A 125,540-nucleotide genomic window follows, 5' to 3' on the forward strand; every position below is an offset into this window, starting at 1 on the left:
CAAGTTCGCTCTTCTGACCCTCATAACTAAAAATCTAGATTGAAGGCCCCGCTAAAAACGATACAGGTTGTTTACTATTATATAAACAATGAAATAAAATCAAAATATCTAGAAACAATCGACAGGTTGGGTGATTTTTATTTAATTTTCTTCTTTACGTGAAAGGCGAAATGAACCACGTGCGCACGTCTGGCGTTTATAGATTGAAATCCTGAGCGAAGGACCTACTAAAATCAACCTTGATTTTGTCATATTATATATAAGAAGTTGTAAGATAATTTTCTCAATTTTTTGTTTGGAAACGAAATCAAAAATTTTTATAACTTTTATGGATGCTTTTATTTAACTGTGTTTGGTCATGCTGATTCTAGGATTTTTTTTCTTTTAAGGTTTACATATTGTTTACGTTTGTTTGTTTTTATAATCGGTGTTACAGTTTTTTGATTATTCGCATTTTTTTCGGTTCACACAATGTAATGTATTACTTTAATTGAACAAATGTAAAAAGAAAATATCGATCAATGCATGTGGCACCAGTTGGGGTGTCCAAATGTATGTTGGATATTGCTGGTGGCAGGTTGAGTACAGTCTATGAAACCTTGTGGTGTCAAACATGATGTCGGCATTACACCTCGTTGACTGCAGAAAGCCGAAGGTTGGAATCCGACAGAACTCGTTTGCATGGCATTCCCTGCGTTGTACATTGGATTCATTTGCTGGGTGCTCTACAATGATTCAATAGATATACTCATGAGCTTCTTTTAAACAAATTGAAAAATTTAAAAATAAAATTTATATCTTACATTTATTGGCGTTAATTTTGGATCATATGGGAGATACTGCACTCCTTTTATGTTGTTGTCATTCTGAGGAAAACGATCATTTCTTTAAAACAAATACGTCATATACATTGCCTTTAATTTTAAAATTACACACCATTAGCATAACTTGTTTATGATTTAATCATCCTTAGAATCTAGTGTTATAAAATGAGCAGCCTCTATGTTTATACATGTCTATCATGAATTGTTATCCTAGGTATAATAACGACTGACGTAGTTTCTTCGAACAATATTGAAAACCAAAACAAATTTATTCTAAAAGACTCAAAAAAGAGACCAATGAATTTTTTTATTTTTACTGTTACCTTCGAATAAGCAAATACAGTGGTATTTTATTTTTTAATTAATGTAAAGCAGGGTTCAAGAAAAAGTGATTATTTATCCACTTAATAGTACACAACAGATTAGCCAATCTTTAAAATACCATTACAATCCACATTCTACTTGGAAATTTAAATTTGGAGAGTACGCCTGGGACCACAAACGTGTCTTAGCTCCTTAATGATGTAAGAAAACCCATCTATTATTCATAAACATAGTACTCAGGAACTTGGTCAGTTGATATTGTGTCTAGAATAATGAAAAAATAGTAAATCCTAACATTCAGTCTGGTCACTATCCCAAATTTACAGATTTGTAGGTCTAAAAACATAATTATGACTGGGTGCTGTTTGAAGTATATGTAAATAATGCTACACCAAGTTTCTCAGGCCAGTATTCAGAAGTAAACAATTGATCTTCTGCCTAAGTGTTAAATACAATGTAATTTCTAAGGGGCAAATTCTCTCCTTATTCCAAATAGCATCTGATCATTATCAAGCGTTTGGACCTACACATCTTGAATTTGGGATAGTGACCAGACTGAATGTTAGGATTAACTATTTTTTCATTATTCCAGACACAACATCAACTGACCAAGTTCCTGAGTACTATGGTTAGAAATAATAGATGGGTGTTTTTACATCATTAAGTAGCTAAGACAATTTTGTGGTCCCAGGCGTACTGTCCAAATTTACATTTCCAAGTATAATGTGGATTTTAATGAAATTTTACAGATGTGGCTTATCTGCTGTGTACTATTAAGTGGAAAAAGAAACATTTTTTGTTCATAATCTTTTTTTACGTTGATGGTATGGTATTTTTTCTGTTACCTTCGAATAAGCAAATACAGTGGTATTTCATTTTATAATTAATGTAAAGCAAGGTTCAAGAAAAAGTGATTATTTATCCACTTAATAGTACACAACAGATTAGCCAATCTTTAAAATACCATTACAATCCACATTATACTTGGAAATTTAAATTTGGACAGTACGCTTGGGACCACAAACGTGTCTTAGCTTCTGAATGATGTAACAATACCCATCTATTATTTCCAAACATACTACTTAGGAACTTGGTCAGTTGCTATTGTGTCTAGAAAAATAAAAAAATAGTTAATCCTAACATTCAGTCTGGTCACTATCCCAAATTTACAGATTTGTAGGTCTAAAAACATAATTATGACTGGGTGCTGTTTGAAGTATACTTAGAAGTAAACAATTGATCTCCTGCCTGAGTGTTAAATACAATGTAATTTCGAAGGGGCAAATTCTCTCCTTATTTCAAAAAGTATCCAATCATCATTAAGCGTTTGGACGTACACATCTTGAATTTGGGATAGTGACCAGACTGAATGTTAGGATTAACTATTTTTTAATTATTCTAGACACAATATCAACTGACCAAGTTCCTGAGTACTATGTTTAGAAATAATAGACGGGTATTCTTACATCATTAAGAAGCTAAGACACGTTTGTGGTCCCAGGCGTACTGTCCAAATTTAAATTTCCAAGTATTAGGTGGATTGTAACAAAATTTTAAGGATTGGCTAGTCTGCTGTGTACTATTAAGTGGAAAAAGAAACATTTTTTGTTCATAACCTTTTTTTACGTTGATTATACAATATTTTACCAATATATTTGCTCATTTAGAGGCAACTGCCGAAAAAAAATTTATAATTCTAAATAACAACTCTTTTGCAGTGACTGTTTAATTTTTTTTGTCGTTCAGAGAAACTTGGGTAGTTGTTACATGTAAAAATAGACGTTTTGATTGCCATGGCAAGAAATGCTTAACACGTTATGTCGTGGCAAATTCAAAACCTTAATAATAAGCAAACTTACACTACTTCGTCTTGATAGTAGGTCCTTCATAAGGTTCGATTCTACAATATTACGTTTATTTTCCGCAAATAGCTTATTGTACTCTCGTTGGCGCCGGATTATGTATTTTTCTTTTTTTTCCAGCACGTCTTGTGTGGTTAACAATAATTCTAAAATATAAGTTCATTTTTTTCATTTATTATTATAAGTATTGAACAAGTAAAGAGTTTTACCTTGACATTTATCAAGTTCCTTCTCCAAGCTCTTGATTTTCTGCTTAGCTTTTTGAAGCTCCTCGTGTTCTATTAAAAACCAATTTATTACCAATAAAGTGATAAGAGTCATATTTATTTAGTAAACTATGAAAATACTTTGACTAAATTGAACTTGGAAATACTAAATGAAAATATTTGTATTTTCTTACCATTTTCAGTGTCAGACATACTGCAGGCTGTTGTTACAACCGTTGTAGTAGCAAAGCTTGTTCCTCACACCTACAGAATAAAAATACAAATACTTATTGCTACCGTAATGTTTGTCATGCAAGTTAATTTTTTCAACGGGGGATGGTCTGTAGCCAGCGGACCGTTATAGACCTCTCTCTCACTCTCGTGAGTTCAAGTGGTTCCGCTGTGACGTTCCGCAAAATTGCGCTTTATGTAGCTGCGGCCAAATGCATGGATAAACCTACGACCTCGCGGCACATTCATGCTGGGCACTGAATCCACAATATGGAACTGTTTGAGTCCTTGAGAGCAAGAGAGGAGTCTTTTTTCGTACACCTCTCTATCATTTTCACGAGCTTTATCGGATTCTGTATACGGTATAGATTGGTAACGGCAAGAAACAGTGCACTGTTGCAGACGAAAACAGCCGGCGTGGTAAGTAAGCGAAATAACTGATGCGAATCGCGCGCATAAACACGAGCTCTGGCTGCCCGCCTTTGCCTCGTGCAAGCCATCGGTGTTTCATACAGTGTAAGGCCCGAGATGTTAAAAAACAACATGCACAATTAAAGAGGCTTCAACAATTATCGCTGTAAATTATAGTTATACCACCGTGGTCGTTGGCTAACACGACATTAGTTGGCAAGTACACGAGATTCGTGGTAATTAAAAAAAATAGCGTTATTAGGTACTTATTTACTATGAGCAATCCACAAACCTTATATATTAAATAAATAAGTGACACCGAAAAGCGCAATGCCTGGAACTGGCTTCTATCAATAGACACTACTAAAACAATAACACTGCACTACTTACTTATTATTTAAGATGACGAATTACGAGATGCACACGACATGAGCACTTACACGTAAGAGACGCGCGGCAAGCGTGCGAAGAAAACATGTGTCAACGGCGCGGCCGGCCGCGCTGCATTTACATAAAGGTGGGTTTACATGAAAGACAATGTCATCTTGAGCTTGCCGCCAAATTTTAGAATTGTAAAAAAATTCTGTAGACGGCTTATGACAAGTCTCACATCACTGAGTACCCGGATTAAAGAACTTACCATTAACAAAAAAAATTATTTAAACGACGCTTTACGTTAAAACAACTATCACTCCCGACTCAAAAAAAAAACCCCTCACCTCCTACTGTATGCGCGTCTGAGGTTGCGCAAGTTTGAGTTATATTAATACGCAGCTTGATGCTTTCCCGCTTATTATACTATAGATAATGATATATATAATATATTTACCTCGAATCAAGCTAGCAAACAAGTCATATATTGTTTACATAACTGTTTTTCTTGGCAAAGAAAGGATTTTTATTTTCTTATAACCAATTATTTATTTGTTTTTATTTTTTCTCACGTGCACGGCACTTATATTATACTGACTAGGAATAAAATTATCAACAATTCTTCTTACAAGAATAGGTAATTATGGCTGACCATGAGTCCCTGGATCAGGTATTTTCTCGTTCTTTACATAATATTATTGCAGAGACGTTCAGAACATCGTGATAAACTCATAAAATCACTAACGCTAAACATGAAGGGTATTTCAACCAAACGGTTATTAGATGTATGTGTAGACGTTATTACAAGTAACGTGGAAAAAATTGAAGACACCACTTTCAACTTGTACCCTAACGACGAAGAAAAAAACTCTGATGGCAAGCCCAAGACAACTTTAATGCAAAAGGTACGTCATTTAGTTGAAATATGTCATTTACAAGCTAGTTTTAGTATATTAAAAAAAGGGTATTCGATTTTTTTTTTTTTTTTATCCAACAAATTATTTTCCTTTAAACTAATGGACTGACAAAACAAAAGTTTTAGATTTTTTAAATTAAATTTTTATTATTCAGCTAAAGAATCTACCTTTTCCTACTAAATAAAGCATATGATGCTTCAAAACCCATCAAGTCATAAATAACCATAATAGCTGCCATTTATACAGTGAATTTTGATTTTAGGACAGTGCTCAGAAAACCGTTATTGTTAAATGTTGTCACCATCATTAAATTAAAATCATCTTACCTAGTTCCTCAGAAAAACGTTAAAAAAATATCAAAATTAAATGCGACAGTTAGAAATGGGATTTGTGAATTTTGGAGATTACCTCCAATTGAGCAAATATGTGAGTAAATTCATTTATAGGTAATGTAAAGCAAAAAATTATTAACAAAAATGACTATATATCAACTTATTAGTACACAACAGATTAGCCAATCCTTAAAATTTCGTTACAATCCACATAATACTTGGAAATTTAAATTTGGACAGTACGCCTGGGACCACAAACGTGTCGTAGCTTCTTAATGATGTAAGAATACCCGTCTATTATTTCTAAACATAGTACTCAGGAACTTGGTCAGTTGATATTGTGTCTAGAATAATGAAAAAATAGTTAATCCTAACATTCAGTCTGGTCACTATCCCAAATTCAAAGATGTGTACGTCCAAACGCTTAATGATGATTGGATACTTTTTGAAATAAGGAGAGAATTTGCCCCTTAGAAATTACATTGTATTTAACACTCAGGCAGGAGATCAATTGTTTACTTCTAAGTATACTTCAAACAGCACCCAGTCATAATTATGTTTTTAGACCTACAAATCTGTAAATTTGGGATAGTGACCAGACTGAATGTTAGGATTAACTATTTTTTTATTTTTCTAGACACAATAGCAACTGACCAAGTTCCTAAGTAGTATGTTTGGAAATAATAGATGGGTATTCTTACATCATTCAGAAGCTAAGACACGTTTGTGGTCCCAAGCGTACTGTCCAATTTTAAATTTCCAAGTATAATGTGGATTGTAATGGTATTTTAAAGATTGGCTAATCTGTTGTGTACTATTAAGTGGATAAATAATCACTTTTTCTTGAACCTTGCTTTACATTAATTATAAAATGAAATACCACTGTATTTGCTTATTCGAAGGTAACAGAAAAAATACCATACCATCAACGTAAAAAAAGATTATGAACAAAAAATGTTTCTTTTTCCACTTAATAGTACACAGCAGATAAGCCACATCTGTAAAATTTCATTAAAATCCACATTATACTTGGAAATGTAAATTTGGACAGTACGCCTGGGACCACAAAATTGTCTTAGCTACTTAATGATGTAAAAACACCCATCTATTATTTCTAACCATAGTACTCAGGAACTTGGTCAGTTGATGTTGTGTCTGGAATAATGAAAAAATAGTTAATCCTAACATTCAGTCTGGTCACTATCCCAAATTCAAGATGTGTAGGTCCAAACGCTTGATAATGATCAGATGCTATTTGGAATAAGGAGAGAATTTGCCCCTTAGAAATTACATTGTATTTAACACTTAGGCAGAAGATCAATTGTTTACTTCTGAATACTGGCCTGAGAAACTTGGTGTAGCATTATTTACATATACTTCAAACAGCACCCAGTCATAATTATGTTTTTAGACCTACAAATCTGTAAATTTGGGATAGTGACCAGACTGAATGTTAGGATTTACTATTTTTTCATTATTATAGACACAATATCAACTGACCAAGTTCCTGAGTACTATGTTTATGAATAATAGATGGGTATTCTTACATCATTAAGGAGCTAAGACACGTTTGTGGTCCCAGGCGTACTCTCCAAATTTAAATTTTCAAGTATTATGTGGATTGTAATGAAATTTTAAGGATTGGCTAATCTGTTGTGTACTAATAAGTTGATATACAGTCATTTTTGTTAATAATTTTGCTGTACATTACCTATAAAAGAATTTACCCACATATTTGCTCAATTGGAGGTAACCTCCAAAATTCACAAATCCTATTTCTAACTCTGTCGCATTTAATATTGATTTTTTTTCTACGTTTTTCTGAGGAACTTGGTTAGATGTTTAATCTTTTTTCTTAGTACTGTCATAATTCCAGAAATAACTATATGTAGGCTACTATGGTTATATAGACGTCTCTTACGAAAAACAACGGAACTCAGATTTTCTTATTTAAAATAACATTGGAATTTCTGAGTTCCGTTGTTTTTCGTAATAGCCGTCGATTATAGACTTGGTGGGTTTTACAATGCAAATTGCAAATTTTGTAAAGGTTCCGGTTGAACCATACAGGGGGTAAAAAATATAAAATTAAGCGTAGTACAGAAATATTACTAAATTTACTTCAAAATAATGTTGTAATCTTGTGAAAATTGTATGTGAATCGTCTTTTTTTTTGCTTTTAAATTTTGTTACATTACTCAAAAGTAATTTGAAATATGCAGAAGGGACTGAGCATAGCTTCGTAGCCATCAAGTGCTTGCGCCCTCGGCCGCTAACCGCACGGCCGGCTCGATGTTTTTGTCATGCGAACGATTTGTATGGCACCTTGGCGTTAATATCGTTACGTTGGAAGGTTTCACGAAGGTACAACTTCTTGTAAGTGTAATTGAGAAGGAGAGAGCGGCCACCGCTGACTCAGCCACGATGAGCTACGAGCCATACCCCCTTCCATTCTCTACTACATGCATGCGTTGTGTATAAACATGGATCATGGTGCGGAGAGAAAGATTCAAAAGCTCGGGGACGCGGCAGTGAAAGTACATAGACGACTCGCTTAAGCTGTGAGTTAGAAATTTGTTGTTAAAGAGGGCGTTTGATGTTTTTCAACGTATGTTTCTACGCTCATTGCGGGAAAAACGATTATAATTTTTTTTTAAATAATTGGATCAATGTGAAAATCGCGTCTGACGTTTATTTCACTCATATCTCTCAAAAGGTACCAGATGCGACAAAAATAAAAATACCAGCTTGTAGGGCGGAAAATTTCCTATCGATTTGATCCATTACATACCTTCAGACAAGCACGAAACCATTCTTAAAAAAATTAATCAAGCGTTTTCAACAGTTGCTGTAAGAGTGAGTGAAAAGGAGAGAGCGGCGGTGGTGCGCCAGCCACTATGAGCTATAGCTTATATATAAGCAATGAGCCATACTCCCTTCATCTCCTCTATTCATGTCATTCGTGCGTTGTATACGTATATGTATGACGATGCGTGGCGTGAGGGAAGCAAGAGAGGGAGCAGCAGCGCAAGTAAATTTAACTGTAGTATTTTATTTTCCAGGTTGCGGGCCGCGCACTAAAATAATTTTAAGTCCTCAAAAGATATTTAACGATGAAAAAAAAGGTTTCCGAAGAAAGAGGTTTTTGTAGGTTTCTTTGTATTTTTTATCGATTGGTAATAGTGTCGAATGAGGTTTTTTTTCTTTTGTATAATAAATCAACCTTTAGCGTTATTTGGCTGTGGTAAACACGTGTGTTTAAGCATATTGTGAATAAACGTAAAAGAAAAATTTTAATTTTTGCATTTTTAACAATGTTTTACAATTCTGACATTGCAAATATCTCGTATGTGTTGTAGAAAACAAAACAATGCCAAGCGATTATAATACAATTGAACAAGAAACATTTTCAAGTAAGGTTTGAAAAAAAGTGGCAACAATTTTAAAACGAGATTTTTAGCATCGGTAACGAAACAAGCCTTAAAAAAAAAAATACTAACAAACCAAGTATAAAAGTATGCGTGGCAAACAGACGAACAAAATAAGCTGCGGTCGATCCCAAGTGGTCCTGTGGTTATTCCCCGCAACATGTAAGAAACCTCGTTGTTTGAGCCAATATTAAAAAATTAATAAATCCCTTTTGTATAAATATTAAAAGCTGAAATGTGGCAGGGTTGTACTTTTAGTAATTTTCAACAACCATTTTAAATTTTAACAAGATTGGATGAATAGTTTTTACAAACCTCAGCTAAATGCAAAAAAAAATACGCCTTTTTTGAGACATTTTTGTCAAAGCAATGACTATTTTTTTTTTTTAAGGCTTGTTTCGTTACCGATGCTAAAAATCTCGTTTTAAAATTGTTGCCACTTTTTTTCAAACCTTACTTGAAAATGTTTCTTGTTCAATTATATTATAATCGCTTGGCATTGTTTTGTTTTCTACAACACATACGAGATATTTGCAATGTCAGAATTGTAAAACATTGTTAAAAATGCAAAAATTAAAATTTTTCTTTTACGTTTATTCACAATATGCTTAAACACACGTGTTTACCACAGCCAAATAACGCTAAAGGTTGATTTATTATACAAAAGAAAAAAAACCTCATTCGACACTATTACCAATCGATAAAAAATACAAAGAAACCTACAAAAACCTCTTTCTTCGGAAACCTTTTTTTTCATCGTTAAATATCTTTTGAGGACTTAAAATTATTTTAGTGCGCAGCCCGCAACCTGGAAAATAAAATACTACAGTTAAATTTACTTGCACTGCTGCTCCCTCTCTTGCTTCCCTCACGCCACGCATCGTCATACATATACGTATACAACGCACGAATGACATGAATAGAGGAGATGAAGGGAGTATGGCTCATTGCTTATATATAAGCTATAGCTCATAGTGGCTGGCGCACCACCGCCGCTCTCTCCTTTTCACTCACTCTTACAGCAACTGTTGAAAACGCTTGATTAATTTTTTTAAGAATGATTTCGTGCTTGTCTGAAGATATGTAATGGATCAAATCGATAGGAAATTTTCCGCCCTACACGCTGGTATTTTTATGTTTGTCGCATCTGGTACCTTTTGAGAGATATGAGTGAAATAAACGTCAGACGCGATTTTCACATTGATCCAATTATTTAAAAAAAAATTATAATCGTTTTTCCCGTAATTAGCGTAGAAAAATACGTTGAAAAACATGAAACGCCCTCTTTAACAACAAATTTCTAACTCACAGCTTAAGCAAATCGTCTAAAACGTTGGATCAGAGTTTTCTTTTTCAGGTTTTTGGCAACACGCTAAAATTTGTATAAGTCTTTAAACAATTTATAACGGAGGAAAAAAAAGTCTCCGATGTCATTTTTTTTTATGTTCCATTGTATGTCCTATCGTTTGGTTAGAGTGTCAAATAAATTTCTTTTTTCCTTCTTTTTGGACCTAAAAATCTTAAAGCGCATTTTTTGATTAATTGGCTTCGATGAATATATTGTTTGTTGAAGAATATTGTGCATGAGCATGAAAAGAAGAGAGTCAAATTTTGGCATTTTCAATACAATTTGAATTTTGTGTTGTGTGTGTACGGGACGGACCTGGCCCCCTACCCAGCTCTCTCCTTCTTACTTACACTTACAAGAAATTTTGAAAATGCTTAATTAATTGTTTTAGCATCTTGTCGTGCTTGTCCGAAAATTTATTATATATGGAAAAAATCGATAAAACATTCTCCGCCCTACGCGCGGGTATTTTTGTTTTTGTTGTATCTGCTTCTGTAAAAAGTGTTCAATATGTGAAGCACTATAGTACTGTTGATAGTTTCATTTTAAGCAAAAGGCTTCTGTTATTATATCTTCACTGTAACTCCATATACATATTACTTTTATATACATATCTTCATTATTGTGTTTGAATAATATCAATAGTTTCGTATAGGTGTATGAATATACTGAGTTTTGCAAGCAAGAATTGTTTCAGTAATATAAAACTGAGCTACATAAATTCTAATGTTCTGTTAACATAAAATAAATAATTTAAACGTATAAAGTAACACTTAATTCTATTGACACTAAGTACAGATAAAGTCTTTTACAAATTTTTTCATGTAAAAACAAACGATTGAAGAACAAACAATCTTCAATGATTACGATGTATGTACGAAATACCTATTACTTACTAATCCCGAATTTTTATAAACACTAATAAGAATTTTACTCTTAATCTTTATCATAATCATTGCTTGCAGTGCAAGAGTGTGAAGCACAAACTGTCAATTACTTAAAAATATACATATTTGTCCATTGCAGTCAATGCGCGATTCCCTACGCCCCATCAAGAGTAATATCTGGCATATAACTTTAAGGAGGTTGACCACCTTTGGGGTCCGACTTTTAGATGTGTGTGCGCATGTTCCGTAGGTAATTATTGAGTGGTATCTATACTCTACATTATTCATTAATAACTATTTTTGCAAGGATCTAATCGACGAGATTGTTTTACTTAATAAAAAGCCAGATATTAATGTACTGTTGACTACAGTTTAGTTCAAATATGACTATAGTTGTATTAATATTTTTTATTGTAATAGTCGTTTTTGAAAATCCCTCATAAAAACAGATATAAAAATAATAAATTTTGTTATTATTTTCTCGTTTCATAAGTACCCAGAGTAGTAGAAACTTTGCATGAATTGTTTAAATACATTTTTGAAGCTCTGTACGAATTTTAGTTGAAAACTAACTGTCAATTGCTGAAGGTAGTCAATCTCTTTAATGATAGATATTACATTTACTATCACGTGTTACTGAGATAGTTTTTTTTTTACTATCGCAGCGCAATATAACTATCGTATCGTATTTTTCTGAGAGATGTTATACTTACATCCACCATCGAAACGTAGAATCTCGTTCGTCTTGTAATTATAATAGCTGATTGTATTTATCATGCTGCTAGTAAAATTAATGTGGTGAGAATAGGTCTCACTGTTATCTATGCTCAGTGCATAAACTTTCATAGCGGATAGTAATTATAAGTACATTTCTAGCAAAATTGCGAAGCTTAACGTATACTTTTCAATATAAGGTTTTATAAGATTATTAAGCTCAGAACAGTGTAAACAATACTATCCTCAAGTAATAAACGGAATATGAACAGTTTATCAAATTATTATGTGTTTGAAATTTCAAAAGTTGGAGCCCAACGAAAATCCAAAAAAAAAAATTTTTGTTTTTGTCGTAAATAACCCAATAAACCACCGGGAAGAGGTGTATGATACCGTAAAAAAAAATTCAACATCTAACCAGTTTAAACATAATTATTAACAATCAGAGTAACATACGTATAAAACGAACATTAAGCACTACGCCTCTCAGTAATACATGGTGAAAAAAATCCGAAATAAATATTTCTGCATACCTATGGTTGTAAAAAATAATTCAAGTACCTTATAGGCCTAAAAAACATAACCTCAAAGTGTAATAAACTCCTGAAATTAAAAAAAAAAGTAGGAAAACAGACGTTTTTATGCTACCTACGTCCAGTAGGGGCTGCGATAATTGTAAAACGTATAGATATTCTTATAAGGTACTAAAAGTAGTTGCCCTGATTTTCTTAAGAATTTGGAAACCTAACCTCACCGTGCAAAATTGTATCAAATTTGGTACTTACAGTCATTTTTAGCTCCCGGAAACATAACCTCGTTCAGTAATGTGATCTTTATGTTCGAAACAATTCGAAAGAACGACGTTTTTACGCTACCTACGTCCATTAGGGGCTGCGATAATTGTAAAACGTATAGATATTCTTATAAGGTACTAGAACTAGTTGCCCTGATTTGTTTCAGGATTAGAAAACTAGTTTTAGTACCTTATAAGAATATTTATACGACTTTCTTTTAATTTCAGGAGTTTGTTACTCTTTGAGGTTATGTTTTTGAGGCCTATAAGGTACTTGAATTATTTTTTACAACCATAGGTATGCAGAAATATTTATTTCGGATTTTTTTCACCATGTATTACTAAGAGGTGTAGTGCTTAATGTTCGTTTTATACGTATGTTACTCTGATTGTTAATAATTATGTTTAAACTGGTTAGATGTTGATTTTTTTTACGGTATCATACACCTCTTGCCGTTGGTTTATTGGGTTATTTACGACAAAAACAAAAAAATTTTTCTTGGATTTTCGTTGGGCTCCAACGTTTGAAACTTGAAACACATAAATTATTTGTTCCGTTGATGAATAAAACCAAGTTCAATACGACTGAATTCAAAGTTACATTTAATTCTCATTATACTTACGTGGAATAAGGTTCTTAATGATCTCATTTTTGTTAAGGAAACCTCTACAAACTGTTCTTTTTCGTGTATTGTACTATTGGACTAGCGAGTAGGTAAGCTCAGCTCAAAAGGTGCTAGAGAGAAGAGCCTCCGGTAAATATTAGTAACTATATGTATGTATGTATCTTCTAAGCACGGTACTGTAAATACAAATATACTTTCTATTCTGGTTTGCTCCAATCAGATTGGCAGGTGGCTTGTACCTTTAGCACCCGATGATCTAAGCTTATCAACTCGCTAGCATATAATAAATTTGAGTAACTAGTATCATTTTTATTTAAATTTTTATTTTGATTTTTGTGTTATATGTTGTTAGGACAAAACCTTTCTTCTCTTACTTAGGGCACAGCAAATGTTCATATTAGTAATCTAAACATCAATAATTAAAATTTAGTAGGTTTTCCCCTTCATCCCGTTAACACCATACTGCATATTGTTTTTCAGATTGCTTGTGAATTGCGTCTACCTTGCAATAAGCGTTTGAGGAATGAGATCGTTAAATTGTGGAAATATGGTTCGTTGAAAACGGACGTAAAGCAGCGGTTAGGTAATGATATAAGAAAAAAAGGTGTAGGTTGGGCAGATATACGTTGTCAAGAGCAGCAAAATTTTAAAAGCATGGAAAAAGTAACCGTCGGCTTGCGAACTTTTTTTGTTAAAAAAATAAGTGGTGATGGCAATTGTTTGTTCAGAAGCTTGTCATTTCATGTTCATGGCAATGAAAATAACCACTTACTAATAAGAAAAAATGTTGTGCAGTATGCTGTAGAAAACTGGACCGATAATGTAGATACATTAAATGCTACCTCCATCTACAGACATTACGACGATAAACAACACTACGAGGAAGTTATGGGAGCCAACAAAGAATATGGCACAGATTTTGAACTTGGTATGTTTTCTAGTTTGTACAATACATATGTGGATGTTTATACAGAAGACCAAATAAGCGGTAAAATTCGTTGGTCATATCTAGCAGATCCCTATCGTCCTAGTACGTCACATTTGAATTTGCTGTTCAAAGGAAAAAATATGTCAGGACACTGGGAAGTTTTACTTGAAGATGCAACTTCTCGTAAACATGAACAAGATCCAGAATCTGTTAACGAAGAAGCCATCAAAACAACAACAGAAAGTACAACAAATAACGATGTAGTTGTTCAAGGACGTGCTAATGACAATGATAAAAAAATACCGAAAATCAATGATGAAAAATGTAATGATGTACTGGACAGCAGAATTTTGAGTGACGAAAAATGTCACCAACATATTGAAGCAGTAGATGATAGTGGATTTGATGATATTGAATTTTCAGACCGTAATAAAGTAGAAGCCAATAAATCATCTGAACTTTTACAGAAACCTCTAGGGGACATAAGTGTGTACGAGTTTTCTGAGGACACAACACTGCATGAGAATATTCCAAATTTTAAAAGCACAAAGCCAAATACTCTTTCAACGTATGACCATACTTCGAATGATAAGCATGAATCAACTGCAGGTAATGGTAACAAACAAAATAAATCAGATAATGTCAGTTGTAAAGTGCGTGATGAAAACAGTATTGCAAGAGAAAGAAATTATTCGGAATCTTCAAGTAAGTCAACTACAGACTTTGCAAAAAAGTTAGGTATTGGAAACGATACAGTAGTTGAAAAGGATATTAATAATAAAAACGATTGTTTACATGATGACAGTGAAGACGAAAACTATTCTGACGTTTTAAGTAACTGTAGTGAAGAGCACATTCTCAAAGATGATTCTGATGAGGATTTAATTAACTTGGATATCAAACAGTTGAATAGTGTTTTAAACGAGACCCCAAATTCAAATGCTATAAAAAAAAAAAAATTTTGCTGTACTGTGACTCAAGGTCAAGTGTCATCAACCCAATTTACAAATAAATTTGGAGAGGTAAATGATGATATATTGCGTGATGCTTTGGAATACATCATGTTACATGAGCTCGACATTAAATGTTCTTTACGCTTTTATGGTGGTATTCGTATAAATATTCAGGACTGTGTTGCTTATGCATTTTGCAAAGACCCTGAGCATGAAATAAGTTATAGGTTCTGCATCGAAAGAAAATTTGATCGTAGAGAAGTAAATCTTATCATTACGAGTAGTAATCAAGATTTCCGATCATTTAAACACACTGTCAGTCCAAAATTACTAAAACCAATACGCGGTGAGCGAAGAAATGAAATGAAAAAAGAATTAAGAGTCAAACCAGCCATCTCGGTGCAACAAGACATTATAAACAATATAGACCGAGAATTAGCATGGGATGGCCACATGCAAAATCTAGTACGTTTACCAACACTTCATAAAATGTCTTCTGAAGACAGATGTGGTAAACATTTAAAACTAGAATCACGAGATATGGCAGATCTTATACAGTTGTGGATATCTGAACAAAACATAAACGATAATTTCTTTAAGTATGTGTCGCTGCCTTTAACTGTGATGTTGTATACAAAAGAAGACTTAGATATCGTAATGAAGGAAAAGAAAAAGAGCAGAATAATACATTTTGATGCAACTGGCTCCATTGGTAGATTACCACAAGGTTTTGAAAGCAAAAGACTACTATATTATACGGCAGTAATAAGGTTGGACTATGAAGTTCTTGAAGTATTTCGCATGTTTACAGCTGAACATGGTATAGTGTCAGTTAGCAACTGCTTAAATCGATATAAGTATTTTGTAATGGATTATCACAAGTGGCCAATATTCAAAGCTGTCGTAATAGATTGGTCTTGGCCTTCCATTCATTCAATATCTCTAGTTTGGAACGAAATGTCCATAGAGGAATACATTAAGGTGATGTATGCATACTGCGAGAACCATGAGAATAACTCTGTGGGTGATATTATTATTCTGAAAATATGTTTTGCACACTTTTCACATATAGTATCAAGAGCTATAGAAAAGCAATTCAAAAAACTGAAACCCCATAACTTAATTCTGGACGCTATAGCATTATTATGTTTGTCACGCGATTTAATTCAATTTGATGACATTTTTAAGCATCTTTGCAATATTTTGTTAACAAAATGCGTAGAAAACTGTAACGATAGTTTGAAGACCCTCAGCAATTTTATTGATGATAATAAACAAAATTCAGAGGATATTGAAGAACTACGCATCGAGAAAGAGCATGACGATGTAGATGATGAATGGGAGGACGACATTTCAACAAAAACGAATAACACTAAAGCGATGTACAGTCAGTCACCATTTTATCAAAGATACAATAAAATAATGGCAAAAATTGAAGTAGAGATAGAAGACAACGAATGTGACATAGATGATAAGGATATAAGCAATCCACATCATTGTCCAGAATTTTTAAACCATTTCTTGACTCAATGGATACCTTATGCTCCGTTGTGGAGTGCTCTTGATCTTGATCTTGTAGATCCCAAAATTTCTCGCGTGACAAATGCGTATGTTGAAGGCACTCATAGAGTTAATAAAGACAGAGTTGTTAAAAATACGAAAAATACATCAGTCAGTGACTGTGTAAGGGTCATAAAAAACCATCGAAAAGACATGCTTAATAGGATACATTTAAATATTGACCTGAAGGGAGCTATATCCAATAAGAAACCTCGTTATCCTGAAACAATACCAAATCCAACCATAGAAGAGACATGGAAGAAAGAAAAAAAAAGTAAACGTAATGAAGGCCATATAAAAGGAGCACAAATCATAAAATATTGTAAAAAATTTGCAGACAGCCCTGAAACTGAAACGAATGGCAGTATTGATAACTTATATCATTCTAAAAATGAAGATGTTGAGATATCTAACGCGGACAGACTTTTTAATCTTATGTGTGGTAAGCAAATTGACGATAAGAAAGGAATAAAAAAAACAATCAGTAGAAAAACTATTGATCCGAAAGGACTAAGTCATGTATTACATGAAACAAAGAAACGATGTAAGAGTGAAATAGAAGAAAACAATGAAACCAAGCAAGATACATCTCATGTCACTGCCAACAGTGATAAATCAACAAAGACATCAACAATCGTTGAAGAAAAACATGTTAAAAATTATAAATCGAGAATTCAAGAAAAATTAAACAACAGAAAACGTAGGACTAAGCGCACTACAAAAATTCCAGACAAAAAATTAAAATATGATGAAAGTTATTCATCCGACAGTAGTGTGCCAAGCACTGACAGTGAAATCTATGATGTATTAACAAGTCATAAATCAAAGCGCAATAAGGAAGTACGTGAAACCAAGGCATGTGTAGACATTGATTTAACATCATCTGAAATCATAACAACTAATACTCATTCCAATGGATTGTTAAACAGCGTAAAGTATTACAGTAACTGTTTAACTACTAAAGTAATAATTAGCCGGTACTTAACTGATAAATCTTTGACCTTAAAACAGTTTGATTTATCGGGTGCGGAGTTTGGCACTCTGTATGGTACACGATGGTTTAACGGATTAATACTTGATTCTTTTATATCCACTCAAATTGATGAATGGGAAGGCGTGTCATTCGTACCAACGGATGATACGTTGGCAATTATAGGTAACTTGGCAGCAAGAGAAGAAGCACGATCAAGGCTCTACAATGTTAACGAACCCATACAAAATGTTCTCATCATGTGCTACCTGTATAGTTTTCATTGGCGGCTGTTTAAAGTTGATATAAAAAATAGTACTTTGACCGTATTAGATCCTTACGGCGATACTTCAGATGAAACTAGAGTGGTTCGAGCTTTTAAAAATTTTATTAAAAAATGTTCACCTGGATCAGCTTTTCATAACTTAAATGGAATAACATGGAAAGTTGAAAAAAAAGTGAAACGCCCGTTACAACGGCGAGATGATGGTCATAGCTGTGGACCACTTGTTTTATATTACGCGGAGTGCATTGGAAGTGGAAGAGATTTTGATACAGAACTTGATCCAAAAGAGTATCGGAAACGCGTAATACAACAATTACTTATGAAATCCCAGAATATGACAGAATTATGCTTATACTGTGCAAAACCAACGGAAAACTGTTTGCAATGCGCAACATGTAAGCGGAAGTCACATAAAAAGTGTGCATTATATTCATTTGATAACAATAATGTCAAAGACGCAGACAAGTCAATGCCAACTGTGCCAGAAAAATACTATTGTAAATTATGCCAAACACATAAAAATTGTCGGAATCTCTTCAGTGTAATGTAATACATTGTGCTGACGTCTGCATAGTCGGCATCAGCAAGGACTCGTGCTATATTTCAATTGCATACAAGTACCTGGAATGATATTCTTTCCTTGCCTAATGCAGGTATCTTTAAAGAATATCTCGAATGATGTATGTGTGGTATAATTACGTATTAATTTTTGTTTCCAATTAGCGATCATATAAAATTCCGAAGATGTACATCAGATCACGTTCAGTTTAAAAAAAAAAATTTAAGGGAAACCAAAAGATTCTGCAGTAAAAAAAGTTAAAACAAACGCGAACCAATCAATAATATAATTAAACATGGACAAATACCAACGTACGTTACATAGATGTATTGATAGACATCACTAGTAACATTGCGAATGCAGAGATAATATATAATCCGTAGATTCTTCAAACAAATCTTACGGGCCTTTTCCTTCATACGCCTGATTCATCCATTTGAAAATCGAAATAACTAAGTGAGCTCTACAATTAATTAAACAATAACGGAAACCTTTGTCACCATTAACTTTTGATATAATAACTCTCGGCCCCGGAAAGTAATTCGTGGCTGAGAATTGCATGAATTCCAAATAACAAGCGGACCCAAACAAATTGTTGCAAGTCCTTGTATTAAATATGCAAAGTTGCATATAAATAAATGTATAATGTAAACTTCGTAATATCGTACAGATTAGTTATTTACAGTTCCCATTATATTTAAAAAATATATATATATGTATTGCAACTGCAATGTGTAATTGCATGAATACACATGTAATAACTATCTAAGAAAATATTGACGTCAAAAAATTATATCAAAAAATTTGACAGAACATCATATAATGAAAGCTAAGAAGACATACGTTAGTACACGAAAACATGTAATGTAATTCTTTTCACAAATCTTTTATAACAAAACATAAAATTAAAATATAATGAAGATATATCTCATGAATGTGTAAATCTCCTGTATGATATGTAAATGTGTGGATCTCGAAATAGTGTGAATGCATGAATACACAGTAAATAACTGACTCAAGAAATATTCCATAACTTTTAAATAAAGAAATAACGAAAACGCTTTATTAAATCCATCCATCCATCAGAGTTAAAGTTAACATAAAATTAAAAGATAATCCAAATACATCTCGTTAATGTGTAAATGCATGTATACACAGTAAATAACTGTCTCAAGCAATATTCCATTAATTATGAATAACAAAAATGCTGTATAAAAACATCCATAGGAAAAAAGCTAATCATAAAAAGCGCACATCTTCTAGATTGTGTAAATGCATGGATACACATATAATGTTACACCATATACAGCGTTGAGGGACCTTAAAAACCAGAAACTTTATGTATGTTGTACGTTTCAAGTTGCTCCTTACCAGTAATGTTCCAAAAATATGTGTAAATGCATGTATACACAGTAAATAATTGTGTCAGGAAATATTCCATAACTTTTAAATAAACAAATAACGAAAACGCTTTATTAAATCCATCCACCCATCCATCAGAGTTAAAGTTAACATAAAATTAAAAGATAATCCAAATACATCTCGTTAATGTGTAAATGCATGTATACACAGTAAATAACTGTCTCAAGCAATATTCCATTAATTATGGATATCAAAAATGCTGTATAAAACATCCATCGGAGTTAAGCTAATCATAAAAAGCGCACATCTTCTAGATTGTGTAAATGCATGAATACACATAAAATGTTACACCATATACAGCGTTGAGGGACCTTAAAAACCAGAAACTTTATGTATATTGTACGTTTCAAGTTGCTCCTTACCAGTAATGTTCCAAAAATATGTGTAAATGCATGTATACACAGATATAAACCTGGAGAAAAAAGTTTGTCATAGTGTACAATTAATCAATATAAAAAGTATTACATGAACGACTTCAATAACAACAAGTGTAAAATGTATCTCAACGAGTTTGTATCTCAGAAGGTGCATTAAATTAATAAAACTATTATTATTGTAATTAATACAAGCAACTACATAAAAATACAATAATGCAAGTAAACCTTGCGGCATAAAATTGTTTATTGCAGAATGAAAAGCATCGGCAGATTGCAACTTAAACAAATGATCAAATTATAAAACATTGACTAATGAAGTAGCTTGTAATGCGGCCGTAACAGTAATACGTCGGTCTCAAGCCCGAAAAAACGCAGAGAGAAAGCATTCTTACGAAATAAAATTAAAAAAATTTTACATACTATCAACGATGCTTAAAGAAGTTTCTTCACCAAATTGTAAGTAAGAACGAAATGTAGTATTGATATAATTTACCAACTAAACTGAATAAAAAACATAACAATGCGTATTATGAGTTAAAACTGCATGTAATAATGCAAAAACAGTTTACACCCCCTAAACTGTATACGTATTATTATAAGGCTAGTGCGAAAAAAAAGCAACAGCTGAAATGATAAAGCTATAGAAAAGGAACACTAGGAACCAACTGGAAAACGCAGAACCCCTACGTAACAGCAAAGCAGAGCAAATTCGGTTAATTTTGCACTACGCGTGTAGTGGAAAATCGAGTGAAAATCACCCGCCCTGTCGATTTTTTCTGGATATTTTGAATTTATTTTGTTGTTTATATAATAATAAACAACCCGTATCGTTTTTAGCGGGGCCTTCGATCTAGATTTTTAGTTATGAGGGCCAGAAGAGCGAACTTGGTTAATTTTGCACTACGCGTGTAGTGGAAAATCGAGTGAAAATCACCCGCCCTGTCGATTTTTTCTGGATATTTTGAATTAATTGCATTGTTTATATTATAATAAACAACCTGTATCGTTTTTAGCGGGGCCTTCGATCTAGATTTTTAGTTATGAGGGCCAGAAGAGCGAACTTGGTTGATTTTGCACTACGCGTGTAGTGGAAAATCGAGTGAAAATCACCCGCCCTGTCGATTTTTTCTGGATATTTTGAATTTATTTTGTTGTTTATATAATAATAAACAACCCGTATCGTTTTTAGCGGGGCCTTCGATCTAGATTTTTAGTTGTGAGGGCCAGAAGAGCGAACTTGGTTAATTTTGCACTACGCGTGTAGTGGAAAATCGAGTGAAAATCACCCGCCCTGTCGATTTTTTCTGGATATTTTGAATTTATTTTGTTGTTTATATAATAATAAACAACCCGTATCGTTTTTAGCGGGGCCTTCGATCTAGATTTTTAGTTATGAGGGCCAGAAGAGCGAACTTGGTTAATTTTGCACTACGCGTGTTGTGGAAAATCGAGTGAAAATCACCCGCCCTGTCGATTTATTCTGGATATTTTGTATTTATTGCATTGTTTATATTATAATAAACAACCTGTATCGTTTTTAGCGGGGCCTTCGATCTAGATTTTTAGTTATGAGGGCCAGAAGAGCGAACTTGGTTGATTTTGCACTACGCGTGTAGTGGTAAATCGAGTGAAAATCACCCGCCCTGTCGATTTTTTCTGGATATTTTGAATTTATTTTGTTGTTTATATAATAATAAACAACCCGTATCGTTTTTAGCGGGGCCTTCGATCTAGATTTTTAGTTATGAGGGTCAGAAGAGCGAACTTGGTTGATTTTGCACTACGCGTGTAGGGGAAAATCGAGTGAAAATCACCCGCCCTTTCGATTTTTTATGGATATTTTGATTTTATTTTATTGTTTATATAATAATAAACAACATGTATCGTTTCGAGCGGGGCCTTCGATCTAGATTTTCAGTTATGATGGCCAGAAGAGCGAACTTGGTTGATTTTGCACTACGCGTGTAGTGGAAAATCGAGTGAAAATCACCCGCCCTGTCGATTTTTTCTGGATATTTTGAATTTATTGCATTGTTTATATTATAATAAACAACCTGTATCGTTTTTAGCGGGGCCTTCGATCTAGATTTTTAGTTATGAGGGTCAGAAGAGCGAACTTGGTTGATTTTGCACTACGCGTGTAGGGGAAAATCGAGTGAAAATCACCCGCCCTGTCGATTTTTTTTGGATATTTTGAATTTATTTTGTTTTTTATATAATAATAAACAACCCGTATCGTTTTGAGCGGGGCCTTCGATATAGATTTTTAGTTATGAGGGTCAGAAGAGCGAACTTGGTTGATTTTGCACTACGCGTGTAGGGGAAAATCGAGTGAAAATCACCCGCCCTGTCGATTTTTTATGGATATTTTGATTTTATTTTATTGTTTATATAATAATAAACAACATGTATCGTTTTGAGCGGGGCCTTCGATCTAGATTTTTAGTTATGAGGGTCAGAAGAGCGAACTTGGTTGATTTTGCACTACGCGTGTAGTGGAAAATCGAGTGAAAATCACCCGCCCTGTCGATTTTTTTTGGATATTTTGATTTTATTTTATTGTTTATATAATAATAAACAACCTGTATCGTTTTTAGCGGGGCCTTCGATCTAGATTTTTAGTTATGAGGGCCAGAAGAGCGAACTTGGTTGATTTTGCACTACGCGTGTAGTGGAAAATCGAGTGAAAATCACCCGCCCTGTCGATTTTTTCTGGATATTTTGAATTTATTGCATTGTTTATATTATAATAAACAACCCGTATCGTTTTTAGCGGGGCCTTCGATCTAGATTTTTAGTTATGAGGGTCAGAAGAGCGAACTTGGTTGATTTTGCACTACGCGTGTAGGGGAAAATCGAGTGAAAATCACCCGCCCTTTCGATTTTTTATGGATATTTTGATTTTATTTGATTGTTTATATAATAATAAACAACATGTATCGTTTCGAGCGGGGCCTTCGATCTAGATTTTCAGTTATGATGGCCAGAAGAGCGAACTTGGTTGATTTTGCACTACGCGTGTAGTGGAAAATCGAGTGAAAATCACCCGCCCTGTCGATTTTTTCTGGATATTTTGAATTTATTGCATTGTTTATATTATAATAAACAACCTGTATCGTTTTTAGCGGGGCCTTCGATCTAGATTTTTAGTTATGAGGGTCAGAAGAGCGAACTTGGTTGATTTTGCACTACGCGTGTAGGGGAAAATCGAGTGAAAATCACCCGCCCTGTCGATTTTTTATGGATATTTTGATTTTATTTTATTGTTTATATAATAATAAACAACCTGTATCGTTTTTAGCGGGGCCTTCGATCTAGATTTTTAGTTATGAGGGCCAGAAGAGCGAACTTGGTTGATTTTGCACTACGCGTGTAGTGGAAAATCGAGTGAAAATCACCCGCCCTGTCGATTTTTTCTGGATATTTTGAATTTATTGCATTGTTTATATTATAATAAACAACCCGTATCGTTTTTAGCGGGGCCTTCGATCTAGATTTTTAGTTATGAGGGTCAGAAGAGCGAACTTGGTTGATTTTGCACTACGCGTGTAGGGGAAAATCGAGTGAAAATCACCCGCCCTTTCGATTTTTTATGGATATTTTGATTTTATTTGATTGTTTATATAATAATAAACAACATGTATCGTTTCGAGCGGGGCCTTCGATCTAGATTTTCAGTTATGATGGCCAGAAGAGCGAACTTGGTTGATTTTGCACTACGCGTGTAGTGGAAAATCGAGTGAAAATCACCCGCCCTGTCGATTTTTTCTGGATATTTTGAATTTATTGCATTGTTTATATTATAATAAACAACCTGTATCGTTTTTAGCGGGGCCTTCGATCTAGATTTTTAGTTATGAGGGTCAGAAGAGCGAACTTGGTTGATTTTGCACTACGCGTGTAGGGGAAAATCGAGTGAAAATCACCCGCCCTGTCGATTTTTTATGGATATTTTGATTTTATTTTATTGTTTATATAATAATAAACAACCTGTATCGTTTTTAGCGGGGCCTTCGATCTAGATTTTTAGTTATGAGGGCCAGAAGAGCGAACTTGGTTGATTTTGCACTACGCGTGTAGTGGAAAATCGAGTGAAAATCACCCGCCCTGTCGATTTTTTCTGGATATTTTGAATTTATTGCATTGTTTATATTATAATAAACAACCCGTATCGTTTTTAGCGGGGCCTTCGATCTAGATTTTTAGTTTTGAGGGTCAGAAGAGCGAACTTGGTTGATTTTGCACTACGCGTGTAGGGGAAAATCGAGTGAAAATCACCCGCCCTTTCGATTTTTTATGGATATTTTGATTTTATTTGATTGTTTATATAATAATAAACAACATGTATCGTTTCGAGCGGGGCCTTCGATCTAGATTTTCAGTTATGATGGCCAGAAGAGCGAACTTGGTTGATTTTGCACTACGCGTGTAGTGGAAAATCGAGTGAAAATCACCCGCCCTGTCGATTTTTTCTGGATATTTTGAATTTATTTTGTTGTTTATATTATAATAAACAACCTGTATCGTTTTTAGCGGGGCCTTCGATCTAGATTTTTAGTTATGAGGGTCAGAAGAGCGAACTTGGTTGATTTTGCACTACGCGTGTAGTGGAAAATCGAGTGAAAATCACCCGCCCTGTCGATTTTTTTTGGATATTCTGAATTGATTTTGTATTTTACATAATTATAAACATTTCGTATCGTTTCTAGCGGGGTCTTCGATTTGGTTTTATAGTTAGGAAAGCCAGAGGTTTGAAGGAGTAGTAAAGCTAGCATATAGGCACCTACATGATAATTTTTTGGTGCGGGTAAAATAATGGACAATTATCCTTTCTACGACTAATACATATGATTAGTAGTCTTTAATGCTACTTTCAGTTATTTTTAAGCATTTTTGCTACTTTTTAAAGTGATTAATTAAATTCTTAAATTTCGTTCCCGGAACGTTCCGAACTTCAGTGTCATTACACGGGGATGTGTACATTTGTGGGCGGTACGGTTTGACCGGCTTTATCTGCGGGGTATAGGTAAATGGGATTGTTTACGCGCCTCTGGCGTGTCTGAATGTAAAAAATCAGATCTTTGGTTGGTTGGTGGGTAAAAAAAAAATCGTTTGGTCAAGTAATTAACGTCATAATCATTGGTCGCTGGCATCTCGGGTTGGAGGAGATGGAGCGCAAAAAAACGACGAAAATGAACGTAACGCGGTCGCTTAACGAGGCGCATTCTTCGGCCGGATAATGTGAGAGCTAATTGAGAGTGCGGTGGAGTAATGTTCTTGGTGTCGTCTCGGCTTGAATGACGAGTGCACGGGAGGAGGAGGGGAAACAAGTGGTGGCAAAAAAAATTCGTTTCCCACTCGTTCCCAGACTGGGGATTTTTTTTTGATCCGTCAGGTGAAATTTTATTGTTAACTCGAGTGCTGATTTTACGCGTTTCAAAATACAAATGAAGATATCAATCTGCGGTTTGTGACTCTATTGGTAATATAAATATACAGTGACTACTTATAGTGCGGTTTCTCCTGAAAAAAGCTAATAAGGGGGAATTTTCTTTTTTTCAATACGATTATATTTTTTCGGCGAATAAAACACCCTTTAACATATATAAATCTAGAATAATATAAGTATAGCGTTAATAGTGCTAAAGTTGATTTTTTTTATTTTTATTCTGTCACAGCATATTCTTTTATCTTAAAACTCAAATGAAGAAAGAAAGAATTTTCTTACGAAATGTCAATGACAAATATTCAAATGTCTGAAACGCCACTTAACACCATGCAAAAGTTGTTTTGTCTTCAATGTCGATCAGCACCAAAGTATTATCCTTCAAAAGTATCAAATAAAAACCTGCATTTCCCAATACAAAAACCTGTGTGGTAAAAACGAAAAAGGTCTCAATGCTTGTGCTCCACGTCAAAGCTGTAAGCAACTCAAAGCTCTCTCCGTATCAAACAACACGCTAAACGAAAAACACATTCGCCAGGCCGACTGTGTGAACACACCAAGAGAATGCGCCGTCAAGGATCTCAAAAGTGGCCCCTCTCGCGCGCGAGCTTTTCCGCGAGCGAAGCGGCACTTTTGATTTAGGCGCACCGTCGACACCGACGGCTTACACGGACACACACGCAAGTTGAACGCACCCTCGTTTGGCTCGGGTGCACGTTTCACTGTGTACTTATACATATATAACACGTGCCGCGAAAAAAGTCGAGCGGTGCATACCGCGAATCGCTCACGCTCTAATTTTTCACGGTGAGTATATATATATATATATATATACACGTGCACGCCGACCGCGAGACGGATCATTAAGAGATGCTTCTGAACGATTACAAAGTGCTTTTTTTGGCTTTGCCTTGCTTTTGCATTTTATCGCTCATGTGTACCCGTACTTACGCGCGTTTGGATGATTGTTATCGTTCCATTAAAAGTGGATGCACCTGCTAATCGTTGCGGCTTTGCTGGGTTATATTTGGCACACCAACATTCAACAGCGTGAGAAATCATTTTCGCGGATCTCGATGCTCTGATTAATTTTTCTTCTTTTATACCTCCCAACTTTTACTATACCACGAATAAATCCATACCATTATACGGGGGAAATAAAATAAATCAAAAAAACAGATGAAAAAAAAAAAAAAGAAAAGGTATTTAAAGCATCATTGTTCGCCCACTCATTCACCTTCGTCATCATGGACGGTCCGAAAAACTGACCAGATGTGCCATTGTGCGAGGATTCGGAACCAATGACTCATGTACGATATATTTTCCACGGGTGAGCGTGAACAACGTGTGCATGTAACAAAGGAAGCGTGGCCCTGCACACGTGCGCTTGAAAACGAGACAATAACAAGCGGACTAGAAATCGATAACCACGATGAAATCGCTTGGCTGCAGCGAAAGCGACATATTTTTCCTTTACTTTGTAGAAATTTTGAGTTGGTTACTCAAAACAGATGATGAAAAAGTTGACTAATTTCATGATAAATTATGGCGAGAAATTTACAAATTAAGCTCGATTATTATCAATTACATGACCACCTGTCCAAAGTAACAAATGACCACGAAGATTAAAACTCAAGTGGTATGTAATATACATGGTTTGCAAATCGGAAATCTCACGCGAATAATCTCCGATCCGAAGATCGTTTGCGATAACTGCTATCCAAAGTGAATCTTAAAAAATCCAAAACCCTTGGTATCCCGGTCAAATCCTTTCTCCTCCTACACTCTTTCGATAACTGAATCAGTCGTCAGTCAATGAAAGCCGAACAAATCGATCTTTTTCCCTTGCAGATTTGGATCTGGTAAACCGATCGCGCGAACTTTCATGGTACGTAGTCTGAAGAGGGAAGAAGGTAAACACGCAGAAAAAAAAAAAAAAAAAAAAAAAAACAAGGACATACAGGGATGACGGTGATCTCAGGCCGATAATGAAGCGGCATGCCGATCGGATCTCTAGCGATCGCCCTTCGAGATGGTGGTTTTCTTTTTTCTTTTCACCTCCTCCTCCGTACCTATTGGCGCGTGTATTACCGATCGGCACGAGAAACCAGATTCGCTCGTGCGACAATTTCTTAATGGACACACGTGTACACGTATATACTTATACCTATGCTCGAGTGTCTCTTACGCGGTTTGTCGTGCGATATCGCTCTTTACGGTTACTTTTGCTTGTCTTGTATCTGGTGTAAATCGAGGTGTAAATTATACATTTTTTTTTTTTTTTTTTGTAAACAAAAAAACAACCTGATGTACCTATAGTAATTTTTTTGTTTTTGTTGATCGAAATATTAACTCTGTACTCAATGATCTCAATGTTTTTAGGTGCAGATTTTAGTAGACGTGACAAAATTATATTGACTTTCTTTCATGCTGCAAACTAAAATCTTTTTTCTTAAAGTGGGATGACTGGAAAAAGTAATAAAATTAATTTTTAATTATTTTATCATGTGTTTGAATATTTTCCAAAAATTTTCTTTCAAAACGTAGTGCGTTTTTTCTGAAAAAAAAAATTGTGAAAATTACCGTATTACAAGTAAATTGAAAGAAAATTTCTTAAAGCACAAAAACATTTACTAAAACATAAGATTTCATTTTCTTAATTAAAAAAAATTTTTATTCCGAGTATGGAAACATTGATAAAAAAAATATTGTAAAACCTAATCGTACCGAAATTTGAGGAGCTGAGATTTCATCGAGACACAAAATTATCTAAATTTTTGTTTTCCATCTCGAATCGTACACACAGATATGAAGAAATACTTAGTATTCTTCCGGGTGCTCTTGTATATTTTTAATTCAAACTTCCACCACGAAAAACCACTAGGTCACATAGTAGGGGTGCACGAGAGGGTACAATTTTTATGAAATATGAAACACGTCGACGCAAAAAATTTCCGTAACCCTGCGACGAGTAGGTGGATAAAAACAAACAAACAAACAAACAAGCACGCGGTGGTAGTCGTAGACGGGGCGAAAAACGAAAGACCAAAAGCTAATACGAGAGCCCCGGACGCGTAAAAGTGAAAAACGCGACAGCGGAAAATAAGCGGATGGCAAAACAAACGGGAAATTCCCCATTTCGAAACAATTCCGTGGCGTAGTTCGAAAAATTGCAAAACCAGCTGCGCGTACAAGACGGGAGAGACGGAAAACGGCGCCGTGGCGGCTAGACGGCCTCGTAAACTTTCGCGGGGATAACTTTTGAATGTTAGGGCCGCGCTCGCTCGGCTTAGAGACAGAAAAGGTGGAGTAAGTATGTGTGTGGTGTAGCCGACCTTCCCTCCCCCATAAATTAGACCTTAGCGTCTTATACACCGCTGGTAATAGATGCAGGGCTCTACTATTTCTATTCCGCCTCTCTCTCTCTCGGCATGAGCTTACTTGTATTACACCTACACGAGCTTTTACCCCCCTCCCCCCACTGGGGTGTGCTCCTCCTCGTTGCTCTGTCGAGCTTTTGATTAGTGTGTTAAACAGTGCAGTAGGTCTCAGGAAGGGGCTTTATTAAAATCCGCTGAAGAAATATCGCCCTGAAATTAAGTGCCTCGAACATGCAAGCACGTGCGAATTATTGGCTCATTATCTCTTTCTCTCTCTCCCTCGAGTTTTTGTACGCTCGTGCGTAAAACGTCTGATTACTGTCAACTTGTAATCGCGTGTGGTGTTAATTCTGAGGTTAAATTTGTGGGAACCGGGAGGAAGTTAACTTTCGGCCAATTGCTCTATTAGCGTAAGGTATTTAAGTGCACACTGGGACTGCACGAACTGTTTACGGAGCTAACAGGTGATGTGGTCACCCGAAGAGTTGTATAATATTAAAATTAACAGATTTTCAAGGACATTTGCATCGAATTAGAATTTTATTTTTTATTTAATAGCATTGTTTTCATACTGATACAATGTTTTTTTCAATTTGCGCATACTTGATAAATGACACCTGCAAACATCAACAACAATGACGAGACAAGAAATGCTGAGCATCGAAGAGGGAGAATAAGGGGAACGCGGGGGAGGGATAGGAAACAGAGGAGAAAATTCCAGAGTCACCGGGAACGTCACGATTCCGTCGAGGACAAAGTCTGGATGAATCCCAGTCGTGAGCCGGAGGGTTAGGTTGTCGTTGTCGAGGTATATTATACGTACAGGGAGGAAGGGGAGACAGGAAGAGTTCCTCGTAGATATACGATACCTCAGGCGGAAACGAAAAGGGAAGGGGAAGCAAGGGATAATTCCGCTGCTAAATATCGGTAAAAATCAGTACTATGTCGCTCTTTTTTTTTTTTTTTTTTTTTTTTTTTTTTTTTTTCCACGTAGGCCAAGCACTGACACCGAGATGGTTAATAATATACAGAATCACTTTGGCGGTGGAGATGAGCTTCTTGAATATTTAGCGAAAAGTCCCGTCTTGACGTCTCTTCGGGTATTGACACTTCGCTGATTTTCGGGGTTATATGTTAGACACGGTCGCATTATTAATTCATTTTGGCTTATTTGTTACGTCAAATTTTTTTTCTTCCTCTTCTTCTTTTTCTTTTGACTTTGATTGCAAGTTGCAAAGAGTATAGTGCAGTTTTTCTTTTATTGTGATTTTGGCGGTCGAGCAAAGTTAGGATGCTTACAGATTATTCTATTACGAAAGTGATTTTTTATAATAAATAGTGCTGTTAAATATTAATTTAAAAAATAACAGCGTTACTGCTACAAAATAAACGTTTAAACTTACTAACTAGACCCATCTAATGCATGAAAAACAATCACAGTTAACTCGATTTTTAACACACCTACGCAGACACGTATAGTTACATTAGGCAAAATGTCCAATCTTATATTCCACAATTCATAAATTCAACACAGCTAAGGCAGTAATCCAGCAAATGAGAAGGAAACAAAAGAAAAAGAAAAAAATAAACAACCGCCATGAAATTTCCATCGGCAATGGGTGCATTTCTAAGCAAATATTCCCATAACCCGGAAACAAGCGTAAGGGGAAAATGACAGTAACAGCCAGAGATAAATTAGGGCAGCGGTACTGGCATTGAAGAGGAAAAAGACATTGGAGACGCAACTATAAGTAAAGAAAGAAACAACGACGAAGAGAGAAAAAAATTCTACGGGCAAATATACACAGAATAGATGTAGCGTATACGTTTAGGAAAAAAAAAAAAAAAAAAGTACCCTATCCGTCCAAAGCTCTTCCAATTCAGTGCAATGTGATAGCTTCATTGGCTATTGGCCCTTCTTCTACACATGTTCTTTCTCCCTTTTGTCTAACCAACTCACTGTGCAAAAACACACATACACGTGCTGTGTACTTATATATACTGACATTGTGGCAGTGCATGACCAAAGAATGACGAAATAAACCAAGTGCGCAAGCGCGCGACCCCCACCACATCGCGAATTCCTCAAATTTGTTACCCCCCATTTATACTGGTGGCCGATTCCGAATGAATTCTGTTTTATCGCGGGATCATGGAAATGGGGGGCGCACGGATTGAGTTTAAAAAGCTCTTTTGCGGAAAACAATCTTGCCATCCATCATTGTCACCCGGCAATAATGTATCAATTAGCCGGAAACTTTGAGGTTATGACGGCGATGTAGGAATGCTACGAAACGCTTTTTCAAGGCACATAATATTATCTATTGACTGAATTTGCATTTTGTTTTCACAAAAATTAAAATAAATCAAACATGGTTTGTGTACTAATAACTAGACAAAGTTTCAAACAAAGTACGTGATGAATATAAAAATGACCCAAACTCGAGAGATTGGATGAAAATTGTGTTGCGATAGGGATCGAACTATCGCATCCCTCGAAATCTTCAAGATTTAGAATATATAGATATTGTTTACGTTTTCCTTCGTACTCAAATTCGATCATAATATTGTTAGCAATAAAATGTTAATAGAGTTCAGCGATTAAAATATACCCTAAGCATAGCTAGATCGCATGTGCTATGCGTGGAGAATTGAAAGAAAAAAGACAAAGTAAAGATCAACTTTGTTGTTCTGCAGAACCGCGACCTGTGTCAAAACGAAAACAGGACGATCTTCGCCAACCCTATAGGGCTACTACGTTACTGGCTCTAGCGTATATATAGCCCGAGGATGTCCTGCTGCTCCTGCCGGACGACGACGGTGTGCAGACGAGCCGCGCCGCTGACTGGAACGCCGCGGAGTCCCTTTCTTTCTCTCCACCATCCTCCGAGCAAATGCCCCGCTCTCCCCTCTCTCTTTTTCGTCCTCCAGCGCTTCCTCCTTCTCTGCAACAAGAAGGATGTATCTCTACCTCGGCAGAGAGAGAAAGAGAGATGGAAGGGAGCGAGGGGCGCCCGAGAAGGGGAGCGGGTGAGAAGCGAGGGAGGCTAAAGGGGAATTCACGTGGTTCTCAAACTCCGACGATTGTGAATTTAGCTCGCTCGCGGATAAACTTATGCGCCACGTGTGTTCGGGGCGCCTTGGTTTCGATCGCGCGCTCATTTTCGCGATCGACACTTTTGACTGATACAAATTATTTTTTTGTATATTTAAGTATATGCACTATAACAAAATTTTATGACTTGTAAGCGATGATTAATCACTTTTTTGTTTCTTACTGATGTTGTTGGTCTTTTTCAGACTGACATTTGAATCATTTAAATTATGTTCGATTCCACAATAGTTGTATGTAACAATGTATCTGAGGTTTCATCCAAATTGAAATCCGTTTCTACGTATGGGTGGTAGAAGAACAAATTTACAACCAAAATTTATCAAGCTGGATCCAACATGATGATAATCGATAAATAAATCGACAAATGAACTAATAAATAAATATACGTATACAAAAATAAACAAGTTGCACGAGCGGGACCGCAAGTTCGAATTGTGGTCTTATTAATTAAAAATTATTTTTTGACTAAAATTATTTCTGTGGCTGATCCTGGGGGTGGGGTTCTTTTTCCTTAGAAGGCAATTTTTCTTGCATCATAAACTAGTATATCGGGCTTTGGGTCAACATTTTCTATACGCAAGTAGTAGAAACTGTCCGGGAATTCGTGGGTATAGAGAGCAAAAAAAAATTGTTAAATTGGTCAAGCAAATAATTAAATTTTTCCCCTAGAAACCCTACCCTTGAATTTATCTTACACCTTATACAAATCCCAAAAGTCTAGATTCACCTGATGAAAAAGTCTCCAGTATGAAACTTTTTTTTAAAATGTTAAATGCTTAACAAATTTTGATTATGAAATTGTACCTCAATGAAAATTTTTAGATTTGAAAAACATAAATATACGATAAATGTGAACTACTGGAGGAATAATCAGTACTTAAGGTGGCTTGGTCGATTTTTATCGGCTTGATCAAAACCTCTGAAATTCTTTAATTATGTAAATAAAGTATGCCAAATTTATTTGCGATAAGAAAATACTAGGGTCAACGATTTGATTTTTTCGCAAATCGCTACTAAAAATTCACCAATTTATCACCTACTCTTATGGACAGTGGTCACAAAATCGACTATATCTTCGAAAATCTTTGATTAACCTCAAAAATTTTAAATAGTTCCTTGTGTATTTTTTTGCAAAGAATCTAATAAATTCTTAAAAATATAGGTTCAACGACTTAACTTAAGAGAAAATCAAAAGAAAAGTATAAAATATTAATCTGGCTTGTCTCGCAACATCTCCCAATATTCACAATTATAATTTCACGGTACTTTTCTGGCAATTGCTTGATTTTGTACTTTGGTTTTATCGAAATGACTATATTTATTAAAAAGTTTACCGTCAAAAAGCGTTGATGTTTTAGGGGCCCTTATGGCACCCTACCCTAGGTACGGTACCAACCGCCCAAGCCAGCTTAAGCACAAAAAACAACGAAAAATGATTTTAAAAAAATTTGTTTACTTTAGCAACAGTATGCACCCTAATATGTATAATATGCATGATACAATAAATAAATAAACACATATTTGAAACAATCAAACAGTACAGTTTTAATAATTTATTGATAACCAGAAAAATCTAAAATAATAAATTTCAAACTGTTGTTTGAATTGAGAGAGTGATATAGTTAACATTATAATGGTAAAATCATAAGATCCACCGGTCAATACCAAAGCATTACATATCATGTATAGGCTCCGCCAAGAAATACAATGCAAACGAAAAATATGAGAACCATCATCTTCCTCTGCCCCCCTGATTCAGCTCGCGCGCGCGTTCTCTTCTCTCCCCCACCCCCGCTTACTCATACCCTCTTCCCCGCTCGTAACACGGGGTAGCTAGGAGGGTTTAGGGGGAGAGAGAGAGAGAGAGAGCGTGAGAGAAGTGCAGGGGAAGGAGGGAGTTGGGTCGCGTACAGTCGGCCACAAAAGTGCACGACAACCCCCTACAATCCGAGCTAAAAGTTTTTGCTTACGTACAGTAGATTTTTTTCATTTTTTCATTAACAGAGCGGGAAATTTTTTACAACCGGCAAGTTAAATACTTGAAGAATGAAAGGGCAACGAATTTTTCATAGAATTTTTTTTTCTTAAAATTTTTATTTTTCAATCTTTTTAATACAGCTTACACTTAGTGGTTTCAAACATTGTAATGTAATGTGAATTAAAATGTATCCCTATTAGATATATTTGATGATTTAAAAACAAAATATCTTTATTTTATTTATTCCATTTATAACCAAGGTTATTCTGATTTGTTTTTCTCAGTCAAATTAAGTTAAATTAACACATTTAACCAAATGTTGTCTATAAAAAATTTTACAGGGTTGTAACGATATGTTTATAAAATTAAAAAAAAAAAAAAAAAAACATTTAAGGACCTTAAATTAAGGTTGAAATTCACCCGCACATGGACACGCCAGGAGTAACGTAAGGGGTACCGTATAGTTATCCTCAAGAAGGTATTAAGACATCATGAATTTCTCGTCTCCAGGAAAGCATTTTCATACCTTACTAAAGTAACATGTGGATTAAAAAATAAAAGAAATAAATTAAAAATTGGAACAACTACACCTGTTAATTTTAAAATTAAATTTTTGCTGGATTATGTTTAGTCTAGAAATTATTGGTGAAACACATTAAGTGTACTTTTTTAAACACAATGTTTCAATACTTCCTAGATGATTATTAGTACTGTACACAGATACACATAATAGAGAGAGTCACCTGGAAGAGAAGAGAGAAATGTCGATAGGAGAGAGAGAGAAGACGAGTGCGGACTGCGGACAGAGAGCGAAGTAGGTGTATCTACAGCGTGGCAGTGTCAGTGCAGGCAGGCACGACTGGGCTAACGATTTTTTCCGCGCTGCTCTCGTGCGTAGCTACAAGTATAGGTATATACTGTACACGTATACTACAGTGTCAGGAAAGAGAGAAGAAGCGAAGGGGTCAATTCGCGAGTTCTGTACCCGTGCATTCACGTGTATGTGCACGTATATCTCTCGATAGGGAGAGCGAGAGAAGAAGCGGAAGAAACAAAAAAGAATAGTCGGTGGCGTCCTGTCTGCCTGGCTATTACCTCGCGTTTTTCTCTGTACGGATATGAGCGTACTTATATGCCTACACACTTTGGAAAAGCAAGCTGCTGGGAAAACTTTAAACGCGAATAGAGAAAGAGATGGAGAATTGGTTTTCTTTTAGTTCGCTCGACAAACTTGCGATGTTCTTTGATCCTCTTATGATGTTTTGTTTTGACTGATGCCTCTGGTGAAAGTCTTTGACAAGAATACTAATTGATCTAGCTTCTAAAAATTACATAGTATGAACAAACATTCAAGTGGATGCGCTCTTTTAGATGATTTTTAAAACTCTCATCATTTTTTACGTGATACAAATTGAACGTATTCGTCCATATATATTTTATTTTTGAAATTTTATTGATGAAAGTTTACATTTTTACAGTATATATAGTTTTACATAGGTCACTTGGATATTTAAACCCTACACGATTTAAAAAATGAATGAGATCCATCAGAAATATTGAGAGAAAATTACTGCAACAAGCATAAGTAATTTACTCACTGCATGCAAAATTCCAAACAGCGCCATTTTTCAATTTCAAAAATTCGAAATCTCAACCTGCACACTGAGTGGCAAAAGATGAGCAAATTTTTCCAGTTACTCATAGTTTGTAATGGTCAATCCTAAGCTTATAACAATACATGGGGCATCAATAAATTTATAAAAATTGTGCCTGACTCCAAAAAATAATTTACAGCAGTAGATTTAACTGAAACAGCTTGAAAAGTGAGCACTAAGGCTCTTGTTTGCACAATGACTTCAAATGAAAATAGATTTTTAAAAAAGTAAAACATTTACCCTTGATCAATCCTGTCCACCGGCCCACCGGGACCCATCATCGCCGGATGTCCAGGACCCATGGGTCCAGCCATGGGATGACCGCCTGGGCCAAAAGGACTGCCGGGGGGCATACCGTAGGGTTGTGGTCCACCAAAGTGTTGTCCAGGTGAGGGAAAGTGTGGATTTCCACCCGGGCCTGGTGGCACGAATGGAGGTCCTGACGAGCCGGGCCTGCCGACGAATTGGCCAGGCCCTCCTGACGGCGAACCGAATGGACTGGGACCTATGCTCGTTAAAACATTTAAACATTTAGTCAAGTCAAGACGTATTGACTGATATTTCACTCAATGATCACAATCATAATCTAGTAAAAGTATAATGAATAAAGTATCAACTGTCATGAGCAGAAAACAAGTTCATTTATTGAACTCTTCAGCATATTAGATAAAATGTATGAATCACAATTTCAAAATTTCTACAAATATTTTTCAATAAAAGGCAGCTTTATGGAATACTTTGATTGTATATTGTTATAAAGAGTTCAAGAACAAAAGTTGCCAAATGAAAATTAGAGGTAGTGTACATCAAAGCTCATCTGCTCATTAGTTAAATCATGATTCTTGCCTCAACAGTTAAAAGCTTTTAATTACTGTAAAACTATCAATAGAACATATGCACACCATTGTAAGGTGGTCCAGAACTGTTTGGTGGAGGAGGGAAGCCACCTGCATTTGGTGGAGGTCCTGGCCCTGGGGTAGAGGATCCACTAGGTGCCGGTGAGGCTGTGTACTGGGGTGTCCCAGAACCAGGTGGAGGTCCTTGATAAGGTGGCGCTCCAGCAGGACTACTTGCTCCACCAGGAAACGGGCTAGGACCTTGAAAACCCCCAGCATTACTGGGTGGACCACCTGTATTGTTGTATGGTCCAGAGTTAGGACCTCCACCTTGGTTTACAGAATTTGGGGTGAAGGGGGATGCCTCAGAGCCTGGTGGTGGCCCTTTCCAGGAGGCCGGAGTACCCGGGTCCTCCAGCGTGGTGGTGGCTGCCAATGGCGTATTCATTCGGCTACAGCCTGCATCATAAACAAATTTTTAAGGTTAGATCGTACATAATTTTAAATTTGTGACAAAAATATCATATTTGACAACTATTTGTCTTTACTTTAGGTAGGAATCCTTGTTGCCTGCTCTACCTACTCAATACAAACGTTTTTCAACAACAGTTTGTATAAAGTTTTATGTAATTTCATGAGTGTTTTCTGTTCATACAGGTTTTGAGTAGAATCAGTTTATTACATCTAGTTTAAAAAAAATATACTGAGTACATCAGAATATTTACTGAATATATTTCTAAAACGCTTAATTAAAAAATAACTAGAAACTTTGTTTTAGAATCTTAGTTAATTACGACAAAAAAAAGAACAAGTTCTTTGAATAAACAACATTGATGGAAATATAAGTGATTGCTTTGAAATATAAGACAACTTCTGCTACATTTGAACTCCAAGAATTATCCAACGTAACTAGTCCAGCTCATCATTTCATGAGGGGCAAGATAAACTTTAAAATATCAGAAAGTAAACATCATTGTCCCCATGATATGATTTCAGCTGATTCAACAATATTAGTTTTTAGTTGAACGTACACACAGACACAGAAGAAAAACCAGAACAGGTAGATTGATAGGTTTCAAACGCGATAATCCAAGGCACTAAAAGGCAAAAATTACCATTGTTGGTCCCATTCTTCATAGTCTCGCAAACACCAAGTTCATCCTCGTCTTCGGCTTCCCCTATGCAGCTTGAACTTTTTCTTCAGTCCTTTCACTTTCTTCTCGACTTCTTCCTTTCACGCTTTCACTTAAAAAACTTCACTCAAAAAGAAAGCAAAAAAAAAAAGAAAAAAAAGAAACTCATGATTCTTCCTCACGAATTTATTTAAAAACACCAACGAACCCGAGACTAAGCGTAAGAATGGAAAAAAATAACCTAAACGACAAAATACGTACACATACGGACGGGTAACAGTATATTTATTTAAAAAAAAAAATCAGCTAACATCGATGCACTGAATAACGGCCGCTTTTTAAGGTTATGGCGCACTCGCACAGCAGCAGTATCAACAGCAGTTCATATAATATATAATATAACAGGGGGCGCGGGACGCAGGGCATTTTGGATTTTGCGCACACACCGGCGACCTAACCTCCAAATCGCGGTTATTATATATATATGCATATGTGTTGGTCAATGAGCAATGAGCCAGAGAAAGATAAAATAATATACACTATCGGTTGATCGGTTCTCTCCTCTTTCTTCTCTCTCTTGTGCGTGTAATGCGTATGCCTGTGTGGGTTTATGTGCTCTCTGACAGAACGACAACAAAACGATGACGCGGACGCGCGCGCGGGGAGAGAAAGAGCGTGGGCGATGATGATGTTCTCTTTCTCGAGGTCGGGGAGGAGTACATAGCAGCCGCAGCGTCGGGACGGGACAGCTGCCGATCATCATCGTCAGCCGTTTTTGCACTCCTGCACCACTGCTGCCGGCATAATTCTGTCCTTTTTTTACATTCTCCTCCTCCTCCTCCTCTCAGTCCTCTCTCGCAGTCTCGCCATATATATAGACCTACACACCAAGCTCCGATTGCTCCGAAAAAAGAGTTTGCTTTCCCTTCTGGCTCGATTTCAGTACTGGTGTAGTTTTTTGTACTTTTACGCGTTTACAATGCGTCACGGAAAAAAATCCATGCTCTTGAGTTTAAATAAGGAAATACCTTTTTTTCCAATATGTAATTGCATTTAAAAGAGAGAGAGAGGGACAGAGCTACTTGCATGAAAATTTGCGACGCAACTCACGCAACGAGGGCTAGAGGAAGGGGGGGTTTAGCAGCAATCGCGGTTAAACACATCCCACAAGCAGAAGAATGTGAGAAAGAAAGAAAAAGAGGAACCCCATGTATGTGTATATTCTTCTGTTCTGTTTCCTCTTTGCATCTTAATTGACGTCCGTGAAAATCCGTGCCTATAGTTCTTTGCTGCCGTGCAACTTCAAATGAACTTGCAAACAAATTTATACTTCTTATTCCGCAAACTGTGCCATCTCACCATCTGGGGCCGTACCATATAACTATTTTTCTGTACATCGGCCTATGTTATAACATAAGTCCGCGAAGCTGAGAAAAGTTATATGGTACGGCTCCAGTAGGGTATGTGTGAAATCAATGATTAAAATCATATGTAAAATGTAAAGACGCAAATCGCAATACCACATAAAGAAGAAAAATAAATTTAGATCAGCACAATCTAGTGATATTTTCAAAAAGTCGGCCACCAAACCACCCCCCCCCCCCAATGCCACAAGGCGTGTCTGCTGTCAGTAACACTGGTTCTGTCGCGTGTATGGACATCCGCCGGTAACAGAAACCGGTACTGCCGGCAGTTAACAATAGTCCGTCAATAGCAAGAAATATTAAAAAAACTTTATTTTTATTATTCTACTTAAATTTTGTCAATGCTTAAAAAGTTAAAGGTAAAAGGTCTAAAATATTGTAGTTTTGTAAATATGGTCGATTTCATAAGCCATATAAGATAAGATAAATATTTATGATTTTGGAGATCGATTTTTGGGCAGAAAGTAATTTGTAAACTTGCCGCAAATAACGCAGAAACTGTGAACTTATTATTTTCTATACATCAAATAAGTTGCGGCTGGTTTATTTTATAGCTCCATTGTAAGTTGTAATAATTATTTTGATCAGCGCCATCTAGCGGTTTTCATTTTTTCGCCAAAAGTGGCCTCTAAAATTCTGAAACCGAGCATAAGGGCGTAGAGCCATTTTGTCAATTATAAACCAGCCGCAACTTATCTTGTAGCTATAAAATCAAAAAATAACTATACACCTGTTTTTGGCGGCAAGTTAACAATCTATTTTTTTCTAAAAAAATGATCTTTTATGTATTTATACTTTAAAAGATAAATTTTCGAGTTTAAGATAAATTGTAACTTGCCGCCAAAAACAGGTGTATAGTTAATTTTTTATTTTATAGCTACAAAATAAGTTGCGGCTGGTTTATAATTGACTAAATGGCTCTACGCGCTAAAGCTCGGTTTGAAAAGTTTAGGGCCACTTTTTAGTTCAAAAATCCGCAACGTTAGATGGCGCTGATACAAACAACTATTACTACTTACAGTAAAGACACTTAGTCAACTATAATAAACTAGCCGCAACTGATCTTACAGATAGACAATAAAAAGTCGACGTATTTTTTGCTATCTGCGGCAAGTTTACAATTTATCTTTGAGCCAAAAATCGACATGTAAAAGTATAAATATTCTACTTATCTTATGTGGCTTATAAATCAACCATATTCACAAACTTACAATACCTAAGACCTTTCGCCATTGACTCATGGAAGCAAAGGCAGTACAGCCCTTTGACTTTATAGTTTATATGATATGTATTGTGTCACTGAAATCCTCAATAACAATCAAATAAATACGTGAATTTATCAGTCCAAGAGAGATGACATAAGAAAAAAGGCCTAAGAAAGAGTTTCAGTCACACTAAGAGTCTCTTAAGAATGGAGCATTGGATCTCACATAATCAGAGAATGTTGGGTTCTTTGTTTATTTATAAGACTTAAAATTTACTTATCTGTAATAAATGTATTTTTTATTTAGTAAGATCCAATGCTCCATTCTTAAGAGACTCTTCCTGTGACTGTGCTTCTTTTTTATGCCTTTTTTCTTCAGTTGTCTCTCTTCGACTGATTAATTTATGCATATATTTGATCGTAATTCAAGATTTCTGTGACACAAATTTTTATTGAAACAAGGAAAAACCAAATTTTAAAGGAGCAAATGCATATTTACAGTATTAACTGTTATGATTAAAAGTTATAAAACTTAAACAATTGCTTTATTCAAACTTATTATCAAGATTTATGTTTCACTTTGCTCGTAGGTAAATCTTATTAGTTCACAAATTTCTCTAATATTCTTCTATTTATGATGCTAGTTGAGACTTTTAACTTGTGTGTTATAAACTTTATCATTGTAATATTAAAGCCTCACAACATGAATGTGTGATACATTGCACTGTAACATATATAACATTGAAAGTTTTTTAATCCAACATAGACCATTGCATTATTTTTGAGGATTAATCAAAATGAGTTGATTATATAAAAGAACTTGTTGACTTTTAATATTTAAAATCATTCAACAGTGTACATACAAGGTCATTTCCATTAAAAATTTAATCAAGGTAGGATTGGTAGGATCAGCTTCTGCAGACTTACAATAAGATTTAAGAGCTGCTTGTACAATCGTCATTAATTATTTGTTAAATGTTAAACAAATAAAGCTTTATATTTTATTAACAAATTTTCTTTATTTTTCAAATAAACACAAGCCCTTAACATAAAATTATGAATTTTCACTTTCTTTATATCTTAAACACCTCTGATTTAGTGGGATCCAATGCTCCATTCTGAGGAGACTCTTCGTGTCACTAAACATCTTTTTTAAGCCTTTTTTCTTCTGTCATCTCTTTTAGACTAATAAATTCATGTATTTATTTGATTGTTATTCAAGATTTCTGTAACACAATACGTATCATATAAGTAAACTGTTTGTTTAAACTATAACGTTAAAGGGCCGTGCTTCCATAAGTTAATGGTAAAAAGCTTAAGGTATTGTAATTTTTTTCATGTGGTCGACTTTATAGGCCAAATAAGATAAGTAGAATATTTATACTTTTACATGTCGATTTTTGGCTCAAAGGTAAATTGTAAACTTGCCGCAGATAGCACAGAATACGTCATCTTTTTATTGTCTATCTGTAAGATCAGTTGCGGCTAGTTTATAGTTGACAAAGTGTCTTCACTGTAAGTAGTAATAGTTATTTGGATCAGCGCCATCTAGCGTTGCGGATTTTTGAACTAAAAAGTGGCCCTAAACTTTTCAAACCGAGCTTTAGCGCGTAGAGCCATTTAGTCAATTAAAAACCAGCCGCAACTCATCTTGTAGCTATAAAATAAAAAAATAACTATATACCTGTTTTTGGCGGCAAGTTACAATTTATCCTAAACTCGAAAATTCATCTTTTAAAGTATAAATACATAGAAGATCAATTTTTTAATAAAAAATAGATTGTTAACTTGCCGCCAACAGGTGTATAGTTATTTTTTTAATTTATAGCTACAAGATAAGTTGCGGCTGGTTTATAATTGACTAAATGGCTCTACGCCCTTATGCTCGGTTTCAGAATTTTAGAGGCCACTTTTGGCGAAAAAATGAAGACCGCTAGATGGCGCTGATCAAAATAATTATTACAACTTACAACAGAGCCATATAATAAACCAGCCGCAACTAATTTGTAAAATAGAAAATAATAAGTTGACATTTTTTGTGCTGTTTGCGGCAAGCTTTCAATCTATCTTTTATTTATATAAAATCGACCATATTTACAAAACTACAATATTTTAGACCTTTTAACATTAACTCATGGAAGCATAGCCTTTCCACTTTATAGTTCGAAGAAACAGTTAACTTATATTATATGTACATAGCAACATTTAGCTATGTTAATCAATATAAATTAGCTAGAACATGACAAATTGCTTTACTTTCTTGTATGCTTTATTTCTCCCTTTTTTGCATGTGTGTTTGAATTTTATTCAACTTAAACCTTATCAGTATCTTGGTATTTTATTAACAAACGATATATTATTTAACTGCAAAATTAGGTAATCCTACAGAAGATCGTTAGCTTAAAAGAAGTCAAACAATGTCAACTTTTTGTTGTTGTTTTAACACGACTGTATTTGTTATTTAGCTGTTTAGAGAATTGCAGTAAACGTAGACAATAAGTTTATCTGTTAATAGATTGCCGAAGCAGCATATACTAAACAAACGTGGATTATTTGCTAATATTACACGTGTATCAAAATAAAGTAGTTAGTTTGACATACTAATATATTTGACATACTAATAAAGTATCATGTCAGAGATATCTATTTTTATATTTTCTCCATTTATTGAAAAAGTTGTTGCTAAGTATCTGTGATTGTTGGTTGAAAAGGTACTTGGTGCATATTTAATTTTTAATGTTTTTTGTACATCGATATTATACAATCGAGTATACAATAGTCCGTCAATAGCAAGAAATATTGAAAATATCTTTATTTTTATTATTCTACTTAAACGTTGTCAATGCTTAAAAAATTAAAGGTAAAAGGTCTAAAATATTGTAGTTTTGTAAATATAGTCGATTTTATAAGCCATATAAGATAAGTAGAATATTTATGATTTTGGAGATCGATTTTTAGGTAGAAAGTAATTTATAAACTTGCCGCAAATAACGCAGAAATTGTGAACTTATTATTTTCTATACATCAAATTAGTTGCGGCTGGTTTATTGTATAGCTTCTTTGTAAGTTGTAATGATTAGTTTGATCAGCGCCATCTAGCGGTTTTCATTTTTTCGCCAAAAGTGGCCTCTAAAATTCTGAAACCGAGCACAAGGGCGTAGAGCCATTTAATCATTTATAAACCAGCCGCAACTTATTTTGTAGCTATAAAATCAAAAAATAACTATACACCTGTTTTTGGCGGCAAGTTAACAATGTATTTTTTACTAAAAAATCGATCTATCATGTGTTTATACTTTAAAAGATAAATTTTCGAGTTTAAGATAGTTTGTTACTTGCCGCCAACAACAGGTGTATAGTTATTTTATGATTTTATAGCTACCAAATACGTTGCGGCTGGTTTATAGTTGATTAAATGGCTCTACGCCCTTGTGCTCGGTTTCAGAATTTTAGAGGCCACTTTTGGCGAAAAAATGAAAACCGCTAGATGGCGCTGATCAAACTAATCTTTACAACTCACAGTAGAGCCATGTAATCGATTATAAACCAGCCGCAATCCCGACCACGGGATACAAAACACATATTGCGTACGGATTGGCTATTTGCGGCATGATTTAAAGTTATTTTATGCTTCAAAATTTACCATGGGTTCATTTTTGTAAGATCAAATTGCTTTTGCAAATTTGCACACTACAATAACAACAAATACCGGCAGCCAGCGTTTTTAGGTGTTGATATTCTGCTGGTTTGTAACTAATATGTAAATTATCGTTTTAGTCTCATGAATTGAAAATAAAATTAATTCTATTCGTTTTTATAAGTATGGCTATGGCATCGTTGTTTTACTTCTACTCACATCATGTGTTAATTTGACATAATTGACACATAGATGTATTACGTATATTAAGTATCGAGAATTTACCAGACCTATTTTGCAAAAAATGAGGTACTCAATAAGTATGTATTTGTGGATATGAAATTTTTATGGACGCCATAAGATAAATATGCAGATGTTACGTACGTTCATGTTAAGTGCTGCTATGCCTTTATGCAGCATTATTTATTTGAGATTATGAGCCGCAGTATAATTACGTTTCGTAAAAATTACTTAAGTCTTTTCAAAATAGTATTTTGATCATTAAAAAAAAAATCATGTAGTGTAATAGCAGTTTTTATCAACAATTACATGTATCATGAAGTGAACTATTCATAATACTCGATTTGCATCAGTATTTTTATCATTGGACACGTTTTATTATCAAGTAACTTATGAAAAAATAATATTTCATATATTTTAATAGTACATGAATGATTCTCTCAACACTTTTTCAAACGGATTTATTTCTTTTGCGAAAAAATTACAATAGTTTGTACATTTACTTTGACAGGGAACTACTGTAATTAAATTTACAAACTTTTACATTTTATCACAGTTTTGCTAACAGTTTTTTCTTTGGATAGCAATTGCAACAAAGTTATTAATAACCAGTAAAAAATAAGTAAATCATATAAAAAAAATAGAGTGTACATAATTCATTATAGGTAATATTCCTTAAATTAAAAATTTTTTTAAATATAAAAAATATTATTCCACAGTAGCATGATGATCATGCTGTAAACACATTCATAATTTTGCATCAACAATTTCAACAAATCGATCAGTTAAAAAGTTTTATAAAAAAATCTGTTAATTCGTAAAAATACTAAGTATTTTTGAAACAAGTACTATTTAATGACTACCATCTTCCTCCAAAACGATCACTACCATCTCTTCTTCCTCTATTTCCACCTCCGCTACTTCCATATCTTCTTCCATCTCGTTCCTCAGATTTTCTTTTCTGCATCTCATCATGACGATCAGCCATACTGTACAGTTCTTGTGGTATCTCCTGTCGACAGTTGACATTTAAATATTTTTTGGAATAACATTAAAAACTTGTAACATACTAAAGATTTAATTGCACTCTTAAAATGAATAGATAAAAATTGTTATTTTTTTTACTTAATCATCGATTCTACTAATGTTTAGTAGGGATACTTGGACATTATTTATATAATAATGAAAGATACTTGATATTAAATTTTACCTGTTCTGCTTCTTCTAGAATTTTTATTAGCTCTTTGGCTAAGGCCCAGTCCCTGCGCGTGAATAAAGAAATACTTTCACCAGTACGACCAGCTCTACCAGTTCTTCCTACTCTATGTACGTATTCTTCGATATCTCGAGGAAAGTCGTAATTAAAAACATGACTGAAAATGCAGTACCAATATTATAATGTAAGTAAAAATTAACATGAGAGTAAAAATAATGAGAAATAAAAATAAATATTACGTTATATCTTCTATATCGATTCCTCTGCTTGCTACATCAGTAGAAAGAAGTATACGAACGTCACCACTTTTAATATCCGCCAAAGCTTGTTCTCTGTCGCATTGTTCACGATCTCCATGAATACTTTGGCATCTCACACCATGTAGAGCTAAATCACTTCCCAAATCGTCAACTTTGGCTTTTTTTCCAAAAAATACAATTACTTTGTCCTCTAGGGTCATATTTTGGAAGAATTCCTTTAACTAAATCAAAATTTAAAAAACCAATGATAAATTCATTATTGTATTATAGTAACAACAACAACAATAACAACAACAACAACAACAACAACAACAACAACAATAATAATAATGATAATCGTACCAGATCTATTTTTTCGTCTTCGTTCACAATGTATACCTTTTGTGTAACTGAATGCACAGCCTTCAAGTCCATTGATCCAACGCAAACTGTGATTGGATTCTTCATATAAGATGTAGCAAGTCGTCTTACACCAGGAGGCCAAGTAGCGCTATTTTTTTTTAGTATAAAAGTTATCAGTCTCACATCGTAGTGAAAGTATACTTATCTGTTGAAAAATAAATTTACCTTGTCATAATAGATTGACGATCGGGTCTCACGTCCAGCAAGGTTTTTCTAATTTGGGGCTCAAAGCCCATATCCAGCATACGATCAGCTTCATCCAAAACTAAATAAGATACACCTTTAACATCCAAGTAATCTGTTTGCACAAGATCATTAAGTCTTCCCGGTGTGGCGATTACGATTTCTACTCCCTCTGAAAGCATTTTAACTTGTTCTGATCTATTACCTCCGCCATACACGCACACTCTAAAAATAAATTTCGAGAATTGCATACAATTTTTTATTGGTCATTGTATATTTAAAATAAATCGTGCTTTCATTTTGCCAAAAATCCTATGTATACTTACGCCCTGATGCCGTGATAGTCGTACTTTTTCACTTCTTTGTGAATTTGCAAAGCCAATTCTCGTGTAGGTGCCATCACAAGCACTGTAGGGCCAGATCTCTTACTTCTAGGAATTTCTTGATTATCAATATGTAATAAAGCAGGCAAAAGAAATGCAAGGGTTTTTCCTAAAACAACGTAAGGTTACATGATGGGAAAATATATCAAGTATAATTTGTCACAATAATTAGTATTAAAAAATAAAAAATACTACCTACCTGTGCCAGTTTGAGCAATACCTATCATGTCTTTGCCGCTTAGGAGTATTGGCCATGCTTGACATTGAATGGGACTTGGTTTTTCAAAGCCTTGTTTTTCTATTTCCACTAGTATATCTGGATAGTGCTGTTATTTAAACAAATGCTTAATTATAATAGTTAAAAAACGCCATGTATTAATTGAAAAAGGGCTTACTTTAAAAGCTTGTTCAAATGTTTGTACAGGATTGGGAATGTGATGGTCCGTTATCGTGTCTGTTTCAAAGGTGTGCGCAACATTGATGTCATTATTTTCCAGCCTAATTTTTTCCACTTCCTCTTTTGTCATGTTAGCTACTTCAGGATCTTCTATATAGAAATTTTTTTTAACGTCAGGATAAGTAGCCCACTGTTTTTGCTGATACTCTTCCTGAAAAATGAAATTCCACGTCACGCAATTTTTATTCTCTTATAATGCTTCTGTACATAATATTTTATATCTTACACATTCTTTGGCTGCTACAGTCCAATCGATATCAGTAATAGTGTTAATACTGTTTGAATCATCACATTCATTATAATCAGGATTACTGCAATCGTCATTCTGAGTTTCACATTCATGTGGTTCCATCACTTTGCTGTTCAATAAGCTTTCAATCATAGATTTCAACTGCTCTTGTGCATCTTTAGAACCAATAACAGTAATGAGAGTATTGTTTCCTTTAATACACTCCTTATTAATCTGAAATTATACAAACGTAGTCAACTTTTATGTGTGACATATGAAACAAAATTTGTATTGAGCACCAAATTTTCAAAAGTACAGTTTTTACTATTAACATAATTGAAAAACTGTTACATAAGATATTGGAATATTAAGAGTGAAAATAAAATTTCAATTATTCTTATATAACCGGCATGCTTGACAAAAAAAAAATTGACAAATGATGGTAAACATGGAAAAAGTATTTAGCTACCCACATAAATTTTTGTTCCACTCTGCTGTTGCAGTTCCCTTATTTGACTTCCTCCTTTTCCAATCAATTTACCTAATTTGGAAGTTCCGACATAAAAAGTCGTTTGTTCTTTACTTGATGTGTTTGTGTCCCTGTAGTTTTTGCGAGCACCTTGGTGCATGTTTCTACTTTTTTCATTCTTAATTGAACTATGATTAAATTGATGATTAGGGTTATACTGTCTAAAGTTTTCCCTCGATCCAGCCCCGTAATGATTTGTTGAAGGAAGCTGTTGTGCAGATTCTTGATCATCCCAATTTTCCTCCATCCTTAGGAAAGAGAAATTAAATTTATTACACACACACACACACACATGATGATGCAAGAGGGTTAGGAAGCTATATTTAGTTAAATCATAGACATATTCTATATATTCTATGGTAAAATGTAAAAACATTTACTTCAACATGGCATTATGATTAACAGAAAATCATGTATCAAGCTAAAGTTATTAAACAAAAATGTAAAAACATCTCGCCATAGTTTGCAGTCACACACTATCCAATAACAACTCACTGATTCATAGATGTTATGTTTATTACTTACGTGTTTATTATTGCAGTAAATAAATTACTCTGTTTAAAAAATTTCTCTAGTAATTATGAAACTATTGAGAGGAAAGCAATTTAAAAAATTAACAGGTACGTCAATTAAATGACAAAGATAAACTTGATCAACTATACAAGTGCAGTTGGAAGACCCACGGCATGTATTCATATAGCAGAACAGAACAGCGGAAAATCGACGAAGAGTGTGGGAGGTCCTGCGGAGGACCTGCATGGAGTTTGGACACTATTAAGTAAAGGAGGGGGGGGTAGAATTCTTATATTATTTATATGAAATAGAATCTTAAGAAAAATAATTGTTATTAAGCGATTATATTGTGATGCGGACGTCGTGGACAAGACCGAAGCAAAAAAGCATCGGTTTTGGTGTATTTTAAGGACTTTTGAAAATTTATGTTTAATGGTAAATCTTATTGTATCTTTATTATTAAAAGATTTGTTTTCTTTGTTTATTTTTTTTTTTTCCCTTCGTGTACCATTGTTTGGAAAGTTAGTGTAGGTACGAGTTCCATTCAACGATACTTCCAAAAATCATACAACATACTGAAAAATCGTGTTTTGATCAAAAAATTATATTCATCCCAAGCTGAAAATGTTGTACGTAAAATGTGTTAGTATGTAGTAAATGAAATATAATCGATAAGCGGAAAATCCTCGAAAAAATGTTTACTCCAAACTACAGTGCAATAAATGTTTTATAAGCTATAATGTTTTGATTTTTTTTCTGTTTCAAAGTACGTTGAAAAATAAACTATGTGTATAGGTAATTGTGATAATTTTTGCGGGTTTTTTTTTAAACCAATATTATTATCATCCAGCAATTTTTTCACGAAAAACCTTATAAAATATGGCGATAACAAAAAAAAAACAAGTGAATAATGATCGCATCCAGAAAAAAAAAAATGTTTTTTGAGATTCGTATTTGGAACAGTCGTTGACTGTACATTTGATTACCAGTCAAGGACAAACAATACGCAATTGAGACAAGTTCAAGGTTTCAAAGTGAACCACCTCGATACCTTGTTTTTTTTGTCTTATTTATAGACATTACTAAAATAATAAAATATAAACTAAACTACATCTTATTTAAAAAAAAATATATATATAATCACGCGTTTGCGTATAAATTTGTTAATATTTAATCCATCATTTATCGATGTTGATTCATACAGAAACATCATCAAATTTTATCATCAAATCGTGAAATTAAAAATTTTAAAATTAAATAGAAAAAACGATGAAACAACGCTCATGAAATTCTCTATGGTCCATATTAAACATGACCGTGAACCCCGAGGTGAAATCACGCAAAATAAAATAAAACATTCGAGTCTCTTTCCGATTGGAAAAAAAAAAAAAAGAAAAAGAAAAAAAATTGACCCACCCAATATCCAGTTTTGTTTTATTAATCGGCGTATAATACCACAATTACGCAATGTCAGTGTCTGCACGCACGCCGTACCCCGAGGAGCGCGCATCCTTGACATCCATCACCCAAGCAAGGTCTCGAGTCTCGTGTTTATATATATATATGTGTGTCCACTGTCCACCTCCGAAATATTTCGTAAGCTTATTCACGCGCGCACGCACGTGTAAAACTTATAAAATATATAGTACACACGGAATCCTTGATCGGTAAGTATACTTAAACGGGGAAAATTTTTCGACCCCCGAAGGATTACCAGGAACGCATCGTTCTATACATGGCTGCGAACGTATACGGGACTTTCCCGATATCATATTATATGTATATCTGCTATACAAGTAGGTATATCTCATATACGTTACATGATTGCACGTAAGTATTACATTACCGATCTATACATGTATACCCATGCGAACCGAGATCGAAGTATGGGTGTATACATATAAATACATATACGATATCGCGAGATGATGATTTTTCAAACCGAAGAGTAGGGAGAACAGATCGGCGTAACGAGGACTACCGACTCTTTCGTCTTGGTATAATAGTATCTCGTCGCTTGGCTCGTCGAGACGTCCACTGCTTCGGGAATACGTTATTGTATTCCAAGTGATTAATATAATAACTTTTTTTGCACCCTTTGGCCGTCGTTTGGGATTTTCTGTATCGGTGAGTAATCTGAAGAGGACGGAGTTTCGTGCTATTTTCTTTTTTTCTTTTTTTTTTTTTTTTTTTTTTTGTTTTATTTCAGTGAAGTAACAAACTTTTTTGTACATCCCCACGATTTTTCGTACGAGATACGAAGTAAAAACAAAAATTCACGTTTCCTGTTTGTTGCAGAAACGAGATTATCTGATTTTCAATTTACGCGCCAACGAAACGATTATTGTAATTTATTCCCCGATTGGTAGAAATATATATATATGTATATTGACACAAGATGTATATATTTTTTGTGGATACAACGCAGTAACCGAATGGATCGTACGGTCCTAAAACACTTCGGTTAAATATATTACGGAGGATCGATGGTATTTTTTTGTACAGCCAAGTACAACCTTGAGTTGCAAGAAAAATATTATGATTCTTAGAAAAAAGTAATAACATACTGCGGTTAATCATTGGCTGTGATGTTTATTGATTAACGTGCACTGAGATTGAGGAAATAAGTACAAATTTTGCAAAAACGTAAGCTCTTCGCTGAACTTATCTTCGATCACTGTTTTGAATTTGAATAAAAAACTTTTTGGTGAAAAAACAATTTTTGTTTCGTCTTCGCTTCTCGAATAAATTTATTGTCCTCGTTTTTCTAAGTTGCCAAGTTTTTTTTGTGTTGAAAATAACTTTTTTCTAAAAAAGAAAAAAAAAATTAGTAGTAATTTAGTAGTAATAAATAACCTCTGAACTTGAGTAAAATTGTAGCGTCGTTTGCGATTGTAAGTTTTATTTTTGTTAAAAAGTAAAAAACAAAAATTCCCCCTAAATATTAAGCATAATCAAAAACTCAGCGTAACTTTCATTTTCATGGTTTTCCAAGTAAGACGCAAAATTTAACTCTTCCTCCTGATGATTCAAATTTACAAAACTTGATAGTAAGTAATAACAGTATGGGAATTCTGTTACTTTAAACAGACATAATACTCACTGAAACGCAAGGAAAATTACCGGTCAGGCTGAGTCACGGGAAAATATACAACTATTAGATTTCAAATATGAAATTAAAAAAAAAAATAAACAAATCCAGTTACTCTATAAAGTACTTGTTCAATCAAAACCGATCCTTAATCAGAGTCGGATCGACCCTTTGTTTGTTTTTTTTTTTTTTTTTTTTTTTTTTGCGAGTACGTGCATTTTTTCAAGTTTTGTACGGCTTGCCAAAAATCACAAGTGCACCGACAGCTGTTACAACGCTTACCTCATCCGCCTCACAACCTTTATCAATCAGATAATATTTATATGCTTCGGCTAAATTCGAACGCATCCCCCTGTAGGCATGAGTTGAGCTTGTTCCCCGTCTTCTACAACCTGTTTGACTCGACAGTTAGTCATTTACTTTCCTGATAATAATAGTCAATTATTTATCCGTTACATAATATACATATATATGCCAGTAAAATATCCTAGTTGACTTTGGTATTGCATAACTGACAAAGAATATTAGAAAGTTTTTTTTTTTATTCAAAAAAACGGAGAATTATCACGCAAGCGTATAAACTAGATGCACGGGAATTAGTTCTTTCAAAACTGGGACATCTCCAAAACGATACGTAATGTACTTTCGATAACTTTTTGCAATGAAAAGACAAGTGACACTTTTCAATCAATTTTTGAAACATTATTGTTAACTATTGTTTTTTTTTTTGTCAGTGCTAACAAAAATGAATTCGTACTAAAGTAAATTTAAAATAAGTTAAGTATATTTTAAGAGTAACTCACATGTATTTTTTATATGATTGATCGAAAATTTATGAAAATTTTTGCGTAGAATTTCGTAAACGTGTAAAAAAAATAGGCACAAGCACAATACATCCATACTCAAACTTCTTGCGTGACAGTATAATCAATAGGCTATACCCACACCTCAAACTTACACGTTTTCATCGGAAAGCAAGGTTTTTCATTAACCAATTTGAACAGACGTCTTCCGCACGCGAGGAACCGTTTTGTTAAAAAAAAAAAAAAAAAAAAAAAAAAAAAAAAAAAAAAAAAAAAAAAAAAAAAAAAAAAAAAACACATCGAACAGCACAGTTTCGACAAATCGCTTCTATACACGCAATACGACCGGTTTACATGCGCAAAGGTCAGTGCCGCGTGATAAGTATGTAACACAATTATTTATCTGGCGAAGCGAGAGAGAAACCGCTGGCCGTTGCACAATGACGACTATCTCCAAGGAAATATGTATATATACATGTAGCAGAGACGTTCCAGGGATTTTCCTCGAGAGCGAAACTAGGTTGTTATGATTAACTACTTTGTTTTTTATTGGTGCGAGAGATTGATGCTGTTGTTAATGGGGCGATGTTTTGATTAAACAAAATATGGGAAACTTTTTTTTTTTCGATAGTCTCGCGTACAGTCATGGAGCGAGGGGGAAACATTCGACGGTAGTGTTGTTTTTGTGCGCGATCTTGTTCGGGAGGGGCTATTGAACAGCGATATTTTTTTTCTACAGTTCAGTCAAAAGACTATAAAAATTCAGAAGAGGTTTTCCAGGAGTGTTTGCCAAAAATTCGTGGGTTTTGCGGAAAAACTTTGTTTTAAAATAAAATACATGTCTACTGAATATAGTTATGATAAAAGAGACTTTTTTATACAGAGAATATTTTCATTTTCAGTTTTTTTGTAGGAATGTAAACTTTTTCTTTTTTTTTTTAATTAAAAACAGACAATTTACATCAACATTACAGCTCATTCCGTGTGAAAAACATTGTCAAGGATTACCACTCACTTACAACGTTTTTTCAACTAGCGATGTACTAATTGTTAATTGCAATCAACGCTTTATTCAAAAAAATTCTTCTTGCAATATTTCTGGTCATTATTATTTATTAAAAAATTCCCAACGCTATCGGAATAAATTTAATTCGAAGTGAATCATTTAAACGAGTTTGGGTAAATTTACAAAGCTATGCACATCTGCGAAAATGAACGAAAAGCGCACAAAAGTTGGGAAAAACATTTTGTCGAAAGACGCACGAAATCACCCGAATTTTTCCCCTCGGCTGGTAATGAGTCAACAATTAATGTCAACAAACGCATCTAAAGAAATCAATGGGGCGCACTCGATCATTGTACGCGCGAGAGACGTCACTCTCGTACGCAAATACGAAATCATTAATTTGTTGATGAAGCCGCGAAGTCGTGCAAAAAGACCTTGCTACTTGTGTCTTGAATCGAGTTTCTCGTTTGTACAAAAAAGATGTCGTGCGCAACTTTTTCGACCGATTTTCCCTTCGATCGGGATAAAAACTGGAAAAATCGTCAACATCCAAACATAAATTACACATAATATACACACCGCACCAATCAACACTAAACATGCCAAGAGTTATTTTTGACTTTTAGATAAACATAAAACAAAAAAAAAAGAAAAAAAGAATTTTAAAATAAAAAGTTGTCTCGAACGTATCGTTTTGACGCAACTATTAATAGCGCGTAAGATGTAAATATACTTGTATAAAAATGCTTTTAAAACAACAACGTCTTATCGAAACGACGAGTCGTTTCAATTGAAATTCATCGACTAAAAAAAACCAACTTATTGGCTTTTAACATAAACTTTATTTAAAATTAATTCAGTTGACGCATCGGTATGCGATGAGAAAAAAAAAAAAAAAAAAAAAAAGTCTTTAGGTAGTCCTATAATTACCCGTATTTTCACCGCAATTTCCATATAATATCCAGCCGAAGAAAATCAATCATGTGGCAAAAATCGGGCGCCCGGTCGGTGCTGCTGCTGTTGGCCTTGGGTTGGACCGTTCCCCAACGAGGAAGTAAGCATTGCATATACCAATAACCCGTTGTATAAAAACGCCATTAATGAAAAAAAAAAAAAAAAAAAAATTTGCAATCGCAAGGTGCCCAGACGTCCCCCTCCCCGCTCAACCCAAATCTCGTCGACAAGGTTTTCCAATCGCCAAACGGGATCGGCAACGGCGTCGTTCTCGAAAACACCCCCGGCCGCCTCGGCGAAGGCGACTGCGAGTGCGTGCCCTACTACCAGTGCCAAAACCACACGATCATCGACGACGGCGTCGGCCTCATTGACATCAGGTGCTTGTATAATATTTTTTTTACATACACATTATACATATATCAAGACATGGGGTATAATGAATGACATATGGTTGTATAGGTTGTCGGGCCCGTGCGAGGATTACCTGGACGTATGTTGCCAGGGGCCGGACATAAAGCCACCCGAGGAAAAGATCACGCCGAGGCCGCAGGTGCGTCGAGGGTGCGGTAGGAGGAATTTGAATGGGGTTGGTTTCAAGATAACCGGAGCCAAGGACGGCGAGGCCCAGTTCGGCGAGTTCCCGTGGATGGTGGCCATACTCCAGGAGGAGCCTATCGGCAACCAAGGCGAGCTCGTCAACGTTTACCAGTGCGGGGGTGCTCTCATCCACCCGAGCGTCGTTCTTACCGCGGCGCATTGCGTTCACGGGTAAAGTACCTTTTTTTTTTTTTTTTTTTTTTTGTTTTTGTTTTTTAATCCATCGGATGCTATACAACGTACTATATACCGTATTGTCTTTTAAAGTTAATTGGATTGCCATGCAAAAAAGAGATGGCTGGTATGCCCGTGCAAAAATTTATCAATTAATAATCGAGGTTTTTTATTTAGCTCATTTTGATCGAGCGATTATTTGTTTATTCCTACGATTTTACCTAATTTTACATCCACAACAAGAGAACAAAAGAAAAGAAAAGAAAAAAAAAGAAAAAAAAAAAAAAAAAAAAAAATGTCGTGTCTCTCCGACGCTGCAGCAAGCAAGCCTCGAGCCTGAAGGTCCGTGCCGGTGAGTGGGACACGCAGACGAAAAACGAGGTCTTTCCCCACCAGGATCGCCAAGTGGCCGAGTACGTGACCAACGATTTGTACCACTCCGGCTCGTTGCGCAACGACTTTGCTCTCCTACGGCTCGCCCAGCCCGTCAACGCGGCCGAAAACATCGACACGGTCTGTTTGCCCGAGTTGGGGGCGAACTTTGATTACCAGCGTTGCTTCGCCAGCGGCTGGGGCAAAGACGTGTTCGGCAAGGAGGGGCGCTACCAGGTCATCCTCAAGAGGGTGGAGCTGCCCATCGTGCCCCATACCGCGTGTCAGGTACGTTTTCGTACATATACATACATCGTTTGAGCTGTAAACATTATTGACGAAAATCCAACAATTAAAGTAATACATATGTATATATGTATAAATGTACTTTCCAGAACTCGCTGAGGGGCACGAGACTCGGCAGATACTTCAAGCTCCACGAGAGCTTCATCTGCGCCGGTGGCGAGAGCGGCAGGGACACGTGCAGGGTATGGTGTCTTTTTTTTTCTTTCTTCAGCTGAGCTTGAGGAATTCTAATGGGAAGCGATGGCGAACATTTTTTTTTTTTTTTTTTTTTTTCATGGAAAACCTCTTTGGAACACGATTTTTTGGGGGTACCGTAAAATTCACGTTTTTCTTTCTTTCGTAAAATCAATGCCAATGAGTTGTGCGTTTAAGAAAAAAGGAAACAAAAACTGATTCCAGTGACAAAGTCCGAGGATAGGTTGATGATGGTTGAAAAAAAAATCGTGTTCCAGTAGGTGAATCTGTACTCGTGTATTGATAAAGTCTTTGCTGTACGATGAATTATACACCGCGAACAAAAGAGTATAATGTATGAACAAAAAAAAATAATGAAATAAATAAACAAATAATAATAATGATACTTTTTAATCGCACAGGGTGACGGGGGCAGTCCATTGGTGTGTCCGATAGTTAACGACCCGGACAACAGATATTACCAGACGGGTATCGTGGCTTGGGGCATCGGTTGCGGGGAGAACCTCGTACCCGGCGTGTACGCCAACGTAGCCTACGCCCGAGCCTGGATAGACCAGATAATGGCTGGAAGGTGGAACTACGGCACCGACGATTACCAATACAGATAGTAGGGGGGAGTTTTCAGCGCCAGGGTGGATCCAGGGCCAATTCTATCGATGTAATGTTCCGCTCAATAAAAACAGACGTACGCAATGTTATATGGCGTCGCGCAATCGACTTGACAATACTCGGTGTGCAATGATGATTAATGATCACACGATGTTTTAATAGTTTTATCACCAAAAGTGGTAAAATTCTTTATTTTTTTTTTTTTATTTTTCTTTTTTTTTTACAAAGTTGTAGATGATTTTTTTTTCTTTTGCGTATATAGTATACTTAACGGATTCTCAGAACAAACATCATTGGTATAATTATGTACAAGCGAGTATGTTATACGCTGTCGTTACGTTGAAAGGATTATTTCAATGTAATGTTGGACATTCATTTGAGTGTGAATAAAAATTGTATTATACGTTTTGGGTGAATATAATTTATTTCTCTGCTTTTTCCGTTCGATCATATACCTTGCAAATTTCCTTTTCGGACATTACGAACATAAGAATACAAATAATGAAAATTAAATTACATTCATTATTTATTAAAAGATGCAGTTCATCATCAAATAAGTGGTTTACTTGGGCGAAAAACGAGTAATATTTAGTGCGAAGCTAGAATATTGTTTTGTAATGAGACACATTGTGACTTGATTGCATCTGGTAGGATTTTTTTCAAATTATTAGAGAAAAATCAAATATAATTAAAATTTATCGAAAACTTTTTTGAAGTTTGGGATATGTGCAATAAATAAAAATTTTGGTTTTATTAGTTAAGAGTAGATTTTTTTGTTTTTTTTTTTTTAATTTTAATAATGTAATGCTTGACAATAAATGTAATGAAATAAATTTAAAAAAAAACCTCATATCAATTAAAAATACCTTTCGAAAAAATAGTACATAATATTGCATTCATAAAAATTCGCTATTATGAGTAAGTGGTGTCTTAAAAACACAAATTTGTCACATTTATTAAACGTAATGTGATAAAGTATACTGCAATCTCTATCAAATGGAACAAACATTTGGTGGTTGATTGGAAAAACTTTATTAGTAAAAATAAAATTCTCAAATTATTGTTCAAAGAGAATAAAAACAGGAAATAAAAAAAGTTAACATTTGCCAGTATTAGCTTTGCGTAAACAGCATCGTTTACTGTAGTTATTTTATTGTTTTGCCCAAAAAAACACGTGCAAATATGCAGTGTACAGCTTCAGAGGAAGTTGTTGATATAACGTAAAATGACTTAATAACAAACGTTCGTTAAAGAAAATCTCACAGGACCGCACTGAAATAATAAAAAAATGAAACTCACAGAAACACATCTCAATTTTTCGAACAAAATAATTCAAACGTAGTCCATTTTCGCGCCAAAGAAGTGTCATGGCTGTGGGGAGGGGGTGGGAGAAAAGAGAGAGAGAGAAAGAGAGAGCGGCACGCGCGCGGGGTAACACGAGAGCAACGAGTTCCGGCCTGCCGGCGTAAGCCATCGAGGCGCCCACAAAAAAATTAATGAAACCAATTCTGGTTATAAGTACCTACTCTTTCTTATGCATTCTTTCAACCATCCCAATGCCGTTGTAAGGTTTAATTATCTTTTAAAAAGTCTCGCGAACCACATTTAATTACGCTAAGTACCACTCTCTTAAATGTTCGGGTGCTCGTCGCCTACGTGATGAAGTACCCCTGGCCCACGCCCCTCCACTTTTTTCTCTACACCTATGCTACCCGTTCTCTCATTAATCTCATTGCTTCCGTCTATATGGCTACCAACAAAGCTTAACTCTCGCATTGGGTAACAACACCATAAATTGTATGTAATCCAGATAATGCATTGAGAGAACATTCGAAGGTGTGGTCCTTGCATCATCGAAACAGTAGAGAGAGCCGATCATCCGGGTGCTCGACGCCGTGGAAAAGGCCAAGCGGGACATGAAAGGAAGAGCATACCACTGTTGCTAATACGGTGCCAATCCGCAAAATTTCAACGCGTAAGTCTCTAAACCATGATTAAAATGCATGCCCTTTTGGACGTTTGGTCACCCCGACCCCGCGTTCCTGTAAGGTACCTTGCATGTGCACGATTTTCTCTCGCTCGCTTATACGCGCGCGCGTGCCATAAGTAAATATGTGTGTTTTTTCTCTCATCTTTAAAGTATACTTATTATATATGTGTATATAGGTATTCTAACGTCATATAGAGTGTTTTTTTGGTTTCTCGTGATGTGTGTGCGTTGTTTATTTTCCCAGAATAAGTAGGCCCAACAGTGTCGCTGCCGTGCACGCATATATAAAGGGTTTTAGAAGCGAGTTGTTGCCGCGGCGAGAAGCTAGAGAGCTGCACGATGACGCCTTCGGCAGTGCCAGTTTCTACATCGGCTCCAGAGACCGAGACAGCGCCAGCGAGCCAAAAGAAACAGTCTTCGGAGAACAAGGCGCCCCCAATACCGGCCAACCAGACGATGCTTGCGACTCCTCTGCACGTCAAGTCCAAGGGCAGGTAAGTGCAGTTTTCACCACCTTGATGTTCGTTTGTTTGACCAACTTGTGACGTCCTTTTATTTTTGTTTTTCATCGCTACCCACTTGTATTGTTGCTGTTATTCATTTTTTTTTATAATTTGACCACTCAGCTGTAAATACTCAACTGTTAATCTCGCGTTCTCAATCCTCTTTCCCTCTCTCTCCTTCTCCTCCTTCTATCAGTATCCTTTTTAATTTTTCTCACTAAAGCAGGGTGTAAGTACTTAATTGTTTTTTCTTATTTTCGTATGTGGGTTACATTACGTTTCGGAATAGTTTATATTTATTTTTTATTTGTCACTATACCCTGAAAAATTCATTCAAGTACACATGCAACGTGAAATCATTGTTTTCATATAGTGTTTCTAAGTGTGAAGATATTGCTATTTACGCGCGCACTTACACATTTACATGGTAATGTTTTGTTTACAAATCCAACCACAACAATCTTATGATTTACATGACATCGACTCATTAGACTCACATTTTACCCATTACACTAGTAATAAAATTAACTGCCCGGACTAATTTTGTATTTACTAATTTTATCTCAAAATTTTCGACTTTCCTTCTCTGTTTGGCTTTTGACTCCTCCAGTGTAGCTAGAACGCGGTATATACATGTATATATAAATGTGAGGGTGTGTGTGTTCTGTTTTCTTTTTTATTCTATGATATTTTCGAGATGGGTGTTTGGGTGTCTTGAACTTGTAACCATCTCTTTCTTCGTTCAACAACCTGACTCTTCTTTATGTTTACAAAAACTTCTTTTTACCAAAATCTAAAGTAAACATTTTTTTTCTTTAAAAGTACATGGTTGATTATGCCGTTGATGTTTTGATTGTAAATTGTCTTTCAACTGACATTGTCAAAAGCATATCAAATGTTTACATTTGTCTGTATTATTTTTTTACCATCATCAAAGAAAATCAGTAAAAATAATGAATTTCCATTGTAATACTTTAGTGTCTTTTTTAACAGCTGTATTTTCATGATGAAAATAAGTTTTAACTTTACTTATTACATGTATACAGGCTGAAAAGCCCATTTATTTCCAGTTTACTCACATACAACAAGACAGAGATCGAGATTCGAACTTTGGGGCCATGCAAAGTGCACATGGAGTACGATTTATAAAGCCAAAAATTATTTGTAATATTTGAACCAAAGTCCTGAAATTCCTTTATTATGAATGAATTTATCCAAATCTTATTCTTTTTCATTGAAGGCATGAATGTAGTTTACTGTACTGGCTTATCTTTGAGTTTTTAGATGAATTTTATGAAAGAAACTACAGACACCTTATTGTCATCAGATTACTGCTTTTCGCAACTATTACTAGACAACTAATAACATCGTGGCAACTGTCAAGAGTTGTTTCCACACTTTTTTCACAACTACGTTTGATGTTTGAGAGTTTGTTAAGTGACCTTTATGATATAAATTTCAAATGAATAGAGCTAAGATCTAAAGGAAAATTAATTTGGGTTCGTTTTTACGGTACAAAATGTAAAGCTGAACTAGTGGTAAATTAGTATGATAAATCACAAGCGCGGTCATGTATCGGCCTACTAGTTAGTTTTTTATCTTTTATCGTAAAAACATCATAACACATTTTCCATCCAAAAGTTATAGTTTTTTTTTTTATAAACAACCAACAACAAAAGTCTTTGCTCAAGTAATTTAAAAACTGATAGGATAATAGTGATTGCATTCTCATTGGTATTTATTGTCTACTGTTATTTATGAATTGCAAGTGACTGATGATAACATAGCATCCATTCATCGTTTTTACCTGGTGTAGCGTAAGATTATCAAAGTAACCCAGTGCGATAGACTACGAGGCTGTCCTATTGAATGTTTGAGATAGTAAACCAATTTTTTTACGATAAAAATTAATGACCCAATTTTTAACACACAACTTTTCATACACAGGCTTTCTTTGAGAGGTTTGAGCAATGTATCGACGGAAAATATTTCGTGCACTGTCAGCAATGAGATTCAGAGTCAAAGGTCATCAAATTTGGCCAACCAGTCGTATGAAAAGGGTACAGAAGACTCTAATTTCATTGAACTTTCTAGAAAATTTAATATTAAACTAGCAGTTGCTAAAAAGTATCACCTTATACTTGCAAACTGTCCTCAAATACCAGTAGTAAAAATGACAAATGTCAAAGAAGAAATCGTGAGTCCTGCCAGTTCCCCAACTAGGAGTCCAGTTGTCGGTGGTAAAAAAAAAGTTACTCACAAACGGTTATCTGGTACTGTAAAAGTGAAAAGGGAAACTGGTGTATCGGGAAAAGTTGTGAGGAAGCCACTGCATATCTCTAACAGGCTAGAACAATGCTTTGATTCTCTGAATGGGAATATCAAGCAGGAACCACCATCTCCGCCAAATTCGCGAAACCGTGATTTTTACTCGCACAATCATAATGCGTCGAAATCATCAACTGTAAAAAATCCATTGGCAAAAAAAAGAATAGTCGTAGATTCAGATGATGAGTTTGAAAATCCCATGCCGGATCAATTTAGAAAATGTAACAATGTCCCAGATACGATTACTAAAAATGCTTCCAGCAGTATAAGGCTGAATCCAGTTGCGTTCCATAAAAAAAGACAGGCTTTGAAAAATCAACATCCTCATTTTCGAATCATTCCCAAAATATCTAAAACTGCATCCAGAAAAACGGAGGATTTGAAAGATCAAGTTAAAATATCAAGCGAATCAATCAAACTTGATAGAAAAATCGTTTGCAATGGCAAAAGCGAAAATGGTGTTTCTGATGATAATCATTCTGATAGAGAAGTTGGTATGGTTCATAAAACAAGAATAAATCTTGAACATGATGAAATTCAAATGTCTAATGATAGGCTAACAGTGAATTCTTTTGAAGTAAAGAAAAAAAAATCATCAAAACGAATGAGCAATGATGCGTGCAAAATGACAAATAAATATTCAAAAAGTCGAGTTGAAAAATTGAGTGTTACAAACAATAAAAACAATGTTTCACCAACTAAAAGCATAAGTAGTAATGATCTTTGTTCGTCAGTTGACAGTATGACCGTCAACTATCCAGCTCATATGTCAAAGAAAACAAAAATTCGTCATAAAACTGTCGAATCTGATGATAATGATAGCACCAAAAAAAAACTGCTATCATTTGGAGCTGGCTCCAGTAATGAGGAAAAAGTTTTTATAAAATCAGCAAAAAAATCAAGTCAAACAAATACAGATGATAACAATAGCAACAAGACTCAGCCATTGCATCGCGAATTTGGCTCTGACAATGAAAGGAAGGAGTCGAAAAAAAAGAAATTGAAATCGTGTCCTTCGGATCACCATGTTACTTTTAAATCTGATGTTGAAAAGTCTATTCATAATCGTAAGTGTTGACATTTTTTTAAGTATCATTAATTTCTATGTGTTAGGATGAATATTCAAATGTACGTTTCAACGGCATTTTTCATTATTCTGAGCTACCTTTGTCCAGTGTTTATACTTTTTTATGTATTAATTTTCTTTATTTCACCATCGTCGTGACTTGGTGCAATTTAATCTGTAGACAAACGACAAATCTTTGTTGAAAGATAAATTAAAAATATACTCTAAAATTTCTCATTGAAAAAATTTACTTTCAGAAACTAACACATTAAATGATTCTTCGTTGATGACTCGAAAACAGACAATGGGAAAATCCCCATTATTTCGATCATTATCGGAAAAACCTTTGATTAAGATCAATACGTTATCCACAAGAAAAACTATCAAGTTACCCTCCTTTAAAAAGAAGACCCATCATACAGTCAACAGTCGAACGCCATCAAACGATTTAGGAAAACGATGGTACTACGAATTCGTAAGATTTATCATGCCTTATAACTTACGATACTTTACCGATCTAGTATTTTTCTTATCAGCCCAAGCCCCAAGGATAAGTTCGTCAACTCAACAACGCACACTAATTTTCAAACAACTGGATCACCCACATCTCTATTACCTGTAACATCAGAAGATTCTTCTCCACCAATCGGTGGTACCAAGATTAATGTTGGACAAGAACGGCTTATCTTGAATCAAACGCTCAATTTTGAAACCCCAGATAAGCAGAATGCAGAATCTAGCGAATTTAATCATGGTCAGGATGGTGACGAAAGTTTTGAAGACCTGTGCAGAGATGTCAACATGATGGCAGAAAGTGAAAATATTACATTGTATAAAAGCTACGACAACAATAGTAAGCGCCTTAAGACTTGAAAAAAATTATTTCAAATGAAATATTGAACTTAAACATAATTCTTGTATACACCAGTGTATGTATATTTATAGCTTTATCTTATAATTTTCAGACTTGGCACCTCCTATGAACGGTAGTGATAAAGATCAACAAAATTTACAATCCGTGATTAGAGATCCAAGATTAACAAGATCAATCAGCCCACAAAAGAATTTGACTTCTGTTTCAAGAGATCCAAGGTTAAACAGGTCTATGAATTCAACGGCAGAGGCTCCGACTGTCTCAACATCTAGTGCTGTGCCAGAGAAGTCAGGTAAGCTTTTATATCACTTATTCTTTGGTAAATTGTATTGAATGCATTCATTCTTAAACAGCAGATCCAGATCTTAGTGATTCAAACGTGCGCAAAAGAAAGTTTGACGAGGAAAGTGAGCCCTCGGCAAAGGTAGCCAAGCCATCGGAGCCTGATGAGAACAATCAAGTTTTGACCACTGAGCCTTGCACCCTGATGCCAACGACTCCAAGACGACTCTCCGTTCACGAAAGACTTGGACCTATGGCATCCGACCGAGCCAACCAAATCGAGGATCTATTTAATAGGGCTAAGTCACAAGATCCCGATAAGGACAATCAATCAGCGTCATCTCAGCTTTGTAATTCAACGCCTACGACTCCGAGGCGAGTCTCCATTCACGAAAGACTTGGTCCCAAGACTCCTGATCAAAGCCACTCGAACGAATGTGCCTCGATAATCAAAAACGCACTTCATCATGAAAGAAAAACCATAAGTTACGATAGCGAGGAAGAGGGAATCTCGCTACATCCTGACGCTGATGATTTGATCTAGTAAGTCCCTTGATGGGTCTCGAAATTTCATGTAAGCGTAAAATAAATCCAAAAAATTATCATTCAATTTCAGCGAAGAGGAAGATATAGAGTCGAGCCCACGACATGGTAAATTCGAAACCGAGCGCAAGAGTATAGAGGAAGAATTGGCATACACGCCCGTCGAGGACCGGCGGCGACGGTACAATCGTGATCAGCCAAAACAAAGAAGTAATATACCGCCACCAGGAATGGCCACTAATTGGATACCCCCCCGAGAAAAGCATACCGCTGGCAATCAGGAACGATCTCTTCACGCGCTAACGATGAATACCAGAAAAGCCGGGCCAGTAGCGGGTGGCACGACATTCAATAATTTCGTAACGATGAACGAGATGCAAATGATGAGAGATGAGGCCAACTTTCAAATGCAGCAGTTTTATACCGACGAGTACGTGACGTTTGGCAATAACGGCATGATCAACGGTCAGTTCGATAATGTTTCGATGCTCCACATGAACACAAAACCGGCATCCATGGTCAACTTGGCGAATCAGCGTTCAACGTTCTTCAGTCAATATTGTTTTTCAAGTTTACGTGTAGGTAACTGCAGAAAGGAGTCAACTTGCAATTACAAGCATGGAGTGAGTAAATAATATAATTTTAATCAGCTTTTTCATTGGCATACGTACCACGTTATTGTGTCATTTGTAATAAAATGATTTCTTGCAGCTGAATCACTTGTACAATATGATTAAGCATAAAACTACCGAATTGCTTTTTCATCTGATTGACTTCGCTTTGACTCAAGATTTTGAGTATTTCCTCAAACATGCTTGGGTATTAATGTTACCCCATCTTAAGGACCAATGTTTTACGGCTTTTCAAAAGTATTACGAAAAAAGAATGATAACGGACAAAATCATAGACGAACTGCTCAATTTTTGTTTATCAACTAAACTTTATACGGTCGAGTCGTTTGTCAAGCAAATTTCATCGATCATCAAAGTCAATGACACCGAAACAGTGCACAAAATTTGTGCTGTCGTTAAAGGCAAGCTCTCGGAAGGTTTCTGCTGGGAGGCAATCAAAGACTTGTGCCAAAAAGCAGTGCCGCCCCGGGATATGATTGAGCTTACAATATTACAATGCTTGACACGTAAGAAAAATCTGTGTCATATCAAAGAGGTGTATGAACTGGTTCATAACAAACTGAGCAATACGGAAAGGAAAAAAATAAGTCCTGACATGCTCAATAAATTTTACGACCTCGCAAATAAGCAAGTGGTAGGCTTAAATACTAAAGAAGTACTTAATACCGTGCCCTTGATGAGCAATGGCAATACTCCCAAGTAATGGACAAATTTTTTTTATTATATTTAAATCCAAATGAAATTTTTGTACTCAAAATACTATTGTTGTTTGCAGTTTGCCACCAAAACAAAATCCTCTGGAAGGAACCGAAAATCTAAAACCATCGCAGGCCACAATAGAAGCAAGAATAGCAAGGTTTTCTTCTGCAAGCCGTCAGCAGCCCAATAATTCCCCCTTAGAAGAAGGAAACCGTCCTAGAAGTGGCGAAAATATTGGCAATGCAGAATACTTCCTAAAGGAAGTTGGTATGTCACTCAATAACTGAACTGAATGTATATCTGTAACTATTTACTCGTAATTAAATATTTGTACTCTGTTTAAATATAATGAACCGATTTTTGTATGTTTAGAAGCTAATGATCCTGGAAGCGTATGGCGTAAGAGGTATTGGAAATTGTACAATACCGTGAACAATATACAAGCAGGCCTTTCCCACTCTGATTATAGTTACGTTTTTAAAATGCTCAACGACTTTGTTCTTATGGAGAAATTTGATAACCATCTCTACCAACGTGCAGTCTATCAAATCTTGTGCAGCAACGTCTTAGCCTGTGAACGTCATGTTGCTGGAGTTATTCGTCACGCAGGTAATCCTGATCACGTCATTGTCAAGTTTCTTACTCACGATCGTAACAAGCCTGCGTATTAGACGTCTAGCAGACTTAGCTCGAGGTGGTGTTTGATACACAAGACTGTCGGAAAATACATGAATCAAGTTTTTTTGTTAACAATTAGAAACAAATATTTTATTACCAAATTCAAAAGTAATTAATTGATATAATTTTTTCTGTTAATAAGTTATATTAAAAAAAAAAAAAAAATTAACGTTTCCTTTCGCGTTAAAGATGGAGTTAATGTTGGGCAAACAAAGTATATTCTAATATTAAATTTCGGTCTTTTTAGTAAAATGATGAACGCATTGCGTCATGCTTAAAAATAATTCACTTAATGCTAAAAATTGTCAATTATTGACTTCATGTATACTAAGACTTTATTTTTATCTCTAATTGACTTTTAAATACAATTTTACTACATAATGTTTCAATATGACTGTATCTTTTAGTGGTCCTTTATTTTGTATTTGTAATTTATTAAATGGTACTAGAGTACTACGAGACAAGTTTAAATTAGGTAAATATTTATTATGTTTTATAACGGAACAATGAACATTCGTCACATTTAGTTATTAAGTTTCAATTTACAAAATTATCTTGTGAGTTAAGGTAATACTTGCTTTTTTTTGTCTTTATTTTTTCTAAATTTTAAGTTTTAAATAAAGATTTTAAATCGTTTTTTACATTGTTTTAAAACGAGCTTTAGTATAAAATTTTCGTTGTATACATGTCTGTTTAATACATCTTTTTTTTTTAATTTAACCTTCCAAACGAAAATAATACAAGTGTAAAAATGGAAATAATAAAAAAATTGAAAAAAAAAAAAAAAAAAAAAAAAAAAACAGAAAAACAAAAAAAAGTAAAAAGAAGTACGTCTAACAGTCAGTTTTCTATTAATAATCTTTTCAACGAGTAAATCCTGCAATTTCATTTTTTATTATTTTCTTTCAAACAAAGTGCACAGCAGCTCCATGTCCAGCAATATGATAAGCATTTTGTTCGAAGTTGGTTTACTCGCCCTTGCTGATCTGGCCAAAAATACCTTATGGGTGATGGCCCATCAGCTTTTAAGTTCTGTGAAGACGATTGAACCCTTAGAGCCGAGGACTGATTATGTTTTAATCTGCGCTGAAATTTATTTAGCAAATGACGATCCCTTAGAGGCACTCTACTTGCTAAAAAGTGAGTCCTTTTTTTTTCTTTAGTAATCGTACTTATCGCTCAAGCACAGCGTTTACCGTTGATTTTTATTATGTGTAAAATAATGAAGCTTTCAAAAGCTATTAGAAGCTGTCTTGAAGGGAATCGTCGGTGAAATAAATATTTAGGCAACGCTTTTAGAATTATCATAGCTTATATTTTTTTGATTTTATTAGAGAACATTCAAGTAAAGGTTGCTGATACACCACAAGTGTTGTAAAAAAATTTGAATTATTTGATCAATTTAAATGATGTTTTGTACCTACGTATATTCTAAAAGTGTTTTTCAAGTATAATGGTGTGATTTAATAATTTAATAAAGTGATTGGACTCATTGATCTGCACTTGAATATTGATAATTGTACAATTTGAACATTATATGATAAATTCATACATGCAAAACTTTTTCTTTGATATCATTTAAATTGACTCATGAAAACTTCATAAAAGATATTACTTTCACCGACGTTTTCCATCAAACATCTCGTTTTCTATACAAAAAAAAACAAACTTTTTTTATATTACAAAGAGTTCTTTTTCATTTTTGTCGATTCTGCCATAATTGATGAAAGTTAAAAACAACTTTTTAACCATTTAAGTAGTGGAGATTCTTAAGCATGTATTAATTTTATCATTCGAAAATAAACTCAAAATATCGCGAGTGAGTTTTTGTGATGATTTTGAAATAAGTGACAATGAGAGAATAAAATGTTTAAAAAAACGGCACGTAAGTAAAATATTAAAGTGCCAATTATTAAGTTAAATACACATTCTTTTGAATCTGCATTACTGAAACGAATGGAAAATCCTTTTCTTTGAATGTTTTTTTTACTTGTTGTAGAAACTAAGCTGATCAGAACTAATCGTGATGAGTGGCTGGTCAAAGGTAGCACCAAAGATCACGAAAAACACCGGAACAAAGTAGTCCTTTTGCTATTGAGGGCACTTTCTTACAAGGATCAAGAGAAGGCAGTTTATTTATTTCAAGCGATTTTGAAAGATCAGTATATTTCTTACTATCCTATAGGTAAGAATCGAAATGCAAACCTTTTTTTTTTTTTTTTTTTTTCCTATAAAAACCATTGGTGCTCTTAGAAGTTAATTTTTAATCACATATTGTTACAGACCTTCCACTATGGGTAGATAAGTTATCACTGATACTTCTTTATTTTAAAAAGTATGACTTGGCAATCGAAATAAGTAGATTAGTTATGGACAATGATTTAACTTTTCACAAGAGTACTTACAAAGAATTGATTACTCACTTGCTGTCAGTAGACGAAGTTTTGGCTAATCAACTCTTAGAGTATGCAACTCGCATTGGACATTACTCGGATATTCAGGTATATTTTTTTTATTATTTAACTTTATATATGACTGGTACACGTTGATCATGTATAGTAAACTAAACTTCTGATATGTGAATTTCAGATAAAAAATGGTTTTACTCTATTAATCATTGACGTAAATTATACAGAAGAAGAGCTTTATTTAGTAGTTAAAAGGCTGATAAACAGATTAAGTTTAAACTTAGGACCTGTCATTGAACGATTGACACCCAATCAATTGAAAGTTGTCTTGATGTTTGAGGTATGTACTCTGATAAGTAATTTTGTTTTCAATCATACAAAATTAGAAGTTATAAATTTGTTTTTAGGATATACCTAACAGCAAGAGGTTATGTAAAAATGAAATATCTGAGTTAAAACAAGGGGTTGCATTCAAGATAATGAAAAGTAAAATAAAGGTTTTGTTGGCTACACAGTTTAGACCTGCGATGCGAATTTCTGCCCGTAAAGTAGACAAGGGAATTCGAATCGTCAGTCGTACTCTTGTTAAATACTTGCAGAATGTGAATACAACTATGTAAAATAGGAAGGTCATAGTATAGTTTTTATAAAAAATTTTTAGATATCCATTTGACGAACAGTAAGCTTTTTTTAATGAATTTGATTCATTACTATACTGTAATACTAGGTTGTACTGTTAACTCTTGACGTTTTTTATCGTTAAAAAAAAATTCTTAATAACTTTATAGTTTAAAAAAGTGTTTCCCAATTTGACATGCCTGAGGCATGTGCGTTTTAAAAAACGATTAAGTCGTGTTTAGTTTGTAACATACCTGATGTAATATATTTTTTGTACCAAAACTGCAATCTTAAAAATAAACAACACATAAAAGTTACGCTATAAAAAGTCTTTATTTGATAATTTAAAATAATCAATCAGACAAAATTCAACAATCAATAGTCAATAATTTTTTTCTATTTGTATGTAAAGTTTGAGTTGCTCGAACTCGCAAGTCTTTATTGTGCAACTAAATTATGATAATAATAATCCAGTTAGTTGTCAGTTATCACATCGTGAATAGTTTATTATACACTAATTGCATCAGTAAAAGAAAAAACAAATTTCACGTATCACGGTAATTAAAAAACAGGCAAAGCCAACGTGTTTACACGTGAATATTCGCAAAACACCGATAAGCTGAACTTTCGTATCATTTTATAATGAATTGTTGGGAAAATCCAGCTTTTTCTTTAATCATTCAATGTAAAACTTTTAAGGACCAACGGGTAGTTTTTTTTTTTTTTTTTTTAATCGCCGTCGAATAATAGCACATTTTGGTAAAACTTGGAAAAAAAACGTTATGTACACGCTCAGCCATTAGAATTTTTCATCAACGAAAACGATAGTCTCAATCGAATTCAGGAATGTCGTCGAAGGAGTAGCCGGGCACCTTCCGATACGCCTGGATGGCCACTCTGACGTGGTAGGCACCCGGTATAAACATCAAAGCACCGAGAATTATGACTGGCCACATTCTATCTGAATACTGCAAATGTAACATAGATGACTGTTAGTTGTTTTAATTTTTAAAACAACAGATTATTGATGAATGCGCGGCTCACTTTTGTGTCTATGTGGCCGGTGACGATGAGGATACCTATACTCAGCATCACGGTACCTCCGATAAACAGCATAGTGGCGAGCGTGATAGCCTTCCATGGTATTTTTATTGGTGGTGTCACAAACTGTTTCGAGTAAAAAAATTTATTGTTAAAAGAAAGTTGAAAATGGACCGAAAGTAAAAAAGACACCCACTTGTGAGTCGATGAAACCATGGTCGGTCTCGGTTAGCTGAGTGTAATCCACGTTGTCGTATTGTCTGTCTCTTGCGCTTTTTCTCCTTGACATGCTCAATTTGTGGACGTAATCTGTAATTGTTGAGAAAAAAAAAGTAATAATTGAATGTTGTATTACCACTAAAATGTAATGATAGTGCGACAACGTTAGATGTGCATATTGTTTCAAATTTTATTCCAGGCTAGCCTGACAAATAAGAGAGCAAAAATAAGCTCCAGCAAATATTGCTGTTTTGAAGTAATCGCTCTCGAAATAGCGTTGAGTGTAAATATCAAAGGGGCAACCGATATTTCAATCATCGAGCGTTTAGCGAGCGACTTGTCCGTTCGTCTAATGGTTTTTTCAATCACTCCGTATTTTATTAAAAAATTACCGCGACAGTTCGTTGCGATCACCACCAGGTCATTTCGGAAAATACTGTTCTATGTGACCTCGGTTATACCTTCCTCGTACGAGTGATTATTTACAGGAGTTGCGTGTGAATTAATTTTTGTCGTGTCCGAGTTCAGTTTGAATAAAAACAGGCCCTACCCAGACAGCGAATTTGTCGGTGCGAACGCTGTCATACGAATGAAGCTTCCGCGAGAATGCACTTTGCCGTGTCTAGTATGCTAGCGAGTCCTGCGCAATTGTTTTTTTGCATAGAGTCTCAATTGCGATCAATGTATGTTAAGTAGCATTTTAAAGATGCAACGAAATTGAGCGTTTTTCAGTTTCACATCAAATTAAGAACTAAAAATTTAAGTTATGATGAAGATCGTTAAGTTCACTGTGTTGCACTTCAAGCAAAAAAAAAATCGAGAGTATCCGTACCTGTAATAAGTCTGCCGAGAGTTAATTATTTGTAAAACTCTAAAAAAAAACTTCGTCGTGTATTAAGAGTATATAAAATCGCGCCTAAGACTTTGCGTGCTCGGAAAAAACCTACCATTATCACCTTTGCAAACGCGGTCTGTGTCATCCTCAAGGTGTGGTCTCTCGGTACCCCTCAACGATTTCAGTCTTATCAGCATCTCCATCGACTCGACCATCAAAGTGAAAAACAACCGCAATTACACCATTGTTCGTGCAAAAGCTCCGGTATACCAATAGCTACTGCACAACCACCTGTGCGCTACACGCTGCGACTGTACGCTATTATTATTCGTCCCTCGTCTATTATGCATCCAATTGGACACTACGTAGGTATAAGTATATTTATGCATTCGTTTACGTGCATCGCGCCTTGCTGCGCTTATCGATCGCAGCTCCGTTTTCGACTCACATACACAGCCGGCCTCCTTGCCTTGTCTCTGGTATTCTTTTTAACACAACTCGCTCTTACGTTTACTTTTTGCTTTTAGGGTTTTTTCGCTGTGCGATTCTTATCATTGATACCGTCACGCCTCAACTTTGTTGCAATTGGGTGCATGTGATGTGTTGGAACGAGGACTTCTTTTTATTATTAACTTTTAAAATGAAGGTTTTTTTTTATCGTCTTTTCGAAAAAAACCATACCATAGGTGGAAGTGAACAGTTACAATTGAAAAATTGAAAAACATTTTTTTAAGCGATGTAATAGGCGTTTTCGTACACTTGAAGTGCACACACAATTAACCCAGTCAAAAATAATAACTTATTCCAATGGTGGCGCGAAAATTTTGAAAAATGAAAGCTACTTAGCCCCCCCCCCATATGTGTTCTCATAGGCTGGAAAATACACCGCCGTTCCACTGCACGTGCACAGCAGCGCTCCCAAAAGTGGCTACCGAACTTGGGGGGAAATTCAAATTGGCTATATGGAGCAAGACGCAAAACCTCAGATAACTCGACAACATTCCATACACCATAACTTGATCAATTAATCCTAAGCTATTTAACCCAATAACCCAACGCGCCCATACGCAGTATCACAAGCATTAATAATTAATAAAATAAATTAAACAATAACGCAAGCGCCAATCCCCACACAACCCGGGGCGCTTACTGGTCACTTTAATTATTAAGAAAATTAATAAAGTAGAGCAAGCGCCAATCCCCACACAACCCGGGGCGCTTTCTGATCACTTTGTTAATGAATATATTAAATAAAATAACACAAGCGCCAATCCCCACACAACCCGGGGCGCTTACTGGTCACTTTAATTATTAAGAAAATTAATAAAGTAGAGCAAGCGCCAATCCCCACACAACCCGGGGCGCTTTCTGATCACTTTGTTAATGAATATATTAAATAAAATAACACAAGCGCCAATCCCCACACAACCCGGGGCGCTTACTGGTCACTTTAATTATTAAGAAAATTAATAAAGTAGAGCAAGCGCCAATCCCCACACAACCCGGGGCGCTTTCTGATCACTTTGTTAATGAATATATTAAATAAAATAACACAAGCCTTAATCCCCACACAACCCGGGGCACTTTCTGGTCACTTTGTTAATTGATGTAATAAGTAAAATAACACAAAAGCCAATCCCCACACGACCCGGGGCACTTACTAGTCACTTTAATTATTAATAAAATAAGTAACATAACACAAGCCTTAATCCCCACACAACCCGGGGCACTTTCTGGTCACTTTGTTAATTGATGTAATAAGTAAAATAACACAAGCGCCAATCCTCACACAACCAGGGCGCTTTATGATCATTTTGTTAATTAATATAACGAATAAAATAACACAAGCCCCGATCCACACACAACCCATGGCGCCTACTGGTCGCTTTAATTATTAATAAAATAACACAAGCGCCAATCCTCACACAACCAGGGCGCTTTCTGATCATTTTGTTAATTAATATAATAAATAAAATAACACAAGCCCCGATCCCCACACAACCCGGGGCGCTTACTGGTTGTGTGGGGATTGGCGATTGCTCTACTTTATCAACTTTGTTAATAATTAAAGCGACCAGAAAGCGTCGCAGGTTGTGTGGGGATTGGCGCTTGCTCTACTTTATTAATTTTCTTAATAATTAAAGTGACCAGTAAGCGCCCCAGGTTTTATGGGGATTGGCGCTTACTCTACTTTGATAATTTTGTTAATAATTAAAGTGACTAGTAAGTGCCCCGGGTCGTGTGGGGATTGGCTTTTGTGTTATTTTACTTATTACATCAATTAACAAAGTGACCAGAAAGTGCCCCGGGTTGTGTGGGGATTAAGGCTTGTGTTATGTTACTTATTTTATTAATAATTAAAGTGACCAGAAAGCGCCCCGGGTTGTGTGGGGATTGGCGCTTGCTCTACTTTATTAATTTTCTTAATAATTAAAGTGACCAGTAAGCGCCCCGGGTTGTGTGGGGATTGGCGCTTGTGTTATTTTATTTAATATATTCATTAACAAAGTGATCAGAAAGCGCCCCGGGTTGTGTGGGGATTGGCGCTTGCTCTACTTTATTAATTTTCTTAATAATCAAAGTGACCAGTAAGCGCCCCGGGTTGTGTGGGGATTGGCGCTTGTGTTATTTTATTTAATATATTCATTAACAAAGTGATCAGAAAGCGCCCCGGGTTGTGTGGGGATTGGCGCTTGCTCTACTTTATTAATTTTCTTAATAATTAAAGTGACCAGTAAGCGCCCCGGGTTGTGTGGGGATTGGCGCTTGCGTTATTGTTTAATTTATTTTATTAATTATTAATGCTTGTGATACTGCGTATGGGCGCGTTGGGTTATTGGGTTAAATAGCTTAGGATTAATTGATCAAGTTATGGTGTATGGAATGTTGTCGAGTTATCTGAGGTTTTGCGTCTTGCTCCATATAGCCAATTTGAATTTCCCCCCAAGTTCGATAGCCACTTTTGGGAGCGCTGGTGCACAGTGTGTACACACGCACACACACATGATAAAAGTAATATTTAACAACCCACTCGACTCATGCGACTTTAACTTGCAAGAGACATATGTATAACCTTAACTTTTATCAAAACTTGTTAAATTTGTTGAATAACATTGGTATCTTTTTTTTGCATAATCTTCCTGTATTACTTATCGAGGTTTCACAAATATTCGTGTGTAAAGAGAAGTGAATTGTCAAATATTTACCGTTAACTCGTATAAGACAATTTCTCCAGTATTATTCTACATCACTTGCAATTATATCAAATTGATCGAGTAACATGTACGAAAAAGCTCATACGTGTGTAGTCTCTTGTGCACTACCGAAATCGATATACTTGCACTTTAAAAATTAAACAATTCTATATATACTTATGTTTTACGTTTGACACTCTCCCAATGTTGGATCAGATCGCGGTCTAATCGTGAGTAGTGTGAACAGGCACGCAAAGTAATGTATAAAATGTCGTCCAGAGCGGGAGATTTTGATACATCCTTTCGCGTTAAATAAAACTTTGTTCAACTCTCGCGTAGACCATTGAAAAAAAAAAATTGTAAACCAACTATTTGTTCGGTACTATTAAAGAAATTAAATACACGTGTCAAGTATTATACAAGTTACAAATAGAAAAAAAACTATTGCAAGTATGTACACCTACAGTTGGCAACGTAGCTTGCCATAAAATAAAAGTTTACGTAACAGCCACTAGATGGCAGCACCCGTAATGTCACATTGATTTTGCTCACATTTATTTGAGTGAATTATCATCGGTGCAGGACTACTATGGAAAACTTGCATCCTCGAGAGAAACTTGATTCACCAAAAACGAGCTCTTAGATTTTTTGTACTTCAAGTAAATATAACAAACGCTCCAAACGCACTTGTATTGTCCTTAACAACTTGTTTCCATGAAAAATTGTAACGGTCGCTTTGTGTCAGAGCCATGCGAAATGTATCCCTTATTGCTCCGTTGACTTTTCATAAAAATTTTCGAATAAATTTCCTCCGCACCGGCGTTACAAACCTGTATTACTCAAAAACAACTCACCCCACATGTCGATTCCCTCGACCGCGGCATCGAATGTTTTTTGTTTTTCCAATCTAATCTGCGTGCTGTATTGTCCTTCCCCCACCTCGTGGCCACTTCCCCCGATGCCTATGATAACTCGACACCTGAAACACAAGGCTCACGTGAGCACAACGTGCCATTCAATGGTCCTTAAAATTGAACATCTGCAGTATCACGCTGCCCTTCGAGGCTCGCCAACCTCGCGAAGTACTTTCCTTTTTTCTTTTTCCATTATTTAAAAATGTACATGTTTACGTAAGCTCGAGTTACGGAGAGGGGGGAAATCATGAATATTGATATACAATGCCGAGTTGCGTAAATTCGGTCCTTATTGACGCGAACTCGTAAAAAGCCGAACGACCGAGTACGGCTGTGCCGCAGCCGCAAAGGAAGGAGAGTCACAGTAAAGAGGACGCGGTATTATATACCTACTCGTACATATTGTAACAACGAGAAAACGATGCATAAATGAAACAATTGGTCAAAGATGTAGAAAATCTCGCGGTGAGTGTATGTATTATGACTACGCCAAGCACTTACCTATACCAGCACTTCCGAGTTAAAAGCGGAGCGAGCACTTTGTAAGGAAGTGACGTCGAACTACCCCCCCGGGCGCGTCACCTTCGCCGTTCAATCGTGTGTACACGCACTGTGTGGAAGGTACACAAACCGGGGGCTTTTCCACGGCGTCAACATATAGGTATTATGTGCACTATAGCGCACAGATAAGAAGCTCCGACGATCAATTCGGAGGCTGCGCGACGATGCGCGGGAAAAGGGAGCTTTACTCGCGAGAGGTGTGGATGACGATTCAAGGGCATACGAGAGACGGGCGCGAATAATTAATAACCGATCATCGGCAAAGAGAGTCGCGTCCGAGTGGGAATTATTTCTAGGGTGCCGCGTGCAATATTAACCGGGGTTGCGCACCACCGGGACAGACCTTCGTGTGTGCATATAGAGTGCAGGATAGGAAGGAGCCACACGGCAATGTGACCCCTTTGGCCCATGAAAACGTAATGAGGGATGACGCAGGGGAGAGGAAGGGGGGGGTGGAAAAAAAGAGAGGCTTTGACTTTTACCTATACTTATGCTTACGAGGATCAATCTTTTCTTTCTTTTTTCGCTTCGATCGATTGAGGCGGCGCGTTCAAACCACGGGGGTTGCTTCTAAAACTTGCATTATTATTATTATTGTTTTTTATACGTAATGTATACTTGGGCGCAAAACCACATTACAACGAGGTAAGAACTGTCCGATCCTGCAGTTAAAAACTACTTTTCTCCCCTCCCCCCCCTCCCAAAAAAAAACCCTTACCTACACTTATGTACATCTGTGTATATTCTCGCTTTCTTCAATCGATTTTCAATCGGACGAATTTAGCGCGCAAAACCATTCAATGTGTGCACATGACGCGAGAGTCCATCAACTTCGTATTGCGAGGCTGCGCAAAAAAAGGGCGCCTAACCCAAGGGAGATCCAGAAGAGAAAATGTAGCAAAGGTGGGTAAAGTAGTTTCGCGTCGGCACCCCTGATGTGGGGGGGGAGTTGTATTTCGCGCGCCCTCCGATACCTCGGGCCGATCGCTAGTTTCGCAAACCGGTGCTGCTAAAAAACCATCCCTCTTACCAACGCCACCCCAACACGCTGGTAAACGCGTGTGTGTATACATATGTACACGAGGCGCAGCCAGAGAGATACGGAGAGGCGAAAAAATGAGAGCAGCCGCGAGAGAGCGCCCCCCGCGCCGTATCGCGCCCGCACGAGTTTACATTGGCACCGCCAGTGCGGCTCCTGGGGGCGGCGAGGGCGCCTGGCTAGTGGTGCTGCTCCGCTTCCTCTATCGCTACCCTTATTCTGCATTTGCACGCGAAAAATAATAATAATTTCAAACGCAGTGCAACGAGACGGAACTTGCCCCCTTCCCCCCGTCTCTCTTTTCCAATCCTTACGTGCGTTTTTTTTCTCTCTCCCCTCCCCCCTCCCTGGCACACGCGCGCTAACTATCTTTTTCAACAACTATATACCCCCCTCTCCTTTCACTGCTCCGGCGAATAAAAAATTTAAAAAAAAAAAAAAAGAAAGTTTTTTTCTTTTTGGTTTTGTTCAATACCTCTGTGCTTGCATATATATACACGTATACGAGTGGTGTATAAAAGTACGTGCTTTCCGGAGGGACGCGAGTGTCTTAATCGTGCCTCTGGTGTTGCCGGATATCATCGTCCCACCTCCTCCTCCTCTCTCCCTTCTCTGTATATAAATACGCGACCATACTGTGCACGTAAAATAGGAACAGCAGAAGGTAGAAAGCCGCCGTGCTCCCTTGGAGGAGGTTTTGCCCGGGGTGTGCTGGTTGTACTCGAGTTTGGTGGGTTTTGACAGGTGAGTTTTTTCAACGACTACCCATTCAATTGCAACCCTCTTTGGTCATTTTACCTATATCTGCAAGATTATTCTTTTTTTTTTTTTTTTTTTTTTTTTTTTTTTTTCCCACCTCAAAGCGTGCCATGTGCCGTCGTTCCCCAATGGGGTTGCACGCTGTTGCCGGTGTGTGGCTGTTACGAGCCGCGCTACTTTGCCCTACATGCGTGTTGGGAGCACATATACCTACTTGAATTTTTTTTTTTTTTTTTTTTTTTTTTCTTTTTTTTTTTCCTCCTCTCAAGTTGCGATCGATCGCGCGGTGCTCTTTAATTTTGTGAATCAAGGTGCGGGGCGATTTTTTCTTCTTTTCTTCTCCAATGAATGAGGGGCTTGGAGCTGTGTAGTAAAAAAAGAAGGGAGAATCTGAAAGGTGGTTGCGTTACGGGGAGCTTCACGTGTACCTGTTGGAGGAAGGGCCGGTGGATTACGAGTTACGGGAGGGTTGATTGCAAATTTGAGGTGGACGAGTTTTTCTTTTTTTTTTTTTTTTCCCCTGACCTCTTGCAGTATGTGTATAATCACGAGGAGGTGGGCGAATTGATTTTCGAGCTGAGCGTGCTCTTCTATCTTGGACACTATGTGGATTAAAAATCCATTCGGTGCACACGTGTGGTATCGCCCGGAATTACTATTGTTTTGTATGTACATATTTTTTTGTTTGTTTTAATTTTAAAAATAGAATTCGTTTTATGGCTTAAAAAAAATTCCTGAACGCGAGAGTTGGCGGGTACCTTCAGTGTAGGGCCGATGAAAGCGTGTCCTCCCATTTGTTACACTGATGTGCATCAGCTGAGTCGCGCGTAGGGAATATAAATTATCCTCTTCTGCTTCGAGGGGGAGTTGCACATTACACATGTCTGGAATTGACAGGTGTGCGCGAATGGTCGCTGACGTTGTTGTATTGCCCTGCTTATCTTGGCTCAGCTTTCGAGAAATTTGTACGCGCATCCATCTCTGGCTTGTGCTGAAGTTTGGGGACGAAAATTCATTTCTACTGTCACGGGGTTATCACATTTTTTGACAGATACGTGGATTTATATTGTTGCATGGAATAATTTGGATGGGGGTGTGATCGACGCGAGTACCAATCATTTGTATTGTAATTTCAAACTTCAATGTCTTGTTTTTAAGTGCAACATCGATTTCTCAGTGATTCGCCATCGAAAAATACACATGTATACACATAAGGATGCGTTGAATCTTTATACAATGGTTTTGCACCAAGCGTTGTATACCGTTGTGTGCGTATTTAATTTGGAATAAGTTTCATGCTGCCTCCACCAAGTGTATCACTTGTTCATTTCGAGCTGATAACAATCGCATGAAGGGCCAAAATGCAGTATTTAGGTACCAAAAAAAATTTATTCACAAAAGCATTCAAATATGAAAATTCTTGTAAAACAATTTATAGATTTTCCACTCACGTAAGAGCTTTCTTATTTTTTTAAATTTAAATTGCGTTATTTAATTTGATGATAACAATGATATCGAGGATACAATACATTTTTCTTATGCGTTTGAAAGCTTATACTTTCTACCAGAGCGAGTATTTTGTTTTTATATTAAACGAGGAATCATTTTTATAAAGCATTTTTTTTATTTTATTTATTTATTTATTTATTTTTTTTTTGCACAACGTAGTCTTTTGAGACGGTAAATCCTGAAAAAAAATTAGGCAAATAAAAAACAAAATAGTCCATCGGTCACTTTTCGTCCGAAACTGTACAAAACTTTATCTCTATGCAAAATCGACAAAGAAAAAAAAAATCCCCCTTGCAACGACCCGCGCAGAGAACGATCAAGCCAAACGCGAAACGTCCAAACAGATAACAAGAGCGTATCAACTAGTTTCAGACTACACGAGCACACATAGAATGAACAGCTGGACGACAAAGAGAAAAAGCTCAAGACTAAGCTGCGCACAGGGTATAATAATGCACACATTATCTCGTGCGAAGGCCAGCGAACTTAACGTGATCCAATTACGCGCGCGAGCATCTTAACGTATACAGTTCCTCGGCGCTGTATACCGTACATTTTTATGCAAAGTATATACCTACCTGCTGACTGGTAAGGGGAAAAAAATAAATAAATAAACAACGATCGTACCGATGCGACTCGCACGATTACCGATCTCCTGCTCTGTGTGTCCTATAATACCGAATTTATCCAACGGATCGGTCGTCGATTCATTGGTAACCCGAATACAAAGCTCTGCTCAGCCAAGTGTATATTATACATTTGGTAATTGGTTCTGTTGAAAGCGTATACACGTTACTGTGTAGGCTTTAACACGTACGCCTAATCTTGTGTTTATATTTGCACGCCAATTAAATTTGTCATCGTTGGCCTCGCAATTAATTGTCAGCGATATTATTGCCCCTTTACCCTGTGTCCCTTATCATATGCATGTACGTATGTTGTGTGTCTTATCGACTCTTTGTTGTACAAATTTGAAAAAAAAGAGTACGAATTTAAAAAAATCTCGGTACCAGTGAAATTCGATACGATCGGTATAGTGTACCATGGTACTTGCGCGGTCCGACGCGATTTGAAATCGTACGATCTGAAATAAAAGTATACACCATCTGAATTTATCTTGTGCGGGTCTTTACAATTGGTTGTTATTATATTTATTATTATTACCCAAAGATTGTTTTTAGCTTCGTTTTCATACGTTTCATGGTCATACCAAAAAAAAACAAAAAAAATGCCGGTTATAAGTTTGAATAATTATTTATTAATTTTCATGTGTGAGTTTTTAAAGTGGCATAAACTCGTGGATCTCAAAGTCATGAAAATCTGTCACTTTTTCGTTGAACAAACACTTATCCAGCATTAAGAAGGTGTCACGCATACGATACGCGCGCAAGACGCGTCTGACGTGGTCAACGCGTCACTAGAACTGTATACGCGATAAGCAAGAAAGGAGGAGTCCTCGCAAAGCAGGCATTTTACTCTAGTATCAGGATTCGTCGTTCTAGCATTGAGTCGAGGGCGCTTGGTCGAGATAGAAGAGCATAATTAGATCCACGCTCGGCACTTAAAATATATATATACATATACATTCGAAAAAAGCTTCAGCCGATCTATAGCGATACTGTCCCGAGATTTTTTCATAAGGATTACCCGAAAGTCTGGAGATTTAGGGAAATACTTTTTTTGAGTTTGTTCAAGTTGGTGGTAAAGGTCAAGGATGAAGAATTACGGAATACGCAGGTATGACAATTTGTTTGGTTGGTCTTTGTATGCTGTATTCTTGGTGCAAATTTTTTTTTTTTTTTTTATTTACTTTTGTACTATTTGGATTGAAACAACGAGAAAATATTAGAAATCATTTTAGTGTATGTATAAGGAAAACTCGCCAAAGTTTGATGAAAGTAGGTAAATTTTCAATGGAATCGGGAGTAAATATAATTTTTATTGGTTTTGTATGGTTGGACGTTATTTCCATTGCGATTGATGATTTATCTGACTTGAGCACGATTATACATTTTTTGGATTTTAAAGTACTTCGGAAGAAGTGATTAAAGTGTATTTTTTTGGTAAGAAAATTATTTTTTCATCACTACTTACAGTATAATACCGAAGTTTATTTTTTCTGTCGGATGATTGTTATACAGTTCAAAATTCAAAGCTTATTTGAAAATTTGTAAGGTATTGAAAAATCAAGTATTTCAATGCTTTTCTAAAGACTGATAGATTTTTGCTTCCTCATAGATTCTATCATAGCTTAAGAATAAAATTTCTGTTCAATCGACTATTTTTTTTATTTCGATTTTATCAATTTTGCAAAATCTTTTTTTTTCAGAATGTTCTATAGTAAAAACGTTGAGAGTATCATAAAATTTTCTACAAATAATGTATTTAAATAAAATTTAAAACAATTAGGTATGTTGGTAATGTTTGTAGAACAAAAATGTTTGGCACTAAAAATGCATTCCACTTTTGTCACAAAAAGTATTTTTCATAAAATTTGAAATAGTATCATTACCCTTGTATGCTTATTTTTCGGCAATTATTAAATGACCTTTTACTAAATTATCACCAGTTTATTCGTAATTAGACGAATTTTTATTTACTTTTCTATGATAATTTTGAGTTCTTTGTTGACTTGATACTTACTGCGACTCAGTGGAATTTTGCTACTTGAATAAATTTATTATTTCTCTTATTTAAAATCATTGTAGTTTTTTTTATAATTTTTCTGGCGCGTAAGAAAATTTATTTTTCATACAATTTTAATGTCCAATTCCAAAGTACCTCGAAAAAATTAATACTAATATTTAAGATTAAACATTTTAGGTTTAAATTTTAAATGCGCACAGATTACTTCAAAATTTAATGTACTATTTAATGAGTAACAAATTATTTTTCTTTTTTTTTGGTTATTAACGAATTTTACCCAACTGTTCACTAAAAATTTCAATTGATCATTGAATTAAATGTTTTTAATGTTAATTAGACATTTCATCAAGGAGCTTTACGTGTATGATAGGTGGACATTGCTAAATAAGTTGGAGATAAGTCCAATACCGTTCCTTTTTGGAATCAAACAGAATTTCGATTAATTTCTTAAATGCACCAATTTAAAAAAGATAATCTTTTAATTTTTGATACGAGAAAAGTACCTACCTTAGATGTGAGTTATCTTACCCAATTGAAACACTAATTAATCTTATACCATTGGTTTGATAAGAAAGTCAAAATTTTCTAAGATTCTCAAAAATCATTGCGGTGAAATACAAATTAGAAAAATAATTTTTTAATCAAATCACTAAAAAATTTAAAAAATGTCTACTACTGTTGTTAGAAGGATTTAATCCTTAAAAGGAAGAAATGCCATAATTTTTGTAATATAGAATAGCACGAAACAAGGTAACCGGGTGTGGTAATTTTCAGATGTGGCAAATGTTGATTCGGGGTAACTATATAGATCTTTTCGAAACTTTATCCTTTGATACGATAGATTTTTTATGATAAGTCATTCTTGAAAAATTGAAAACTCCGAACCTGCATTCAATGCGAAATTGTAACTTTTCTATAAAGAGATAGTCATGAAGCAAACATTTTTTACGTGTATATAATAAATAAATATACCAAATGGTGAATAGTTATAAAATTACTATACAGCTGCAAGCCTTTTCACGAAAATGAAATACCGAAAAAAAAAAAAAAAAAAATGATAATCATACTCGAAAGAATGCATATATTTTTCATTATTAAATTATATTGGAATTCCGTATTAATTGTCTTGATTCCATAATTTTACTAACTATTTACTCGTGATTAAGATCTCGATTTTTGTTTGTGAAGATTTTTTTAAATTTTCATATCGAGTTGACTGCTATCTGCGGCACGTGTACTTCATATATTAATCTGAAATCTACCGAAATCTACAGTGTCATCCACTCGTTGAATACTAACATACGATATACAGGTAGTCATTATTTTTTATTTACTTATTTTTTTGAAGTATACTTAATGGGAGACACAAGTGCATCACATTAGTCGCGATCATCGTGTATGCTTTTTACACGTACTCGGTGGTATTTTTTTCTCGTCGTAGTGATCGCAACAATCGATTATCATCAATAATAATTTTAACAATGCGATAAACGTGAGAGGCTGCGTTGTACAGCCGCACGTTCGTGTACAACATTATATATACCCATACACCTATCGGCATGATGGACCGTGGAAAAGCTGGCGATAAGCTTTCGATGCACGGACACCATGGCTTCGTTGATTGGTAAACGAAGATCGAATTGGACGCTCTGGCGTACACGCTTCCTCCAAAGGGAGCAGTTTGATTTGCGTGTCGATGTTCGTAAGTGCCTATACACGATAAGATATATATATATATATACACACACGTACAAAGGCTTTTTCTATGCATATACCTTCAAAGACATGCTTGATAATTACACCAACTCCATTATTTGTGCGATGATGACTCGGACCCTCCTGTACGTAGTTTTTCAAGCCACGGTGCACTTTAGCATGGAAACCAAATCAATTTACCTGTCAATAAATTAAAAACTATACGTGGACGCTGCACTCTCAAAGGCAATTACGCAAGGGGCTAAAGTTAATGCAACGACCACGTGTATATTACGTTTGTATACGTCAACAAAATTGCGTTACGTATAGCCTCCCCCCTGTCCTTCCTTCATTACATTCACGCGGTAAAACACCATTAACTAGGTGCGCGTATTATTCAGGCATCTAAAATTATGTACGTGTACTGCACGTGAATCATGATATTCAATCGTCGAATGGCACGCTATGGAATATATATATACAGGTACCCAGGTATGTATAAATATAAGGGCGCACGCAACTAGACTGTAATTATTTTCACGAATCCCTTGGGCGATTATCACACGCCAAGTTCTCCAAACGTCCCCCTGTCACTTTCATCGATTGTTCATCACCTCATCCTTTAAATTTTATTTTTCAATACCACCGAAAAGATCGATCGTACACTTAGTGGAGGAAAGATAAGTATATTATATGAATTTCTCCATATTTTTTACATCTTGAAAGTTCATCAGTTTCGAAAATATTGTTGATACATCGCCAAGACAAATTTTTAAATATTGAAATGACCAAATTGTTATTTTTATGTAGTGCGCAAAAGTGCACACTATTCGAGTGATGTTAAGTTTCGCGTAAACAAAATTTGTCTGAATCGAGAAGAGCTATATGTGCTTCTAGTATTTTCATGGATATTCAAATTTATGACAGAAGCATATCGGATCGAAATATTTGTAATGTATGCTTACTTGAGGGCAACGATGGAGAAAACAGTGTTGCTTTGTGTGCATGGATGTACACGTATGTACGCTTACTTATTTAACTTATTGTTTTTTTTTTTTTTTTTTTTTCGAATAGCGCAGATCCTTTCCTTCTTTTTCATAAAATATATCAATATTGTGGAACTTATTTGGATTTCTATAAACAATGGATTTAAATTACATTTCCTTAATTTAAAAAATAAAAATAACAAGTTCTAATTGAGAACCACTCGGGTGTGTAATATCGATTAATTTGAGATTCACATTAAGAAACCAATTGCACTTATACACTGGGCTCTTTCGGCTTAATTACACTCCCGGGCACTAATGGCATTTTCCAGTTGACCCTTTTTCCTTGATTGTAGGTAACAACGATTTAATTGATAGCAGGAGAAAACAATAACAATCAATGTTCTCTTAATGTTTATTTCCAAACTACGCCACCTTAAGCTGTATTTATTCGTAATGTTCATTTAATTTTCCAATTTCGAAAAGGTCATGTTTTACAATCATAGTATCGCATTGTAATTTAATCAAATTATTTTTTCTAATTAATCCACGCGAGTGTAAGAATCCCACCAAGCATTATTTGAAGTAGAATTTAATTTTTCTCGTTACTGCTTGTAATACATTACTCTCCAACTATAGTGGGAAAAACTATATGGGATCAAAATTCTGAGTGTAAAAAAACTTGAAAAAGGGGGAGTTGATTAAATACCTTTTTTTACCGTCTGCGAAAATATAATTTATATTTTTTTTGTACCAAAAATATTTAAATTAAAACATATAATTTTGTTGTACATTGTATAGTAGTCGTAATGAATAATAAAAAAAAAAAAAAAAAAAAAAAAAAAACACCAAACAAAAATAGTGCAATACATTTTTGGGAAAAAATTGTATTTCGCAGATGTCCATCCCTTATTCGGTTTTTTCGACGCAATTTCTATCATACACCGATAAACTTAAACTTACGTACCGACCGAAAACAACTCGTCTCCCCACCCAATCAATAATCAAGTAACAGAATCATCCCACGCAACTACAGTTCCATTCGTTAAAATATATACAGTTCAACCGGAAAAAACAACTTTTTTTACCTAAAATTGAATAGTTGATGATGCGTCTGTAATTAAAATAAAATAAATAAAAAAAAAAAAAAAGTTGATCGATATCTAAAATAATATAAATGATGTGGAAAAGGAAAAAATACTTTTTCGTATCACACGTACTTGTATTTCACCTCAAGGGGTATAAAAGAAACGTGAGAGAAAAATAGAGAGCGTCAGCACACACGCGAAGAGGGCTCGGATCGATAATCGTAGTTAAAGTCATATGGCTATGTTATACGTATACACTTATTTTATTTTTTCATATAAAAGTACATAAACTTTTTTTTTTCTTCTTTTATCAAGTCAAACGATCTTTATAATCTGATATCATTTGATCGGTAGGTAGACGAAAGAGCGAAAAGTCATGTCTTTGCCTTCGTTGATTGATCGGCCACTGTGCCATAGTATATACAAGGGAGTGTAATAAACAACCCTTTGATTGTAATTCTGGGTTATATTATTAAAGCACCTGCACTAGCTAGCCGATTGTGCAATCATTTACGTGCAACAAACGCACGTTGCTTGAAAATAAAAACGCCATGCGTCCTCCCCTTGTGTCGTTAAGAGTATCCCTATGCGCAAAAGTTTATTTAATTTCCCGTAAAGTGGCGTTGGTAATGAATTATTGCGTTCTTTTATTTTAATGCACGCGCGTATTGTTTTGAAATCAATTTATTCTAATAATTATTATACATACATATTTTTCTAATATTATACTTTGTGCGCGTAAAACTAAAGATTATTATTAGTTTTCACTAGATACATTAGAGCAAAGTTTCAATATGGGCAATTTATTTTTCAGAGTGTAAAATACAAACAAAGTGTGCATTGAAAAGTGATTGGGTCAGAAACCAGTTAACTTATAATTACAATCAAAGCCACGCCCCGATCTGTGCTTCGTTTGCCCTATATGCGCATATGGAATCTCTAAATAATTATATATTCATACGCAGGACCGCTTAGGGTATTCCGTCATTCAATTAAATTATGGGCGTAAGCATCAGCTACTAATAGATTTTTAGATTTCTTACTTGGTTGAAATATTAATTCAAAAACTAATTTATTATTATTAATTTTATTTGGTATGGTAAGGGCACATTATGCATGTGAAAAAATATTGTAACAAAAATAAAATAAAACATAATCCAACAATATAGAGTTACAAAAATTAATAATAAAGCACCAACGTCGATACTTATTTGGTTGGTTAACACATTTTTTTAATGCTAAAAAAAAACGCTATCGCACAATAGCCACGAGAAAAAAATCTGTGAAAAAACAATGAGCTAAAAAAATCCTCCAAAGAGACAAAGGCTGGCAATTTCCATCGCTGACGCAGCTGGCAGCTTGCGAGTTGGATAAGCTCCGGATTATTAGTTCAATTTTTTCGACAATCACCAGTCGTACCGCGTTGCGAGTGTTCCTCTGTTCATTAAAGTGGAAAAACTCTCTAAAATGATACGCATACGTTGTTCGAACAGATGCTTTTTATAATACTTCAGAGTTATTTTATGTTTTTATTTTTTTTATAATAACGATTTTAAATAGTTTTGCTTCGTGCAAGATTAAAGCACTAGATTTGAATTTGTTTTCCCATGTGATGGGATTCCCAATTTTTCTCACACGAAATTTTATTCTCAACTAAACTCACGTGGAGTACTGCATCATTTTTCTTTATACGTGATCCAAAAATACTTTTGTGCATGGAAGGTTATTAAGGTTATTTAAAAGTAATTAAGCTGAAAGTAAAAAATAAAAATGAAATAATATATTTTTCTTGAATCGTGAAATTTTTTATATTATAGCAATTCATAAAAAATTATTAGAAAAGTGTTATATCAACTTATCATAAAACTTAATCATCACTGTTGAACAAATGTCTCACTTCTGAACAAAAATGATATAATACAACTTTACTTACTACTAATAAACGAGTCAACACTATTCTATCTCGAACTGAACGATGTTGGCTCTCTTACAACCTAAAAGTAGGTCAATTTGTAACGTTTACCCTTAACTGGTGCATACTACAATTAAAAAAGGTTTGAAAAGTTGAAGATTAGGTTGAAATCGGTATAAAATAAATTTTATTCACGTTAATTTTAATCATACAAAATAGTTAATTACTGGGATACTCCGGGATTTAATTTTAAAGCACATAAATACACTTTCGATCTTTTGGTTAATTAAGCACTTACGCTAGTGCTGGAAGAACACATAGTGATACAACGCTGATATCAAGCTTGATGCGTACTTACCAAAACCATCGTTGTATATTATTATGCAGTTTTTAATCTCGAAATTGTGTTTATGACTTATACAAACAAAAATATAATCAAATTTCTATGCATATTGCTGTTTGTTTAACGATTCCAACACTATTATTAATTATGATTTTTTTACCATAGCTTTATCTATACAATAAAGTAAATATGCATAAAACATGGATTATTCATTCTTTTGCTCTTTTCATTAAAAGCCTTCATCTATTTTCACGGAACTGGTTCATTTCAAATTAGAAACTGAGCCAAGCTAGACGTTCCATCCACATGAGTCATTCCGAGAAAATTTAATCATACTAAGTATACTACGAAATCGTCGTTTTGTTCACATGGATATCATTCATCATTTTGTTAATTCATTTTCCAAATTTTCACGTGACAATTATCATATACTCAAAATTATAGATATGATTTGCTAATTGCATATAATTACTTTTTTGTTTTGTAACCAGATTTCTTGCTGCATATATATTTAATTACAATAATTGTGTCAGAGAGTACATTTAAGTTTCAATCAAAGACATCAGGTAAAAAAAATTAAATTTTAAAAGTAAAACTCCATGACTCAGTGTTAGATGTGCCAACTAAAAAAAGGGATCTACTCAACATACCAAGTATTTTTCTCACTGTTAAAAAATTTCAACAAACCCCTCTTGCTATTTTGTGAAAATATTTTCCACGCACTTTTCTTACAAACTATGTGGCAAATTTAACTACAGGATTAAATACTATTCATGCTATTCTTTATGGATTTATTTATAACAATGAAAATGTAGTCCGTTACAAGCTACAAAATCGCTCTCACTTTTTTCCCAAGGGTGAAAACATCGATCTCCGAGAAATTGGCCCAATTCTCCAACTATCAAAATAGCAACGTCAAGATGAGCTTTTGTAATTCGATAAGCGCGTCAGAGATACAAAAAAATTGCTCCCGAACAATCCAAAGCGCAACCAGATCAGTTGGACTCCGAGCCACTAAATCACGGTGCTTCGTTTCGTTTGCCTGCTTTGTTGTTACCGTTCACTTCGTGTACTTTTATACTTTTAAAAATTATTTTTCACGACATGAATGAAAAACAATTATGTTTAAGTATTTCTGCTCAAACTTGAACGAATAACCGAAATTTTTGGATTAACTGTATGATGTTATTTTCGTTGATTACAATTAGGCATAATTTACGTCTTACTTACACATATGTATGTTATTTTCGAGTTGCGTACAATTTATTTTGTTTGGTTTGACATGTGTATTCCTGTTGCAATACATAAAACAAAACAAAAAACCGAGTCTTGGGGAAAAAAAAGCCGTCCATCAAACTCGTAGCCAACTAAGTTTCAACCCGCACTCGACAATACTCGTACAACATTCATCACTTTTCACGTACATAAAAAAAGAAGAAAAAAAAATACCGTCATACAATCGCTTCCGAAGCTCTCGCGATAGCTCAAACAAAGCTTACGCAAGCACACGCGTATGTGTATGCACGTCCGTGCACACAAATCTAATATCTCTCTCTCTCTCTCTCTTTCTCTCTCTCTCTCTCTCTCTCGTGGTTGCAAGAATAGCGTCACCGATCCCACTTAATCTCTGCGTATTGTTTAGACAACATCTCTACTCTCATTTCAAGATGTTTGTAAAGAAGATTTTTTTTCATTTATACACGCTTTGTATCTTCATTTGTTAATCGAGCACTTTGCACACAAAAGACAAAACTTTGCGCTTTGGGTGTCTGAAAAAAATTATTTTTTTCGACAAATACGTGGAAAGTTGAAATGTTTGCATATAGACCAATAGTTCAAGTTGTACCACCTTAACATCTTCAAACAAGTAATGGAAAATATTTGTTTAGGTCTTGTATATTTTTTGTGATTGTTTCAAAGAACAATTACAATACGAGAAATATACATTAATATAGTAATGGGCATAAAACTATTTGACCCGCAGCGTAAGATGTAATCTCAATTTTTAGAATTTCGTTAACATTTTCCATCATTATTTATTGTTCAAAATGTTGATTAGAATATTTTCGTACCAACCCAATTTAATTGATTAACAGTTACTGTGTAGGAAAAAAAAAAAAAAAAAAAAAACTAGAAACAATACTTAGCTGTCAACACTTTAGCAGCTTGAGAAATAAGGGCGGTAAACCAATACGCCATTTCGTCCGACCGTTTTCACTCCCTAACAACGACGCACTTGAGTTATCCATCTATACGAAAAAGGATAACCCTCGACTTAGCTTAACAATAGATGTTGTTATTCCACACGAAGGTTTAGTAAATAACCGCAAATATTCCGTACCGTTGCCCAACTGTATACCAACAAAAGCTTCGATAGAACTCGAGTCGATCATAGTATGCACGTAAATAGGTATCACGTTTCTCCGGCAGCCAAAGCTCCCTACGTTCAATTTCCCGAGCATCATCAAGCAGAGACGGAACTTCCACCCCCACCCCGTGGGTATATGTATATGCATGTATGTTTAAACGATTGGACACGCCGCAATCGATAGTACATATTCTATACTCGAGAACGCGGATGTCTGACCGCACACTGAGCTATACTACTGCAACATCGTGTATACGTGCCTCCACTCGCTCGTGCATGGCTCGGGAGTACAAACTTGAACAATGTGCCGCTATACCGTGTAGTATCGGATGCTCTTGTTGGGCTCCGTGCAGCTATTCACATGTATTACAATCTGCTCGTGGAATTTGCCGCTTTGACGATAATATAACACGAGGTCACGTGTGGACGAATATACACCCAAGAGGTGTTTGCTTCTCGAGGGAGGATCTGAGTTCTGCACTCGTACCTATACCGTTAATTCGTGACGATAAAAGTAAGGGTTATTGGGTTAGTGGTAATGATGTTTGAGTTCCTCTATTGCGTATATATATATTTAGGTGCTTGATCCCCAAGACTGACGATTTCGCGCAGTCACTGCAGAGTTGTAATGTATACTGTAACATCGGTGGATCCACATTAATTTTTTTTCCTATTGCTTCAAATCTTTCCGTGCCGATTTTAAAATACAAAACGCAGGGGCCAATGTGCATCTGCAAAGAGGTGAATCACCTACAAGAATGCTCGTAATTAAGGTACTACGACCATGCATGACTCACTTACATGCACGTTGGCCCACGCTGACCGGAAATGCAAAATAAAATATTTTTCTACAACCATAGATACAAAAGTTTAACTGGGAACAGTTAAACTAAAATATTAAATTCAGATATATTGTTAGATAAACATAAGGTTGAACATTAAGATAGCTTAGAATTAATGCATAGAAATTAGCGAAAATATTATTACAAGCCAGAATCATCACAAACAACCAGTACGTACTACACCACTAGCAAACAACTACATTACATATTAACTATAACAAATTTGGTACACAACTTTAGTAACCTTCAAAGAACTATCCGATTTTTACCATTCAAGTTAGCAAACTCATAATTTACAGAGTAACCACTTTTTCATCGAATTAATAATTTCATAAACATACTGCAATAGTCTAATTTGTAATCTAGTTGATTGCTAACACCTTTTCCCGAATGTAAAGGAAAAACGGAAAATAACCCTTCCCTTTTTCTTGACTCGGAGAGAGAGTCCGTATGCCTGCCTCCAATAGGGGTAACAGAGTCCTGATTCCCCAGGGTACCACGAGACGACTCCCTCTCCAACTACTAGCAGCAGAAAAACATGTTTACCAAAATTATACCAAAATTCCGCATTATTTTCGTAACATTATAAACATTCAAACTACCGGTAAAACAAATTATGTTAACTCACAACAAGCAAAGCACTAGTATTCTAACAACTGCTATTCTTATAATCATTATTATTATTATTATTATTATTATTATTGTTAATACTATTATTATAAATACCACCGCTAATTATAAGTTAGTACGGCCGCAGCCACCGTTTTGGCGCTTAAGTAGTAGTATTAACTAACAACTCACCAATCGTTTGTTCACCCTAGCATCAACCGAATTGTTAAGCGATTTTCACCGCTCTTTTTGCAATGAACTTAGCTGAACAAACAACCAATGTGCAGTATTAGTAAATATTAACAATACCTGGTCGTAATGTTAAGATTAAAATATATTGAAATTCTGTCAACTTTTGATGTAAAAGAGAAAGGAAGGGCATGAGTAAGTGAATCACCTTCCCTTCTCTTGACGCACAGAGGAGAACAAGCCGAATGTGGGATGTGCCAATTTCTGAGTGGCTAAACTAGAGCAGTTCTAGCCAATTAGATTTTCGGCTATAGTATTTTCTTCAAAATTTTCCCCCGTCAAGTTTTCCTCCGTTTTTGAGCCAGCGCGTGACCGAGGTCCGCTTCTCGCAATAAAAAGGCCCGTACGCCCAGAGGAAAATCAGTTTTGCAGTTCGTAGTTCAGAGTTTGTCTTGACTCGACTCGGCTCGAATACTCGGCTCGTAACCCAATTCAGTTTGGCACGCGAAATTCGACGATACCCTTCGAAGTAGACTGAATAGTGAGAGCCCGACTCTGCTACAACCCAGTCTTCTGCGAAGCGAGGACACTGTCGAATTTCGCTACCACCCTCGAACGATCATCTGGTTGCCAGGGTCCGTCTATACTGCCACTTGATTTTCCTCGAGAGCGACTTACATTCACGCTGGTTCAACTTCTGTACAGCAACTTTCACGTTTAAATAAAAGTAAGTGACAACATATCATATTCTTTCTTTTGACCAAGTTTTTCCTTTTGCGCGAATACCATTACTCGCCCTAGTATTGGTACCCGTGGATCACCGGGAAGTGTAAAGTGTTTTCGTTTGCTCGAACGCCATATTAATACCCGCGGATCACCGGGGCGTCTATTGAAGCGAGAGGGAACGAACAAACGCACGAGCGCACGAGTGCACCGAGTGCACAAGCGTTCGTTTTGAGTTAGCGCGCATGCGTTTGGCTGCAGCAGACTATGGGATATAGTTCCGGCCAGATTTGGGAATTATCTAGGACCCAACCTCTCTGACGTGGGAAATCACTAGATCAAAAAAAAAAATAGTACCGAAGGTGACGCGCTTACTGGCCTCTCTGTTAAATAAATAATTATTAATAACACAAGCGCCTATCACCTAATGACCCGGGGCGCTAACTGGCCACTCTGTTAAATAAATAATTATTAATAACACAAGCATTTATCACCGTATAACCTGGGGCGCTAATTCCAAATGTAGTAAATAAATAATTATTCATAAATATGTCAAGCACCTTTTTCCTGATGATCCAAGACACTTATTTGCAACACTATTAAATAATAAAAAGTTGATCGATAACATATTAACCATATCACAATTTTGATTGCCTATCTAGTACGACAAAGATCTTCTCAATTGGTGCTCTTGTAATTACTTGATAATTTATTATTCAATAGTAGCCAGAAAGCGCCCCGGGTCATTAGGTGATAGGCGCTTGTGTTATTAATAATTATTTATTTAACAGAGAGGCCAGTAAGCGCGTCACCTTCGGTACTATTTTTTTTTTTGATCTCGTGATTTCCCACGTCAGAGAGGTTGGGTCCTAGAGAATTCCCAAATCTGGCCGGAACTATATCCCATAGTCTGCTGCTGCCAAACGCATACGCGCTAACTCAAAACAAACGCTCGTGAACTCGGTGCACTCGTGCGCTCGTGCGTTCGTTCGTTCCCTCTCGCTTCAATAGACGCCCGGGAAGTATAAAGTGTTTTTGTTCTTCGCGAACGCCATTACTCGCCATAGTATTGGCACCCGTGGATCACCGGGAAGTATAAAGTGTTTTGTTTGCGCGAATACCATATTAATACCCGTGGATCACCGGGAAGTATAAAGTGTTTGTTTGCGCGAATGCCATATTAACACCCGTGGATCACCGGGAAGTATAAAGTGTTTTCCGCGAACGCCACTACTCGCCCAGTATTGGCACCCTTCGGTCACCGGTAATAACAAATTAATCTTCAGTATAAAGTGTTCTTCGCGAACGTCATTACTCGCCACAGTATTGGCACCCTTCGGTCACCGGTAATAACAAATTAATCTCCAGTATAAAGTGTTCTTCGCGAACGCCATTACTCGCCACAGTATTGGCATCCTTCGGTCATCGGTAATATCAAATTAGCCACGGACAATCCGTTGCCCTCCGTGGTAATAATACTATTAGAATAACAACGAACGATCGAGTTAAGGCAAATGCCTACCGTGATATTAGTGTGTCAAGGTCAAATTACATACGATATCCTTACTCGTGACGGTGTTAACTGTTTTTAGATCGTGAACGAGGTATACACCGCTCTTGACAAAAGAAAACCGCAAGCAAGTGCATCAGAATATTGCACAGCAGTCAGTCTTAGTCGCGTGAAAGCAATTGTACCCCTTTTTGAGTAACGCGTCTTTAAGCTGAATTACCCTTTCAACCCCGCGTCTCACCTACGCGCCCAGTGTGAATCCCGAGCTATTGAGCGAAAGCTTAGGCTCAAAAAAATACGTTGCGCTGACGTAACATAGAAATTTTGGAGGCTCCGGAGGGATATCACTAGTCTTGTAGTACTGCACGGTTATCGGGTACTACCTTCTTTTCTCACGTTCTTACTATATTTTTTTTCCAACTTTTTCTTATCTTTGGCACGCAAACCGCATTCAGGCCACTCTGGCAAAATACGTGCGTTGGAGCGCTTTACAGTGCCCCTGAAGCGCATTATTTTGGTAAGAGCTGACTGAGCGGATAGCTGCTGAGTCTAGCAACTCCATTATTTTCCATTCTCAGTACGCTAAACCGTACTCGAGCCGCTCTGGCAAAATACGTGTGACGGAACGCCTTACAATCGCATTGTTTTGTTGAGAGTCGACTGAGTGGTCAAGTAAAAAAAAAAAATTCGCTAATCTTAAAAAGTAAATCATGCAATTAAAATGACATATCATAACAAAGCTTCTTGTTTAATTTTTTTTTGTACAGCACTCATGGATTCTTGTTTAATTTATTTTTGTATAGCATCCATTTGCTCTTGTAATTTCTTTTTCTCTTCAGCTAATTTTTTCTTCTTTTCTCTAAGTTGTTTGGCTTTCTCAATTTTGTCTTCCTTTTGTTGCTTTTCTTTTTGCTTAGCTATCTCTTGAGCCCACCACTTATCCGAAGTTCCTGCTGATGGTTTTTTCATTTTCCCAGATTTTTCTATTTGGGCTTTTTTCTTTTTTGATAAATACTTAACGGGCATTGTAAACACATGGTCGAATGTACTTGAATCTATTTGTATTTAAGTAAATATTTTGATTATGTTATGTTAACAGTTTTAAAGTAGTAAATGTTATCATTATTCAAGACTAGATACCTTCAGTAGATTTATTTTCTTGGTCACTTTCTTTTTCATCACAGCTTTCTTTGTAATTATCAATTGGAGTGGAACTTCGAGTAACATCAAGTGTGCTTGATTTATTCGAGTCACTAGCATCAAGTGTGCTTGATTTATTTGAGTCACTAGCATCAAGTGTGCTTGATTTATTTGAGTCACTAGCTGAAAGTATTATAATCACATATTTTAACATTAAACTATTGACATTGATTATTAAATTTTACATAAGAATTAATTGTATTATTGTATACATACCATAATCAATCGAATTAGTATCTAGTGAATTGAAAAAGTTGTCAGCAATACTAGTTTTTGAGAGAGAAACTTGAGAAGAACCAATTTCAAATGAGTACTATCTGAGAAATTTTGCAAATGAGTACTATCTTTGTCGTTTAAAAAACAATTATCCTTTGATTCTGCCTGCATTCTTATATCATCTGAAGTTTTATCATCTTTCTTCGTTTTCTGCAGAACATTATAATCGACTTCTTGGGGATTCCAAGGAACTAATCCACATTTTTTAAACCCACTTTGAACTATTTCCTTTTCATTCTTCATTGAATCCAAGGTTTTTTTCAGAACTAGGGGAAAAGTGTCTTTTTTAATTTTTTGAACTTGATTTTCGTTTTTAAATTGAGGCACAACTTTTTTCCAGTTTTCTTTAAATGGGTGGAAGAAAGAAACGTCCAAGGGCTGCGTTATATGGCTAGAATTTGGTGGAAGTCTTATTACTTCTATTTGTCTATCTCTACAAAACTTCACAACTGGAATAGTTAAGTGCGAGGAATGATTATCCATATAAATGATAATAGGAAATTTAATTTTACTTTCCAGCAACCAGGGGTAAAAAACATTTGTTAGATATTCATAGAAACTTTCAGCTGTCATCCAGCCATTGTCCGAGATGCCAATACCCCAGCCCTGAGGCACATTTCGAATGATATCTTTTGGGAGACTACTTTTGTAAGCATACATCAACAGGGGTGGGGCTCGAGCACCAGCAGCACTGTACATAAACAACACTGTCTGACACTCTTTACCAGCATCGCTAATCTGATAAACTGATTCACTCCCTTTCTCTGTCAGTACTTTTTCTCCATCAGGAGACAACAAAAGACTTGATTCATCACAGTTGAAAATTCTGGTTGGAGAAATGTGAAGCAAAGCTTTTGACTCCAAATAATCTTGTTGTTCACTAAACCACTCCTGTAACACTTCTTGAGTCACCGCAGCTCTGGTATGACTCAACTGCTGAGCAGTTCTTATTGTAAGTGCTGAATGTCTTTTTCTAAAAGACTCATACCAATGTCTTCCCGGTCTGTTATCAGTAAAGGGGTTCTCCTTTTTTTCTTTCACCACATAATTTTGCACACAGTCTAGAAGTTCGGTTTTGCTTACAGGGTGTCCTAGCCTTGCTTTGGTTATAATCCAGTTGAAAATTTCCAATTCTTCTGCTTCTGATAAAACAGTACCTGGTCCAGCATATGGTTTAGTTGACTGTTGTATTTTTGAATTGTTTTTTTCTGGAAAGTGTTGATGATGGGACACCAAAAGCATGAGAAGCTTTTCTAAGTGATACACCTGATTTTACAGCTGATAAAGCATTTTTTAAATTTAATTCAGTATACTGTTTTCTTTTTAACTTTGTTTTAGCTGTGTTACTACGAATAACTTTTGATTTAATTTTAACATTTTGATCTACTGGTTTTTTAGCAGTATTCTTTTTTTTTAATTTATTATCTGTACCTTTTGACTTGCTACTACACTTAGTTTTCATTTTTATTTCGAAAATCACCTAAAATAATTAAATATTTCAATAAAACTTAATAAATATGCTATACTAAACAAAAAAAACTGAACTTTTTAGGTTATATTATACGTTACAATAAATAACATTTAATTACCTTATTGTTTTTGAGATACAATAAATAAACTTTATTCAACGCGCTTCAGAGCTGCGTTCAAGACGATTGTGACCTACTGATTTTGTTTATTTAAACGTTAAAACGATAATATTTATTACACTCACGCGTGTGTTTCATAACAACGTACAACATGTACCCCACTCATGGAACAGACTACTTACTGTACCATAGGTAGGGACATGACTCGCTGAAATGTACGTACGATGATACAGCAATATTTAAAAAAAGAGCCGATATATAATTCAATGAAAAATTATCATACATTATTTAACATCTTTTGGAAGGTGATTTAACTATTTTTTTTGTTTTAATTTAAGTTAATTTTAATATTCTATCCAAAAAGTTAAACTCGTACATGTACTGCTTAAACGCTGATAGTAGAGAAATATTGATCGATCCTCAGACTCGAAGTACTAATTATCATATATACTTATGAACTACTCTTTAGATACGTTGAACATTAATTTTTTAGTTACGTATAATTAACAAAAAGAAGAAAAATAGTTTTTTTACACCTTCACATAACATTATTAATTCTAAAAATATATATTTTCATTACTGTTTCATATGATGGGACATCGTCTCAGAGATGGGCCCTTTACCTTATAAACCAAAGAATAGAAGAAGAAATGTCCATAGAATCGCTAAAAAATTATAAAAGGGAAAGACTTAACAGTAAAAACCTTTTAAAGAAAAATTTCGCACATAAAAACCTTACAAGAAATCAGCCAATAAACGTAGGCACAATGTTGTTCAAAAGTGGAAAATCAAACATTCTCAATAGGAATAACAGCAAGAAAATATCACGTACCTCAGTTAAACGAAGGACTAAAAATCCAGGAGACAGATTATTCAACAAGATTAAAACTGAAGTAGACATCTCAATCGCTTATTATTTAGAAATTTTTGAATCTAAACTAAATAATACAAGAATTTCAATATTTAAGGAATCAAAATCTCTGAACGACGATATAAAATCAGACCATAATAAGTACCCACCCAAAACAACTAAAAATTTTAAAACTGACATAAATCATGAAAACTTGAACGATGATTTGCAAGTAAATCGGTCAGCTAGAAACGAGACAACTCGAAATGCAAAATATGACCACATTGTCAAAAATATAACAAGTAAGAAAGAAATTAACATAGGTATTAAAATAAAATCGAATCTTAGAAATTATGAAACATCTTACAATTTTACACGTAAAGAAATAAATAAAGTAGGTGTAAATCAGAATACGTACTACAAGCAAAATGAAACAAAATTAGGAAAATCTTTATTTACCATGCTGAATTGCAATAACCAAGCAGAAGCCAGTTACATTCCAGAAGTAAAGATACATAACCTACCAGCAAACCTACAATATAAGAAGCTCAGAAAAAATATACGGCAAAAAACGAACCAACACCACATCAAGTTTAAGCGACGATATAAATTTACATTGCGAATAAATTAAGGCTTACGCTAGTTATAACCTTTAAATTGTATACGGATAACTGTTGTTAAATTATTATTTATTCATTTTTTTTGTATAACTGAACAACCAGATGTATACAACGATACACAACAAAACATTGTTTAATGAAAAACCGTTTTACAGCGTAAATACGTTATAGTTTTATAATAATAATTACTTACGAATAGTTAAAATAATTTAATACAATAAGTATAACCGAACTGAAGGATGAAAATAGCAGTTCCAATTTTTGTTTTTCTTTTTTTTTTCTCTCTCTCTTAATATTTCGTGCGACTATCATTTCTCTAGCTCCTTTTTTTTCCTTTATCAAGTGTTGTAATACGATCAAGGATTTTGCGATAGCTTCGTTCTCGTACAGCGATCCCAACACAAGAAGAAATTGATGAGTGCTCTAGTCGCATAATTCATCTAGCTAATAAGCCATAGCAAATCTTAGGTTTTACAAAAAAAAACCATAACAACTACAACAAATATTGATCATCATCCACTGGGTAATAGCCAGAGCTTATAAACTTAAGATGAGAATCAAATCAAAAACGTAAATTGGTTGGAAAACACGTAAGGTACTAAGCTGCAGGCGATGGTCTAAATAATTGAAAGTGCCATGTGTTAAAAAAAAAAAAAAAAAAAAATCTAAACTTCGAACCCAAAATTTAAAGGGAAAAATTTACTACGAGTGTAAATAAAAAATGTTGCAAACCTACGTCACAATATAACACTACCTTACTCCCTTATCCAAACCCAAGCACATTTTAAGTCAAGTAAAAACCATTGCCTTTTACTAAATATTATCTTTATACCTGAATGATCGCAACGAACAAAAACATTTCATGCTTAATTAACTTTGTTCATATTAAAAAAAAATAAGTATAAGCAACATTAAATAAAATTGAATCAATTTATTAATAATTATTAATAAAAGCACAAGACTCCTTCAATTTGCAATACTGCAATAAATTTAGTGTAAAAAAACATGCGGTTTCTACATCTGAGTAACACTAGTAGCCAGTAAAAGGTAATACAATTTACTCAGCGAACTGCTTCTAGATCTTTTTGTCAAAAGCCCTAGTACCAGTTTTAGGAGGGGGGTGATAGGGGGAGCGCAACCCTGTATGTATACAAAAAATCACATTTTTTTTAGTATAAGCGTTACTAAACTTAGATATAGCATTGGTCCTGGTGAAGGTTTTTGGTTACTGTTTTCCCGACACCACAGAGTCCCTCATTGTTTTTTCATGCCTTGAGGCACCCTGGGCAAATGCGGGCCAATAAATAGATATAAGTCATCGATAAATAAGAATAACTAACTGTAAAACGTAGATTTCATTGTAAACAAGGTAAATAAGTTGTTAATACTCAGCGAACTGTTCCTAGACCTCCTTGTTTACACCGAAAGCCCTAGTAGCAGTCTTAGGAGGGGGGTGTAACATCGGTGTATCCACATTAATTTTTTTTTCTCTTACTTCAAATCTTTCCGTGCCGATTTTAAAATACAAAACGCAGGGGTCAATGTGCATCTGCAAAGAGGTGAAACACCTACAAGAACGCTCGTAGCTAAGGTACTACGACCATGCATGACTCACTTACATGCACGTTGGCCCACGCTGACCGGAAATGCAAAATAAAATATTTTTCTACAACCATAGATACAAAAGTTTAACTGGGAACAGTTAAACTAAAATATTAAATTCAGATATATTGTTAGATAAACATAAGGTTGAACATTAAGATAGCTTAGAATTAATGCATAGAAATTAGCGAAAATATTATTACAAGCCAGAATCATCACAAACAACCAGTACGTACTACACCACTAGCAAACAACTACATTACATATTGACTATAACAAATTTGGTACACAACTTTAGTAACCTTCAAAGAACTATCTGATTTTTACCACTCAAGTTAGCAAACTCATAATATACAGAGTAACCACTTTTTCATCGAATTAATAATTTCATAAACATACTGCAATAGTCTAATTTGTAATCTAGTTGATTGCTAACACCTTTTCCCGAATGTAAAGGAAAAACGGAAAATAACCCTTCCCTTTTTCTTGACTCGGAGAGAGAGTCCGTATGCCTGCCTCCAATAGGGGTAACATAGTCCTGATTCCCTAGGGTACCACGAGACGACTCCCTCTCCAACTACTAGCAGCAGAAAAACATGTTTACCAAAATTATACCAAAATTCCGCATTATTTTCGTAACATTATAAACATTCAAACTACCGGTAAAACAAATTATGTTAACTCACAACAAGCAAAGCACTAGTATTCTAACAACTGCTATTCTTATAATCATTATAATTATTATTATTATTATTATTATTATTATTATTATTATTATTATTATTGTTAATACTATTATTATAAATACCACCGCTAATTATAAGTTAGTACGGCCGCAGCCACCGTTTTGGCGCTTAAGTAGTAGTATTAACTAACAACTCACCAATCGTTTGTTCACCCTAGCATCAACCGAATTGTTAAGCGATTTTCACCGCTCTTTTTGCAATGAACTTAGCTGAACGAACAACCAATGTGCAGTATTAGTAAATATTAACAATACCTGGTCGTAATGTTAAGATTAAAATATATTGAAATTCTGTCAACTTTTGATGTAAAAGAGAAAGGAAGGGCATGAGTAAGTGAATCACCTTCCCTTCTCTTGACGCACAGAGGAGAACAAGCCGAATGTGGGATGTGCCAATTTCTGAGTGGCTAAACTAGAGCAGTTCTAGCCAATTAGATTTTCGGCTATAGTATTTTCTTCAAAATTTTCCCCCGGCAAGTTTTCCTCCGTTTTTGAGCCAGTGCGTGACCGACGTCCGCTTCTCGCAATAAAAAGGCCCGTACGCCCAGAGGAAAATCAGTTTTGCAGTTCGTAGTTCAGAGTTTGTCTTGACTCGACTCGGCTCGAATACTCGGCTCGTAACCCAATTCAGTTTGGCACGCGAAATTCGACGATACCCTTCGAAGTAGACTGAATAGTGAGAGCCCGACTCTGCTACAACCCAGTCTTCTGCGAAGCGAGGACACTGTCGAATTTCGCTACCACCCTCGAACGATCATCTGGTTGCCAGGGTCCGTCTATACTGCCACTTGATTTTTCTCGAGAGCGACTTACATTCACGCTGGTTCAACTTCTGTATAGCAACTTTCACGTTTAAATAAAAGTAAGTGACAACATATCATATTCTTTCTTTTGACCAAGTTTTTCCTTTTGCGCGAATACCATTACTCGCCCTAGTATTGGTACCCGTGGATCACCGGGAAGTGTAAAGTGTTTTCGTTTGCTCGAACGCCATATTAATACCCGCGGATCACCGGGGCGTCTATTGAAGCGAGAGGGAACGAACGAACGCACGAGCGCACGAGTGCACCGAGTGCACAAGCGTTCGTTTTGAGTTAGCGCGCATGCGTTTGGCTGCAGCAGACTATGGGATATAGTTCCGGCCAGATTTGGGAATTATCTAGGACCCAACCTCTCTGACGTGGGAAATCACTAGATCAAAAAAAAAAATAGTACCGAAGGTGACGCGCTTACTGGCCTCTCTGTTAAATAAATAATTATTAATAACACAAGCGCCTATCACCTAATGACCCGGGGCGCTAACTGGCCACTCTGTTAAATAAATAATTATTAATAACACAAGCATTTATCACCGTATAACCTGGGGCGCTAATTCCAAATGTAGTAAATAAATAATTATTCATAAATATGTCAAGCACCTTTTTCCTGATGATCCAAGACACTTATTTGCAACACTATTAAATAATAATAAGTTGATTGATAACATATTAACCATATCACAATTTTGATTGCCTATTTAGTACGACAAAGATCTTCTCAATTGGTGCTCTTGTAATTACTTGATAATTTATTATTCAATAGTAGCCAGAAAGCGCCCCGGGTCATTAGGTGATAGGCGCTTGTGTTATTAATAATTATTTATTTAACAGAGTGGCCAGTAAGCGCCCCAAGTCACTGAGTTATAGGCGCTTGTGTTACTTATTAATAATTATTTATTTAACAGAGTGGACAGTTAGCGCTCCGGGTTATCGCGTGATAGGCGCTTGTGTTATTTATTAATAATTCTTTATTTAACAGAGTGTCCAGTTAGCGCCCCGGGTCATTAGGTGATAGGCGCTTGTGTAATTAATAATTATTTATTTAACAGAGAGGCCAGTAAGCGCGTCACCTTCGGTACTATTTTTTTTTTTGATCTCGTGATTTCCCACGTCAGAGAGGTTGGGTCCTAGAGAATTCCCAAATCTGGCTGGAACTATATCCCATAGTCTGCTGCTGCCAAACGCATGCGCGCTAACTCAAAACGAACGCTCGTGAACTCGGTGCACTCGTGCGCTCGTGCGTTCGTTCGTTCCCTCTCGCTTCAATAGACGCCCGGGAAGTATAAAGTGTTTTTGTTCTTCGCGAACGCCATTACTCGCCATAGTATTGGCACCCGTGGATCACCGGGAAGTATAAAGTGTTTTGTTTGCGCGAATACCATATTAATACCCGTGGATCACCGGGAAGTATAAAGTGTTTGTTTGAGCGAATGCCATATTAACACCCGTGGATCACCGGGAAGTATAAAGTGTTTTCCGCGAACGCCACTACTCGCCCAGTATTGGCACCCTTCGGTCACCGGTAATAACAAATTAATCTTCAGTATAAAGTGTTCTTCGCGAACGTCATTACTCGCCACAGTATTGGCATCCTTCGGTCACCGGTAATAACAAATTAGCCACGGACAATCCGTTGCCCTCCGTGGTAATAATACTATTAGAATAACAACGAACGATCGAGTTAAGGCAAATGCCTACCGTGATATTAGTGTGTCAAGGTCAAATTACATACGATATCCTTACTCGTGACGGTGTTAACTGTTTTTAGATCGTGAACGAGGTATACACCGCTCTTGACAAAAGAAAACCGCAAGCAAGTGCATCAGAATATTGCACAGCAGTCAGTCTTAGTCGCGTGAAAGCAATTGTACCCCTTTTTGAGTAACGCGTCTTTAAGCTGAATTACCCTTTCAACCCCGCGTCTCACCTACGCGCCCAGTGTGAATCCCGAGCTATTGAACGAAAGCTTAGGCTCAAAAAAATACGTTGCGCCGACGTAACATTACGTACATATGATTTGTTTATCCCTTAGTTTGTCCCGCGAGTTTATGTATAAAGGGGTTGTACATGGGGTGAGCTTGAATTTTTGCGTAGAATTTATTAGTCGGTAGTTCGGCTCGCGGTGCATAGTTTGCGTACTTTTGAGCACTTGTTCGCAAATTCCGTCATCCTCGACAACAAAAGCGATACTTGAACGAGTTCATTGGGTCTTTGTACGTGTATACACAGTGGTGAATTTTCCTGAATGGTAATCAAATATTTCAAGATTACTTGTTGGTGTTGGTTAATGTATCGATTCTTGGTTTGATACGTGTACATGTACACTCGATTACTTGTAAAATGGTTTTGATGTATGTGAATATATGTAACAGGGATTCTGTGCACGAGGAATAAAAATAACAATAGTTTGGATATTGTAAGAGCAATTTCTCGAAATAGCACGATATATCCGCTACATGAATCTGAAAAATCGTTGTCACCCTAAAAACCCGATGTGATAAACAATTTTTTCATACATCAAATTATTTTTTAATCATAAATTAATCCATACGAATAACAAAATAACAAATTTAGCTAAAATCTACGTCAACTTGTAAAAATTTACCAACCATTATTAACTTAAAACTGAAATTCCCTGCTAATTAAAGCTCGCAATGTGTATTTCAGTATGGAGTGCCTGGAGGCGCTGAAACGGGGCCGTAACTTTCGACTGCTCGCCGACGATGAATTGCCCCGGCTCCTGGACTTTCTCGACGCCTACCTGCCCGAGTCTCTCAAAGTAAGTGTCTGCAGTTCACGTTTTTTTTTTCTCCAAGTATTTTTTCACGGTTACTACATACGCAAGGCTGCTATCGGCTTTTCTCGTCTCTCTCCACATCAATGTAGCATAGCTGTATATCTATACATAGGCACTTTGTTCCGTGTAACGGGTAAAGGGGTCGTTGAGCGCAACTTTAAGCTCAATTGCTCGAGCCAAAGGGTTAATTAAAATAAAAATAAAAAAATTAAAATTTCCCACAAAATTTGTTACTCGTGTGTACAGTGAATTTCAGGATCGATAAGCCGATGCACTTAACATCGCGATCACGCGATCAACATTGTACATATAGCGTGCACATGCATCTCCGAAGTATTACAAGAGTATTAGGTCCTGTCGAATCTTTAAGAAACATCGATTGACACGGGAAAGTAGGTCGAGCAAATAACTCCGGTGAGACACGCGCTGCTTGTTACGTGACATACGCGAGTCGCGTAATATAAAATCGACGGTATAGCATACAACGTAGGCGTGTGTTCCTTGTATTCGTGATTTTTTATATTTTACAGGCGTCGTGTAATTTTCAAGTGTCAAATTAATTTATTTGCGGTTGTAATGTGTATTATCACGCGTAAATTATTACTTAGTGATTTCCTGAATCGCAAGTGCAGATGGATAATTTAACTATAGGCACCTCGGCCGTGATCAATAGCACATTTGCCTGTTAATGAAAGCCGTTGCGATCAAAAGACCAGCTTTGATCGATATTTTTCTGGAAACGATTATTTTTAAAAAAAAGGACCGCATGAAAATATATTGAAAGTAAAAAACGCTTTTGCAATGTATTGATAATTGTCTTGAAAAAAAAAAAAAAATCTCGTGTACTGAAAATTTATGGGTAAATAGTAGCTACTGTAGTATTTTTTCAATAAATTGGTAGTATTTGTTGCATCGACAACGCATCCTTTTGAGCGTGTAGTCGGCACGTGTTTTAAGTTAAAACTACAATAAAACTAAAACACGAAAAACTTCGGATTCCATTTACTTATCGTTTAAAGGCAAAAAAAAAAAAAAAAAAAAAAAAAAAAAAAAAAAAAAAAAAACGCAATGACAAACACCTCGATTCCGCGTCCCGAAACCTCGCAGCTTGTGATGCTAATGCGTCTTAAAAACGAATCCCAGCTGAGCAGCTGCGGGGAGCTCGAGGTGACTGTACATATACATGCCCGACGTGGCGTCACCCGTGGAGGATTCGCTGCGCTGATTGACTCGTTAACGTACAAATTGGGCTTCCGTAATCCGTGCCGGTAGAAGGGAGGATGGACGCCCGAGTTGCTGCATGTGCGCATACGTGTATAACATGTGTACAGTGAAAGCTCGTGTGAGAGAAAAAACTGTGGCGATCGATTGTATGCCCCTTTCGCAAGTCTCGAATTAACAAAAAAAAAGAAAAAAAAACATAGTTTTATAGGTAAACATCGTCGCGACGGCTACATTCGATTTTAACACCAACGATTCAGCGACTGGCGATTTGATAAAAAAAAGGAAGGGGGCCGAGTCAGCGAATCGAGCAATCCTTGTAATCATGGCCCGATGGTCCTCGAGGAATAAAATACCGAAAAGATCTTTTTCTCGACGAAGGGAATTGTTTTCGTATGTACAGGATTCTATACAGTTGGGTAGTTTACGTGTGCTTGATATACTTTGCTGCTGATTTGGGATAAAACTTTTCTCGGCGTTGCATCAAGTTTTTAGTTTCCGCTAAGTATATTCTCGAGGGATATAACGATATGTTTCCGATCGCGACGATAATTCACTTGAACTCCCTGTACACGTATACATTGAGTAATAAATAATTGTCTAAAGTGACATTTTTTTTTTCTTCCAACAAAAACAAGTTTGCGGACGTGGCATGTGCACAAAAGACACCTTATGTCTTTGAAGTGTATTTTTAAACGGTGATTATTTTTGTGCGCGCCACAAGTTTTTCACTTTGTTAAATGTACATTTTATGAACAAAAGTTGAAGGAAAACAATTTTTTTTCACACGATGATAATGATTGATTTTTTTTTTTTAGTAAAATATTAAAAGAGGCTATTGGTACTGTGGAAAAAAAAATATACATATATATATATTTTTAATGAACTCACAACTCTTTTTTCCCTCATAAAAAATTGTTTTTCTAATCGCAAAAATCAGGCCAATGGTTTGAAGCTACTTCCAAAAGATGTTCTATCTTTGTTTCGTTTACGTACCCATACGCGGACCGCGAGGGGGAAGAAAGCCCAAAAACCGAACCCAAAGAGTTTCAAGGCCGCCCCTAACGCACCCGTACGACATTTATCCTCCTTTGCAAACGTCGACAGTATACATTTGCTAAAAGGGTGGGGAAAAAAAACGCACTCGACATTCGCTTTATAACACAGCTTAGCCCCCGACCTTGTATAGGGTACGCATGACATTATATACTTTTATTGCCCAGCAAGACGTAACGTTAAATTAAAAATCGCTCGCGTCGTTGTATTACAGCTAATGATCTATTAGCGCCGGAAATGCGGACATTTTTGCCGCATACAAATAACGTAAGCGTCGCGCGCTAATTGCAGCGGAAACTAGTAGGGGAGAGGTGGGACGGGAAAGTGGGAAAATGAAAAATCCTCGTTGAAAGGGGAGGCGAGTACGCGTGTCGTTCGGCACCGAGCTTTGTGCCACTGCAGATGAGTTGACACGGGACACGAGATATAATTGCCATTGAGTGAATTTTCAAGTCACGTAAAGTTCTACAGAATCACTCGCTCGTTGATTTTTGCTGCAGCTCATGGTAGAAGTCACGAAAGAGGAAAAAAAAAAATTCGAAAAATATTTTCGCTCTCTCCGCTCCAAATACGTGCCCCCCCCCCCTTGAAATGTACGTAACTCAGAAAAAAAAAAAAGATCCTTCTCAAAGTTTAGTATTTATAGGCGCGCCTGTACCATTTGTTTAATTGCACAAGTATAAGTACACGCGCAACCCATGCACAGAGAGCTAACGAGTGGCGCGTTATCACCACGCAGCCGCGATCCCTGAACTTCGCGTATACCCGCGTATACTATTGTACAGGGTATACAAGCCCAACGCCGCGCTGGTTGAGGGGTCAAGGTTACGCTCTTCCAGTAATCGTATGCATTCACGTTGCAGTTCAACACACAGTGTGTGAGTGTGTGCAATACACCAACATTTTCGCGTTTCCGCGTCTATAATAGAGGTGCTTTTGTATAATGTACGTTGAGGCCCGAGGGTGCGTGTTTTTTCCTTTTCGTCCCTTTCTCCTTTTTTTTCTTCGTTTGTTCCGTGCTTGGTAAAATTAGGGTAAAGTCCTGAGCGTTCATTGGTGGAGCGATGTTTGCACGCGCCAGGACATTGATGGATGGAATTATTGCGGGTCTGCGGTGTCGTTGTTTTTTCGGCGAGGGTCCTTGTTGAGGCGATAGTATTGGTTTCCTCTACCGAAGAGAATACATATTTTTTTTTTTTTTTTCCCCAGAGAAACGAATTTCACCGCTGGGTTTTAAGGGGGCTCCAGCGGGAGGAGTTAGGAGGTCACAGGTAGCTTAATTGATAGATAAAAACACGCTGATTCCAACGGTGTCCTGATTTACCCCTCTAACCCTGGAAAATTTTGAGATATTTGCTCTCAAAGATCGTACATTATACATAGCCTCTCATAGAGCAACGTAAAAGCATCGGTATTTTCTAACAATAATTGAGGAGTTACATGTCAGGACTGTAACTGTTTTATAGAAAAACATCTCAGCTTTCAGATGGTATCTTCAAAAATATAGGTAACCCTGGAAATATTTGAGATATTTTGTAAAGTATTGATCAAGTCATTGAATTAGCAGGGTCATGACGGGATGCCATCTTGTTGTTTGTAAGGCGCGCGCTTTTGAATGTTTCAGAATTACACTGCAAGTACTTACATAAGTTTCATGTCATTTGTAACTCTTTTTTAATCTTGTTCTCCTATGGATTACTTACACATTTTTTTTTTTTTTAAATAAAATAGAACATTGAAAAATTTTAACTGCAATCATTTTTTATTTTATCAAAAATTGCGTCAATAATTTTTTTATTTGAAATAACTCTTACTTTATTATTTACACTCATAGATAATAATGAGGTGATGCCATTTGTAGGATCTTTTTTATATTCATCTACTAATACTTCTATTGATATCGATTCTTTGGCCATTTTATAAATTATCTTATCATTAATAATACATTTTAATACAATTAATTTTTGTTTGTTATCATCAATTACTTTTTTATTTCTTTTTTGCTGTTGCAAAATCATTTCAGCATCCTGAAAGTCTTGATGACTCTTACAGTGATGTGTGATTTCTTTCATTTTTTATAACACAAAAAAACTAATTCTAAATAAAACGCTCTGTACGTGACAGAAGCTGCTGTTTGTTTACCATAGGTACGGACACATCATATATATAGATGATGGTGCTCGCTTATATATACACGTATATATAGATATATACTCACAGAAGTGATACCAACTAACCGAATAGTTTTCGGGTTGGTACCAGTGCTCGCTGGAGCCCCCTTAATCGAAATAAAATTTTGGCGCGCTTTCGTCGTTCACTATTTGAGTGTTGTTTTACACATCGCAACTTTTTTTTTTTTCATTTCTTTTTTTTTTTTTTTTGGTTCCTTTCTTGTTAATTGGAAGGAAAATACAATAATTAGCAAATATTTCCTGCTTTTATTGATTGTGGTACTCGTAGTTCTCAAAAAATAAATAAAGGGTAGTTTTTTTATTTTTTTTTTTTATTTCATAAAGTAATCAAAAGATAAATATAAACAATTTCAAAGAAAGTGGTCGAATTGATGTTCCCGTTCACCTTGGGACCAAGGAAACTCAATGCTTCTTCCTTATTTTTTTTTTTTTTTAATACTAGTCAGTAATACCCCAAAGGTCAGTCGTTTAATACTCGCCCAAGCTCAAGATTGCACACGCCAACATCTGCAGCGATAAAAAGCGCGAATGTCGCGCGATAACACCCGATGGGTACCCCGAAAGATATAAACCGACTTGAAATCAGAGGAGGGGAAAAAAAAACAAGAACATGCATATACGCAAAAAAAAAAAAAAATAATAATAATAATAATAATAGTAAAAACAAAAAGGAAGAGATAAATGTCCTGCAAGTTATTTAGCATGTCGGGTCCAAGGGTTGGGCAAGTGAGACAGTACTGCATTGTAACACAACGAGCGTAGGTATAGCACACACGCAGGGAGAGCAGATGCAGCCTGGCTTTTAGGCGCACGCGACAGGACGAAGGGTATAAGTCAAGTCGTACTAGAAACGACCTTGACCCCTAGACGCAGGAGCTCGCTCTGCTATATGGAAAACACTTTCGCTGGTGTGTTCGTGTGCTTGCTATTTTTATGTGTATGTATATACATATATATGTGTATCAGTGGGACCAGCTGCGGCAAACTGCGACACGATACATTGGCGTGTTTACGAAATACTCATATATTTATATACATGTATATTTTTTCTTCTTACCAATTGCCTGTTTTTCTTTCTTATCGTTTCACTGACTATGGCGTTTTTACTCTGGAGAGATCATCGTTGGTTGGGGTTGTGACGGGGCTATTTTTGATAGAGGTTCCCTCCGATGCACCGTTGCTACGAATACCTATTACGCGGGAGTTTACAAACGGATGATGTGCGCCAAAATAGAGCTGCACTGATGAGTTTGGACTTGACGTGCATGTTTATCGTGCTAGAGCGGGTGCCTTTTGCTTATATTTGCGAGTGAGAGTTACTCCATGCTAAGTCGGCACCTGTATTATCAGACTTTTCGTCCTTTTCTTTTCTTTCTTTCTTTTTTTTTTTTTTTTTTTTTTTTTTCTTTTTAATTACTTTCATTACGTACAAGACGAAAGGTTGCAGTATTGACTTGGAGTAGAAAATTCTGTCATACTGCATATCGAAGTTTATAAATTTATATTATACATTTGTTCAGAGTTCGTCATCCTTGTTGGGAAAAGTTTAATCTGGAGAAGGCATCTTGTATTTTATGAATTTTTTTTTTTATTCAACAGTAATCCTTGCAACTTTAATGAAAAATAAAATAAAAATAACAAAAAATGATCAAGTTCGTCTTGAACAATATGGCCTAAGTTTAGAATACCTTGCCATACTCATGTGATACAATCACCCTCGGCATTATCCATCTATAATTACATTGCTTTTACCACGTAACTCGGCACGAGACAACTGAAACGCTTAAAGTTTTTTTTTTTTTTTTTTCATTATTAAAAAAGAACTTAATAATTTCCACGAAAATCTACTTATTTGGATGAGAAGAAAAAAAGCCCTTGGCAGGTGTAAACAAATATTTCAGCTGCAATAAATTTAAAAGTATATATACATATTTATCTTTCAAAAACTTCTAAATATAATCCTCCATTGAAATCCGCTCATCTCAAAAATAAAGTTTCAGAATTAACAAATGACGCTTGTAAGATCTTTTTTTTTTTTTTTTTTTTTTTATAAAAGAGTATGCTTGGAAAACAAATGCGACCACCCAGCCTTGAACGCGAAGCCGATGATTTTCGCAATGTACCCTTTTGAGCAGAGAAAACACCCCTTCCGCACCGTTTGCGCCGTCGCTTTCACCCCCCGCTCGAGATCGCGCGTAATGAAGGAAAAAATTTGTAAACAGGCCATTACGTCTCGAGCGCCAAAGAGGAAAAAAAAAAAAAAAAAAAAAAAAAGGAATAATATAAAAATGTTTCACTCTGCTTTCTTCTCCCGGCAGTTCCACCAGACCCTGCTGACCTACATGCGCAACAGAGTGTGGGAGTTTCACTTTTACGTAGCCAACGACTGGCCGGAAGTACCTATGTGCCTCCACTTTCCCGGTATGACACTGTCGGTAAGTAAAGCCTACACACGAAATCTTCTCATTTTTTCATCCGCTCGGCACCACCTTCCATGTAAATGTTTCCTCTCTCGTCAAGTCGAGCGAACTCGTTTTATTTTTTTCAATTCGATAACTCTTTAAGCACATTTATTATTATTTTTTTTTTTTTTCAACGACTTTGAGAGCGTGGGGCCCCTCGTGAGGAAAGTTTTTGTAAAATACCGTCAACACATTATTTCATGACTTTCGTGACCTATGGACGCAGTGGCTATTACATCGCAATCATTCAAATTTTTGCTCATAAGGTACGCGAGACGTGTGCCCGTTTGCATTCGGGTAGTCACGCGAAATAAAACGATGCACCGATCCGACACGGAAAATCCAGTGCATATACACGTGGATTTTTCATACGCACGAATGAACCGAATTGCAGAAGCAACGTTAACGAGAAAAAAATACTCGCGAAATATCTTGCAGTTTCATACGTGCGAAAATGTGAAATTATATTTTAAATAAAAATTTCTCGTCCTGAAAAATTTCGTAAAATATTTCGATTCAAGTACGTCACAATTGAAAATGTAATTAGAGTTGAAAACTCCTGTATGGACGTAATATGGTATCGTCCTGACGCTGAATGAAAAAAAGTTTTCGAGACGAAGTTTAAAAATAGATCATTCAAAGCTTCGAAGCTCGAAAAGTTCTCGTATGCTCGTACACTACGTTCAGAGAAACTTACGGTAAATCAGAATTTTATAGATCAAATTTTTTCAATTTATTTGCTTTTGTATTTAGAAAGCTGATATTTTTTGTGTAAAAGTATAATATGAGCTGTGAGGAATATTGCGTATGTCCAAAACAATAATTTTATTATTTAAATCGAAGTATTTATGTGGTCTACCTCTGAAAAGGCTGTTCATTAAAACTTTTCATTCATTTTTTAATTAGATATTTTGCACGAGTAATGAAAATGCATGATAATAAAATCTCTTTCTTTCACGGGTATCTTCAAGTACAACTCGAACGAAATTGCATTTTTCGAGAAATGATTGGCTGCGCGAAATTTCCTCTTGAATTTCTTTTGTCATTGGTAAAAATTTTCGGACAAAACTTGTCCAAATTACGAATTCAGACGAGTGATTAAAAAAAGAAAAGAAAAAAAGTTAAATCCTTTCATATCTGGTGTAAATTTAAATTCGTGATTCCTTGAAGCATACAAAAATCGAATCGATGTCATTTCACTGTTTTAATTTGTCTCGTACGGATAAAATATTCTCCGGACCTAACGAACCTTCCTCACCCTTTTTTTCTTTCATTAAAAAATCTGCATCTGTTGTCTGGCATTGAAATATGTTCTGATGATATTTGACTTTTACGAACTTGCATATTACAAAGAAATAAATAATTTTTTATTCTTTGGTTTTTTCATCATCAATATTTTTTAAAATTACCTATGGATAAAAATAAAAAAAACATCAATGCCGCAACCACACAATATTAAGTCATGCTGGAATCAACTTCATCCCACTTTTATTATAGATTCTATTAATATTTATATGCATATAATGTAAAGGTACTGGGAAGCTTTCATATTTCAACGAAGAAGTTTTCTCGTTGACGTCATTAGTGAAGTTGAACATTTATAGATTTTGTATGCAAAAATACAGTATTTCATAAACCTCTTGACAAGTAGATGCAGGTTTCGCGTGATGTTTTTATTCTAAAAATATAATTTATTCATTGAAATGAAAATTCTTTTTAATTTCAATTTTCATCCCAATGTTTGAAAAGAAAAATCATGTGGTATATTTTTTAAGAAAAAAAAAAAAATTATAAAACAAAAATGTTAAAGTGTTTCAACACCTCAAAAGAAACTTAAGTTTTTAAAAACAATTTTGCAGCAAAAAATGCGTGAGATTTGTAAATAATTTTTTTATAAACCTATAAAAAAATCTATTCAAGTTGGAGTACTGGGATACTTAAAATGTATAAATAGTTTAAAAAATATAATTTAAATAAATCGATTTTCCTTTCAAATTTACGTCTATCCCAAAACTCAAGGAGCTACTTCTTTATACGAAACATCGAAATGAAACCCAGTAATAAGAGAAGCAAAAGCGCATACTGCACTATAATATATTGGAAACAAAACGCGACTTTCTCGATACACAAGGCAAATTGCCAATCGCCGGATGATTCGTGGGAGAGTAAACTACACACGGAGACGCATTCCTATTTCGCTTCACGTCTTATTAAAATGTATAGTTGCAACGAAGGCACAAAAACACTAGTTGGAAACAGCATATCTTTATGATGTAGCGTTTTCATAAATTTGTTGCCTCTAATAGGAAGATTCTTGTAAATCATCAATTTGAATCATCGGATGAATTATAAGTCATAAATTTTAGTTGTGTTGGAAGAGTCGGAGGTTATTTCATTGTACTTCAGTAATAGTAATCTACAGAATTTTTTTTCTTTTTAACTTTATTAATCTTTATTTTGTTATATTTACTAAATAATTGTGAATTTTATTAAAATACATTATAAATTTTATTGACAGCTATTAAGAGAAATATTGGATTTTTGTGGTACTTGATTGATACACCACGGAAAATACATTTGTTATTAAAGAGTTTAAATGATATATCGATGTATATTAAATGTAATCACTTTCCAATAAATAGTTTTAGAAAAAAAATTGCCTGAAAAAAAAAAAATAATAAATTTCACAATACAGGCAATTTCGTCCGGAAAGACACTAACTCGAGCATACGCTTCGATCGTGACTGTCATGAAATTATAATCCAATCGGATGGCGTAAGATTCACTGCAGTGGAAACTTTTTTCTCGATTATTCGAGATTCCACTTTTACGTATACGCGCGGCGCTCGAGCGTGTGTACACAATGTCAGGCTGCAGAAAGAAAGTCTAAGAAAAGCGAATAAAAGCTCGCGCTCCAGGATTGTCCTCCTTCTTTACTTTTTATTTCCTTTTCCTCTCAAATTGAGTGCGCCATGAGCTGTCGAGAAGAGGAAGTTTTTCTTTCCTCCTCTGACTGACGCTTATCGACAGCCGAGTAATGTTATAATGGACGATCACTTTGCTTGTGATTACGATGCGATGGTTGGATGGTGGAAAAAAGTTTAATTTCACGAAATATATCTGCTGCCATCGATCGGTCGTTTGTTCGTGCATTGAATAAAAGTATACTCACATAATCTGCAGAAGTCAGGCTTATTCCGTTACAGCTGATAATTAAACCCAAAATGATGATACCTCACGGTATAAACTTATTTTTTTCCTGTGATTATCTTTGTTCCGATGATTTTCGTAAAATTTTGTTCTTTTATATAGAGTACGAATTTTAAAAAAACTTACTTCAAAGTCAAAGCCAATAAAGTATAACCCCCTTTTTTTCTAAAATAAGACTCGGTACAGGCCCGTGTTTTATTCAGCACCAAGACGCTCACTACTTCCTTGATCCAAGACATAAAAATTCGATTCTACCGCTAATGCACATTCGCTAAAATAATATACCTCGTGAAAAAAAAAAAAAAAAAAAAAAAAAAAAAACTCACAAAAGAGGGGTAAGCTCCATTACCACGTACACACACAAGTACAGCTACAATAGAGAGCCTTTTTGTTTTTCGGCACCGAGCCAAGGTTCCGCACGTGTACTCCCCTACCACCTCCTTACACTCAGCCGCGTTGCACTTTCGATTTCCGCCGAGCTCACCTCATACCTATTTTTCTTGTCTCTTTCCCTTTCGCGTGTGAGTATATACCTAATGGTCTTTTCTTTGCTTTTCCCTCCCACCAAGTCCTTGGGGAAGTTTTTCCTTAAAGTCCTTGAATTATCCTGATGTCCGAGAACTCGCTTGCTCGAGGGGCAGTATTGGACACGCACCGAAACGATCGAGGAGGTGAGCTTCGAAGGGGAAACGTAAAGTGGGGGATGAAAACTATAGCTCGTATACGCTGTCCTGGTCTTTTTTTTCCTATTTACATGGGCTCGCGAATACACGGATGAGCCTTTGATCGACTCGACGCTCAGACCGCGTCTTGTGCGCGGTAAAGACCTCCTTTGGATCTTATTGTAATGCTTCTCACGCGCTCCTTGCTGGCAAGCGGGAAGGGAGATCTCGAGAAAAATCTTCCCAAAAACTAAAAGGTCGAAACTTGAAACTAACAGCCTGCTGCTGAATTAATTTGGCGAAATTGCCGTGTGGCCTTTATGAATATTTACACCCCTCGGCGCGAAGGTATACGCTTCCTCCCCGACCCCCTTGTCAACTAAGCTGTGGATTTTTACCGTTCAACTCTTGGGAATCAATTTTTTTTTTTTTTTTTTTTTTTTTTTCTTTAAATTTTTGTATGCGTCGGCTAAGGGTCCATTATGTGGAGGTGTCAATGTTTTTCATTAAAGGAAAAGGGGGGAGGGACCCCAAGCGTGGATAAATAAATTATGACGATACAGAATAACAACAGCAGGTAAGGTTTCAACGTGTTGGATGAGAACTTTTCGATCGAGCAGTTAATATTAGTGGCGATAATAGCAGAGCGATTATAAAATTAAATAAAATTTCGGTAACTTCGAATTTTGTTTTTATTTTTGTTTTTTGTTTTTTTTTTTTTTTATTTTTCTTTGTATACGTAATAATTATTGGAATGAATAAAAGTTTCAACCCACACTTTACCCTTTGAAAAAATGTATTGTACTATTTTTTTTTTTTTTTTTTCGTTCAAGAAAACTTTTTATTGAGCATAGTATTCTGCGTCAGGTTTTCGGAACAAAATACTTAATCTCGCAAAATACTTGTCTCCAAATCTGGAACAATCGAATACTGTCTTCTTTGCATTTAGTGTACGCATGTTGTGTATCGAAATGACATTCAATTTAAAATCTTTTAGTGTGTACTCACTTTAAATCCCAACTCAAGCAAAAGATGGATGTAGAACCCCTTATCGTGAGATTCTCGCAGCAGCAGCACAGATAAATTTCTACCCCTTGGCATCGTCTTTCGGGAGGCCAATACAGCCGCTCTACTAACTCGCTCGCCGGAAAATCCTAAGAGGATATTGCTATTGACCTTCCCGCTGCCCCTTCTCCCCCCCTTTTCCATCTTTTATAGCGACTATTTTTCTCTTGCCTAAACTGAAAGGGGGTTAATTTGAAAAACGAATTTAACTGTCGGGCGGAGATTTTATTTTACTTTCTTTTTTTTCTATCCAAATGTTTTTCTTCTCTTTTTTTATAATAGGGGCTGTCGGGTTACTACATACAGGGGTAGTGAAAAAAAAAGTTGTATATGCGGGACGTAGCGCTTCTGTGATTACGTAGCTATTTTACGGGGACTCGGTTTTTCCGGAATTCCGTAAGAGTACTTTGCAATGAAATGTAAAGTTAATTCTATACATGTTTGGTTATTGGAGTTATTAGATGATCAATTGAATATTTCAATGGGAATGTTTATTTACCTATTGACTGTGCGAGTAAATCAGTGCGAGTAGTCGTTGTCTTATTCAAAGTCTATTGTTTCAATCGGTGAATAAACGTTGGATCCAAAAGCGTTGAGAAACGTGCGCAGTTGAGATAGATATACTTTTTTTTTGTTCTCTATAATCCCCACCCTATATATATGTAACGTTTTGCAAACAATAACATCAATCAATCATATATTGTTTCACCAAGTTGAATAAATCGGATGTTTGTTTTTTTTTTCTTTCAAAAATTTAAACAATAGAATTCTAAGGTTGTTATGAAATCATTCAGACCTTACTTAACGAAATTAATTTGGAGTCAACTGAAATCGTTTGAAAATTAAAAAAATCTCGTTCTATGAGAAATTTTATGAAATCATCAGCAATTTCTTAATTTAAAATATACTCCATGATCGAGAAAACGTTTAGAACTTTATTTGTAAAGAGTTCGAGTAAATATTGTATTTTAACTGTGTAATGAGAAAAGTTTCGTTTTCCTTTTTCCATCGGTGATAAATGATAAAATGCCTTTTAACAAATTTCACCACGCCACCACTAACAATAAAAAATCACTCGGATAACCCCTTACCCGAAAGTCCATCCTCGATTATCTTTACGCAGTAACGTATACAGTTAACATCTGTAATGATTGGAAAAAAAAAAAAAAAAAAAAAACCCTTACAGTGCCACGGTCTGCTGTACGAAAGCGTGGGCACGTTTTGTCCGAACGACAGACTGGACTGCCTGCAGTTGCTGCGGGAGGAGGACGTCCTCGTTAACTGGGCCAAGCCACTGTACATAAACTTCGTCCACTCGGACATAGCGGAGGAGCTGGCGAGGCATTACGAGGGCCACGGTAGCATCGAGCGAGTCTACGGTGACGTCTGGGCCTGCGATGAGCCCGAGAAAACGGAACAGTCCGACGACGAAGTTGGGCCTGACAACGTGGACGTGCAGGTTTCACCTTTTTTTTTTTCTTTCTTTTCTTCCCTTTCATCCTTTTCTTCGCTTACCAACGCAATGTTTCGAATCAAAGAAAATTTTTTCACCCTCAATATGGTAATCTGTTTTCTTTTATCAAAATTGATCGGATCATTACTTTTTTTTTACATTAAATTACGAAGTTTTTTTTTTAAAAAAGAAACATGTATTACAAAATAACGATGAAAAATTATCTTTACCTTTGACGGGTTGAATAGTATTTTTCAATCTAAAAAAAAAAAAAAAAAAAAAAAAAAAAAGAAATGAACCCCAACGTAACTATTATTTTCAACAAATGAGATGTTTTTTAATTAAAAAAAAAAAAAAAAAAAAAAAAAAAGAAAAAACCTAATTCTTTGATTCGAGGAATCGGGATGCTCGGTGTAGTTGCATGATTATTCAATACTTGCCACCCGATTATACAATAATATAACGTTCGCGCGAAAAAAGGTGCTGCCACTGAGAGCCGAGCACGCCGAGGGCATACACGAGCTCTACCCTGCGAACGACATGGAGTGCCACGAGCTGTTTCTACGGCTGATCAAAAATCTGTCGGCTGCCGGTGTGTTCGCTAACGGCAGCCTGGCCGCCTGGATGGTGCAGTCGTACTACGGTGCCATGTTCTCGATGCAGACCAAACCCGAGTTTCGCAGGAAAGGATACGGCACCAAACTGGCGAGGTTGGTCTTTTTAACGGAAAACGTTTTCATTAAACATTAAACTAATAACGAGAAAACCTGGGTTTTTTATCTGTTGATAATGTTCACGAATATGTTTTTCAAAAGAAAATTCTAGATTCGTTGTAACATAAATGATAAACAAAAAACTTGTGTTTGGACGTTAAAAAAATCATAGTAAAGCCTTAAAATTACTAAAAAAAAAAAAAAAAAAAATTGTTAAGACAAGCATTGAACACAAAACTCGTTTGGATCCCTAAAAAATACAGCATTGCCGTAAAAAACAAAATTTTTCATCTGTATGTTACATAAAATAAACTGGCGTCTTCTATGACACGCAAAAGCGTGACAGCTTGCAACACGCCCCTAGCTCGTGATGTTTTTTTTGTTTTGCCATTCAATCAGTAAGCTACTACAACTAACCCGTACACTTTACGTTGAAAAAAAAAAAATAATAATAAAAAAAAATAAAAAAATTCGTGTACCGAGGAATCTTCTTTGCTGGCTCTGTCTCGGCTCACCATCACACTAACCCCCCTCGCAATTGTGCCCTTCAGGTTCCTAACGAGAAGGGTGGCCGAGAACGGCTACAAGCCATTCGTGGTGATAAGACCGGAGAACGAGGCTAGCCAGAGCTTGTACAAAAAGCTCGGCTTCCGCAAGCTCTACACAATAGTGCGGATGACGTTTGTACCGCACACGTGGCAAGAACCGGACAACAACAACGACAACCGTGAAAACGGTAACGACGACGACGACAACCCGATTCTCCTCATCAACTCCGTGAAAAAGCTCAACTTGGAGCAGAGGATCGTCGACGCGTTGCAGGCGACGGAAAACGGCAAACACGTGGTTGTCGACGATGATGATGACGAAGACGAGGAGGAGGAGGATTACGCCAAGGTCGACGAGGTGCTGGAGCCGATAGACGAGCGACCCGAGGAGACGAGCGAACAGCCGAACGTCCATGGTAATTAGGGTGTAAGTTGTACATTTTTGACGCTTCGTTTAGTCTTCCTCCCGTGGAGGCCCGGAAAATTTTTTTTTTCGAGCTTATAAAGTACGTTCTTTTCGTTTCCATGTTTTTTTTTTTTTTTTTTTTTCTATTTCGACTTACATGACGTATGGTGTCGTTATAGGCATTTCTGTGGATTTGGATCGGTTCAGAATATTTTTTTCGTCGCGTGACTATAGGTTGGAAAGAAGGGAAATTTTCATTTATTTATTCATTTCTTTTTTTTTTTCTGCTTATAGATTATCAATTTATAAAAACGACAATGAACTATAAACGCAAAGATTTATTCACGCTTGAATCAAAATTTCATGAATTATTTAAATTTAAATTACAATGAATTTTTGTAATAAACTTTTTATTTAATAAATAATTTCAAAATAAAACGTCCATATACGGTAGAAAAAAAATTTTATTGTCAAAAAAGTAATTTAAATGAAAAATGCTTAACTTATGAATTACTTTTTTATAAATTATTCATTCAATGCTTCAAATTCCAAATCTATAGAAGCCCATCATTAAGTGCATTTATAATTTTTAAATATATACTTCAGTCAGTCATATTATGACACGGGGTTATAGATTTTAAAATAAAAAAACAAAAAAAAAGACTTTAGAGTTGCTTATATTACACTCTGCTTACTCTAATGTATTTATTTTATTACCGGCAATCCATGTAATATTATATTAATTATAATATACAATATATTTTTTGCAATCACGGTAAAAAAAAGAAAAAAAAGCAAAGCTGTATTATTCATGCGATTACATTCTTCCTTATTGACATAGTACAATGAGCGTCGCCTAAAATGAAAATTTTAACTTTGATCTTTGCCTTCCGCTTATTTCTTAGATTCACAATGTATTATATTGTAAGGAAATTTTTACATATTGTTGCTGATTGGGATGTGTGAGAAAAGGAGTAAAAATTCAATATTACATTATGTGTTCACGTGTTTGGTCGGTGTTTAAAAAAATGCAGTTTTGAGAGAAAGAACGGATACCCATTGTACTGTGTCAACTACCGAGGTATTTTTTGAGGCTGCAATAGATATTTTTTATACTCTCGCTGGAGGTGGTTTTGTATCACCTCAAAAATTAGATTAAGTGATGAAATATAATTAAAAATTTTTATTCATGGAGTATAAAAATGTAGAAAGACTGATAAAATTACGTGAAACAAATGTCTGCGTAGTAGAAATAAGGAAGAGACTACACTTGTGTGATTAAGAGATTATAATTTAATTAGATGACGCAAGTGCACGGTATAGAGTATATAAATATATACATATATTTTTATTTTAACATCTATTGCGAAAAGTTAATAAATTAAATCTATTGCAAGTCCTCGAAAATATACGTAAACCTTCTTCCATGAAGAGTCTTGTGTAAACTCACCTATGTGAAAAATGTTGAAGTAATTTCGCGAAACTTCGAACGTACCCGTAAGAGACTTAAAAGAGAAAAAGAGAATGAGTAAGTGAATGGATAAAAAGAGATAAAAAATATTTTAAGAGAAAAATAACGGTATATTTAAATTAAAGAAAAAAAAGTAAAAATAAAAGAAAATGAATAAATGCGATAGAGCAAGAGATTCGCACGAGGTTTCAAGACTGCACTTACTTTGGTGTGCAAAGAAACATTGGAAATAAATTATCTCACGCTGATGTCTCATATCACAATTTTTCTATCGGTATTATATTAATATAATATCCCGAGTGGTTGTAATATATTACGGGATACGGAGAGCCCTTAGATTAAGTATTTTTTTGAAGATAAATAGAAAAAAATATACACCGAAAGTGCTGATCTCAATCAATGACACGAACGACCTAGACACATGCGTTTCGAGAATAAAGTGAATTTTATCATGGTATATCAAAAATTTTAGATTTTACACTTTTTTATCTTTATAAAGTAAATATGTTTACTTACTGGATTTTAAAATAAAACAATTTTCATTTATTATCTGAATTAGGAAAATTAATTTAGATCATGATGTATTAATTAGTTTATACATTTTTATTTGTAATAAGATTTTTAAACTAGACTATTTTATGCTTAAAGGGTTTGCACAAGATATAATAAAGAAAGTATAAATATAAAAAAATTTAAGTTATATACTCTTAAAAACACAAATCTTTGTTGATTATCAACCCATATTTAAATCTCTTAAATCACGATTGCGAGTAAAAAAACAAATAAAATAGTTATGACGTAAATACAAGTGGAAAAAAAGAAGTGTATAACATACAAAAAAATCAATACGTCGTTCTTAAAAAAAAAAAAAAAAAAGTGAGGAAATAAAAGAGATAGAAAAAAAGAAATAAAAATATAATATTTATATCAAAGTGTCCTATACGAATTTTTCCTAAAATACGTCGACGCAGAGAGAGCTGAGTTCCCACGCGCGACGAAGCAAACCTGTGATTATTTATTTCTCTAAACGACTGAGCGCTTGTACAGACAGAAAAGATAGTATAGATAAGTGGACGTGTAAACCTCGTGCGAATTAAATCTTGAAGCTCATTGTTTCCTTTCACTTTTGATAATAAGAATTATAAAAAAAAAAGAAAAAAAAAATTATTTCTGTAGCGATAACGTCAATTTGTACACGTAGCATCGTTGCTTTGGCTCTTTATCGAGTACACTTAAAAAGAAAGTAATGAACGCATTACTACTCAAGAGATATTTAACGATAAAAGCTGTATGAATTGTATTTTTTTCCGATGCCAATGTAAAATTGAAAAAAAAACTGATTCGACTCATTGGCACAACTTATCGCATCCGTATTTTATATACGCTATCATGCAATTATTGCAAGTAAATAGCGTTTAACCGATTAAAAGTATCAATCAGTTTGAATAAAAAAGTTATTATTGAAAATACGCTCAAAAAAAAAAATTGTTGGTTACTTCAGTTTGATCGTCAGATTTAAAAAGCACAATTCTGTTGGTTTTTTTGTGGCTTTTCACATTTTTTATCGATAAAATTTGTGAGTAAATAAAAAAAAATTTCAGAGATGTAAACTATTTTTTAGCAAAGAACAAATTTTATTTTAATGTGTTTATTTATTTTCTTTTTTCAGTAAGTACATGGGTGCATTTTACGTAATTTATAAATATTTATTCTATAGTAACACCATAGTATTATAGCGAAATTAGTAAATACCAGATGACTCATACAATATTTTTAAATAAAACTACAAAAAAATAATTCGTATTTTTCAAACGAAAATCAAAGTATTTTAAAAAAAAGTATGTCAATCTTTATAAATTTCGCTTCAAAAATTTACTGAGTATAGTAAATGTCCTTTTTGCTTGAAACTCGGCTTTAAAATCAAAGTTGTTTTCAATGAACCACGTATTTTTCTAAAAAAACTTAAGTAGCATTTATTTGTGAAACAATAAATTCTACTCTCGTAAAAAAAATCTTATTTGTGGAACATAAATTTATCAAACTAAAATGTATTTCACTAGTAACACAAATCAGTTTACTTTGGAAATAATCTTTTTCATGCTAATAGTGGCACTAGCTAAAAACTAAGAATCCTTTTTACGCAGACACTAAGAATTGAAACAAAAAGAGAAAAAAGAAGGTATAGATCAAAAAAAAAAAAATAAATAAATAAAAACATTGATCGAACTGAGGTGACTAAAAAAATAAAAATTGAATAAAACGGAAACAGCAAAAAAATGTGAAAACCTTTCTGATGGCCTCTAGAAACCCTTGTATGATTTTTATTTAAAATTCTTAATACTTCTGTGGAGCCAGCTGTGATACTTCACCAATATACTCTTACACATAAATTGTTTCTTCACAATACGTACAGCAACGTACCAATTTATAGATTTATATAGTCGAATGAGAAATGGAAACAGGAGATAGATTCTACCGGGAGTATAACAAAAAATCTTATAGAGCTGAGTTTCGAAAAATGATGTGTGTATCCTTGTGTAATGATTATAAAAATCATAAGGTTAGCCCAAGTATACGATTCCCTGCAAACGAAAAAAAAAATCCATGCATTCTCCACAATGTAATCAAGTATATATATAATAATTGGTATGCAATTAGAATGTAGAGAATGAAAAATCACAGAGAATTGCCTTAAATAATTGATGCATTGACAATTTTACTTTTGAAGCGTAACAGAGTTTGAAAAAAATTTCTGTACTTTTTAAATTTGTAAAAGATATTTAGGGGTGCAGTTATTATTTTTAACATTTAGTTGCGTTATCTATTTTGCGTCCTAAAAAGAAAAAAAAAAAAAAAAAAGTAATAATAATTTTCAACTATATCATCACATTTTCAGCAATTAATGCGAGATCTATTGATGATAACATTGGAAAAAATATTTTCAAGTCAATTACAAATTGAGAGGAGAAATAAACATGAATATCTACATCAAACCCACATCAAATCATTAAAAAACAATATATATTGCTTGATGCGGACAAAAATGTATCGCGACTTGCGAACCTTTTGAGTATATTACGTTTATTAGCAACAGCATTGTTATTATTATTATTTTTATTTTTATTTTATTTTTTTATTATTTATAAGCGTAAAGAAAAAAAGAAAAAAAATACATGAGCCGTTGCTTTCTTCGATGTATTTTATGACTTTCTAATATTAAAAAAAAAACTTTGTAAAACAACTACTTTATGAAAAAATCCTTTAAATGCTTCACAGTAAAGGTAAAAAACTTTTCAAGCGTCCAATTTCAATATGCAATGTATTGATACTTACATATTTCCTACGCACAAAGTGTTTTGAAAATGAAAAATGCATAGAAACTACAGAACCATAGATTTTGTGGTACACCGTTCAAATCTTTAATCTCCCGCACGTTGAAGAAAATAAAATTTTTAACAATTTCGATCATTGAGCCGAAACTAATAGAATTTAAAAAAAAACAATGAGACATGTATTATTTAAATGTGTTTACATTAGGTTTAAGGAGAAGTGTAATTTTTTTTTTACTCTATACTTTGATTGTGTACCATTTTATTTAAACCAAATTTTTTTTAACATACAAAAATTGTATATTTCAAATAGAAAACCTTTTTCGTTCTAAATTTAATTTTCGTTTTAAAGATAGGTACAATTACAGAAAAAAATTAACAAAAAAATGCCACAACGAAATTTTTCATGCTAACAAAAAAAAAAACTTTCAGTAAAATCCTTGCCTGTTAGCTGGTTATCTGACACATAGCAAGCTGCTTTTCAAGTCCGTGCAAGTAGGCCTAATAACAAATAAAAATGAATAAATAAATTTTCGGACGTATCTCCGAATGCACTTTTTGCCAAAGACTATGTAAGCATTTTTGTGGTATAAATTACGTGACTACAAGCGTCTTTCCCCTCAAATATATCTCTCGCACTTTTGCTGATATATATTAAAAAATAAAACTAAAAAAAATAGCTCTCCGAACCAGAGAAACGTGTACAATGATGTAAGTGTAAAATGGTCAAAATTGGTCGTAGAATGGAAAGGGTTAAGATACTAAAGTCGAAACAAACAAAAAATATAATTAAATAACCATGCCACGGTATTAAGAGTTTGTAAGTGCAAAAATAAAATAAAACTTGACACTCGTTGACGAGAATACTAGTTGTACCTAATTATATTTAAATTTTGTTTTAAAAATGGGAATGACAAAGAATTCACAAGAAAAATTTCAACGTACGAATTTATTGTAATGGTGGTGTCATCTTGTGATTTAATAATGAGTGT

At 35.3% G+C, this 125,540-nt stretch overlaps 7 protein-coding genes across 13 annotated transcripts; 3 read left to right on the forward strand and 4 right to left on the reverse strand.

Moving 5' to 3' along the window:
• Positions 1–36,051: 36,051 nt before the first annotated feature.
• On the reverse strand, positions 36,052–38,964 carry LOC149375569 (uncharacterized). The gene is made up of 4 exons (XM_089598766.1): positions 37,856–38,964; positions 36,807–37,199; positions 36,145–36,409; positions 36,052–36,064 (listed from the first exon to the last, which is right to left on the reverse strand). Exons 1-4 carry the CDS (start codon positions 37,875–37,877, stop codon positions 36,052–36,054), a joined length of 693 nt encoding a protein of 230 aa, XP_089454892.1. The 5' UTR covers positions 37,878–38,964.
• Positions 38,965–44,892: 5,928 nt separating this feature from the next.
• On the reverse strand, positions 44,893–48,726 carry LOC106640490 (putative ATP-dependent RNA helicase DDX43). 2 transcript variants are annotated; one of them, XM_089598287.1, is made up of 11 exons: positions 48,563–48,726; positions 47,982–48,285; positions 47,506–47,742; positions 47,218–47,430; positions 47,022–47,148; positions 46,766–46,931; positions 46,422–46,664; positions 46,197–46,344; positions 45,834–46,075; positions 45,589–45,751; positions 44,893–45,390 (listed from the first exon to the last, which is right to left on the reverse strand). In XM_089598287.1, exons 2-11 carry the CDS (start codon positions 48,282–48,284, stop codon positions 45,238–45,240), a joined length of 1,995 nt encoding a protein of 664 aa, XP_089454413.1. In that variant the 5' UTR covers position 48,285; positions 48,563–48,726; the 3' UTR covers positions 44,893–45,237. The 2 variants fall into 2 exon arrangements, with proteins under 2 accessions (XP_089454413.1, XP_014210039.2); XM_014354553.3 differs by lacking the exon at positions 48,563–48,726 and having other exon boundaries at positions 47,978–48,008.
• A 1,814-nt stretch (positions 48,727–50,540) lies between these two features.
• Positions 50,541–56,661, forward strand: LOC106640480 (phenoloxidase-activating factor 2). Its single transcript, XM_014354538.2, has 7 exons — positions 50,541–50,677; positions 54,416–54,504; positions 54,589–54,784; positions 54,867–55,175; positions 55,499–55,838; positions 55,946–56,038; positions 56,453–56,661. Exons 2-7 carry the CDS (start codon positions 54,432–54,434, stop codon positions 56,657–56,659), a joined length of 1,218 nt encoding a protein of 405 aa, XP_014210024.1. The 5' UTR covers positions 50,541–50,677; positions 54,416–54,431; the 3' UTR covers positions 56,660–56,661.
• A 1,532-nt stretch (positions 56,662–58,193) lies between these two features.
• Positions 58,194–69,598, forward strand: LOC106640482 (uncharacterized). 2 transcript variants are annotated; one of them, XM_089598274.1, is made up of 16 exons: positions 58,194–58,635; positions 58,895–59,144; positions 61,101–62,548; positions 62,805–63,009; positions 63,084–63,400; positions 63,513–63,713; positions 63,775–64,246; positions 64,320–64,869; positions 64,958–65,577; positions 65,654–65,844; positions 65,950–66,186; positions 67,171–67,395; positions 68,255–68,440; positions 68,539–68,756; positions 68,845–69,003; positions 69,071–69,598. In XM_089598274.1, exons 2-16 carry the CDS (start codon positions 58,990–58,992, stop codon positions 69,281–69,283), a joined length of 5,397 nt encoding a protein of 1,798 aa, XP_089454400.1. In that variant the 5' UTR covers positions 58,194–58,635; positions 58,895–58,989; the 3' UTR covers positions 69,284–69,598. The 2 variants fall into 2 exon arrangements, with proteins under 2 accessions (XP_089454400.1, XP_089454402.1); XM_089598276.1 differs by having other exon boundaries at positions 63,778–64,246.
• Positions 69,599–69,601: 3 nt separating this feature from the next.
• Positions 69,602–76,030, reverse strand: LOC106640484 (transmembrane protein 230). Of its 5 annotated transcripts, XM_089598277.1 has the most exons (5): positions 75,986–76,030; positions 75,425–75,549; positions 70,519–70,631; positions 70,326–70,448; positions 69,602–70,249 (listed from the first exon to the last, which is right to left on the reverse strand). In XM_089598277.1, exons 2-5 carry the CDS (start codon positions 75,429–75,431, stop codon positions 70,112–70,114), a joined length of 381 nt encoding a protein of 126 aa, XP_089454403.1. In that variant the 5' UTR covers positions 75,432–75,549; positions 75,986–76,030; the 3' UTR covers positions 69,602–70,111. The 5 variants fall into 5 exon arrangements, with proteins under 5 accessions (XP_089454403.1, XP_014210032.1, XP_014210031.1 ...); XM_014354546.2 differs by lacking the exons at positions 75,425–75,549; positions 75,986–76,030 and adding an exon at positions 74,759–74,787; XM_014354545.2 differs by lacking the exons at positions 75,425–75,549; positions 75,986–76,030 and adding an exon at positions 74,583–74,746.
• Positions 76,031–77,254: 1,224 nt separating this feature from the next.
• Positions 77,255–119,882, forward strand: LOC106640486 (uncharacterized). The gene is made up of 6 exons (XM_014354549.3): positions 77,255–77,828; positions 104,631–104,742; positions 111,548–111,664; positions 117,815–118,087; positions 118,562–118,791; positions 119,346–119,882. The coding sequence occupies exons 2-6, from the start codon at positions 104,632–104,634 to the stop codon at positions 119,764–119,766; spliced, it is 1,152 nt and encodes a 383-aa protein (XP_014210035.2). The 5' UTR covers positions 77,255–77,828; position 104,631; the 3' UTR covers positions 119,767–119,882.
• LOC149375570 (uncharacterized) lies at positions 95,053–96,981 on the reverse strand. The gene is made up of 3 exons (XM_089598767.1): positions 95,778–96,981; positions 95,404–95,586; positions 95,053–95,318 (listed from the first exon to the last, which is right to left on the reverse strand). Exons 1-3 carry the CDS (start codon positions 96,979–96,981, stop codon positions 95,053–95,055), a joined length of 1,653 nt encoding a protein of 550 aa, XP_089454893.1.
• Positions 119,883–125,540: the final 5,658 nt, after the last annotated feature.

This window comes from Copidosoma floridanum, unplaced genomic scaffold, assembly GCF_036245765.1.
Source record: "Copidosoma floridanum isolate Cflo_tuat_1 unplaced genomic scaffold, Cflo_Japanese_pri ptg000006l, whole genome shotgun sequence".
Classification (NCBI taxonomy): domain Eukaryota; kingdom Metazoa; phylum Arthropoda; class Insecta; order Hymenoptera; family Encyrtidae; genus Copidosoma; species Copidosoma floridanum.

Excerpts from the sequence above, each read along its gene's own strand:
- LOC106640482 (XM_089598274.1), top strand. The coding sequence starts at position 58,990 with ATGACGCCTTCGGCAGTGCCAGTTTCTACATCGGCTCCAGAGACCGAG. Across the intron at positions 64,870-64,957 it reads CTTGCAATTACAAGCATGGA|CTGAATCACTTGTACAATAT; the intron begins GTGAGTAAATAA and ends GATTTCTTGCAG. Across the intron at positions 65,845-65,949 it reads ATACTTCCTAAAGGAAGTTG|AAGCTAATGATCCTGGAAGC; the intron begins GTATGTCACTCA and ends TTGTATGTTTAG.
- LOC149375569 (XM_089598766.1), bottom strand. The coding sequence starts at position 37,877 with ATGAAGAATGGGACCAACAATG. Across the intron at positions 37,200-37,855 it reads GAAGAATGGGACCAACAATG|GCTGTAGCCGAATGAATACG; the intron begins GTAATTTTTGCC and ends TTTATGATGCAG. Across the intron at positions 36,410-36,806 it reads TTCTGGACCACCTTACAATG|GTCCCAGTCCATTCGGTTCG; the intron begins GTGTGCATATGT and ends TAACGAGCATAG.
- LOC106640480 (XM_014354538.2), top strand. The coding sequence starts at position 54,432 with ATGTGGCAAAAATCGGGCGCCCGGTCGGTGCTGCTGCTGTTGGCCTTG. Across the intron at positions 54,785-54,866 it reads GTCGGCCTCATTGACATCAG|GTTGTCGGGCCCGTGCGAGG; the intron begins GTGCTTGTATAA and ends ATGGTTGTATAG. Across the intron at positions 55,839-55,945 it reads TGCCCCATACCGCGTGTCAG|AACTCGCTGAGGGGCACGAG; the intron begins GTACGTTTTCGT and ends TGTACTTTCCAG.
- LOC106640484 (XM_014354542.2), bottom strand. The coding sequence starts at position 71,591 with ATGGTCGAGTCGATGGAGATGCTGATAAGACTGAAATCGTTGAGGGGT. Across the intron at positions 70,449-70,518 it reads ATGGTTTCATCGACTCACAA|TTTGTGACACCACCAATAAA; the intron begins GTGGGTGTCTTT and ends TACTCGAAACAG. Across the intron at positions 70,250-70,325 it reads CCGGCCACATAGACACAAAA|TATTCAGATAGAATGTGGCC; the intron begins GTGAGCCGCGCA and ends TTACATTTGCAG.
- LOC149375570 (XM_089598767.1), bottom strand. The coding sequence starts at position 96,981 with ATGCTTTTGGTGTCCCATCATCAACACTTTCCAGAAAAAAACAATTCA. Across the intron at positions 95,587-95,777 it reads TTTGCAAAATTTCTCAGATA|CTAGTGACTCAAATAAATCA; the intron begins GTACTCATTTGA and ends TAATACTTTCAG. Across the intron at positions 95,319-95,403 it reads AGAAAATAAATCTACTGAAG|ATTCAAGTACATTCGACCAT; the intron begins GTATCTAGTCTT and ends AAATACAAATAG.
- LOC106640490 (XM_089598287.1), bottom strand. The coding sequence starts at position 48,284 with ATGGAGGAAAATTGGGATGATCAAGAATCTGCACAACAGCTTCCTTCA. Across the intron at positions 46,076-46,196 it reads AAGACGAAAAAATAGATCTG|TTAAAGGAATTCTTCCAAAA; the intron begins GTACGATTATCA and ends ATTTTGATTTAG. Across the intron at positions 45,391-45,588 it reads TTCTAGAAGAAGCAGAACAG|GAGATACCACAAGAACTGTA; the intron begins GTAAAATTTAAT and ends AACTGTCGACAG.
- LOC106640486 (XM_014354549.3), top strand. The coding sequence starts at position 104,632 with ATGGAGTGCCTGGAGGCGCTGAAACGGGGCCGTAACTTTCGACTGCTC. Across the intron at positions 104,743-111,547 it reads ACCTGCCCGAGTCTCTCAAA|TTCCACCAGACCCTGCTGAC; the intron begins GTAAGTGTCTGC and ends TTCTCCCGGCAG. Across the intron at positions 118,792-119,345 it reads TACGGCACCAAACTGGCGAG|GTTCCTAACGAGAAGGGTGG; the intron begins GTTGGTCTTTTT and ends TGTGCCCTTCAG.